Below are 130,350 nucleotides of genomic sequence, written 5' to 3'. Positions count from 1 at the left end.
TCACACTGTTATAATTAAAGGAGATTTGAATCATCCAACAATCAATTCGTATAATTACAGTTTAGTAAATAGTATGTGAAACAATACTATATGCTCTCTCTGAAAAATGCTTAGAACAGATATTTTGGAGACCAGTTCATGACATAAATTTTTTCTATCTAATGTCAACAAATAGACCTGACCTCTTTGAGGATGTCCACATTGAAAGTGGTACAAGTGGCCGTAGGACAGTAATGACAACAATCATTACTGAAGTACAAATGACAGCTGAAACAAATAGATTTATATGTTCAGTGAATGAGATTAAGAGGCAGTAGCATCTAGGTGGAACTTGAAAGAAATGAGCTCACTTGGCCATTTTGTTTGAGTTAGTATATAATGTATTTGAATCATTTGATGATGACTTGCTAAGAATTTAAAACCAGTAATGTGCGACCATACACTGTGAAATAGAATATAAGAAATTTCTTGACTGACGGTTACTGTTTTCTCCTCAGGCACTATTCATAGTCTGTGTAAATTCAGTTCTAATGGTAGGTCCCCAAGAGTGGCATTGACGTGATGTAGATTTGTGTCCCAGGTATCAAACCCTGCAAGACATTCATCAAATTGGGCCCTTGTTTCTGAGTAATTGATGAAAAAGAATTTCTTGTGATTCTGTAGAGCAGCAGTCATCAGACTTTTTTCCTCAAGAGTCTTTACTGACATTGTAGGGTGGGTCCTCAGGCCACATATGTATCGATCTTGTTATTAATTTGTGTTGTTGTTATTGTTGTGGTCATCAGTCCGATGCAGCTCTCCATGCTACTCTATCCTGTACAAGCCTCTTCATCTCCAAGTAACTTCTGCAGTCCACATCCTTCTGAATCTGCTTACTGTATTCATCTCTTGGTCTCCCTCTAAGATTTTTACCCTCCACACTTCCCTCCAGTACTAAATTGGTGATCTCTTGAAGTCCAGAATGTGTCCTACCAACCGGTCCCTTATTCTAGTCAGCTTGTGACACAAACCCATTTCTATTCAGTAGTTGCTCATATGTTACGTGACCTACCCACCTAATCTTCAGCATTCCTCTGTAGCACCACGTTTCAAAACCTTCTATTGTCTTCTTATCTAAATTGTTTATTGTCCATGTTTGAGAAGTCATAGGGTCAGTATTGCCTCACATGTTGCTGCATTTCTCTGGAATCCAAACTGATATTCCCCTAAGGTTGGCCTCTACCAGTTTTTCCATTCTTCTGTAAAGAATTTGTGTCAGTATTTTGTAACCATGACTTATTAAACTAATAGTTTAGTAATATTCACACCTGTTAGCACCTGTATTCTTTGGTATTTGAAGTATTATATTCCTTTTGAAATCTGCCGGTATTTCCCCTGTTTCATACATTTTGCTCATGGGGTGGAAGAGTTTTGTCATGGCTATCTCTCCCGAGGCTATCAGTACTTCTGACAGGACGTTGTCTATTCCCAGGGCTTGTTTCGGCTTAGGTCTTTCAGTGCTCTGTAAAATTCTTCTTGCAGCATCATATCTCCCATCTCATTTTCATCGACGCCCTCTTCCGTTTCATAATGCTTTTCCCATGAATAGACCCTGTATGTACTCCTCCAACCTCTCAGCTTCTTTGCTTAGGACTGGTTTTACATCTGAGCTATTGATATTCATACAGGTGGTTCTCTTTTCTCCAAAGGCCTCTTTTATTTTCCTGTTGGTTGTATCTATCTTACCCCTAATGATATGTTTCTAAATCCTTACATTTGACCTCTACCCATTTCTGCTTAGCCATTTTACTTTTCTTGGCTATCCCATTTTTTAGACATTTGTATTGCTTTTCACTGCTTCATTTACTGCATTATTATATTTTCTCCTTACATCAGCTGAATTCAGTATCTCTTCTGTTATCCAAGGATTTCTACTAGGCCCGATCTTTTTACCTATTTGATCATCTGATGCCTTCAGTATTTCATCTCTCAATGCTACCTGTTCTTCTTCTACTGTATTCCTTTTCCCTGTTCTTGTTGATCATTTCCTAATGCTCCCTCTGAAACCCTCAACAACCTCTGGTTTAGTCAGTTTATCCAGGTCCCATATCCTTAATTTCCTACCTTTTGCTATTTATTCAGTTTTAATCTACAGTTCATAACCAATAAATTGTGATTAGAGTCCAAATCTGCCCCTGGAAATGTCTTACAGTTTAAAAGCTGGTTCCGAAATCTAGGTTTTACCATTATGTAATCAGTCTGAAACCTTCTGGTGTCTCCAGGTCTCTTCCATGTATACAATCTTGTTTCATGATTCTTAGACCAAGTGTTCACGATGACTAAATTATGCTCTGTGCGGAACTCTACCAGGTGGCTTCTTCTTTCATTCCTTTCACCCTTTGCATATTCGCCTACTTTTCTTCACTTCCTTTCCTTAATGTCAAATTCCTGTTCCCCATCACTATTAAATTTTTGTCTCCCTTCACTGGGTGAATAATTTCTTTTATCTCATTGTATATTTCTTCATTCTCTTCATCATCAGTGGAACTAATTGGCATATAAACTTGTACTACTGTGGCGGATGAGGGCTTCATGTCTATTGTGGCTACAATAATGCATTCGCTATGCTGTTCATAGCAGCTTATTCCCATGCCTGTTTTCATATTCATTATTAAACCTATACCTGCATTATCCCTATTTGCTTTTGTAGTTATAACCCTGTATTCACCTGAACAGAAGTCTGGTTCCTCCTGCCTACAAACTACATGAGTTCCCACTATATCTGACTTGAACCAATTCATATCCCTTTGTAAATTTTCTAACCTACCTGCCCAGTTAAGGGATATAACATCTTGTTCTCCAGTCAGTGGAATGCCAGCTTTGCTTCTCCTGAAAACGTTATCCTCCTGAGTAGTCCCCACCCAGAGATCCAAATGGGGGACTGTTATATCTATGGACTATGTTACCCAAGAGGGTGCCATCATCATTTTATCATACAATAGAGTTGCATGCCCTCAGAAAAAATTATGGTTGTAGTTTCCCCTTGCTTTCAGCCATTTGCAATACTAGCCCAGCAAGGTCGTTTTGGTTTATGTTACAAGGCCAAATGTGTCAGTCATCCAGACTGTTGCCCCTGCAGCTGCTGAAAAGGCTCCTGACCCTCTTCAGGAACCACACGCTTGTCTGGCCTCTCAACAGATACCCCTCCGTTGTGGTTGCACTTATGGTACAGTTTTCTGTATTGCTGAGGCATGCAAGCCTCCCCACCACCGACAAGGTCAATGGCCCATAGAAGAAGGTATTAATAGGTAAACCTACATAAATTGTGCTGCGACTATAGTAAGGGTGCAAGTCAGCACCATTTGGAACACTTTGTCTCGACTGTTCGCTATTTCTGATTGCTGCCAGTTCACAGTGATCTAAGAGTTCTGACACCATAGTTGCATGGTGAAGTGTTGGTTTTTCTACACGTGCGAATGACTATTGAATATGAGAACTATCACAGAGGTTTGATAAATGATTTAAATGGTAGTTTTCTTCTGCTTGCTGCATTGTATTACAACATCCTTAATTAATTAACAAATAAGTGCTGCATTTCAAGGAGGAGTGGAAAGATTGGAGTGTCAACAACACTGTCAATAGAGAAGGAGCACAAGCTCGGATTGTTTCAAGGATGGGAGAGAAAATTGTCCGTGGGCTTTTCAAATGAACCATAACAGCATTTGCTTGGAGCAATTTAGGGAAATTACGGGAAACGTAAATCTTGATGGCTGGTCAGGAGGTTGAACCGTTGTTTTACTGAATTAGAGTCCAGTGTGCTAACCACTGTGTCACCTCAGTCGGTACTGCTTTTGAAGATGGCCGGGTGTGTAATGCCCTTTCACAAATGCATATTACTTCTTTGTCAAAACTTATACCATAGCTGCTGAGTGGTACAAGTTGTGCATGCCTGTGAGTTGTCAGTAGTGGAAGACAAACGATAAAAGCTTCCTCTTCTGACATCCTCCAGCCCCACTGTGATCATACTACTAATAACTCTGGTATCACCTTAGATAAATAGCTGACCTTACTTAGCTCACCGCTGAATTCACCAATGTCAGTTAAAATTAAACTCACTTTAAAACATTGCAGTCTCTATTAGTATTTTTGTTTGTTACTGAGCAGGAAAACTATCTTCTTAAGAAGGGCTCAATGTTAGTTGACATTTTTAGATTTGGCTGTTAACTGCTAGATGCAATATATTACAGTATACAACTGAAAACCACAGGCTGTATGAGTATTTGATTTGAACCGCATGCGGCCCCCGGGTAGTAGTCTGACGACAACTGCTCTACAGCCATAAAAATAAGGTGTTATTGGTTAAGATATTTTCTTGACGAGCAACATGGTTGTAGTTTTGAATCTTTTCTCAGGTGGTTTGAAATTTTTTATTTTTAAATTTTAGTGAAATGTTTATTATTATTTTTATTCAATTAATTGGTTCAAATGTAATTTGTTTATTTCTAATCCTTTGCCACATCATTTTAATCACTGTATTAACTTTGTGATATGCTCAAATTTTTTCTTCCTATCATTCTTTGTTCGTGTGATTTATAGTGAATCGGTCTGTGTCCATATACTTGACTGCACATTAAACTGCAGTCTTCCTTCTTGGCCTTTTTTCCCGATTTGAAACTCCGTTATAGCGTCAATCAACACTCCCAAATAGTAAAACTGTTTCATGTATATCACTTAACAGTTATATTTCCACATTCGTTGATTAAACTTTCATTAATAGTCAATTTCCTATCATCGTTCTTGAGTGTTAGCAATAAATACAGTTAGCAATAAATATTAATCTTGTTCATGAAATACACTTTATTCCTATTGAAGTACTAATTTTCTTGAAAGTCTCATCTGCTTGTCAGAAGCTTTTGACTTGTGAATTGTTTTATGCAGTTGGTCAATAAAACTTTATGCTAGCCAGTTTTGTAATTTGCCATCACCATCTCAGTTTCAGTGTGTATCTTTGTTTTTTTGTTATTATGAAGGAAAGACAGCAAGGGCTATAAGGGACATGTGCCTTGAGAAGGATACACTTGGTCAGTTTCTAAGAGAAGGATCTGCCTCCATGGAGGTTCTGAGAACAGAAGCAGAACAAGTTAAGGTAAGTGTAACATTAATTTTGCATTGAACAAAGAACACCAACTCAAGGCAGTGTGTTTCACATTTAATTTTTGTAACTTTTTAGTGTTATGATTTTATTCATAAGAGATTTTCAGCTTAAACTGAGATTCATATTGCCCATAGAAATCGGTATGTTGTTCTTAACGTGCAGCTGTGGTGCATCATACAAACTTTACTGTTTGAATTCTGAGACTCTCCATTCCGAGAAGAGTAGGGAGAAATGTTCATTCTTCTCTCATATGTCTTATGAGATGACTATGACAGTAAAAATCTGAGAAATTCAAGTTGATGCTTGAGCTCGTCAGTGGATCCAGTTTACCAGCAAGTAACTCAGAGTTTCCAAAAGTGTACTCTGCCCAGTTATCTCGAATACTATTGTAGTAGGTGACAAGCAACTTGTGGGCCTGGCTGGAACAGGAGGCAGCAGGCATTTGTCCAGAGTGTAGTCAGCTTGTGTGGTCCCTGCAGTTATCTACAGTGTACAGAGTGTAGTCAGCTTGTGTGGTCCCTGCGGTTATCTACAGTGTTATAACAGGAGGCCAAAGGGAGCTGATGGGGCAGTCATTTGATGAAAGGGAGCAGGCGGATATTGAAGCTGCATATACTTTATGTGCCATGCAGGGTCACATGCACTTTGAAGTTTTTGTAAATGCTCGAATGCATCCTGCAAACATGCTTTGTCTGAGAAAAGTATTGTATTCACAATCAGAAAATAATTCCCAGAATAAATTTTCACTCTGTTTGCTGATTTGAAACTTCCTGGCAGATTAAAACTGTGTGCCAGACCAATACTTGAACTCGTGACCTTTACCTTTTGCGGGCAAGTGCTCTACCAACTGAGGTACCCAAGCATGACTCATGATCCATCCTCACAATTTTACTCCGCCAGTACAGGGCTATTACAAATGATTGAAGCGATTTCATAAATTCACTGTAGCTCCATTCATTGACATATGGTCACGACACACTACAGATACGTAGAAAAACTCATAAAGTTTTGTTCGGCTGAAGCCGCACTTCAGGTTTCTGCCGCCAGAGCGCTCGAGAGCGCAGTGAGACAAAATGGCGACAGGAGCCAAGAAAGCGTATGTCGTGCTTGAAATGCACTCACATCAGTCAGTCATAACAGTGCAACGACACTTCAGGACGAAGTTCAACAAAGATCCTCCAACTGCTAACTCCATTCGGCGATGGTATGCGCAGTTTAAAGCTTCTGGATGCCTCTGTAAGGGGAAATCAACGGGTCGGCCTGCCGTGAGCGCAGAAACGGTTGAACGCGTGCGGGCAAGTTTCATGCATAGCCCGCGGAAGTCGACGAATAAAGCAAGCAGGGAGCTAAACGTACCACAGCCGACGGTTTGGAAAATCTTACGGAAAAGGCTAAAGCAGAAGCCTTTCCGTTTACAATTGCTACAAGCCCTGACACCCGATGACAAAGTCAAACGCTTTGAATTTTCGGCGCGGTTGCAACAGCTCATGGAAGAGGATGCGTTCAGTGCGAAACTTGTTTTCAGTGATGAAGCAACATTTTTTCTTAATGGTGAAGTGAACAGACACAATGTGCGAATCTGGGCGGTAGAGAATCCTCACGCATTCGTGCAGCAAATTCGCAATTCACCAAAAGTTAAGGTGTTTTGTGCAATCTCACGGTTTAAAGTTTACGGCCCCTTTTTCTTCTGCGAAAAAAACGTTACAGGACACGTGTATCTGGACATGATGGAAAATTGGCTCATGCCACAACTGGAGACCGACAGCGCCGACTTCATCTTTCAACAGGATGGTGCTCCACCGCACTTCCATCATGATGTTCGGCATTTCTTAAACAGGAGATTGGAAAACCAATGGATCGGTCGTGGTGGAGATCATGATCAGCAATTCATGTCATGGCCTCCAAGCTCTCCCGACTTAACCCCATGTGATTTCTTTCTGTGGGGTTATGTGAAAGATTCAGTGTTTAAACCTCCTCTACCAAGAAACGTGCCAGAACTGCGAGCTCGCATCAATGATGCTTTCGAACTCCTTGATGGGGACATGCTGCGCCGAGTGTGGGAGGAACTTGATTATCGGCTTGATGTCTGCCGAATCACTAAAGGGGCACATATCGAACATTTGTGAGTGCCTAAAAAAACTTTTTGAGTTTTTGTATGTGTGTGCAAAGCATTGTGAAAATATCTCAAATAATAAAGTTATTGTAGAGCTGTGAAATCGCTTCAGTCATTTGTAATAACCCTGTACTTTGTCTCCTACCCTCCAAACTTCACAGAAGTTTGCCTACAAAACTTGCAGGACTAGCACCTCTGGAAGAAAGGGTATTGCGTAGACATGGCTTAGCCACAGCCTGGGGGACATTTCCAGAATGAAATTTTTACTCTGCAGTGGAGTGTGTGCTAATTTGAAACTTCCTGGCAGATTAAAGAACATTTGCCTGTGAAAGGCGAGGGTCCTGAGTTTGAGTCTCTGTCTGGCACTCAGTTTTAATCTGCCAGGAAGTTTCAAATCAGCGCGCACTCCACTGCAGAGTGAAAATTTCATTCTGGAAATGTCCCCCAGGCTGTGGCTAAGCCATGTCTCTGCAATATCCTTTCTTCCAGCGGTGCTACGCCTGCAAGTTTTGCAGGAGAACTTCTGTGAAGGTTGGTCAGTAGGAGACGAGGTACTGGCGGAAGTAAAATTGTGAGGACGGGTCGTGAGTCATGAGTCGTGCTTTGGTAGTTCAATTGGTAGAGCACTTGTCTGCGAAAGGCAAGGGTCCTGAATTCCAGTCTTGGTCCGGCACACAGTTTTAATCTGACAGAAAGTTTCAGAAAATAATTATTTTTAAATGTTTCATAATGGAGTTTGGGTTTATAACAGTTTTCTTCAAAGAGTGGGGGATCAAAAAAGACTCACATATAGCTTGTGTGGGCAATCATATGCTACAAGTGGGATCATTTAATCTTCACAGTCATTTAAAACAAAGCCAAAAAGTTATTATAGTGATGAGGGCCAAAACATACGGAAATCTTGAAGTATGAAAAGGAAAGCATGTAATTAGAAATTTCTGGAAGAGAGAGAGAGTGAGTTTAAATGAGGTTTGTATGTATGAATGTACATATGCAAAATGCATTTGTAATTAGACTCTTCTGATGTTCTTGTGGTAAGTGAAATACACACCGCGTGGAATGTTTTGCTTCTCACAACAGTGATATGTTTTGCGGAGGTAGTAAATACTCCATTAATTGTAAATTGCCTTCTTGAAGATTTGAATGAGGTACAGTGGAATCAGAATCTGCATATGTCAGATGTATTGAGACATATGCCAAATTTAATTTGGTATATGTGGTTTGTTCAAATTTAGTGTATAAAATTTGTTTATATTTTTACTATTCAGGAGCAAAAAACTGCATAAGGCTAGCAACCATTTGTCAGAGTGAAAATAGATTATCAATATCTTTAGTGTATCAGATGGAATCCAAAGTGGAATAGATGCCTCTTACTGTACTATGTGTTTAAAGAATGTTAGAAGTAAAATATGTAAAAACATTGTCTAGTACAACAATGAGATGAACTTCATTCAAATGAAAACCAAACAATAACACTAAAGTAGTTCCAAATAAAATACCATACTGCAACACTGAACATAAAATACACTGCAAAATATATGATTATTTATGAATCTGTACGCTCATTTTTCCGCTGCCTAAAAGAAGTCAGTCAGCTGTCTGTGGTGGGTCATTTTAGGCATTTTCCTTCATGTGCATTGTTTTATGCTTATCAGTTTCAACTGACTATGATTTGGTTCACTTTGTCACTACATCTGTATATTAACTTTCATTATATTATCCAATACTTCACAGGTACTGGGAGCATCTTCTATTGTTTCTTCTTCTTCTTCATCCTCATCCTCATCTTCGGTCGATTTACTGCATTCATGTCATACAGCACCAATTATATTTTTGTTGTCTATGATTGCTGCAATCGGTCAGTCATTGTCGACAGCTGCCCAGCAGTTTCGTGCCTTCGAGTTCAGAATTGCCCTGCAGAACATCATGTGGAGACTGGATGCCACTGCTTCTGAACTCTATTTTACAACATTCTTCATCTGTTGCATTTTCTTTTACGGAACGTTTCCAGCAATTTGTAACAGTGGTCAGCTGAATATATGCCAGTTTTCAGATTTACAGATTTCAGGATATTTTCTTTAATCATCAGAATTTAGTATTGATGTGAGGAGTTCCCTGCAACAATGAGCCTTAAATGCTTGTTTGATACCCTGATCCATTGACTGAATTTATACCATTGTGCTTCTAGGCAAAAACAAAGTTTTTAGTTTTCCCTCTTTTGACTGCAAATCATCAAGAAGTGGATGAGCTAAACAATGATCAAGGATTAGCAGAGCTTCGTCTCTCTGCTTAAGTGATTGTAGGTGCTTTGTCACTGGTGGAAGAAACTCTTCTTGTGCCACTTGATGATGTCGCATGTCATGCAGGCATTCTTTGAATACATGTTAGTGAATGTAATGATGACATGGTTATGTGCTTGAAACATCTTAGGCTTGTAATTTTTCCTTTATAAAAAAGTTTCGTCTTATGGCTACCTGATGTTTGTGCCAGAGAGGCCAGGTAGAGGGGGAATTCTATCTTTCTTCATTTTGAAAGCAGTCTTATTTCCTGAATTTCTTACATCTAGAGTTCTGGTAGGAAGCAGTCCATAATAAAGTTCCGTTTCATCACACTTATGCATGTTATGTCCATTTAAGTTTTCACCTGCCATTATTTACCATAGAATATCAGGAAATTGTGAAGCAGATTCACCATGAAAAGACCTTGTTGCTCCTTCAGTGCTTATTTGGCAAATTCCTTGGCATTTCCACTTAGGATACCATTCATCAGAGTCAATGAAATGTTCGCTGCCATGTAGATCAGAGAGAAATTTTTCAGCATGAGCTTTAAGAATCGGTCCAGAAAGTAGCACATTTTGGCTTTACTGAAAACCAATTTTTTGTGTCATCCTCTTTCTGTCTGTTTAGACGTCTTTTTCAGTTGTGTTTACAAAACTTCTAAGTTTATTCTCTTGTTTCATCCACCTTTTGATTGTTTCTTCAGATGCGACTAAACTGGATTTTGTGTAGCCATTCTGTATGTAAATAATAATTTTCACTTTATCACTCAAAGAATATGCTTTTTGTTTCTGGGACACTATAACAACCACAAGAAAATCTAGACTCCAAATGAAGTGAATTATGGTTGTACTCATTTCGATTATTTTCAAACATTGTTATGTAGATACGTTGTTGATAGTGTCACAGTGTTAATCATGAAATGTGTGTTCAGGTTTCTGTCCAGTGACAGTTTTAAAAGCTGGCCAGAGACACGTTACAGAAACACTTAATGTAGATTGTAACAAGATTTTTACATTGTGTTATATCTGAATTTGCAATATATTGGACTTTTACTGTAGTTGTCCTTACCACTCATGATTCACAAATGGCCCAGGAAAGAGGAGAAATTAAAAGGGGACTCAACGTATCCTCTGTTATACATACTGTGATGTGCATTGTGGAACATTAGATGTAAGTGCAGATAAGGTGCAATATTATGATTAAATGTTAAACTGTTTTAATGTGAAAATATCCATACAGAGAACCTCTACACAAGTCTGTTTAGTGTGAAAACATCCATGTAGAGAACCAAAGCTGCAGCCTTCCTGATGGATGTTAGGTCTGGGTAAAAATTGTCATTAAAAATAAAACAGTTGAACAAGTTTTGGTGTTTTTGTTTAAGCTTACACATAACATGAAAAGTAAAGTAGGCACAGATTCCTTCAGCACGTGCAATAATGTGAGGTAGCCAAATCTGCATATCAGTATGACCCATTAGCAAGACTAGAATTTAAAATATTTCTGACCTGACAAAGCTGTTCTAGAAGAGAAGAGGAGAAGAGAAGTGGCAGTAACAGTATCAGGTTAAAAGACCTAAATTTATAGGATTGGAAGGGGGAAGTGATGATTGTGGTGGTGGTGGTGGTGGTGGTGAAGATGATGTTGATGACAAAGTGATTATACTATTAAGAGAGGGAAGAATGAAGTTAAAAAATTGTTGCCAGTGTAGAAAAGTGTCATGAGAGATTAATATTATAGCACGAGAAAAGAAAAAAAAAGTTTGCAATAGTTTTTGTTAGACAACACTATATATGTCATGTTTCACAGTTGCATAGCAATATTATAAACTGACAGTTCTGAAGCAGTGAAGGAATATGTGGAGTTTTTTGTCATTACATGGTACTTAAAACTGAAATCATTTTGTTTATTTATAATAAATTACATACTTCTGATGATTATCCTGCTCTGCATTTATTAGAACAATGAGCTGAAAGATCTACTGCCATACGGATTTGCCATCCATCATGCTGGGATGACTCGTGTTGACAGAACTCTTGTTGAAGATCTGTTTGCTGATCGACATATTCAGGTAAAATACTATGCTCAAATTAATAAACTTTTGTATTGTTAATAGCATGTACCATGCTGTTACTACTTCTTTCAGAAATCAGTAAACGTAGATGAAATGTTGTACACTGTGCAAAAACCCGAAAGTATGATAGACAGCAATTCTGAAGAGCAGTTTTTAAGCTATGTCATCCATGAGAAGGTAAGAAGTGACATGGGAGAAGAAGGAGTGAGTTTTAATAGAAGCTGTGAATTCATTCAGAATTTAGTATCCTTAAGTGTCAGCACTTCTTTTTGTTACACATCTTATTCCTGCCTGCACATTCCCAGTGAGGCGTATCTCTGAAAAGTTGATTTTTCAACAGCAATAAGTGTGCATGTGTGTGTGTGTGTGGGGGGGGGGGGGGGGGGGCACTTCTAACGTGCAGCTGAAATATACTGCCTTACAAAAAAAGTGAAGCACCCAGAACACATGGCCACATGTCAATATGTCTTTGTACATGACACAACATCGATGAATATGTATATGATTAGAGTTGCAATTTGCTGTGATAGGTAGAACGGTCACAAGAGTGCATTAGTATTGCTGGTGTGTAGTGTAGTTGCTAGGCCTCAACAGCATCAATATTGAGTGATCACTGTGAAGGTCATGAAGGTGCCACATACTCAAGTGAGACAGCGTTATCGGCATTTGAAAGGGACCTCATTTGGCCAGCTGATCAGATCATGCAATACCTAGATTTGTGGGGCATTCAGACACAACAGTGGCCCGATGTTGGACTGTATGGGAACATGTGAGCAGACATTCTGGTTGTCAAGGTTTCAGTCAAACACATCTAACCCTCACAAAGGAGGATCACTGTATTGTGCACCAAGTACATGGTAACCCCTTCACATCTGCACCTGCCATGCAAGAACAAGTAATGGACTCTCTGCAAAATTCTGTGTTATCCCACACCTTTGTTCAGAGGCTAGCAGCATTTGGGCTAGGCAATTACTGTCCCATGTGTAGGTTACAGTTAACACCACAACACAAACCATATTTCTTTCCGATGGAGCATGTGTGTGATCAGCTCGGTCATCAATTCTGTATCAGAGCCAGTATCTATGACATCCAGGACCAGTTACAACAGTTGTGGTAACATTGCCTCAGGAAAGGGTACAACGACTTTAGACACCCTGGTACAATGGCTTTAGACCCCTTTCCAACTGACTCAGTTCATGCATGGGGATGGGGGGGGGGGGGGGGGGGAGGCAACATCATACTGATAAGTGGGCTCATGCTGCCAAGTTCTTTGCAAAATTCACTCAACATTGTAATCATTGAAACAGTATCACATATCATCTCAGCTGTGGAGTTTCATTTTGTTTTCTGCTCCCCTTCCAGATGCTGCACTTGTTTTGTCAAGCAGTGTATATAACTTAAAAAATTGAAAGATTATCACTGTGTTTCCCTATGCCAAGAATGTCTTGTCTTTCTCTTAGAATTTTAGTTTCTTATTGCAACAATGCAAAATGCAGAATGGAACAGTAATATGCTTTCACACACACACACACACACACACACACACACACACACCCAGGGCCTGAAGACAACAGTTTCCATGTGTATGCGAGTTGTATGTGCGTGCGGACAAGCACACGCCTGTGTGTGTGTGTGTGTGTGTGTGTGTGTGTGTGTGTGTGTGTTTCTGTCATTCATGCAGGTTACTGTTCATGTTGTGCTAAAAGAAAACAGATATCATACACATTGTATGTTGCTTCCATTTCTTTTTCTTTCTTACCAGCTACACCTGTTCATATGTAGAGCTTTATTCTTTTTATATCAAAATTCCAGGTACTTGTTTCCACAGCAACACTGGCTTGGGGAGTTAATCTTCCTGCTCACACTGTCATCATTAAAGGCACACAGGTTTACAGCCCTGAGAAGGGGCGCTGGGTTGAACTTGGTGCTCTGGACGTGCTCCAGGTAAGAACATAGAACTTTGTCTTGTTCTTAGGGAGGTTAAATGTGTTTGCTATATTTATAATTGTGTTTAACTTTTTCCGCAGATGTTGGGACGTGCTGGGAGACCACAGTATGACACCAAGGGTGAGGGTGTTCTGATAACGAATCACAGTGAACTTCAGTACTATTTGTCACTTTTGAATCAACAGCTACCTATAGAGTCACAAATGATCAGCAAATTACCTGACATGTTGAATGCTGAGATTGTTCTTGGCACAATACAGAATGTCAAAGATGCTGTAACATGGCTGGGATACACGTATTTGTATATAAGGTCAGTAATCATCACCTCCTCCTCCTCCTCCTCCTCCTTCTCCTCCTGCTCTTCCTTTTCTTCTTCAGTTTCCAGCCCCTGGCTTGGTTAGCTTGGATCAGAAGTCCCTCCATCTTTTCCTGTCCTCCCACCATTCTTCCCTCTCCTCTCTGCCATAATCTTCACTTCTCTTCTTCACACATTACTTCTCTCCAACTCTGCCTCCACTTAATGGTCTTTCTCGTGGTCTTGTGTCTTGTGGTCATTTCATGAGGTTGTCACGGCTTCCTACCAACCTTCACTCTTGTAACACGTCCGTACTATTGTAACCCTGTCTCTCTTGCAATCTCTTATGTGGGCATCTCTTTTATTATTTTTCCCATCATCTTGTTCCTTACACTATCCCAGACTTAGGCAACATTTGGTGACCCCCCCCCCCCCCCCAGGCATGATTCACCTACTTACTTCAGTTCATGGGCAGTCTCATGACAATGTGATAGCAACACTCCTAGTGCATAAAGTCAAAACTATATCATCTGTGACACTAATGTTTGTGGGGCAGTTCATCAATATTAATGGCACTCCTTTGCCAACACACCATGTGTACAAACTATGTTTTAAAACATGTCATTGAGAGCACATTCATTTTATGTTCACCCAGAATTTCTAGTGTGGTCTGGATTGAAACCAATTGGGGGCTATCTGTCTTTAAAATGTCGTCTCTCAACCCTGTGTCCTGCTCGTGTGCTTTTCTTCAATATCCACATTTCCAGTGCAAAGACCATGCAGGGTAGCCACGTAATCTGAGGTGCCTTGCCACGATTCACTCAGCTCCCCCCATCGGTGGTTAAAGTCCTCCCTTGGACATGGGTGTGTGTGTTGTCCTTAGCATAAGTTAGTTCAAGTTAGATTAAGTAGTGTGCAAACCTTGGGACCAATGGCCTCAGTAGTTTGGTCCCACAGAAGGAGGGGACGGGGGGGAAGCAACATCATGGATGTGTGTTGTCTTGTATGAAGCCCCGTAAATGTTGATGCTGTGCAAGCTACAGTGGTAATGAATCATCATTGATTGGTGCGAAACTTTGCCCCATCATTGAGGATTGGTTGTCAGTGTGTGCAAATAATACTTGATAGTCTTGAGCTTCATTCTCATAAACTTCTGTCTGTTCCAGAACTGAACTGAAACTTAATAATTTTGTGTGCATATACCTGTTGGTTAAATCAGTGAGGACGCGAACTTATGTGAAAATTTTTGGATATCAGTTGAAGGCCATTTTAATCTAAGTGGTCATGTGCATAAGCAGAACAAATGTTACTGGGTACAAATAAATCCTGTCACATTTCACCAGCATCCATTACACAGTGGTACTGTGCCATGTGCACTGTCCTGTCTTCTGGTGACAGGCCCTTCTTTGAAAGTTAAGGAGGCTTTGCTGGCAGTGTGTTGACTGAACGTTATTTCAACAAAGAAACATTTTTGGCTACAAGGCTCCATGCTCTTCGAAATTTTGACATTCAGCAGATCTGGTTTCAACAAAATGAAGCCATGTCATACACTGCCTGACTATCTATGGTTGTAGTGAACCATTTGTTTGGGGATCACTTAATTTGGGGGAATGCTGACATTGCGTGGCTGTACAAGTCTCTAGACATGTCAGTCTGTGACAGCTTTTTATGGGAACAGCAGAAGAGAGTTGTGCAGCATGCTAGACCAACAAGCCTTGTCCAGCTCAAGAACAGATTGAAGAAAGCATTGCCAACATCCCATAGTACACACTGTACTGTTCTTTGCAAAATCTTTTTTCTCTGTGCCAACCTGTAAATAGTATTCTTTACCTATCAGTCATGGAGTTGAAATTGGAGTCTTTTAAAATTTTGAATGCAGTTTAATGGGAATCAGTCCCTTAACCAAATGCACTTTGCATTTCTTTTCTTTTTGTGGCTAAGGTTTTTTAGTAGTTCGACAAATGGAGATACAAAAAAAAAAAAATCACTTTAAAGAGGAATTTAATGTGTGTACAGAGCATTAGTTGTTACTGCCAACTGTTGGATTTTACTAACACTTTGAAGTTTTTTAGGGATTGGGTGTGAAACTGTGTGTAATACGTGGCACGAGAGTCTTCATACAGCGATCATCCAAGCCAGGAGTAAAATATGCAACATTTGGTATTCTGTTAGTGATGCTTGGCAGATTTAAATTTGATGTGTTTAAATAGATGTCCAATTTCCTGACTACTTTAAAAAAATTATTTTTTCCTGTTTTGGTCTGGATCTTTCCTAATGAAGTTATAATTTAGGATGGGGATGCAGAGTCGTAGATAGGCACAACGAAATGACTGTCAGAAAATGAGCTTTCAGCCAACAAGGCCTTTGTCAGAAATAGACAACCTACAGAGAAACGCAACTCACACACATGTGGCTACAGTCCTGTGGTCATGTGTGTGAGTTGTGTTTGCGTGACTGTGTGTGTGTATGTTGTCTATTTCTGACGAGGCGTTGTTGGTCGAAAGCTCATTTTCTGACAGTCATTTTGTTGTGCCTGTCTGCCAGTCAGCATCCTCGCTATATGGTGAGTAGCAACTATCCTTTTGATAATTCCAGTCACAAAATGTTACCCAACAAGTTTCCCAAGCCAGCCAAACATGGGTCTTTACATATTTATATCAATACATACAACTTAGAGGAAAGTATCTGAGTATATTTGACAACTCTTTTTTTTTTTTATAAATACTGGAATTTGCATTTCTCTCTCAAAATTATTAGGAATGAATCTTGTAACTACTTTGTTGTTATTTTAAATAGTTAAATTGTGAAAATTATAATTCAGTGGTTTGTTTTAGGCTTTTACGAGCTCCAACTCTGTATGGTATCTCCCATGATACAGTGAAGGAAGATCCACTACTTGTGCAACACAGGGCAAATCTCATCCACACGGCAGCTTTACATTTGGATCGTAGTGGTCTTATAAAATATGATAGGAAAACAGGTCACTTTCAGGTATATCCCTATAATTTTATTCACTAAAATAAGCTGTAAATATGACATATCAAAGGACCTCAATGTTTAAATGAGACAATGAATAGTAATTTTGTACTATGTTTTGCAGGTAACTGAACTTGGTCGAATTTCAAGTCATTACTATTGTACACATGAAACAATGTCAACATATAATCAGCTTCTAAAGCCAACCCTCAGTGAAATTGAACTTTTCAGGTAATTCTACCCGCAGATGTGAGGTTTATGATTATTGGCAATTTATAACCATTTTGAACTACTGTTGGGGGGAGTAGGGAAAAAAATATGTTTTATAGTGTTTACAGAATTACAGTGGCATGCTTCCTGATTCATAATTACTGTTACATAACTGTCCCACAGTTTTCGATTTTGACACATTTTAATGGAATAACCTTTCTTTTAGGGTGTTTTCTTTGTCTGGAGAGTTCAAGAATATCACAGTTCGTGAAGAAGAGAAACTGGAGTTACAGAAGCTCATGGAACGAGTACCCATCCCAATTAAGGTATGTTTTACATTATTTCAATGAAGAACTCGGCACATAAGAAGAATAATCATTTGAAAAGATAAATCACAGCATTTTCTATGTGTTACGTACTGTAGTACATGCTTTTCTTCCCAGAATATTTTGTGCAGTGTGATTTGAGTGAGTGAAACTCCATATTTAACACAAAGGTTTCAAATGTGTCTTTGAATTCTGGTATAATCACTGCATTGTATTTGATAGTATTATAAGCATTTTAATATGTCTGATTTTTTTTATGTACACAGGAGAGCATAGAAGAACCTAGTGCAAAAGTTAATGTGCTCCTGCAAGCATACATCTCTCAGCTGAAACTTGAAGGATTTGCTTTAATGTCAGATATGGTGTATGTTACACAGTCAGCTGCACGGCTGATGCGTGCTATTTTTGAAATAGGTAATTTTCTGTGATGTTTATTGGATTTTAGTGTCATATTTTCAGAATCTAGAAATATTTTCCATCAGTATTCATATCTCTTTCTGCAGCTTCCCCCACCGTGAATCTGAAACGTAATTATGGCACCTTTTTTAATTTCTGTTTAACTCTTTCTTGTAAAGTACATTTTTTCTACTTTTTACCCATTCCTGTCAGGATTTGCATTCTCTAAACTACTTCTATTTTTTCATTCATTAGTTATTTTCTTGAAGAACTGACGCCATTTGGTTTGTGTTTGTATTTTGTGTATCACCTTTGGCTACTATGAACTTATTCTTGTATCATTGTGTATTATTACCAGTGTAACTTGTAGAAACCGGGCATCTGCATTTCTTTGGGACTTGTCTGTAACATAATTGGATAATCATTCTTTTGTTGTGTCTCCTTTAGTCATACTATCTTTTAATGTATTTGAAACTGTTAATTAATGCATCTATACCCTCTCATCAATTCATTATTGCCAGATTTATCTCCAACTCATTCATTACTCATTCGTTTTATGTATTAAATACTCAGTTTCCTACTGCTGTATCAGTGTTGAGAACTGTGCATTATTTTCTCATGCTGCATTTAATTTACAGTTCCACCATGAATTTTCTGAATCTGCTTACATCTTTTCTTCCCCCCCCCCCCCCCCCTTTTTTCTAGAACTAGACTGTATTAGAAAATTGTGCCAAGAATTGACGTCTTCATAACAAAAAATACCTTTTTTTATGTGTGGAAACCTAATTACTTTTTTGATTTTTAGTGTTGTACCGTGGTTGGGCACAGTTGGCAGATAAAGCTTTGTCATTATGTAAGATGGTTGACAGGCGAATGTGGCAGTCTATGTCACCTCTTAGACAGTTCCGTAAAATGCCTGAAGAAATAGTGAAAAAAATTGAGAAGAAAAATTTCCCCTGGGAGAGGTAAGTTAATTTTGCTAAATCCACAATTTTTGTTGTCACTACCCCCCCCCCTTCCCCCCCCCCTCCCTCTCTCTCTCTCTCTCTCTCTCTCTCTCTCTCTCTCTCTCTCTCTCTCTCTCTCTGTGTGTGTGTGTGTGTGTGTGTGTGTGTGTGTGTGTGTGTGTGTGTGTGTGTGTGTGCGCGCACCTTGCCGGGTCAGTGTAATCAAAAAATGAAAGTATAAGCATTTGTACAAGTTCCTTTCTCAGGAGGGAAGAGCTTTTTATATTTTTCTAACGCGTGGAGAGATGTTGGTGCTATCTTGCATATTGTAGTTATGTGCTCATCCGATTTTAGATTTTTGTCTCTTATTACTCCTCGACTCTTTGCTGAAGGAGAGAAGTTGCTGTTTTTCCCATTTAGTGTTAAAGCTGGTAGGGATTCCCAATAATTCAGGCTAATAAGCCTAGAATGACCAACCAGTGGTGCTTGGGTTTTGGATGGGTTGAGCTTTAACCCTATATATATCTTGCACCCATTTTGATAGTGTACACAGGTTATTGAGACTCCCAATTGCTGTCTCTAGGTTTATTGGTTGCACTTAGATAAAACTGGAGGTCATCAGTGTACATTTGGTATTTGCAGTAGAACAAAACAGATGACGCATCATTTATGTACAACGAAAAGAGTGTAGGACCTTATACAGAACTCTGGAGGACACCTGATACTACCTGCCTCCATTTTGACTTTATGGAGTTGATTATGACGCATTGTTGGCGAGCCACCAGACCTGAGTGAAACCATTGCATTGTTCTTAGCGAGAAATTTAGGCTGCTAAGTTTGGCAAGTAAAATATCGAAGTTGACAGTGTCAAAGGCTTTGCTGACATCTAAGAAGCACATGAGAGGTTCCTCTTGTGCATTCATAGCAAGCATCTGGCATCTGTTACCTTTATTAAGGCAGATGTGCTGTGATGTTTATGCAAGTGTGATTGGTATTCATCTAGTAGGCTGGTTGAGGTAGCTTGTTTACTGGTTGTGCGCTATGTATTCCAAGGCTTGGACAAGGAAGAATGGAAATAGCTCAGTAATTGAAGGGTGCTGTGGCAATGTCCTTTTTAGGTAGGGGCATAATTAGTCCTTGTTTCCTGGCCTCAGGGAAAACACTTGTGGTTAAGGAGTGGTTGAAGATCCTTGTTATAGGGATCAGTAGTGGGTCAGTAATAAGCTTCATCATTTGGACTGTGATGCCTTTGTGTCCAGTAGATGCTGGTTTGATACACAAGATCTTTTTGATGGCATTGCAAGTCACATGCGTTAGAATTTTTTGTGGCTACAGTCCCTACTCCCATAAAAAGTAATCAGTGAGACTCCATTTCATTTGTGTTACAGTTGTGGTTACTGATAATGTGAAGTACCTGGGACAGTATGATAAGCTGCAGCTTTTACTATGCCTATACCAAGACCAGGCAGATTTTTCCATAGGCCAGTTGGTCTATTTCTGTTGTCAGTCAAGGTATTGCCCGAGTTTTGCACTTCTCACAGCTTGACTGGTTCTGTTCTGCTTGAAGATATGAAAATTTTGTGTGGCCAATGTGCAGCATCTCTGAGATTCATGAGCTGTTTCAGGTCTTCAGTTAGCCAAGCAATAGGTTTCCTTCTTACTTTTCTGGTCTTTAAAGGGCTATATTTATCATACAGTTGCGTACGTTTGTTAGCAAATACATGAAGCTTTTTGTTCATGTCCAAGAATGGAGTAGAAGACATCCTCCAAACTATTTCTTGTGCCTCAGTTGCAAGTTCAGATAAATTAGTGACTCTGACATCTCGGTGAGTAGCTTGTTGCAGTTCTTTCTGGGACATTCTACTGAGTATGTCATGAAAATTATGTCGGGGTGGGCATGCCAGTGGAGATATTTGAGAGGTAAAAATTACTCTGTTTGGGGTTTTTATTGAAAATGTATCTGTGAGAGTGGACTACTGTTTGTATGTTGGGTGGGAGCAAACTGAAATAGACATGTTTTCAAGAAGAAAGCATCCACTTAAATTTCATACTGGATGGCCTATTGTGCAGAAAATTTATGTTAATGTCACCAGCTATAATTATATGCTCGTCTCTTGATTTGAGACTTGAAGAAGCAGTATCGAAACATGCAAATTTGCCTACTTTAGGAGATTTGTAGAGGATATGTATCAGACAGTTTCTATTATGGGATCTGATCTCTGTGAACATATATTCCACTTGTTTATCTTCATTATTGTTGGATGTATGTAGCACAGTAGGTGATAACTTAAGAGTATATGTGTGTTCCTGCGCCAACCTCCCTTTGGTTACATTTGTCTTGTTTTAGAAAGATGTAGCTGTCTAGATGAACTGAAATAGTGAGAATACTTGGTTTGAATCAGCTCTATTACAGAAGTATTACATGAATGTCTATGTCTTGAAATACATGATAGAACTCATCAATATGAGCTGGCAGAGATTGGACATTTCCGTGTGCAATATGTAGCTTGTGTATGCGGGTGCAAAGCTTACAAGGATGCCACTACTAGACATTAGCGGCTCTGGACCAGTGAGAATTGGGGAACAGTGTATACCTGAGCACTCTGCGGTGGGGGAGGTTCTCGGAAGAGAAAAGCAGCAGATATCTTCAGGAAGAAGGGAGGTATTGGACCAGTCGTTGAACAGCCAGCTGGGAGAGAGGAGTATCGAATGCAAGATAAACAGAATAAAAATATGGGTTATTATTAATGGTTCTAATGATGGTTAACAACAGTAATATGATAAAATTGCTAAATAAAAATGGAAGAAAGATGGTAAATTAATCTCGTGAATCAGAGTCCTATGAGAGTAGTGAAATAATGACTTATATTGGTATTGTAAGTATGAGAATTCAACATAAAATTTATAATGAATACTAAAAGTAAATCTAAACAAACAAGTGATAATAGCAGGAAACTGTTTTAAGGTAAGCATTGCAGAAATAAATTGTTTCTCCTCAAAATAGACACAAAGATAAACGCACAAACTAGAGGCAGCAAGAATTGACATGTTTTAAGTTCCTAAAGCACAGGCATTCAAGTTCATCTCCATTGCATACTGATCTTTTCCCATTTTCGGTCTTAACCATTATTCTGATGTTGTTTCTCCACACCTTTTGTAGCCCAAATCTCGAGATTCCACTGTTCGAAACCTTTACCCTTTCAGAAGTGAGGTCCTCATGTATCGTTGAACCTGACTGTGAATTTCTTCTTCGCTCTGAAGATTTCAGATCTTCTTCTGTGCTATACCACAGCCTAATACATACAGTTATGACACCGTCTGTTACCATTTGACAGCTTGAGCGACACGAGTGTTCCAAGTGGGGAGGAAGCACACACACTAATTTGTTGTAAGGATACTATTTGTTCTTAGTTTTTTTTACTTAAAGAAGGACATTGTCATTATATTTTTGTGTTCCGTGCATTAGTAAATTATAGAGAGACATAAGTTATTGCAAAATAATGTAAAAACAACTGAATCACCCTAATTCAATGACATAAGCTACAGCTTATCAAGAAAAAATACTTCCCAGTATGTGTATATTTGCAGCATATTCTGCTGAAAGCAAGAGAATATAAACATGTATTTCTAAATAACGACAAACATGGTGTCATATTTTAGTTATTGTCGATTTTTATGTCACTACAAACACTCGCTATTGTAAAACTATGTTGCAACTCATTATAAGCATTTGTATTTACACTTATCCAATATCATACTCAGAGATGTTGCTTTCTGGCCATTTGGGGTGCTGCTATCGCTGCTGATAAGAAAAACAGGACAGAGTGTTGCAACTGTTATGATAGACTGTGACTGTGCAAACATCACTATTTTGGGTCTAGGTTTTGAAGATCCTGGTGTCTTACACCACACTGTGACTTCTGCCTGGTGGCATTTAGTGTCACCTGCAGGCAAAGATTCTGTTTGGCAAAATGGATCACTAATTTGTCGCTATTCCCTCTGCTGTTCTCAGGAATCCAGAGCAGTCTGAGATGATTGTGTTGCTGGTATTTGTTCAACTTCATGAGATTTCTTGATCAGCTTCTGTTCGAGCAGTCATCTCCTATCCTCAATTTATTTTAAAGATTTGTTGAGAGCACAGATCTCACTTGCATTTATCTTCAGAGTCTCCTGTAGTTTGGCCATCACTGTGGCTGTGGCAGCAGCAGTAATGATTTGTATGAGCCAAGTCATGTTTTCTGACTGCGGTGCGGCACACAACTCATCCTTCACATGTGCAGCAACTTCGGGGATGTCGGGTGGTGTGAACTTGGCTTCCTGTGTCAGCTCAACTCCAGAGTGGCCATTGGCAACACTGCACGGTGTTTGACAGTTATCATTTTAACCCTTTAACTGCTCTGGACGTGTTAACGTGTGTGCCTTTATACTTGTTCCTGTGTGCTCTGAATGTGCTTACGTGCGCCACCAGTCCTTCTACCTGGTACTCTGAACGTGTCTAGGCGTAGAAACGTTCAGAGTATGAGGTATTAGGACTGGTGGCGTGCGTAAAGATGTTCAGAGCACACAGGGACAGGTACAAGGTGTGCGTGTTAACATGTCCAGAGCACTTAAAGGGTTAAATGCAGTTCCAGGTTAACAGATTTTCAGCATCAAATGCAAATATGCCAATAGGCACTCACCACGATTCATACAATGCATAGAATAGCCTAACTGTTTAATAACGCCTCCAAAATTCATGTAAACGTGCGAGCCAAACTAATGCAAGTCACATATTTGCCAGTCTTGTTTTAGTCCTTTGTACCATGGAACTAACAAATTTGCTGTAGCATGGATAGGGTTGCAGATGGATTTTGTTGTGTTTGTAATTGCAGATGTAGTACATTGCTGGTTTTCTGGAGATAGCAGGAAGCAGTTGTTTTTAAGGCAGCATGAAGCAGTTGTTTTTAAGGCGGTCCACCTTACTGCAGTTTTAGGAAAGTGATGATGCACATCTGACACAACAGGTCATTGTTTGCTCCAAGTGGAATAATTGCAATAGACACTGGTCATAGTAAGGGACTTGCGTGTCCAAGTTTCTCCCATCTACCCTTCTTCAGAACAGAACTTCTTACTGTGTTATTGAAATAAACTGAAGGAGAAACAATGTATTCTAGTATAGACTCTTTGTTCTTTATCACACTATCAAAACTTCTTAGTGCTCTAGCCCAATGAGCTGGTGAGAGAAGTTTCAAAGCTTCAGCTGAATTCCATACTTTCCTTTGTGCATTGTTTCCAACAGAGCACGAGCAACATGCATCATGCATGTTTTGAATATTTTCTTACTGAATTGGAATAGCTCCTGGAGTACAGGTACAGCCATGATCTCTTTGATGAGGGGATTGATGTTATAAGACTGAAAATTAAGCCATCAGGAAACAACACCAAAGTGGGCAGAAGATAAACTGATTTTTTTCCTGTCCTTGTCTGTAGGTATTTATGATGTGCTTTTGGGTGTTCAGCTGAGATGTCGATTCCATTTTTCTGCATGGTGTTTTGATGAACAACCCAGTTATCATCTTCAGGTGTTGTTAGGCAGGTAGTGTCTACACATAGATGCTCACAATTGTCTTTTCTCATCTGCTTTGCGATTCATACAATGCCTTCTCATTGCTCCTTGTGATCAGAAAGCTGGATGTTAGAATGAAGCACTTTAATGTGACACACAGTTATAGGAATTCTGTTTCTCACTGTGGTAATTTTGATTTAGCCTTATGGTTTTCAAATCTTCAAAATCAAAATGATAAGTGCCTATCACGTGTCTGGTAGTTCTTTGAAAAGTGAATGTGCCATTTCATCTCTGCCAGAAAGCTATTGCCCCCAGGGGCTCAGCATTCATTTGCTGGGTACGGGCTTGGTGATCCCAGGGTTCCTGAGCTGGGGACTGGTAAGCGCCGCCAGTCCTCTGTCACCGTAAGCTCTGGGCATGCTTCAGTCACCAACGTGCGGTGCGGTGGTGGAAGGTTGTGTGTCACAGGGAATGGGGATCTTGGCTTGACCGCCTGGATTGCGAGGATGGAACAAACTTTTGTAAAAAAAAAAAAAACTCAGTCTCAAGGTGTGCTGCACACTGATGAGATGCATGGTTGTTGAGGTGGATCAGTTGTTAGCGGGCAACCTTTTGGGAACCTGCTGCACCTCAGTTGTATAAGGCTTACTTAGGCACACAGGGCTCTGTCTGAGTGGACCCTTATTTCCCTAGCTGCTCGTGGGACCGAGCTGGATCCCTCGAAATCTTCTTCTCCTCCCAGCGGGAAGGGTGTACTACCTGGGAGTCCTCACAATCATTCATCAAAAAGAATGAGGGAGGCTAGTCCTTCTGATAATCAACTTATTGTCAGTAACGGGGCTCAATGAGTCATGAATCATAATGTCTTTGTAGTGATTAAGAGGAAGGAGGGGACATTTGAAAAAGTGTCCCCCTTCTATATCCATAAAGGCTTAGAAGGGCTGGTTGGTACGCTAAAGTCTATTAAGTGGTTGCGCGATGGTTCCTCGCTTGTTGAGACACCGGGCAAAGCAGGTGGAACTCCTTAAGAAGTCACTGAAATTGAGTGAGTATGACATCATTGTTGAGTTTCATAACTCCCTTAACTCCAGCGAAGGTGTGGTAACCTGCAGTGATATTATGGATATAGACATTGCTGAACTGAGACAAGAATGGGGACCACAGGGGATCATAGATGTGGAACAAAGGACACACAAGAACAATGGAGAGACTGAGAAGACTGCCACTTTTATTGTGACCTTCAATTCTCCAACGCTATCTGAACACATCATGGCAGGTTTCCTCCGACTTAGGGTTCGGCCCTATGTACCTAACCCTATGCGATGCTTCAAATGCCAACATTTTGGCCATGCAACACTGAGTTGCAGAGGCGAAGCGACTTGTGGGAAGTATGGAAAGGCAGCCCATGAAGCTAGGGCGGACTGTCCATCTTCAGCAGTCTGTATTAACTGCTCTGGAAGCCACCCGGTCTGGAGCCGAGCCTGCCCTGTTTTTGCAGAGGACCGCAAAATTCAGGGAATCAAAGTGACCAAGTGGATCCCATACACAGAAGCCAAAAAGGACTATCAGGGGATGAAACCCCGTCTTTGCCACTTCCTATGCTTCGTCGGTGCAGACACCCGTTAGTAAGTTCAATGCTTCGACTGACACGACCTCCAATGTTCCCTATCCATCTCTAGCACCTGTACTTGTGCCTGTATGTGCCGAAGTAAACTGAAATACATAGCAATTCAAACAGCTACAATTGAAAAGACCAGTAATGCTTCCGCAGTGAACCCCAAAAGCAGTGTGTCCCTCAACACCCAGTTTCTTTGAAGAAAAGTGGCTCTCACCGCCGCCTTTCCCCCTCATCCTTGCTGGGAAAGGGTGCAGGGAAAGGATCCCAACATTCAGGTCGAAAGCTGATCCGGGCTCCATCAGATGTCATTCTGGCACGTCTGACTGATGATGAGGACTTCATGGATTTTGATGCCTCATCACCAGACCCAGTCAGCCCCAAAACCCCACCTCACTCTACAAGCGCCTCACCACCTTGGCACAAAGACAGGGGTAAATCAAGACCACATTGACGAAATGGCTCCCACACTTTAATGGAATATAAATGGATACAGGACTCATCTGGCAGAACTGAGACTCCTTGTACAGGACAGACCCTTTTGCCCCTGCCTTCAAGAGACTCATTTTAAAGAGAATGACACACCTGTACCTGGAGGTTATCACCTTTATAGAAACGACGACCTTACTGGTGACAGGGCAAAAGGTGAGTTTGCAGTGTTCGTAAAGGACTTTTCTCTCCTCACCTATTCCCTCAACAACAACACTACAAGTGGTTGCTGTTCGGATAGTGGTCCATGTTGACAGTGAGCTCTGTGTACTTACCACCCCATGAGCCTCTTGATAATGGGGACCTCACTCATCTTAATGAACTACCCCGACCCGTTCTCCTTTTGGGGGACTTCAATGCACACAGTGCACTATGGGGTTCTAACACCACATGCCCCAAGAGTCGGGTACTTGAGGATATGCTACACAAAACAGATCTTATACTGCTGAACATGGGTCAAGCCACACATTTTAGCACTGCTGCAGGTTCGTCTACAGCCATAGACCTCTCCTCCTGCTCACTTTCTCTTGGGGACACTGCTCAGTGGGCAGTGGATGATGACCATGGTAGTGACCATTTCCCAGTCTGGATCCATCTGCCTGATGTAACAGATCCTGAAAGAAAGCCACAGAGATGGTTATTCAAGAAGGCTAACTGGATGCTTTACAAGTAGTTTGCTGTTTTCAAGCAATGTGATGGTATCCAGGACTGGGTGGATCACATTACAGCTGTGATTCACAATGCTGCTGATGCATCCATCCCAAAGTCTGTGGAAGTGCCGAGGAGGCGACCTGTCCCTTGGTGGAATAATGAGTGTTGCTTTGCAATTAGGAACAGGAGGGCAGCAATGTGCAGATTCAATTGATGCCCTACAGGTGAGAATCTTGCAAACTTTCGAATAGCACGTGCAAAGGCGAGGAGAATAATTCAGGAGAGTAAGCAGAGGTCTTGGAAAGAGTTCCTGAACTCCATCAATAGGTCCACACCTGCATCTAAACTATGGGAAGCCATTAGGAGGATCTCAAGGTACAACTCTCGACTGCCAATAGCAGCTGTACGAATACAGGGGTCTCTCGTAACATCGACAACGGATATAGCTCAGATAATGACTGAATCGTATAAAACCATTCGGCCACTTCCAGCCAGGGTCCCACCTTCCGTCAATATCGGGAGGCACAGGAGAAGACTGATCTAGATTTCCATTCCACCAGCATGGAAGAGTACAATCAGCCTGTGGGAGCTGGATTCTGCATTGTCAGTTGCTTGTGATACGACCCCTGGAAACGACCTGATAACCTACAGCATGTTACAATAGTTGGACTGATGGTCGAATGAAGTCCTCCTTCAGCTCTTCAATAAAATTTGGATAACTGGTGACTTTCCCAACTCGTGGAAGGAATCTATTTTAATCTCAATTTTAAAACCAGGTAAGGATCGGAGAGACCCTGGTAGTTATTGTAGTATTAGCCTGACAAGCTGTGTAGGAAAGACACTGGAGTGTGTGGTCAATCGGTGTTTAGTGTGGGTTCTGGAAACCAGGTCCCTACTCAATCCCTCCCATGTGGGTTCAGGAGGTATCGCTCCACTCTTAATAACGTGACCCTGCTCGAAGCTGCTAGTCAACAAGCTTTCCTTCATAAGCAATACCTTATCAGTGTTTTCTTCGATTTGGAAAAGGTCTACGACTCTACCCGGAGGCATAATATTTTGTCGCAGCTCCATCAGTGAGGATTCCGTGGACGTCTACCGACCTTCATACAGTCCTTTCTCTCGGACAGATATTTTACATACAGGGTTGGGAATGTCTTGTCTGACGATTTTAAGCAGGAGAATGCTGTCCCTCAAGGGAGTGTCTTAAAGAGTCACGGCTTTCACTATCGCAATCAATAGCATTACAACCACAGTGTGACGTCCAGTACTATGTTCCTTATTTGTAGATGACTTCTCCATCTTTTGTGCATCCTCCAGCCTCACCACGGCTACCCAGCAATTGCAACTGATGATCAGGCGGTTGGAGGAATGGTCTCGCACCACAGGTTTTAAATTCTCATTAGATAAAACAGTTTGTGTTGCTTTTAATCGTTTCCGCTGTCTGTTTAATTTGCCCATTTTAAAACTAGGGGACACAGATCTCACTTTTAAGGAAAAGGTGATGTATCTGGGTCTTATCTTTGATGAGAAATTAACATGGTTGCCATACATTAAAGAACTGAAACTGAGATCTGAGATGTCTCAAGGCCTTAAACATCCTTAAATGTGTCAGTCATAGGTCTTGGGGAGCTGACAGAGTGCATCTGCTACAACTTTATAAGGCCTTCATGGGACCCCGGCTTGAATACGGATGGCAGATGTATGGGTCAGCAAGGCCTTCATACCTTAAAATGCTAGATGCAGTTCACCACGATGGTATTAGGCTGTCAACAGGGGCCTATCGCACGAGCCCTGTTCTTAGTTTGTGTGCAGATGATGGTGAGCCTCCGCTGTCTATTCAACATCTTCTTCTCGTGGTATGCCAAGAAAATAGGTCATTGTCTGCTCCTACATCGCCAGCATCCAGTTACATTGTTCAGCTGCCAGTGGAACGGCTGTTCGATCATCGACCACAAGCAAGACGGCCATTTGGGATCCGTGCAAGGGAGAGTCTTGAATTATTACAGGTGGGGGGCATTAAGGTCCAAAGCCAGGGGTGGAGTAGAGCATCCCCCTGGTTACTAGCAAGGCCTAGATTGCTTTTAGAACTGACTGCTTACAAGAAGCATTGTACCCCAGACCATGTTTTTAAAATTAAATTTAATAAAATTTTACTTAGCCACCCAGATTTTATTACCATCTACACAGATGGTTCTAAGCAGGGAGATGTTTCCTGTTGTTCTGTTGTGTTCCCCGACACTGTCCTCTGGATAGGGCTCCCAGAGCAGTTTTCAGTTTATTACGCGGAATTGTTTGCTGTCCTGAGGGCAGTGGAGCAGATGAGACGGCGCCGTGACAAAAAATTTATCATCTGCTCCAATTCTCAAAGTGCCGTTCTCGCTGTTGGACAGATGTACCCAGTAGATCGGATGGTTCAACAAGTGCAGGACGCTCTCCTCCTCTTGCACAGGCAAAACAAGGAAATCATTTTTTGCTGGGTTCCAGGGCACATGGGCATCCAGGGAAACGAACTCGCTGATGCTGCTGCTAAGGAGGCTTGCTCTCTTCCTCCTGCTGCCCGCTGTTCAGTCCCTCTGCAGGCTCACTTCATTTGTGACTAGGAAGACCATATGTTGGTGGGCTAGAAGTGAGAAACAATAAACTACCTTCCATCAAGACTTCAGTGCGACCATGGATCACCTCCTTCTGCTCGCGACGGTGTGAAGAAGTAGGACTTACTCATCTTAGAGTGGGACATTGTCCACTGACACCTGGCTTGTCCACTGACACCTGGCTTCCTCTTACGTCGGGAGGAGCCCCCAGTCTGTCAGAGATGCGGGACATAGCTGTCAGTACGACATCTGTTAACTGAGCGTGTTTTATATGATGATCTGAGGGTTGAACTGAGTCTTCCCTCTATTTTGACTGATAAGGAGGCGAGTGTCATTCGTGTCTTAAAATTTTGTGTGGTGTCCGGAATTCTTCCAAAAATACTTGGTGTGAGATCTTAATGCATCACAAAGTGACTGGATCATGTATTATTTCTGTCATCATCTAGCCATTGTTTTTTGTCCCTTTTTTAACAGCATCCTTACAAGTATTTTCTCCATGATTTTATTTAGTTATCCCACTGTGTCTCGCTGGGGTTTTATTATGGGCTTTTATGAACCTCATCTTTTTGGGGTTGTTTTACATTTTCTGTGGTGGAATCAAATGTAGTTTTCCAGTTAATTATCTCCTTCCATAGATCGTGAAAATCTTCGGTATGTGAGATCTTAATGCATCACAAAGTGACTGGATCACGTATTATTTCTGTCATCATCTAGCCATTGTTTTTGTCCCTTTTTTAACAGCATCCTTACAGGTATTTTCTCCATGATTTTATTTAGTTATCCCACTGTGTCTCGCTGGGGTTTTATTACGGGCTTTTATGAACCTCATCTTTTTGGGGTTGTTTTACATTTTCTGTGGTGGAATCAAATGTAGTTTTCCAGTTAATTATCTCCTTCCATAGATCGTGAAAATCTTCGGTATAACATTAATGCAAAGGCGCTATTGACCTAGCTGTTTAGCGCCCTCTGCCATAAATAATCATCATCATCACCAGAAAGGTATTGAACCGTAAACCTATTGCTTTCGAAGAAATTTAAGTTTGCTTCACTATTAAAATGCATTGTATAGCGTGAAAATCAGTCTTACTTTAAAGCCCTAATAATGTCTTCTCAGCAGTGTTTTAAATAGTTTACTTTTGTGTTAAGTGTGTGTAGATTTGTAATTGACTTCTCAGTCTGTTCAAGAATTCCTGTACTGTGTAAAACGGCTTGGTTAATGAATATTTTCTACATCTGAAAACACTCCAGCTGTCTATCAGACTTCTATTTCTGTAGCCAGATAGTGAAAGACTGTATTTGCTTGCTTTGTGTCAAAGTTAGATTCAGAAGAAGGAAATACAGACCGTTTTGTTTTCCATATTGTAACCGTGAATATCTATATTACCCTCAAACTGCTCTGGATTATTGGCGACAAATCTCATCTCTGAGTAAGTGTACTGTGAGACTGTGGTTAATGTACTCAGTTGTTCAAACAGGTGCCTGCACGATGTGTGTATGTGGACCCGTACACAATTCCGATTACTTTCCCTTGTGCAGTGAATACCTTTTGCCTAAGTGAGGAGTTAAAATAATATTTTCATCCTATAGGACATCAGTGAATCAAAATGTGCAAAATTTGTTAACTTGCTGATTTTTGCATCTCCAGTGTTGGCTATTATCCTTGGGATAGTGTCGGCTGAACATAAATGTTACAGCAGGTCTGCTAATGGTTTTTCCTGCGCATCCGAAGCTTAGAAGTTTTTACTGTATTTATTATTATTTGTTTGTACACTGCATCCATAAAAGGTGTGATGTTATTTACAGTACAGAACAGGACAAGCTATTTTTTCCAGAATTCAAAGTGACGCCATTTGTGCAAAACGAAATAATAAATTGAACGACAAAATTGTTTCCTCTTTTCTCTGTTGACACCAATGTTCACATCTTCCGCAAAAAGAACTAATTCTACCTTCTGAGCCAAATAAAACAGTAGATAATCAAAATGAGCAAGAACGCAAATGAGCCCTTGATTGAAACGTGCAGAACTCTCATTGTGATTTCTCCCAGTAATGTGTTGTCCCCATCAGTATAACTCAGACATCCTAATTACCTAGTTTTTTTAAGCTTTCAAACAAACTTGGATAACCTAAATATCTGGTGATTTATATTCTGTAGTGGTTATGTATTTTATGTGAATGATATATAGTATAAATCAGTGGAAAAGCCAGGATAGAATAAAATAGTATTAGGAAATAATAGATTGCTACTCACCATATAGAGGAGACATTGGGCCACAGACAGAACAACAAAAAGACTGTTATACACATGAGCTTTTGGTCAAAAGGGTCAAAACACCTTCTTCTAATGCAGAAAACACACACACATTCAAGCAAGCACAACTCACACATATGGCCACTGTTTCTGGCCATTGAGGCCTACCGGCCTCAGTGACAATATACAGTGGTCATGCGTGTGTGATTTGGACCTGCATGAATATGTGTGTGTTTTCTACATTGAAGTAGTCCTTTTGGCTGAAAGCACACATGTATAGCTGTCTTTTCGTTGTGCCTGTATGTGATTGAACATCTCCTGCATGTGGTGACTAGCAATGGTATCTTTTTCATAATATTGTCAAGTATATAGTTCATGTTTCATAATCACGTTACATAGAAGCTTTATTTTTTATTTTCAGATTGTATGACCTGGGACCAAATGAAATAGGAGAACTCATCCGAGTTCCAAAGCTGGGAAAAACCATTCACAAATATGTACACCAATTCCCAAAACTTGAGCTATCCACTCACATTCAACCTATTACCCGATCTACTCTTCGAGTTGAATTGACAATTACTCCAGATTTCCAGTGGGACGAGAAGCTGCATGGTGCATCAGAAGCATTTTGGATTCTTGTTGAAGATGTTGATTCTGAAGTCATTCTTCATCACGAATATTTTCTTTTGAAATCAAAATATTCAACTGATGAGCATCTCGTAAAATTTTTTGTACCAGTATTTGAACCTCTGCCGCCACAGTATTTCTTACGAATTGTCTCAGATAGGTGGATTGGAGCTGAAACACAACTTCCCGTCTCTTTCAGACATTTGATTTTGCCAGAAAAGAACTTGCCACCTACAGAGCTTCTTGACCTGCAGCCATTGCCTGTATCTGCTCTCAGGAACAATGTGTTTGAATCATTATATTCTGACAGATTTCCACAATTTAATCCAATTCAGACCCAAGTCTTCAATGCTGTTTATAATAGTGATGATAATATCTTCATTGGAGCTCCTACAGGTTCTGGAAAAACAACAATCGCAGAATTTGCAGTTCTGAGACTATTATCACAGAATTCAGATGGTCGATGTGTGTATCTGGTACCAAAAGAAGCTTTAGCAGAACTAGTGTTTCAGGAGTGGCAACAAAAATTTGGTATGTCACTTGGTAAAAAGGTTGTATTACTTACAGGAGAAACTGGGACTGACTTAAAACTCCTGGCAAAAGGACAGATAATTGTGTGTACAGCAGAAAAATGGGACGTTCTGTCAAGGCGATGGAAGCAGCGAAAAAATGTGCAGAATATACAATTATTTATTGTCGATGAGCTTCAGTTGATTGGTGGTGAAGATGGACCAACTTTGGAAGTAGTATGTTCTCGTATGCGGTACATATCATCTCAGATAGAAAAACAAATCAGGATTGTGGCATTGTCAGCTTCCTTGGCAGATGCAAGAGATGTTGCTCAGTGGCTTGGATGTAATGCAAATGCAACATTCAATTTCCATCCATCCGTTAGACCAGTACCTCTGGAACTTCATGTGCAGGGTTTCAATATTACACACAATGCCTCGAGACTTATCGCGATGGCAAAACCAGTGTACAATGCTATTTTAAAACACAGTCCTCACAAACCTGTTATTGTGTTTGTACCAACCAGGAAACAAGCTCGCTTGACAGCTATTGACCTCCTAACTTTCACAGCTGCCGAAGGACAACCAAATAGATTTTTCCATGCAGAGGAAGAAGATATCAAACCATTTTTAGATCGCATGCAGGATAAAACACTTCGTGAAACATTATCACAAGGTGTAGCATACATACATGAAGGCCTTACTCCTGGAGACCATAGGCTTGTTGAACAATTGTTTGACTCAGGTGCAATACAGGTGGCAGTAGTCACAAAAAATCTATGCTGGGGTGTGAATATTGCTGCACATTTAGTGGTCATTATGGACACTCAGTTTTACAATGGAAAGATACATGCATATGAAGATTATCCCATTACAGATGTATTGCAAATGGTTGGACGGGCAAATAGACCATTGGAAGATGATGACGCAAAGTGCATTCTCATGTGTCAGAGTTCCAAGAAAGATTTCTTTAAGAAATTTTTGAATGAATCACTACCAGTTGAGAGTCATCTTGATCATCGTCTCCATGACCATTTCAATGCTGAGATTGTTACAAAAACAATTGAAAACAAACAAGATGCAGTTGACTACTTAACATGGACTTTCTTATACCGTAGGCTAACACAGAACCCAAACTACTATAACTTGCAAGGTGTAACTCACAGGCATCTGTCTGACCATTTATCAGAGCTTGTAGAGAATACACTGAATGATTTGGAACAGTCAAAATGCATTAGCATTGAAGATGAAATGGATTGTTTACCTCTGAATCTGGGTATGATTGCTGCATATTATTACATTAATTACACAACTATTGAATTATTCAGTTTGTCCTTGAATAATAAGACCAAAATCCGTGGTCTGCTGGAGATTATCTCCTCTGCAGCAGAATATGAAGATGTCCCCGTACGCCACAAAGAGGATGCACTACTGAAGAATCTTGCCCAGCGCCTTCCAAATAAACTGCCTCAAGGTGAGATCATACTATTTTTATGTATTAATCTACCTTAATGAAGAAGGTGACAGAACAGACATGATTGAAAGTCACTGCTTAAAGAGTGGAGTGTTTACAGATACTTCAGAAGGATATAAGTAATGATTGTAACAGTAGTAGGCGTATTAATAATAATAATCCTTGATATAATAATTGACTGTACAGTATCAGTTCTACTTAGAAATATATATTGGCTTGTACCATATGGTCTAGTTGTGTATTGTAATATCATAGAAATTATTTTTTCTTTGTGTTGTTTTTATTTAGTAACATAATTGTCAAAAATAAGTCTCTCATAGTGATATATTCAGTTTCCCTCTCTTCCTCGTCACCATCATCGTTATTATTTATTGCATCAATGGGCCTTTTAATGCCTACAGCAGAAAAGAAATAACCACACTACAAAATGAAAGAAGCACATTATAAAAAATTATAAAAGAACATACTGCAAAAAGCACAATAAAAAAGGATCAGTAAGTCACACCAGAGGAGATTTCTACTGTAAATGGTAGTCCATCATTGTGAGAGTTTAGCTTCCTATTCCACCGTTGTTGGTTCCACTTGTTTAAGGATTGTTAATACTCGATCAGGTCAAAATGTCCTGCTTGCCTGGTTCAGATCTCGCCGATGCTTAAGTTTTAAATAAAAATCATCAACATGTCTGACATAAGAAGCCATGCTTGTCAAAGAGGGCGAAGGGAGTGTTCGAAAATTCGGGGCACTCTTTTGCCCTTAGGTTGGGAAACTACCCCTAAAAGATGGAAGAATCAGCAATGCACAATGGCACGAGGACACGGAAGGCAGTGGAAACCTCTGCATTAAAGACACGCAATGTAATTCACAAGATACGTGACCTGTAACTGAAAAAGTGTTGTGATGCTCTCTCCATTGGCAGAAAATTCCGGACTAGTTCCCATTTGGATGTCAGGGAGTGGCCTGCCAAGGGGGAGGTGACCATGAGGAAAAGATTGAATAAACAACGAAAGGGTAATGTCATGTTATACAGTTCGAGCATGGATTGTCACAAGTTTGAATGTGGTAGGGAAGCTAGAAAATATGAAAAGGGAAATGGTAAGGCTCGGTATAGATACAGTGAGAGTCAGTGAAGTGAAATGGATGGCACACAAAGCAGAAAATGGTATAATGGGAATAGGATTAATTATTAATAGGAAGGTAGGGCAGGGAGAGAGGTGCTACGAACAGTACAGTGATAGGATCACTCTCATCTGAATCAACAGCAAACCAACACCCTCAACAATAGTTCAGATATACATGCCAACATCACAAGTAGAAGATGAATCTATAGAGAAAGTATATGGTGGTACTGAATAGATAATTTAGCACATACAGGGAGATGAAAATCTAACAGTCAAGTGAAATTAGAATGCAATTGCAGGGGAAGGAGTAGAAGAGAGAGCCTAATTGAGTTCTAAATAAACTTCAGCTAGTGAGAGTGAATACTATTTTCAAGAATCACAGCAGGAGGAGGAGGAGGTGTACTTGGAATAGGCAGGGAGATACAGAAAGACTCCAATTAGATTATGTCACATGCAGGAACAGATGTAGACACAATTTAGTAATGATGTAGAGTAGATTGAAATTTAAGAGACTGTTAGGAAGAATCAGTGTGCCCAGAAATGGGATACGGAGGTATTAAAGAATGAGGAGACAGGCATGAATTTCTCTAGGCTATAGATATTTCAAAAATAAATAACTCAGTAGGTAGTTCAGATGAAGAGAAGTGGACATCTCTAAAAAGGAAACAAAAACATAGGAACACATGGAAGCTAACTACAAGTTACTTAGGAATGAAATAAATAGTAATTGCAGGGAAGGTAAGGGGAAATGGCTACATGACAATTGTGGAGAAATCAAAAAAGAAATGATTGTAGGAAAGACTGACTCAGCATATAGAAAACTCAAAACAATCTTCAGTGAAAGTAACCCTTGAGCTGGTGCACCTTTTTCATAACGAGCAGGTGCGCAACATGCTCTATACACATTTTAAGAAATGCTTTCTTTATGGGCTTCGTCAAAAATAGACCCCCCCCCCCCCCCACACACACACACACACACTCTCAAGCAAATGCGATTCAGCGTCTCCGCTACATACTGAGTGGCAACTTCCTTTTCATAATATTGTTACATTCCATCCTGGATTTCCCATTGTTTAAAATAAACTTTCATTATATTACTCTGTTACCATATACATTACCCCACAGTAATGGGATCACTTGAAGCATTAAACACTGCATGAGACCCCAGCCAACTGCTTATTCGATTACTAATTATCTTATAGTCAGCTGCCTCATTGTGGGTCATTTCTTGCACAGATCGCAAATTTTTCCTTACCTAGCTAACTATTTATTCTATATTGCTGATGCTCACTTGGATGTATGACAACACACCAAATCACTATGTTAGCTGAAACCAGTAATGATGGAATAGGTATGAGCTTGCAATTGTAAAGCAACAATGGAATGGTGAAAAATATATACATAGGCAAACTTGCTCAGGGGTTAAAAACAAGGGCAGCAACATTAAGAGTGCAATGGAAATTTCACTATTAAATGCAGAGGAGTGAGCAGATAGGTTTAAAGAGTACATTGGAGGCCTTTATAAGTGGGAAGACTTGTCCGATTATGTGTTAGACGAAGAAACAGGAGTCAACAGGGAAGAAACAGGAGATCCAGTATTAGAGTGATAATTCAAAAGAATTTTGGATGACTTAAAATCAAATAAGGCAGAAGGGATAGATAACATTCCATCAGAATTTCTAAAATCTATGGCAGAAGTGACAATAAAATGATTAGTCATGTTAATATGTAGAATGTATGAGATGTGATATACCATCAGACTTTTGGAGACATATCACCCACACAATGCTGAAGGCAGCAAGATCCAACAAGTGTGAGAATTACCACACAATCAGCTAAACAGCTTGTGCATCTTCTAAGTTGCTGACAATAATAATAAACAGAAGAATGGAAAAGAAAATTGAAGTTCTGTTACATGATGATCAGTTTGGCTTTAGAAAGTTCTGACGTTGTGATTGATAATGGAAACATGACTGAAGAAAAATCAAGAGACTTTGATAGGATTTGTCAACACGAAAAAATGTTGAACAATGTAAAATAGTGCAAGATGTTTGTAGAAGAAAATAGTGCTAAGCCATAGGGAAAGACGGTAATACGCAATATGTACAAGAAGCAACAGAGCAATAAGATTGGAAGACCAAGAACGAAGCACTCTCATTACAAAGGGTGTAAGACAGGGATGATATCTTTCTCCTCTAGCGTTCAATCTGTACAGCGAAGAAACAATGATGGAAATAAAAGAAAGGATCAGGAACAGGATCAAAATTCAAGGTGGAACGATATCAGTGATAAGATTCACCGATGAAATTGCTATCCTTAGTGAAAATGAAGAAGAATTGTGGGATGTGTTGAATGTAATGTAAAAGTCTAATGAGTGCAGAATGTGGATTGAGAGTAAATTGAAGAAACATAAAAGTTATGAGAAGTAGTGGAAGTGAGAACAGTGAGAAACTTAACATCAGAATTGGGGATTAAAAAGTAGGTGAAGTTAAGATATAGGCTACCTAGGCAACAAAATAACTCGTGTTGGAAGGAGCAAGGAGGACATAGAAATCACACTAGCACTGCAAATAATATATTCATGGCCAAAAGAAGTCTACTAGTAGCAATGGTAGGTCTTAATGTGAGGAAGAAATTTCTGAGAATTTACATTTGGGGCACAGCATTGTATGTTAGTGAAACAAAGACTGTTGAAAAACCAGAATGAAATATAATTGAGGCATTAGATGTGGTACTACTTCTCAGGAAAATTGAGGTGGGCTGCCAAGGTAAGAAGTGAGGAGCTCCTCCACAGTATAGACGAAGAAAGGAATATATGGAAAGCACTGACAAGAAGGAGGAACAGGATGATAGTACCCTGTTAAGTCATCAGGAAACAACTTCCATGGTAGTAGAGGGAGATGTAGAGGGTAAAAAGTATAGAGGACATCAGAGATCGGAATACATCCAGTAAATAATAATGGACGTAGGTTGAAATAGCTACTTAGATATGGAAAAGGTTGGCACACGAGAGGAATTCGTGGCAGTCTACATCAAATCAGTCAGGAACTGATGATTTGGGGGGGGGGGGGGGGGACACTCAACTCTTCCCTCGCATTCTTGGATTCCCCTTGGGCATTTTCCAACAGGTTGAGAATCTATAATTCAATATGGGATGTGTGAATAAGCTTGAAGGATGCAGCCAAACCACTGTAGCCTCTAGTGCCCTAATTTTCGGCCAATTTGTGTATTTCCAAATTTCTGGTGCAGGTCATCTCTCATCCTTCATTCCCACTCATCTTCCATGGTATTGTAGATGCTGTGGTGTCACCGCCAGACACCACACTTGCTAGGTGGTAGCTTTAAATCGGCCGCGGTCCATTAGTATATGTCGGACCCGTGTGTCGCCACTGTCAGTGATCGCAGACCGAGCGCCACCACACGGCAGGTCTCGAGAGACTGACTACCACTCGCCCCAGTTGTACGGACGACTTAGCTAGCGATGGAACACTGACGAAGCCTCGTTTATTTGCAGAGAAGATAGTTAGAATAGCCTTCAGCTAAGTCAATGGCTACGACCTAGCAAGGCGCCATAGCAATTGATAGTTATCGTATGAAGCATGTCTCATCAAGAACGATGCATACAAATGATGGATTAAAGTTAAGTATTCCAGAAGCTACGTACTTTTCTTTATAGCATTCATTACGTATCCTGTTTCAGACCTCACGCCATCCTGCGTGAGCTTATAGCGTGCATTTCGGCCTTCTCTAGCAATATAACAGATGCCTCTATAGATCTTTTGAAATACCCTCCTGCTTTCTGCTAATTTTTTGTGTAGCCCAAGATATCATCATGTTCATCTCTTAAAAGAGTTGTTACTTCTCTGGCACCTATCTTGCACCTTGTCCATCCTTATCCAGAGATTTTTGCTGACTTGGCTTTCCCTCCAGCACCAGCACATTTTCCCCTTCTATATTTTCTGTTTCAGCTTTTCCTGATTACGCATCTGCCTAAAATTTTGATAACTACAAATTCAGTGTGATTTTAACTCTGTGTCAGTCAGCCTTTCTCTGCTGCTTCTTGTTTAAAAAGGGGAAGGGTCTGATGTAAGATAGAAAAACATTACCCAGTCAAGGGATATTCTCCATGGAAGTGATAAAATGGAATTCCACATTTATAAATTGGAAACAATGAAATATGTAGATCGTATATGGTGTCCATCACAGTGAAAGAAATTTTTTACATGTGTGATGTTAATTGACCTAGACACAATTTGTTGACTGCATTAGTTGACTTAACACCTTCAATGTGCCATTGTGAATTATCTGTGTGGGGGCTTCTCAGCTGTACAAGTGAGTGAAAAGTTTTAAACAATGGGAAGTCCAGTATGGAATGATGACAATATTATGAAAAGAATAGATAACTACTCACCCTATAGCGGAGATGCTGTGGATGGACACAACAAAAAGAGTGTCAAACAAGTAAACTTTTGGCCAGAAAGGCCTTTATCTCTGTGTGTGTGTGTGTGTGTGTGTGTGTGTGTGTGTGTGTGTGTTTTCTGTGTTAGACTTGTTCTGCACATCTGAGCCATACATTCTCTGACAGCCAATGATATTTCAGTCCAAGTGCTCTGCTGTGAATGCTGTCACCAGTATGAACATTAAATGTGATCATAGAGAGTTATTTAGTGAATCTTTGTTACATTATTGTGAGTTGTCACTGCTGTTGGTGGTGCTATGTGACAAATTCTACATAAGCAAGCAAGAGACAAATTGCAGGATAAGTACTTTCTTCATAAGTACAAAACACGTGTATGCATGCTACCACAACTGCCGCTTGGAACCGGCAACACTGCAGTTCCTGTTCATGTCTCGACCTGCATGAACCGCAGTCATTCATGAATTAAACTGTAGTAGCACTCAAGAAAGAGTTTGTCTGAAATCTTACCAATTTGTCCAGTTTTATTTACTACATGTCAACAGTGAGTTTGTTACCTTTACTCCTTCCATTATTTCAATTGTTTGGAGAATAATTATGTCTTACTATTAATATGGACAATTTGCTCCATTTAACGTCACATTTTATTACTGACCTTGTGAAATATGCCATGATTTTGTAAAATGTGGCTTACACACTTAATTTGCTTTCAGGAGCTCGGTTCAATGATCCACACGTGAAGACAAACCTGATGCTGCAGGCACACCTTTCCCGATTGCAGCTTGGAGCTGAACTGCAAGGAGACACTGAGGTGATTTTGGGGAAGGCGATCCGACTCATTCAGGCCTGTGTTGATGTACTGAGCTCAAATGGTTGGCTGTCTCCTGCTGTTGCTGCTATGGAGCTGGCACAGATGGTGACACAAGCCATGTGGAGCAAAGACTCATATCTAAAGCAGTTGCCACACTTTACTCCTGAAATCATCAAGCGATGTACTGAGAAGGTAGTTTCATTTGTTCTTCACTTATTTTAGAACAGCTTACCTAAAAGCGTCAGAAATCTGTGCAAGCTATTTCCCTGCACCTCCTATAGTTCTGACACTATATTATGTATTTTTACATTTGGATTTCTTTCAGTTCTAAAAATATTTCTGATGGAAATTATGCTGCATGTATTCCTTGCAGTATTGTAGCTATTCTCTTTCAAAATATCTCTCTGTTGATAAATACATACCCATCATGTGGAAAAGAAATAATTAGCTGCAGTTATGTGATAATTGTGTGTCAATTATATTTCAGGGTGTGGAAACAGTGTTTGATATTATGGAACTTGAAGATGAAGACCGCACTAAGCTGCTGCAACTTACAGATCAACAAATGGCAGATGTTGCACGCTTCTGTAATCGTTATCCCAATATTGAACTGGGATATGAGGTACAAGACAAGGACAGGATACATACAGGTTCATCTGTGAATGTTCTTGTGCAGCTTGAGAGAGAAGATGAAGTTACAGGTCCTGTAATTGCACCATTCTACCCACAGGTAATATTTTTTGTAGCAGTTTTTGTTAGAAACGTCATGAGCTTTCTGAAAAGAGGTTTGGATTGTCTGTCTTCGCTCCTTGCACACATGCACATGCATAACCTAAGCCTTTTTATAGCAATATGCTCTGAGGTGGGTTTTTCCCAACCACTAACAGATATTCGTTGATGGTAGTGCAACAAAGCACCACATTTCATTGTTCGAAACAATTCCTTTAAAGAAAGGCCCACTGTCAACCACTACAGTCAATACATCAAGTCCCATTACCAAAGATACCATGTATAATTGCCCTTGTAAATTGCATAGTGATTGAAATTACAGCAAACAAAAACAAGAGCGTATTTTGAAGGTACAGCAGTAAGAGCATCGTTCTCTTTCATGTACAATCTCTTTATAGTCCCATCTTTAAAATTTTAATACTTCTGCTGTTCATCTGGAAATTTGGCACCACAGTAATATCATGGACTTAAGGCGGTAGGTGGAACTGAGCAATATCCGTGGAAGTCGAATTTGCATAAGTCAAGGTCCACTTTTACATATAAAAACATACAAATTATGTTCAACTGGGACAAGAGACTAAAGAAAACAATGTAATTTAGAAGAAAATGTACAACAATATAGTAAAATTATATTACAATACAGTATTATGCATTGCAACAATGTGAGACATTAAGTGACATAGAAGGCTTCATAAAATTTAAAAATGTCATCTACCGAGGACCCACAACTCCCCCCACCCCCCACACACATAATTTCATCAAAGCTTTGCTAATAAATTTTTTATTCCCTGTTATGTAGCAGAAATGCACATTTTATTGAATCTGTTTTTTTTTTTATATATATATAACCCTTTTACAATTGAACTGAGGCCTTATGTCAAGTTTGTAACTGTCAGTTGATCTTCTGATTGAACTGGGTGTAAAAAGTCAAGTTATTCAATGTTTTACGCTTGCTATAAGCTCATCTGTTGTCACCCCCTGATTGTGTGAATTCAACAGTTCATGAACACCTTTACCCTAAATTAAATTGTGTGGCAACAGTGTCCACCTCAGCAACCACATTATCAATTTGATCAGGATCTGGTACTGATTCCCCCCCTCCCAGTTTTGGCAGTGAAAAAACTGGACACAGTTTTTCCAAATGCCATTTAAAGTTTTTTGGGAAATTTCGTTCAGAGATTGTCCAATAATTCCCGCTGCACTTGCTTCCAGAAGTCATCATTTTGTCTCGTAGCTTCTTTTAATGTCTCTGGTTGTATTCAGTGGCAAAAATACAAATTTCACATGTGGGTGGAAATTAATTAGAGTAACAGGAAGGTGACCTGGTGTGATGTCGATTAATAGTATCACTTTAAAATTTGCATTGTTTTTATTGGCAATAATGTTCAACTTCAGATATGAAGTGATGACCAAACCAGTCCTCAAAAAATAAGCTGTCACTCAAGTTTTAGCATTCGACTTCCAACTCACAGCCAACCCAGATGTATATGTATATTTTAAAACTCTCTGATTTCCTGGGCAATAAACTAAAAGAGGTTTTAATTTACAATCACCGGCTGCAGTGTCAGTCAGTCTTTGGTGAATTTAAGACTTAAAAATGTTTTCTCTTCATGTGTAAGAGTAGTTCTGTTGGGTATCATCTTCCAGAAAAGACCAGTTTCATCTACATTGAACGTGGTTTGGTTGGTATGGCCACCTTCTTCTATCACTGCCATTAATTTTCCTTCATAGAGTGACACAGTCTCTCTATCAGTACTTGCCTCCTCTCCACTTTCTGTGATGCTATACTAATTATGACTACTTTTGAATTGGCTAAACTAACCATTATTAGCTTTAAATGTTTCATCTTTGGCCAACTTCCCAGTTGCTTCTTCCAGTCTCTAAAAAATCAGCTCAGCTTGAGAGCACACCATAATTTTAATATTGTTTCCTTCTGAGGGATAATACCATGATGTTCACAAATGATACTTTAATTCAGTGGTTGAGCGGTTTTCGTAGCTTAGAGAATTTTTCTTTACCTTTGTAGATGTTCTGACTGTTGATTCCACTAGTTAAAACTTTTTTGGCAGTTCAAAAAATTTTAGTTTTTGCATCAAAGTCTGTGATAATACAGGGTGTACATAAAATCCAAGAACACCTTCAATTATTTATTGCACAAGAACTAAACAGTGTACAGATGTCATGCGTATTGCATTTTGAAGAGAAACACTGAAAGTTTGTTTTACAAACATTCCATATGCGAACCATGAGTGACCCGGCAGACGTCAATACGGTAATCGAATTCTTGCCATACCCGTCCCAGCATAGCATCATCGACTGTGACAGTCGCTTCCCATATTATCTCCCAGAGCTCTGCTACATCACGTGGTAGAGGCAGTACATACACCAGATCTTTAATGTGACCCCACAGAAAAAAGTCTCACTGAGTGAGATCTGATGATAAGGGAGGCCATTTCATGAAACAGCCGATCCGTCGATGCAGCTGCTCTGTGTTCAGGTACCCGTGAACTTCACAATGAAAATGGGGTAGAGCCCCATCTTGCTGAAAGATGGATGGAGAGTCTCCAATTGCATTTGAGGCATCAGCCATTGCTGCAACATGTCCAAGTAGGAATATCCAATGACAGTGCTCTCGGCGAAGAAGAATGGCCCCCACAGTTTTCGACGTGACAAGGCACAAGAAACATTTACCTTTGGAGAATCACATTCAAAATCAGTGCATTCGTGTGGATGCTTTGTCCCCCAGATTAGACAATTATGCCTGTTCACTTTCCTATTAGTGTGAAAAGTGGCTTCATCATTAAAAATTAAGTGATCAACAATGCCATCCCCATCGTCATTCAATTGCTGCAACTGCAAACAAAACTCAAAATGCTTGTCTTTGTCGTTGTCATTGAGCTTCTGCACTAGCTCCAATTTGAATGGTTTCATAGACAGCTTCTGTCACAGGACTTTCCACACTGTCATTGGAGCCATTTCAGGTTCACGGGATGCAAGATGCGCCAATTTCTTTGGACTCCTTATGAATGTCTCTCATAGACTTCACTCACATTAGGACGTCAGCTTGTCTTTGCCAGGCACAAGCAACCTGTTGTATACGAATTTGTTTTGGCAGTGGTAAATGGCCTTCCTTGTTGGTGGCTTCTTACCGTACTTATTTCTAAATATTCATTGAACAGTGGTAGCACACTTGTTTTTGTTGAATACCAACACCCAGAAAGCTCGCTCCATACCTGAACTCACCATGTTTGTGACCAGCGCTGACTATCGGAAAATTACCAAACTATGCTGTGGAGGTACACATGGGGCAAAAAAAAAAAAATAAATAAATAAATAAATAATAATAATAATAATAATAATAATAATAATTTCAGGGTTTCTCTACAAAATGACATATGTATGATATCTGTACAGTGTTTGGTTCTTTTGCAATAAATAATTGTAAGTGTTTCTGGACTTTATGTTCTCTCTGTATTAATTTTACATTCCAAATACAATGATTTTGTTTCCTTGGGTTATGCAAATACATCAGCTCTTCTTCATTTGGATGACAGAATCTATCAATCAAGCCAGCTCTGTGTATAAAATGGTTCTGTAGGAAACACTTCTGAACCTATTGTAAGCCAAGCACTGTGTGAGTGGAGTGGGTCAGTAGAAGTGTGCAGCACTCAAACAGGTGATTTGTGTAACTCAATATTTGCGTAAAACAGGGTAACATAAGTTGGAGTATTACTGTGTTGTGGATTAGATATTTCATGTGTAAATACCGTAATAATAATAATAATAATAATAATTTGTGACAAGATTTTTTAATTCCATTTCTTCCTGTGCCTGTGCAGAAACGTGAAGAAGGATGGTGGGTTGTGATAGGTGACCCAAAAACAAATTCCTTACTGTCAATTAAAAGGCTTACACTTCAGCAGAAAGCAAAAGTCAAGTTGGACTTTGTTGCACCAAGTCCAGGTGAGTGCTTTATTCTCGTGACGTTTGCTTGGAACTATTGTGCCTTCAGAGAGGAAGGAATTTTGTAAGTTTTGGTTAGAGATTTATTTTGTATTCAGAAATAAATATTAAAACTGTCAGCCATTGAACAATAAGGACCTGGTTCTTGAAGAAGAGAACTGTAACATAAATTGTGGCCAGTCTCTGATTTAAGTGTCAGTTAGTGTGTATTGGATATGTCTTCTTCTATACAATATTGCAATGCCTATGGATATGTATTTCATGTATGTTTTGTTCTGTCGTTTTTGTGTTTGACATTTCTGTTATAGCAATGACATTAATATAACTTGCAAAATCCTGGTAGAATACAAACTGTGGTAGGAGAGTAGGTAATCAGCGTGCACACAAAAACACACACACACACACACACACACACACACACGGGTGTGTGTAACATTCCACGTGGGAAAAATATATATAAAAAACAAAGATGCTGTAACTTACCAAATGAGAAAGCGATGGTATATTGATAGACACAATGAAAAACACACAAACACACACACACAAATTTCAAGCTTTCACAACCCATGGTTGCTTCATCAGGAAAGAGGGAAAGACGATAGGATGTGGGTTTTAAGGGAGAGGGTAAGGAGTCTTTCCAATCCCGGGAGCGGAAACACTTACCTTAGGGGAAAAAAAGGACAGGTACACACTTTCTCGCGCGCGCGCGTGCGCGGACACACACACACACACACACACACACACACACACACACACACACACACACACATCCATCCGCACATATACAGACACAGGCAGACATGTGTAAATGCAAAGAGGTTGGGCAGAGATGTCAATCGAGGCGGAAGTACAGAGGCAAAGATGTTCTTGAATGACAGGTGCGATATGAGGGGCGGCAACTTAAAATTAGTGGAGGCTGAGGTCTGGTGGGTAACGGGAAGAGAGAATATATTGAAGGGCAAGTTCCCATCTCTGGAGTTCTGATAGGTTGGTGTCAGTGAGAAGTATCCAGATAACCCGGACGGCGTAACACTGTGCCAAGATGTGCTGTCCGTGCACCAAGACATATTTAGCCACAGGGTGATCCTCATTACCAACAGACACTGTCTGCTTGTGTCGGTTCATGCGAATGGACAGTTTGTTGCTGGTCATTCCCACATAGGAGGCTTCACAGTGCAGGCATGTCAATTGGTAAATCACGTGGGTGCTTTCACACGTGGCTCTGTCTTTTATCGTGTACACCTTCCGGGTTACAGTACTGGAGTAGGTGGTAGTGGGAGGGTGCATGGCACAGGTTTTACACTGCAGGTGGTTACAAGGGTAGGAGCCAGAGGGTAGGGAAGGTGGTTTGGGCATTTCATAGTGATGAACCAAGAGGTTACCTAGGTTAGCTGGACGGCGGAAAGACACTCTTGGTGGAGTGGGGAGGATGTCATGAACGATGGATCTCGTTTCAGGGCAGTATTTGAGGAAGTCGTATCCCAACTGGAGAGCCACATTCGGAGTCTGATCCAGTCCCGGAAAGTATCCTGTCACAAGTGGGGCACTTTTGGGGTTATTCTGTGGGAGGTTCTGGGTTTGAGGAGATGAGGAAGTGGCTCTAGCTATTTGCTTCTGTACCAGGTTGGGAGGGTAGTTGACGGATGCGAAAGCTGTTTTCAGGTTATTGGTGTAATGGTTCAGGGATTCAGGACTGGAGCAGATTCGTTTCCCACAAGACCTAAGCTGTAGGGAAGGGACCGTTTGATATGGAATGGGTGGCAGCTGTCATAATGGAGGTACTGTTGCTTGTTAGTGGGTTTGATGTGGACGGATGTGTGAAGCTGACCATTGGACAGATGGAGGTCAACGTCGAGGAAAGTGGCATGGGATTTGGAGTAGGACCAAGTGAATCTGATGGAGCCAAAGGAGTTGAGGTTGGAGAGGAAATTCTGGAGTTCTTCTTCACTGTGAGTCCAGATCATGAAGATGTCATCACTAAATTTGTACCAAACTTTGGGTTGGCAGGCTTGTGTAACCAAGAAGGCTTCCTCTAAGCGACCCATAAATAGGTTGGTGTACGAGGGGGCCATCCTGGTACCCATGGTTGTTCCCTTTAATTGTTGGTATGTCTGGCCTTCAAAAGTGAAGAAGTTGTGGGTTAGGATGAAGCTGGCTAAGGTAATGAGGAAAGAGGTTTTGCATAGAGTAGCAGGTGATCAGCGTGAAAGGAAGTGCTCCATCGCAGTGAGGCCCTGGACGTGCAGGATCTTTGTGTATAAGGAAGTGGCATCAATGGTTACAAGGATGGTTTCCGTGGGTAACAGATTGGGTAAGGATTCCAGGCGTTCGAGAAAGTGGTTGGTGTCTTTGATGAAGAATGGGAGACTGCATGTAGTGGGTTAAAGTGTTGATCTACATAGGCAGAGATACGTTCTGTGAGGGCTTGGTAACCAGCTGCAGTGGGGTGGCCAGGATGTTTGGGTTTGTGAATTTTAGGAAGTAGGTAGAAGGTAGGGGCACAGGGTGTTGGTGGGATCAGGAGGTTGATGGAGTCAGGTGAAAGGTTTTGTAGGGGGCCTAAGGTTCTGAGGATTCATTGAAGGCCCACCTGGACATCAGGAATGGGATTACCTTGGCAAACTTTGTATGTAGTGTTGCCTGAAAGCTAACGCAGTCCCTCAGCCACATACTCCCAACGATCAAGTACCACTGTCGTGGAACTCTTGTCAGCCGGAAGAATGATGATGGATCGGTCAGCCTTCAGATCACGAATAGCCTGGGCTTCAGCTGTGGTGATGTTGAGAGTAGGATTAAGGTTTTTCAAGAAAGATCGAGAGACAAGGCTTGAAGTGAGTAATTCCTGGAAGGTTTGGAGAGGGTGATTTTGAGGAAGAGGAGGAGGGTCCTACTGTGACAGAGGACGGAACTGGAAATATCGCTTTGCCACGAAGAAAAATAATCTTAATCCTAATCCCACTCCTAAAGATCCAGCTCCCCAAGACACTATCCAAATTAAACCCTGCCTGGAACAGTTCCGTCCTCCGTCACAGCGTGACCCATCTCCTCCAGCCTTGCCAGCTTCATCCTAACCCACAACTTCTTCACTTTTGAAGGCCAGACATACCAACAATTAAAGGGAACAACCATGGGTACCAGGATGGCCCCCTCGTACACCAACCTATTTATGGGTCGCTTAGAGGAAGCCTTCTTGGTTACACAAGCCTGCCAACCCAAGGTTTGGTAAAGATTTATAGATGACATCTTCATGATATGGACTCACAGTGAAGAACAACTCCAGACTTTCCTCTCCAACCTCAACTCCTTTGGCTCCATCAGATTCACCTGGTCCTACTCCAGATCCCATGCCACTTTCCTCGACGTTGACCTCCATCTGTCCGATGGTCAGCTTCACACATCCGTCCACATCAAATCCATTAACAAGAAACAGTACCTCCATTATGACAGCTGCCACCTATTCCATATCAAACGGTCCCTTCCCTACAGCTTAGGTCTTTGTGGGAAACGAATCTGCTCCAGTCCTGAATCCCTGAACCATTACATCAATAACTTGAAAACAGCTTTCGCATCCCGCAACTACCCTCCCGACCTGGTACAGAAGCAAATAGCTAGAACCACTTCCTCATCTCCTCAAACCCAGAACCTCCCACAGAATAACCCCAAAAGTGCCCCACTTGTGACAGGATACTTTCCGGGACTGGATCAGACTCCGAATGTGGCTCTCCAGTTGGGATACGACTTCCTCAAATCCTGTCCTGAAATGAGATCCATCCTTCATGAAATCCTCCCCACTCCACCAAGAGTGTCTTTTCGCCGTCCAGCTATCCTTCATAACCTCTTGGTTCATCCCTATGAAATGCCCAAACCACCTTCCCTACCCTCTGGCTCCTACCCTTGTAACCGCCTGCGGTGTAAAACCTGTCCCATGCACCCTCCCACCACCACCTACTCCAGTACTGTAACCCGGAAGGTGTGCACAATCAAAGGCAGAGCCACGTGTGAAAGCACCCACGTGATTTACCAATTGACATGCCTACACTGTGAAGCCTTCTATGTGGGAATGACCAGCAACGTACTGGCCATTCCCATGAACGGACGCAGACAGACGGTGTTTGTTGGTAATGAGGATCACCCTGTGGCTCGACATGCCTTGGTGCACGGCCAGCACATCTTGGCACAGTGTTACGCTGTCCAGGTTTTCTGGATACTTCTCACTGACACCAACCTATCAGAACTTCGGAGATGGGAACTTGCCCTTCAATATATTGTCTCTTTCCCATTACCCACCAGGCCTCAGCCTCCGCTAATTTCAAGTTGCCGCCCCTCGTACCGCACCTGTCCTTCAACAACATCTTTGCCTCTGTACTTCCGCCTCGACGGACATCTTTGCCCAACCTCTTTGCATTTGCATATGTCTGTCTGTGTCTGTATATGTGCAGGTGGGTGTGTCTTTTCACTCCCGGGATTGGAATGACTCCTTACCCTCTCGCTTAAAACCCACATCCTTTCGTCTTTCCCTCTCCTCCCCTCTTTCCTGATGAAGCAACCTTGGGTTGCGAAAGCTTGAAATTTGTGTTTGTGTGTTTTTCATTGTGTGTATCAACATACCATCGCTTAACTGCAGGTACAATGCATAACCAGTTTTTGTTGAGTGTGAGTAATAATAATATTTGCTTGACTTTTTAGATTTATTTATGTTACTGATCAGAATATTTCATTTGCAGGTCACCATACATATACTTTGTATTTCATGAGTGATGCATACCTTGGCTGTGATCAAGAATACAAGTTCTCAATTAATGTAGGAGATTTCGAAAGCGGAGACAGTGAGAGCGATAGTGGAAGTGACTAGGCCTAACAGGCTTGTAAATTTTCAAGTGACTGATTTTTGTAAATAATGGCATTTCATCATCCTTTTATTGTATATATATCATTCCATCTTTTTAATTTTATATGTTTTATCCATCTAAAATAGTTGTGGATAAATTATCAGAGAGCTGTGTAAATGATGAGTGAAACTTTACTGTGGATGTGTTTATTAAAAAGTTTGATTAATAAATGATTCCTTTTTATTGGAACACTAGCCTTTTCCCTGCAACGTAGCCCGCGTACTTGTTCGACACATACCATTATTGCTCACATCTCGTCCTCCCCTAATCTTGTTTTATTTCCTCCCCCTCCCTCTTTTTCCATCTCCTCCTATCCCAGTCTCCTTCATCTTCTCTCTCACACCATCTCTTTCTTTCTTCCCCATTTCTCTGCAGTACCCTTCTCCTTCCTCTTTCCATCTCCTCGCCTCCCCTCTCTGTTCCATCTCCACCTTGGCCTCCTCTGGCTTATACCTTCCTTACTCCCTCTTTGCCTGCGTCCTCCTCCCTCCATCTCCTCCTGCCCCCCCTCTCTGTGCCCATCTCCTCCTGCCCCCTTCTCTGTCTATCTCCTCTCTCCATCTACTGCTTCTTCCTCACCGTTCTCGATCTATCTATCTCCTCCTCCCCTCGTCCCCTTTTTCCCAGTTCCTTCCCTTCTTTCTGCTCAGCTTTTATAGAAGGGGCTGCAAAACCATTGTGTGCCCCTAACATGTAGGCTGCTGTCGAGAGCTTGGTGGAAAGGCAGTCTGATACTATTCCCACACAATCCACCTGTCATGCATGACAGCCTATATGCCACGGTCTGGAAAAAATCACTTTTTACCCATATCCCCACTTCTATTGCAACTAGGAGATTATAAACCCCACAGTGCTGATACTCATGAGGTCTGCAGTTTTTGCACCAGGTTTGGTTGAAATCGATCCAGGGGTTTAGGAAGAGATACAAACATATACTCTGCTTTGTGTATACGGGATGAACATTAATAGAACCGACAAACTGCTGGGATGGATTCCTGACTGAAAATGGAGGAAAAAAGGTCTTATGAACATGTATCCAAAAATGGACGGTGTGCATTGTGTGATAACAAATCGTCCTGGAACATGTTCCAGAGCTGCATTGCATCCAAGTGTCAGCATATTTTCAAAATGGCTTCCATGGGATAGTAGTGGTTGTCATACAGGATACACATAATCGTATTTTGGTTTACACCCTGTTGGCAGGCCACGTGCTTGGAGCGTGTACTAGGGATCGTCTCAATATCCTGCAGAACTCGGTCCTCCAAATCTGGTGTACACACAGTCTGCCACCTCCCTGCATGTTCATCTCTCTGAAAGGACCCATGATCATTTAAACACCCATAAAGGGCTTGAAATATTGTGTGATATTGTTTTGGTATAGCCATGCTGCGTCTCGACCATTTCCATCTGCTTCGCTGTACACAAACACCAACTCAGCTTGTTCCTGACATGAACACCGAACCATTCTGCTGCTCACAGTATGCTGCGTCAATGACACAGCCTGCAACACACAAGGAACATGTGGCATGTGGTCAGCGGCATCTACCATGGCATTAACGCATTTCCAGACACACGTTCAGACGACCGTAAACCATTTCCAGTCAGTAATCTGTCCTTCAGTTTTATTAATGTTGACCCTTTATAGAGATTGCATACGCAGTTTTACAGAAGAAATTAGAGTGTATGAATCATTTTCTGTCAGAACTTTTAAATAATACATATGTGGATGGCAGTAAAACTTTGGATGAAAATGTGAAATATGCTTGTGGTAAAGCAGTGATTCTCAGTTTTTATGAGGACATCACCCTTGAAAGAGATCAGATAGAATCAGTGTCCCATACAAAGTTTAGCAACTACGTAAACTTTAGCAAGTACCTAAACTTTACAGGGGAGGAGATCTTAACCCTTCTGTTTTTACAGTGATGAGGTATAAATAATACTTAATATGCAAACAAATAACGCTGTTTTGATTTCATTCCTACAATACATGTACTTTAACACTACAATACATCTACTTTAATACCAGCAAGTTGTGGTGAGTGAAATTCATTTTTTCACCCCAAACAGCCCTCATTCATGTTGGAATTTATGGAACATGACATGTAAATGAATGAACTGATAATCTTAAGGTTTTATCAAATGAGATGGTGCAGTCAACAAAACACCGGACTTGCGTTCGGCAGTAGTTAAATCCTCATCTGAATTCCAATTTCGGTTTTCCATGCTTTTTCCTAAATCAGTGCTGAAATTCTACATCTACATCTACATGGATACTCTGCAAACCACATTTAAGTGCCCAGCAGAGGGTTCATCGGACAATCTTCACAGTTCTCTCTTATTCCAATCTCGTATAGTGCACGGAAAGATCGAACACTTATATCTTTCCGCACAAGCTCTGATTTCCCTTATGTTATCGTGGTGATTGTTTCTCCCTGTATAGGTCAGTGTCAACTGAATATTTTCACATTTGGAGGAGAAAGTTGGTGATTGGAATGTCGTGAGATTCCATCGCAACGAAAAACGCCTTTCTTTTAATGATGTCCAGCCCAAATCCTGTATCATTTCCGTGACACTCTCTCCCATATTTCACAATAGTACAAAGCATGCTGCCCTTCTTTGAACTTTTTGGATGTACGCCGTCAGTCCTATCTGGTAAGGATCCCACACCGCACAGCAGTACTCTAAAAGAGGATGGACAAGCGTAATGTAGGCAGTCTCCTTAGTAGATCTGTTACATTTTCTAAGTGCCAATAAAACTCAGTCTTTGGTTAGCCTTTCCCACAACATTTTCTATGTGTTCCTTTCAGTTTAAGTTGTTCGTAATTGTAATACCTAGGTATTTAATTGAATTTACAGCTTTTGGATTAGACTGATTTATTGTGTAACGGAAGTTTAATTCCTTTTAGCACTCATGTGGATGACCTCACACTTTTCATTATTTAGGGTCAACTGCCAATTTTCACACCATTTAGGTATCTTTTTCTAAATTGTTTTGCAATTTATTTTTGATCTTCTGATGACTTTATTAGTCGATAAACAACAGCGTCACCTGCAAACAACCTAAGACGGTTGCTCAGATTGTCTCCCAAATTGTTTATATAGATAAGGAACAGCAAAGGACCTATAACACTACCTTGGGGAACGCCAGAAATCACTTATGTTTTACTCGATGACTTTCCATCAGTTACTACAAACTGTGACCTCTCTGACAGAAAATCACAAATCCTGTCACATAACTGAAACAATATCCCATAAGTACGCAATTTCACTTCGAGCCATTTGTGTGGTACAGTATCCAATGCTTTCTGGAAATCCATAAATTTGGAATCCATCTGAAATCCCTTGTCAATAGCACTCAACACTTCATGTGAATAAAGAGCTAGTTGTGTTTCACTGGAACGATGTGTTCTAAACCCATGTTGACTGTGTGTCAATAGAAGTTTTCTTCGAGGTAATTCATAATGTTTGAACACAATATATGTTCCAAAATCCTGCTGCGTATCGACGTTAATGATATGGGCCTGTAATTTAATGGATTACTCCTACTACCTTTCCTGAATATTGGTGTGACCTGTGCAACTTTCCAGTCTTTGGGTACAGATCTTTCCTTGAGCGAACGGTTGTATATGATTGTTAAGTATGGAGCTAATGCATCAGCATACTCCGAAAGGAACGTAATTGGTATACAGTCTGGATCAGAAGAATTGCTTTTATTAAGTGATTTAAGTTGCTTCGCTACTCCGAGGATATTTACTTCTAAGTTACTCGTGTTGGCAGCTGTTCTCGATTCTAATTCTGGAATATTTACTTCGTCTTCTGTTGTGGGGGCATTTTGGAAGACTGTGTTTAGTAACTCTGCTTTGGCAGCACTGTCTTCGATAGTAATCTCCCTTGCTATCACGCAGAGAAGGCATTGACCGTTTCTTGCCGCTAACATACTTCACATACGACCAGAATCTCTTTGGATTTTCTGCCATGTTTCGAGACAAAGTTTAACTGTGGAAACTGTTATAAGAATCTTGCATTGAAGTCCACGTTAAATGTCGAACTTCTGGTAAAGACCACCAATCTTGGGAATTTTGCTTCTGTTTAAATTTGGCATGTTTGTTTCGTTGTTTCTGCAACAGTGTTCTAACCTGTTTTGTGTACCACGGAGGATCAGCTCCGTCGTTTGTTAATTTATTTAGTATAAATCTCTCAATTGCTGCTGGTACTACTACTTTGAAGTCAAGCCACATATGGTCTACACTTACGTTATTAATTTGGAATGAGTGGAGATTGTCTCTCAGGAAGGCGTCAAGTGAATTTTTATCTGCTTTTTTGAAAAGGTATATTTTTCACATATTTTTGGAGGATTTGAGGATTACCATATTCAATCTCGTTACAACAATCCTGTGTTCACTAATCTCTGTATCGGTTTGGATGCTCGTTATTAACTCAGGATTATTTGTTTCTAAGAGGTCAAGCGTGTTTTCACAACCGTTTACTACTTACGTGGACTCATGAACTAACTGCTAAAAATAATTTTCAGAGAATGCGTTTAGCACAATTTCGGATGATATTTTATGCGTACCTCTGGAATTAAACATGTATTTTTGCCAACATATCGAGGGCAAATTAAAATCACCAGCAACTATTATCGTATGAGTCGGGTATGTGTTTGAAATCAAACCCAAGTTTTCTTTGAACCTTTCAGCAACTGTGTCTCCTGAATTGGGAGATCGGTAAAAGGATCGTATTATTATTTTATTCCAGTTGCCAACAATGACCTCTGCCCATACTAAATCACAGGAAGTATCCACTTCAATTTCTCGACAAGTTAAACTACTTCTAACAGCAACAAACATGCCATTGCCAACCCTGTTTAGCCTATCCATTATGAACACCATTAGGTTCTTTGCAAAAATTTCGGCTGAGCTTATATCCGGCTTTAGCCAGCTTTCAGTGCCTATAACAATTTGAGCATCCGTGCTTTCTATTAGTGCTTGGAGCTATGGCACTATCCCAACACAGCTACGACAGTTTACAACTGTTATACCAATGGTTCCTGTATCTACTTTCTTCCTGTGTTCTGCCTGCACCCTTTGTGACTGAACCCATTGTGTTTTCCTGAGACCCTCTAACCTAAAAATCTACCCAGTCCACGCCACACAGCCCCTGCTGCCCGTGTAGCCCCCTCTTGTGTATAGTGGACGCCTGACCTATTCAGCGGAACCCGAAACCCAACCACCTTTTGGCATAAGTCGAGGAATCGGCAGCCTACACAGTCGCAGAACCTTCTGAGTCTCTGGTTCAGACCCTCCACTTGGCTCTGTACCAGAGGTCTGCAATTGGTCCTGTCGACTATGCTTTCATCTTGCAAGCAAGACTGGCAGCCTTTACCACTTGTGCTAGCCGCTCGAAACCAGGGAGAATCTCTTCTGACCAAAGTGACACACATCATTGGTACTGACGTGAGCAACCATCTGCAGTTGGCACTGTGCTCTTCATGGCATCCAGAAGGACCCTTTCCACATCTGGAATGACTCCACCCGGTATGCACACGGTGTGCACATTGGATTTCTTACACTTCTTGTCAGCCAAGTCCCTAAGAGGACCCATAATGCGCCTAGCATTGGAGCTCCCATCTACCAATAATCCCACCCTCTGTGATTGCCCGGATCTTGCAGGCTGAGTGGTTTCCTCTGAAACAGGACAGGCAACAGCATCAGGCTCAGCGACAGTGTCAGCCTCAGACAGCACCTGGAACCTGTTTTTCAGACAAAAAATCGATCCTTCACAGTACTTCCTCAGTCTGGAAATGCTCCCTGTCCCTAACGATTTTTTGTTTTGTTTTGTGAAGTGCACAATATTGTATTTCTGAACATTTAAACCAAGTTCCAATCATTTCCTCACTCAAATCTTTTTAAGATCTGACTGAATATTTGTGCAGCTTCTTTCAGACTGTACTTCATTGTAGATACCTGCGAATGGCAAAGATCCCAGGTTCGAGTTCCAGTCCAACACACAGTTTTAATTTGCCAGGAAGTATCAAAATATGTGTATGTATAATTTATGGAAAGGTCTACATAAGATGTGTACTGCAGCACTGTATGTTCGATGGCTGTCGATTACAAAGATGATGGGGATGATCCATAGGAAGTTTTGAAATGGTGAGAAAGTGATTTTTTTTAATCAGTCTAAACCACACCAAACACCTTATTTTTACCACTGAGCAAAAATAATTATTCCTCCAGGTTGTGAACCACTGTTGTAGATGGTATACAAAATAGCTGAAAACCCTAGGTCTTAAGTCAGGAGTTGAAGGAAAACAGTCATGAATAAATACCATTTACGGTAAATGTTTATGTCCTTTTTAACTAAAGATCAAATTTATGATGAGTACACATTAGTTTGAGTAAAAGAGAAAAATGTGATTGCTTGCAGACTTTGACTGTATGCGCTGTACTGTCAGTCCTCAGTTTTCTTAAAATATCTGACTTGCTAGGCTTTTACAGCCTAACAGAACTTTTTTTTTTCAGAGAGAACAGTTAGTATAAAACTGCTAGAGTTCTGTGACCACTGAATATTTAATCCAACACATATGTACACAAATGTGAAATGGATATGAAAAAACTCAGCTGTATTTAATACAATAATTAATTCTGTAGAAGAAAAGATATGCAGATGAATTTCAGAGTCAGAAAATCAAACTATTTTAATAACAAGTAATTAGAAATGCAATATTTCTTATTTTTCATCCATCCTGGCTTTTCATATATAATTTGCCCTCCTACTTTTGTATATAACTGATGAAATGTGGATAGGATGGCTGGAAATACATTAGTTCCACAATACCTGATTGTGTTTCATAACTGAAATGTCAGCAGATGGATGACAGGGCAAAGGACATTTTACAAGATCAAACCACACAACATTATGCTCCAACTGTGATTGCCACAGATGTAATGTGTGTATTTGCAAACACTTGAAGCTAGCAAAACTAATGTGGAAGTCTGTGGAAACATGGAGTTGTAAAATAAGCAACTGTGACACAGAGGAAATAAAGTATGGAAAATCTCTTTGACAGTTGTAAGTTAGAATATTGTACAGGTGCAGTAAGATTATTTACTTTTTTATTAGTATATTATTGTATTGGATTAACACTGTTTTACATTGTTACTGAAGTTGGAAGAGAATTGTAGAACATGTATTGAGTTTCTGTGGTGATCTTGCTGTTTCAGTGGATGGTCGTGTACTGTTGCTTGGTGGAATTATTTAATTCTAGTCAAATTAAAATGCTGAAATTTGAAATATTGTGCTGTTATTCTGTAATTTGATAATATTGTTAGAAATTATGTAAAGAAAGCCATATAGGTCATGTATTGCACACATTTTTGACAGCTGCAGGGAATATTACACTCTAATTTTCAACAGCAGACTGATGTGCTAACAATATCAGTAAGCAACATGACAGCCTGTTGTCTTATACTGCAGTCATCAATGACCTTTGTGATGAACAGTTTACTCTCTCACTATCCTCACCAGCCAAAGATTTCTGTACCTTACTTATATTAATGAAAATAATCAATTTGTGAAAATATAATTGGATAGACCAAAAAATCTACTCACCAAGCAGTGGCAGGAAAAAACACGTATAAAGATTGAACAAATCACAAGCTTCTTCTGGCAGAAGGGTTGAAGGGAAAGGAAGGGGGGTGAAGGAGAAGGACTGACGAGGTTTAAGAAATAGGGAGAGTTCAGAAAAGGGGCCCAGAACCCCGGGTCAGGTGAAAGCTACCAGACAGGATGAGAAGCAGACTGTGGCAGTTGAGATTTGAAAACTTGAGATCTTAAAGGTGGAAGATAGGTTAATAAGCAAGACAGAAGTTATTGACAAAACATAAGCATAAGTTAATGAGATCAGTAAGTGCAATATATGTGGAAGGGGGGGGGGGGGGGGGTGAGAATTAGATAGGAAGAAAATAAGATATATAGAAAACTAAAAGAGAATGAAGAAATGAATAGTTATTGAGAAGAAATGCTAAGACCAAGGAATTAAGAGGTAGATGGTGATAACCAAGGACATGGTGCAACACCATTTCCCACCTGTGTATATCTGAGAAAGTTGTATCTGGGAGAAGAATCCAGATGGCATGTTTGGTGAAACAACCACTGAAGAGCAGGCTCTATGTTGCCAGTATACAACCTTTGTCTTTGCTCTTTCCTCCTAACCAATACTTGGTGGTAGCCTTACCAATGCAGAAGGCCGAACAGTGTTTACATAACAACTAATGCAAAACATGTCATTTCACAGGTATCTGTGTTTGATAGTATGTGTTTTGCAGTTACATGGCGGATACAGGTGGAGGTAGGGTAAGTCATACAGTGGAGACAGTAACAGTGGTAGGAGCCATAGGATAAGGAAATAAGTGCAGAAGAAGCATAGGGTCTAGGGTCTGACCAGGATATTGCAGTAATTTGAGGAGGGAGGGGGCGGGGGGGGGGGGGGGGGGGGCAACACAAAGCTACTCTAGGTGTGGTGGGTAAAATGTCAGGCAGTCCTAGTCGTATTCTGAATCCCATGCCACTTTCCTTGAATTTGACCTCATCCTCACCAAGGGTCAGCTACATACTTCTGTTCATATTAAAGCTATTAAGAAACATCATCTCCTGTACGACCTTGGCATTCAAGGCAAACAAATTTGTTCAGATGGAGACTCTTTACAGCAGTATACCACCACTCTAACCTCAGCCTTCACTGGCTGTAATTACCCCACAAGCCTAGTTCAAAAGCAGATTTCCTTGGCTGTCACATCCAATCCTGGTATTGCTGATCCCTCCAAAAAACAACTCAGTAGTACACCTCTCATTACTTAGTTTTACCCTGCATGAATGTATTAATCAGCTAGTTTGACAAGGCTGTGACTTCCTAAAATCATGCCCTGAAATGAGGCCCATTCTGTACAACATTTTATCCACCATACCTAGAATAGCTCCTCCCCCTCCCCCCTCCCCCTAAAAATAAAAAAATCTCTGTAATATCCTGGTCAGATCTGCAGTCCTTCTGCACCCTGCCCTACAGCTTCTACCCCAGTGACAATCCCTGCTATAAGATAGACCCTAGGCACTCTCGTACCACCACCTATACCAGCCCTGTAACTGGCAAAACATATACTGTCAAAGGGCGAGCCACCTGTGAAGCAACACATGTCATGTACCAGGTCCAGTATGAATTAACACTATTCAGCTTTCTACATTCTACGAAGTTATCATTTAGGATGACTGGGCATAGACAAAAGCTGTATACGGCAACACAATATCCTGTCGCAGAGCATGCTCTACAACTTGCGAATAATGACCTGGACAAGGGTACATCTCGAACCGGGGGCTCAAGGATGCAACAGATTGAAAAAATTCACAAAGCATAGTGCCGCACTGCCCGCTTGGCACCTAGCCGGTTGGTTACGCAACCCGCTTGGCTCGGTGCCAGGCCAGCGCACCAGCAGACGCGCACACCTTGAGCTCCCAGTGTGCGCGTCCGGGATAACACCTGCTTGCTGGTGCCTGCAGAGTCTAAGTCCCTTATCATCTCCATTACGTAACCAAGGTCGTTCGCTCCCTATGTAAGCAGGCAGTGCTCGCCAGCAGAATCATTCCGCTGTGAGCTCTATCTGCAACAGCATTGAAGCACTATGCCTCATCGACGTGTGTATCGTCAATGCCGCCACCGCATACCTGTCTAAAAACACATATTAGGCCTCGAAAATAAACTTGGCACAAATGGAACCGCACAAATTTTTATATTGAATGGACCCATATTTTTCCGTGGATGTTGAGTTAATTTTAGTCCCAACGCTGGCAAAGGGAATACTGGAAGTGGATGGTTCACCCTTGCTATTGTTTGGTGTGAGAATGCCTCTCTTCCTGGACTCGAATCTTTCATCACATTTGCTGTCTGGACTTTCCCCCCAGACACCACTTTCTTAGAACTCCGTAGGTGGGAACTGTTTCTAATTAACAGATCCAATGTGATGATGTGGCTTCTAGGCTATGAAACTGGTCATTAAATAAAATTTACAAGAGCAGCCATTCACCAATAGATCATTTCAACGATTTTTTAATCTATGTGATGTATATAAATGATTACTTTTGATTGATGGCTACATGCTAACAATTTACAACTTCATAAATGGCACACTGGCCTAAATTGAACATTAATAAATGTACAGTTTTTCGGCTCTACTCCCTCAACCATTCTTAAAAAGAAGAGTTCCTTTTGTACTGTTAACTACCAGTTTTAATTTAAAAATTTTTCTCTGGAATAGAAAGAATTGTCCAAAAGGAATTATTTTAGGTTGGATTTAAATCTTCCTTTACTGCCTGTCAGACTTTTATGTTATTGAGCAAATGATCAAAATTTTTTTTATTCACTTAAACTCATTTCTGAGCCACTGACAGCTTTAGTAATAAGTAATGCTATAACCTGGTATGTAGTACTTGGATACGCACCGCGACACTTTGAATAGGCTGTCATTGGCATCTGCATGGGCCAACCTCTGGTGCTGCCTGCAGTGGGCCATATGATTCCTGTACACGGCACATCATCCACCCCACTGTCTACCAGAGCCCTCCTCTGTGTAAGTGCTGTGCAGCAGCCACTCATTCTCATATTGTGTTCTTACTGAAAGTCAGCAAATGCTTGAGTCAGTACCTGGACTGTTTCTATGTCTGTGTCTATGTCCTCAACTGTTATTTTCCTGTATGTGGAGGAAGAATAAACTTTGGTTTATTGTGGTCATATTGTTGCTCAAGTCTTACATTATGATACAGTTGGCAATGAGTATTATGTTCACTTCTGTGTGCTTACTCTATTGCTTATTCCTTTGGTTCTTCTGGCCGACGAGACAGTGCTCAAATCTCTCCTTGAGCAACAGTTGGCTCTTAAGACTGCTATCACAAACTTGTTGGCCGCTTTGACTATGCAGGATCCTACACCACAAGTATACCCTTTGCCCTTTCCCCCTTACAACAATGTGTCCAAAGTCTAGGAGGCTTATGAGAAGTGGCTTTTGCAACACTTTCTTCCCTTTGGTATCACTGATGTAAATATATGTAAGGCTTTGTCCCTTTCTAGGATTTCTGTTTGGATCTACAAGTTGTAGTGCCAGTTAGCCCCACTTCCAGAACCTGTGTTCTTTCAATTGATGAAATGCATCTGTTGTTGTCAAATGATCATGGTAAACACAAGCATGTCGCTGCAGCATGTGCAGAGTTGTACCACTGTCGTAAACAACCCCACTAGTCCTACCGGGCATGGGTGGCAAACACAATGGCCTCAGTTGCAAATGTCAGTTTGTTACCTGTGGTCATAATGATTCCTATGCTGACTCAATGGTCCACGACGCCATCATTTGATTAGCTCCTGACATGGAGATGCATCAATAGACACTGCAGTGCGAGAATCCATCTTTGGCTGAAGCTTTACATATTGCTCAATCTTTTGAGGTATCTCATGCTACAGGTGATCAAATTGAAGCTTGGTGTGACACTGTTGTGGTTGCTTGTGTTCGTGCTCATCAGTCAGTTCTCAGGTGGGAGGACAAAGTGGCAGCTGTACAACTGCAGCCTCCATGCCACAGTGGACAGAGACATGCAAAACAACCACAGCAATGGCAGCATTCTGTGCTTCTATCTTGCCCATACTGTCTCGTGGAACATGACAGGGCTGCATGCCCTAAGCATTGGGCAACTTGCAAGAACTGTAGGAAAAAAAGGACTCATAGCATCTGTGTGTCGTTCCCAGCTCCCTCCTATGGATGTGGAGATGGATATTAATTGTGTGTCTCCATCGTTTCCAAATCATGACAAACTGCTTATCAAAGTGTGAGTAATAGGCAAGTGCTTAGACTACAAGTGGATATGAGTGCAGCCATGACTTACTGAACTCAAAAACTTATGTGGATTGGGATCTCTTGCATTGTCTCCAGTTACTCGATGCTTGGTGCGTTACTACAAGCAGCATATTCCAATTTATGGGTACTACTATGTATGAAGCTGTGGTTTGTTCCTTGATTTCTTTGGTAGTTGATGATGCCGAAACCGCAAATTTGTTTGGTCTGGGTGCTTTCAGTGCTTTTGATTTTTCTGATTGGGATGCGGTGCACCTTGTTTCCAACCAGGTCACTTACCAACAGTTAGATTTTCTGTCTTCTGAATTATCGTCTCTTTTTCCCAGATGGGTTAGGTTCTGCCACTCATTTTGCAGGCCACATTGCCCTGAACCCTGAGAATTGCCACATTTTTTCTGCACGCACTCTATTCCAGTGGCTTTGTGTGATCGATCAAGTTAAAGCAGAACTAGACAGGCTGTCATTGTCAGGTCTCATACAGCCTGTTACATCGAGTGAGTGGTTAGTGGTCTACCCCTTCATGTGACCTGTGTGTCAACTTTAGACTTTCAGTTAATGGTCAGTCTGTCGTTGACACCTACCCTTTGCGCTATCCGGTTGGGTTATTGGCTAAACTCACTGGAGGGCCAGTTTTTCTCTGAAATTAATTAATCTGAAGCCTATTTACAGGTTCCATTGGATGAAGAATTTAAATGGCTCCTTGTCGTTAACAACCCCTTGGGGTTACACCATTCTCATGCCTCCCGTTTGGTGTGGCTAGGACCCCAATAATTTGTGGAGCAACTGACGATGTCCATTCTGGGTTGCATCAACTATCTTGACGACATCATCGTGATGGGTGCATCCACGGAAAAGTACTTAGGTATCCTATGCACCTTGTCATGGTCCTAAATGCAGCTTGTCCCACTGTTTTCACCCACACATTGTGTTTGTGATTTGAGGTTTCTAGGGATGGTGTTAAGCATATATGTCATCATGTAGTCAGGGCTCTGCCTTGCCCTGCAAATGTCAAACAATTCCAAGCATTTCTAGGTAAAATTGCTTACTATCACAAATTTATTACAGGTGCACCTATGTAGGCCCATCCGCTCCATGAGTTGCTCCACAAGAAAGTTGTCATTTCAGTGAATGTTGGCCTGTGAGCATGCATTTACAATTTTGTAATCTAAATTATTATGTTGGTGCATAAGTTTGTAGTGTTTTTCCATAAGTTTAATAAGCACAATGGATACATGTAACAGACTTTAATCATCAAAAATACGAGGGCTGCCAGAAACTAATGAACCACATATGTTTTCTTCAACAATTCTTTATTGATCATAATGAGAATTACACAAATGAAAGAATGGTGTTTTATCTACGCACCCTATTTTTCCACGTAATCCCCATCCCATTCTTCGGCCTTCCTCCAGTGCGAGACAAGGGTGTGTATGCCCTGTCAGTACCAATATCCTAGAGTATGGGTAATTGCATTCACACTTCCTGTGCTGATTGACAGATGCAGTGCCAACCTCGAAGTCATACTGTGTCTGTCCTCACGAATGACAACATCAGCACGCTGCAACATGTCATGTGTGACAGCTGTGGATGGTCTCCCCGACAATTGCAAATCATGGAGCTCCTCTGAACCACCTTCTGATGACCCCACCCTCCATGCCCAGTGACTATCTGTATTTCTGTCTACAGCAGATGCTCTATAGACTTTGCACAAGTGTTTGTGCTTATTCCCCACGCGTTTTTTTTTTTTTTTTTCTCTGCAGTGATAAATTCAATGACGGCACTTTGCTTGTAACGTACATCACCTACAGAAGCCATTTTGAACCTGTCCTGCAGCTACGCTATCTGTCAGAAGGGATGGAAGCTTGGCACACTCACTCAGGAGACTTCAAATAATACATACGTAATGTTTCACATTCATAGCATTGTTTTTGGCTGAGAAAAAAATGTAGTGCATCACTTTCTGGGCAACCCTTGTATTTATGCAATCAACAAGTTTAATCCTTTTACATCATTTCCCAATGAAGCATCACATTGCCTCCAGCACTGGGCCTTGTTTCTCTGTGTGTACAACTATGAAATACATTTTTTGTGTACCATGCAGCGTGCCATTGCCAATGTGCTGTCCTAACTTCTGAAGGGGCCAGATTCTAATTTTCATCAGGATGAACTCCTTTGTTTTCACTTAGATGTTATGGCACAATGTACGGCAAAAGGATTTCCTATAACGGGTTTCCAGATTGCAACTACTGTCGCTGGCAATCTGGTTTTGCTTCAAGGTGTTCACATTGTTCAGCATGATCAGCTGGACAGCCCTCCGGCAGGGCTTCTGATCCTTTGCATAACTATTTTGACCTCTGTTGCTGCCTTTCAGGATTTGATGGTGGTGTTCTCTTAGCTATGAATGGGTCGTCGCCTAGATTTGTGATACCAGTCACCCTATGATGAGATGTGCTTCAGCTCCTATATCACGGACACTGTACAGTCTAGCGTACCAAGTTATTGACCCTTTGGCACGTGTTTTGACCTGGCATCGATGATGACTTTGTACATCTTATCATGGCCTGCTCTCAGTGTGCTACCCTACAGGTGGCATCACAGGCGACGCTCTTTCCCTGGCCCATACCACAGTGTCCGTGGGAATACGTCCATGTTGATTACACGGAATTCTTCTTATGTCCTTACTGGTTGTTTGTTGTCAATGCTTTTTCTAAATTTCCATATGGTGTCCCCTGTCCTTTGACATCAGCTGTGGCTAAGATTCATCCCCTCTCCAAATTTTTTTCTATTGAAGGATTGTCTTATACACTTGTGATGAACAATGGTCCACAGTTTTGTCTGAGACCTTCCACGAATTCTGTGCCCAACAAGGCATTTGCCATGTGATTGCTCTTCCTTTTCAGCCCAAATCAATCGGCAAGGCAGAACGTCTAATCTGCATGTTCTAGGTTCAAATGAAAAAATACAGCATGGACTCCACCATGGACAACCCCTTGACATGCTTCTTGAGTTCCTACAGGTTTATGCCAGTGGAAGATCAGAGTTTGGCCAAAGGCTCTATGGTCGCCAGCCATGCACCCTCCCCGCATCTGCTTATGCTGCCCCATCGACACCCATTGGCGCATCCCTTTTCACACTTTCTTCCTGGCTCTGTGGTTCGAGCTTGGGGTTTAGCCGCCAATCAGAGTGGGTTCTCGGAACAGTATAGAAAAAAAGTACTTACATCACTGAAACTTTTTTTATTTTTCAGTGTAGTCTCCTTGTAGATTAATGCACTTGGTCCAATGATGTTCCAGTGCCTTGATCCCATCTCGAAAATGAGTTTCCTCCAGGCCTGCAAAATAGTTGTCAACTCCGGCTATCAATTCTTCGTTTGAAATGAATCTTCGTCCACCAAGAAAAATTTTCAGTTTTGGGAAGAGATGGAAGTCTGACGGAGCCATATCAGGTGAATAAGACAGGTGTGACAATAATTCAACCCCTAGTTTGTGTAATTTTTCCATGGCGAAGGCACATGTGTGCGGGCACACATTGTCTTGTTGGAAGCTGACTTTCTTCCTTGCTAAACCTGGCTTTTTTTCACGTATCTTTTGTTGCAGTTTGTGCAGGAGGTTACCATAGTATTCTCCAGTAATTGTTTGCCCAAGGGAAGATACTCTACAACCAGAATCCCCTTCGCATCCCAGAACACTGACGCCATGACCTTTCCCACCGAAGGAAATGTCTTTGGTGTCTTTGGTGGCAGAGAATCAGCATGTTTCCACTGCTTTGTCTGTTGTTTTGTCTCTGGGATATAGTAGTGCACCCAAGTTTCATCTGTGGTCACAAACCGGCACAAAAAATCTTGTTCATTTGTCCTAAAATGGGCCAAACATTGTTCCGAATTGTCCATTCTCATGCATTTTTGATCCAGTGTCAAGAGTCACAGCACCCATCTTGCAGATATATTTTTCATTTCTAATTCTTCAGTTAAAATGTGATATATCCTTTCAGATGACTTCTGGCAAGCATGAGCAATTTCATGCACTTTTAATCGGTGATCCTCCATGACCATCCTGTGCTCTTTTGCAATGATTTCTGGCATAGTGACACATCTTGGCTGACCACTGCGCGGATCATCATCTAAACTCTCCCAACCAAATTTAAATTTATTTGTCCACTTGGCAACAGTTGAATATGAAGGAGCAGAGCCCGCCAGTGTATTCTGGAAATCAGCATGAATGTCTTTTGCTTTCATATCTTTCTATATGAAGCGCTTAAATCTCGATTTTTTCCCATCTTCGCAAATCACTATGTGGGAACAACAGCAGAGCCACGTCACTGCCACAGCTCTCTTCCAAGAGCACGGACATGGCACGTGTTTAAAGGCAACAGTACAATGAATATCATGTGAACAACGTGCTGCGTTAGCACTGACCTCTCGTGATGTTTCTGAGAACTTTTCAAACCATCCTCGTAGATGGAGAGTATTTGACAGGTGCAGAAGCAAATTCAAGTGTTCCCAGGGAAATCTGTTGGGACCGTTGATGGTCATGCTGTATATTAATGACCTGGCAGACAATATTAATAATAGCCTCATACTTTCTGCAGATAATACAGTTATATAAATGAAGCACTATCTGAAAAAAGCTGCACCAATATCTGGTCAGATCTTTACAAAATTTCAAAGAGGTGCAAAGATTGGCAACTCATTGCAGATGTTCAGAAATTTAAAATTACCACTTCATAATTGGAAAAATTGTAGCAACCTATGACTACAGTATCAGTGACTCAAAATTCAAATCAGTTAACTTGTACCAAATAAAGCAGGTGTCATACTTTGTTTCATGGTAGGATACTGTGAAAATGCAATCAGTTGACAAAGGAGATGCTTAAAACACACCCATGCGTTCCACCTTAGAATATTACTGAAATGCTTGGAACTCATACCAAATGGGACTAATAGTGGATTTTGATCGTACACAAAGCCGGCCGGAGTGGCCGAGCGGTTCTAGATGCTACAGTCTGGAACCGAGCGACTGTTACGGTCGCAGGTTCGAATCCTGCCTCGGGTATGGATGTGTGTGTTGTCCTTAGGTTAGTTAGGTTTAAGTAGTTCTAAGTTCTAGGGGACTGATGACCTCAGAAGTTAAGTCCCATAGTGTTCAGAGCCATTTGAATCATTTGACTGTACACAAACAAGGACTGCAAGAATGTCACACATTTGTTTGACCTATGTGAGAGTGTTACAGAAATGCTGAAAAATCAAAACTAGCCAACATTTGAAGATAGGGGTTAACTATTCTGTGAAATTCCCTTAGATTCAAGAACCAGTATCTATGAGGAATCTCAGAATGTTCTACAGCTACCTATGTATCACTTCCTTAGGGGTCATGAAGACAAGATCTGATTAATTACAGAGGGTGTAGAGGCAATTAATACTTTGTTTAATGAGAAGTACCCTCTGCTTGTCCCTCCACAGTGGTTTACAGAGTATGGATGCAGATCTATTAGATGCAGCAGGCTGTCAATGGTCTGTCATCAGTTTTCATGGTGAGAAGGAATATCATAGGTGAGCAGGATGTATTTTGTGACAACCAGAAGATGGTACCACAGTTATTAAAATTGGTACTTGGAATTATTAAAACTTGTTAACTTTGTATTTATTCTCTGAGGATGGTTAATATAAAAAAGAAATCCGTATGCATTTTTGATACAAATTACGTCATACAGATACAGGGTGTTAAAAAAAAAAGGGTCATGTATTCCTACAGAAAGTAGTATTGGTCAAAACTAGAAGGAAAGTTCCTATAATGATAGGTCTGGAAACCAATACCTGTTGAGATATGGACCAATCTGTCCCTTCATTCTAATCTCTTTGTACATAAAAGCACACACCGTAACTCATGCTACATGTGGTTAACATGTGTCCTGACGCATCCTTCAGGCCTTTTTCACAATGAGTCTCACATACTTTCAAATAAACCTGGCTCCATTCAGATTACATCACATGCTCCTGTAATGTCTGCACATTTTTGATGGGTTTATCATACACCAACGCCTTTAAATATTTCCATCACCAGCATTACAATAGCTGCAGTGAATGAACCTGCCACACTTCCAGACCACCACAGTGAATCCATTGTTCATGAAACTGTAGTGCCATGACCCAGTCTTAGGTCAGAAAATTATTAGTCTTTAACAAAAGTAGCATGGAAACACCATAGAGTGTTGTGTTAACAACCACGCGTTGGTAGTCACAAGTGTGGTGACGTGGGTTACAATAACAGACACACCAGTGGATTGTGCAGTGAGGATAGCTGAGCTCAGTGGTAAACATGGTAAGTGTCTTGTTTTGGCAATGTGACAAGGTACTGAATTTTACTGAAATAAATGGGTGCTAGAAGCATATAAATAAGTCTGTATTTCAAGGCAGGGATCACTTGTCATCACCAGAAGCCACCAGTGCCACCATAATGCCAGAGTGATGTTGGACAGAAGACAACTGGACTCCACAAGATGTAGCCGTGGGTGCGAGGCCAGGCTACACCTGCCATCTGCACTAAGTCCTTCATGGGACTTGGTACCACAACACCAGCTGCCAGCCAACTACCGTCCAAGGGCAGTGCCATCTTTGCTTTTTGTCACAGTGACATAAGTGTGGCGAGAGGATGCCAGGCCTACATGACACTGAGGGAAGTAGTACACAACAATCTCCTCACGCCACCACAATGGCCCTATGTGGAGCTGAGGAGCTGCCTTCCAAGTGGGATGCCATCGCAGCACCTCATGACGCACCCCTAATGTCAGTGCCCGTGGCCTATGGAGATTGTTGGCCTCAGCAGAATGAGGTGCTGGCTCAGCAGCAGAACCAAGTGGAAGCTGCTGCCCATACAACAGGCCCAACCATGGTCCGCGAGGAGAGGTGTGCCTTCCTCACTACGCCATGTATCAAGATCAATAAAGTTCCTTGTAATTATTAACAATGTTTGCCCTGGGCCCCACAGCATGTCACCACTACTCACTCATCCCCCAGCACACTAAAAAACATTGCTTTGAGGTCATTTCACACAATCTGTAAGAACTGGGGTAGTGCCCCATCATGCATAAACCACAGTCATTGTCTTTCTGCAAGAGTAACATTCTTTAGTATCACTGGTAATTCATCACACAGAAAACAATAGTATGCAGCACCTGTTAGTCTGTTTGGTAAAGTGTATGGCCCTATGGCCCTTTTCACCAACAATTCCCACACGTACATTGATAGTGAAGTGATTCTGATGCCTCATCTCTGTGACTGATTGAGGATTTGCATCTCCCCACATGTGTGTATTGTGGTAATTTAGTATGCCATCTTTTGTGGATCCTGGCCCATCTGTAAATTAAATGCTGTCTGTGAACTGTGAATCTTCAGTAGTCTGTTGTAGAAGCTAGTGGTAGAACTGTAATTGAATTAGGCATGGCAGTCTGCTGGCCAGCAAGTTGGCAGATGTTGCACACAATAGATAGGGATAAAGCAACCGTTCATGCAGAACTGATCACACAAGAGTATGGGTGATACCTACAGCAACTACAATACTTTGCAAGCTTGTTTCAGGATCATCTTGTACATTTCACGATACCTACCCCTCCATCTCCAGCATGCAAACTGTGCAAGGCTTAATGCAGTCTGTTGTGTTCGCTGTGATGATTCAGTATCTGCAAGTCACTGTAATAGCCTGCTGAACATACTTGCAGATGGAATGAAAGGTTTTGGGTGTCATTTGGCATACAGTCCACATATTTGATGATTACTGCCATCGACTAACTCATAACAAAATACCATGTCTGCCATTTCCCTCGTGGCAATGGATGCCTCCATTGCAATTTTTATAGTACAGTTTGTTGACACTTCGTGAAATCATGAATCCTGCTCTGCTAATGTAAATAGCTCAACCTCAACTAACTGGCCGTAGCATATTGTTGCACCGCTATGATTGGCATCGGTGCCACCACCTATGTCCTGTAAATTACAAACATTCAGACATGTACAATGAACTGCAACAATAAGACACCACCAAATACTATGTGTTACTCTTCACAAGTTAAATGCCCCATATCTCAAAAAGGTATTGGATTCCAAAAATGTAATTATGGGAAATTTTCTTCTGGTTTGACCAATACTTCCTCCTGTTGGGACACTTGACACTTTTCTTGTCACACTGTGTATCTGATGTATATAGTTTGGTCATGTTTGCCACTAAAGTACAAAATTTCACCATGGGGATAGGTTACCTGTAGTCAAATAAATAAAATTGGTCAATTTTATTGCAAAATTGATTTTCATGTAGATGAAGCTCCAACTAATTTTTGGAAGAATCTGTGCACAAATGAATTTACGAGCACATAAAACTGAAATGATATCATCACATATTTTATACACATGAAAATTCAGATGGAGCTTAACTGCCTGCCTCAACAGAGCGGGCTAATACATACGCATTAGATACATAGAATGTTATAACAAATTCCAGTATTCTTTAAATAAGTAAGTCCCTGAACTGTCCAGACATCACAAATGCTGTAAATAATTGTAGACAGTGGCAATCAAATGTGACTTGTGTGCAGCTGATGACTACAGCCGTAGCACCATGGACTATTCACAACATGCTGCACTGCTTCCCCTCCTCGCCAAACGGCGATCTGCTGTTTCCTCCTCTTCTTTTCTCTCATACACTGTCACACATGTCAGTTTTCGCTGCTAATTGTGGTACACATTGAATACAAATCTTGCAGTTGAGTGCCCCTGGTGCCCCTCTCAGCTTGGCACCCCACGCCACTCATTGAGTTGCCTGGGCCGAGAACTGGCTCTTCTCCATGATGTGGGATCGCTACCATCTAATTCTTAGGCTAGATCTGTCAAATGATGTAGGAATCAGTATGAGCGCAAGTAGCGCTGTAATACACACATCAAAAAATGTTTTGCTTCACCTCGGTTCTGAGAGTTCCAGAACCTGTACAGAAAATTGGAATGGAGATCAATATAAACATCATTTCCACTCTTTTTATTGCTCATGAAAACCACACAATGCGTGTTGTACCACCATACAGTGAGACCTTCAGAGGTGGTGGTTCAGATTGCTGTACACACTGGTACCTCTATTATTTATTGATTTATTTAACCTGGCAAGATTAGGGCCATCAGGCCCTTTCTTACATCTAACCAGGCATTCTACTTATTTTAGTAGGCATGTTAAACTACATCTAGTACAAAAAGTGAAGTAAACAATTAGAAAGGTACACCTGGAAAAATACATACATATAGAGTTTATATTCGTAGATCATAAGTACTGTTATAATTAGACATTATTGAAGAGACAAATTTTAGATAGGAGTGCTGGCAGCAGGGAGTATGAGGGAGACTCATGGTGAAGGGAGGAGAAGAATAGACATGATGAAACATAATTAAGGAAATATAAAGGAAAAGAAGATTCCCTGGCTAATAGAGATAGATGAAGGGGAAGGCATCTCAGGAGCAAGAGAGGAGACGCTAGCTTTGCTATTTGACAGATGAGAGGATTGGCCTGGTACATTAATTTTGTGGAGAACTTTATGAGGATGATAGTAGGAAATGCTTCAACTTCTTCTTAAAAGCAGCAGGAGATTGAATTTTGCGCAAGGTAAGGGGCAGTTTGTTCTAGAGGCGGACAGCGGCAACTGAGAAGGAGTTTGCAAAAGTTTTTGTTTTGTGAGTGGGCACAGTTAGGATACCAAATAAGAGTGACCTCGTGTTTCTATTATGATGGCATGACAGGTTTTTAATCTCTGAAGCAAGGTACTGGGGTGCTTGCGCGACGAGGAGTCTGTGAAGTAGACATAGAGTGTGGTAGTCACACAATTTGTTCGGCCGCAGCCACTTTAGCTCGGAATATGAAGCACTAACATGATCATATCGGCGAATGTTGCAGGTGTAACGCACGCAGGCATTCATGGTTAGCTCTGGGCGTCTTTTGTTTTCACTACTCGTGCCTTGTTGAATCACATCACAATAGTGGAGGTTCGGTAGAACGAGTGCTTGCACGAGCTGGCGTTTCAAGTCCTGTGGAAATATGTTCCGAAACTTTTTGAGAGCATAGAGACAAGCAGACGTCTTTCGGCACACTGCGACTGTATTCTCCGCCCAGTTGAGATGCTCATCCAAAGTTACACCCAAGTTCTTCACTGTTTTCTGATATGGTATTGGAGTACCGTCGAGCAGAATCGTAGGTAGCCGTTCGCGGAAATCTGAACTTATTAATTTCTGATGGGCTATTAAGATTACTTGCGTCTTTTTTGCATTTAGTTTAAGCCCCAGGCTTTTCGCATATGTCACTACCGAAGACAGATCATCATTCATCTGAGCGATTGCAGTGTTTACGTCTTCAGGTCTGACGCTTAGGTAGAGCTGGAGGTCGTCGGCATAGAAATGATACTTACAGGAAGACAGAACCGACGAAATATCGTTGACATATAAAGAAAACAAAAGTGGTCCTAAGACTGATCCTTGTGGCACTCCCGAGGAAACATGTTTCCAGGAAGACTTTTCATTTACGCAGACAACACATTGCTGTCTGTCTTTTAAGTAGCTTTCAAACCATCTCATTGCACTATCAGAGAAATTAAGCTGTTGCATTTTTCTGAGCAATATGTCAAAGTTAACAGTGTCAAAAGCTTTGTCAATATTGTTGCCTTTTGATTGTCGATGGCACATTTCAGGTCATCTGTTACTTTAATTAGATCAGTGTTTGTGCTGTGATGATTACGGAAACCGGATTGAAATTTGTCATATAGGCTGAATTCATGCAAGTGTTCAGTGATTTGGTCATGAACAATATATTCGAGTGCTTTGGAAACAGCAGGCAGTATGCTAATTGGTCGGTAATCACTAGGCAGTTGCGGGTTTTCGATCTTAGGGATTACCCAGTAGCACATCCTCTTGCATCGATGCATGCCTGTATTCATCATGGCATATTATCCATAAGTTCATCAAGGCACTGCTGGTCCAGATTATCCCACTCCTCAACAGTGATGCAACATAGATCCTTCAGAGTGGTTGGTGGGTCACGTTGTCCATAAACAACCATTTTCAATCTAAGCCAGGCATGTTCAATAGGGTTCATGTCTAGAGAACATGCTGGCCACTCTAGTCGAGCAATGTTGTTATTCTGAAGGAAGTCATTCACAAGATGTGCATGATGGGGGTGTGAATTGTCATCCATGGAGACGAATGCCTCGTCAATATGCTGCTGATATGGTTGCACTATCGATTGGAGGATGGCGTTCACATATCGCACAGCTGCTACGGCACCTTCCATGACCCCAGCAGCGTATGTTGGCCCCCCATAATGCCACCCCAAAACAGCAGGGAACCTCCTCCTTGCTACACTCTCTGGGCAGTGTGTCTAAGGCGTTCAGCCTGAGCAGGTTGCCTCCAAACATGTCTCCCACAATTGTTTGGTTGAAGGCATATGCGACACTCATTGGTGAAGAGAGCCTGATGCCAATCCTGAGCAGTCCATTTGGCATATTGTTGGACCCATCTGTAGTGCGCTGCATGGAGTCGTGGTTGTAAAGATGGACCTCGCCATGGACGTTGGCTTTGAAGTTGCGCATGATACAGCCTATTGTGCACAGTTTGAGCCGTAAAACTGCGCCCTGTGGCTGCACGAAAATCATTATTCAACATGGTGGCGTTGCTGTCAGGGTTCTTCCAAGCCATAATTCGTAGGTAGTGGTCATCTACTGCAGTAGTAGGCCTTGGGTGGCTTGAGCGAGGCATGTCATCATAGTTCCTGTCTCTCTGTATTCCCTCCATGTCCGAATAACATCGCTTTGGTTCACTCCGAGACGCCTGGACATTTCCCTTGTTGAGAGCCCTTCCTGGCACAAAGTAACAATGCGGACGCGATCGTACCGCGCCATTGACCGTCTAGGCATGATTGAACTACAGACAACACGAAACATGTACCTCCTTCCTGGTGGAATTCCTGGAACTGATCGGCTCTCGGGCCCCTCTATCTAATAGGCGCTGCTCATGCATGGTTGTTAACAACTTTGGGCGGGTTTAATGATATCTCTGAACACTCGAATGGACTGTGTCTGTGATACAATATCCACAGTCAACGTCTATCTTCAGGAGTTCTAGGAACTGGGGTGATGCAATACTTTGTGTGTGTGTGTGTGTGTGTGTGTGTGTGTGTGTGTGTAATTTCTCTGATAGATCGACCATCCACGCATATAAAAATCCATACCGGTACTACGTTACCGCTGTAATGTTCATTGCACTGATCTTGGACACCAAAGATCTACCTGTGTGCTCGCTACTCACTTCTTTTGTCCTGATAATGAGATGTTTGATGTAATCATTCTGAGCATTGTGAAGTTAACGGGAGCAAAGTATCCATTACTGTTTGAGTCTCTCAACCGTTTATAAGGAAAAATGACGTGAAACCCGGTCTTGCTTTGCACGAATGTTACAACAGACAAAGTATCATATCTTAACTCTCTTTTCATCAACGAATGTCTTACGTTAAAACGTTTTGTGTGGCCATTCGTCTATAGAAGATAGGCGGTTATTACCGTATGAAGGATGTTGCATCAGGAAATTAGTTCTGACACCAGACTTGACTGTAACAATGGGATAAGTACGTGTGGTGCTCTGTGGTTTTAAAATTAGTTCTCAAAGAAGCCTGAAGAATTTAACCGCTTTGGCTGTCAGTACAGTTTTGGCGACAGAGTAATTATGAGGTAGTTAATGCACACCATTACCACTTTATTCCCCGTTATCAACTTGGGAAATCCTTCAAGAGGGCAATTGCAATCTGGTGAAATGAAGCAAGTATATGAGAAATTGGTACCGGATTCGGAATTTTCGTTTGTGTGAGACCTGGTGTACAAGATCGCGTGTCGATTTATAGTTCTAAATTCGCATACTTTACTGTTGGCTTCGCTTCTGCGTAATCTTTCATTGATTGTATTAATACCCGTTTGTATTGTGATATATCCTGAAATTTTGAACATTCGCGAATGCCGTGATAAACTCTTAGTGTTATCGTCAATTATAGGCGTAAACTTACATGTGCTCTTTTAAAATTTTTGAGGACAGTAGGCCTATCCTCGTTCAAAACAATCGTTCTCTAATTTCGTTGCACAATTACGTGAGAAATAGGTCATTTTGAAAATTTTCGGCCGCTTACAAAACTATATTTTCGAAAGTTACCGGTACGAGTGTTTGGATCTGTAATTTATTTCGTAGCAAATCAACGTTTGTGATTCACAGTTCAGCCAAAGAATACATTATTCCTGAATCTCATTGTATACCAACACAAATAAACGTGCGTTTTTGAGAACTTTGGGAAGCTGCCATCGTCCTTTGTATACCGGTACTCTATGAGCAATTTGTAGTAAATCGGCGTTTGTGATTTGTTTACCGTAGCAGTTTTTCTAACTAACATATTGTGTACATCTAGTTTTCCCTTTAAGAAGTATAGCCTTGTATTTTATCTGCATAAATTGACACTGTTTTCGAGTTGGCTAGCAACTATAATTAACATCAAAACCTTTTAGGAAACTGGTAATTTTTACTACTGGTTAACAGAAATCTCGTTTTGCGTATTTGCTTCAGTTCTTACAAGGAATCAGCAACTTTCTAGTTCAAAAGCTTAAAAGATATTCAACAGGCTTCACTACTTTATAATACATTGCACCAGCCAAAATGTAGCCCCATTGTGAATGCTGTTCTCGAATATGGGATAAGTTTGTTGATGTTTGTAAGCAGTTAGAAATCGTCCTACTACTGTCAAACAGTTGGCAGCTGCTGTGAATCAGTGTGACACAAAAGCTTCTGAGAGTTGTGTACCTATGATACCTGTGACAGAGGTACCTCAAGTATTATCCCCTACTGTAGATCCTGTCTCCTCTGCAGGAAGTACAGGATCTGTCATTACACGCCCACTTAACTGTGAGTGGTGTGTCAATGGCAGATCTAGGCATCCTGTACAGGGTGGACTGGGATTAGGGATGACTCAGGGTGTTGTACCAATCCCCCTAACAAACAAGTCTGAGGTTCTGTCTTTCACTGAAACTGAAACTGAGCCAGTGGGACTCATTTTACCTGTTCTGTTTTGTCCTGTGTCATTATGAAACAGATCCAAAAGAGGAGGGGTCTATTAATTGGCGGAAGTTCAAACGTACAGCAAATAATGGTACCCCTAGGGGAAATGAGAGCAAGGGACATGAAATGACACCAGATGCACTCAGTGATTATGCCTGGGCCGTCATTCAAGGTACTGAACAGGGTTCAAGCAACTGCAGAGTGTGGCACATGTTTGAACAAATGATGCCTGTGATCAGGGCTCTGAGGTAATTTTTGGGTCATGCCAGTGACTGGCAGAGAAGGTTGAGAAGACCAGACTTGGGCATGGAGTTTCAACGAAGCTCACAATTTGCAGCATTGTCGCCAGAATTGACTGTGGGACTATGGTTCTGAGTCAAGTGGAAGGACTGAACCAGATACTTTGAAGGCTCTGTGACAAACTAGGCTGCGACTTCCTAGACTTGCAGAGTAGGACTGAGAACTGTAGGGTCCCCCTAAATGGGTCAGATGTGCACTACATATACAACGCAGCTGACTCAGGTACCTGACTGTGTATGGGTCGTGCACACGAGGGCTTTTTAGATTAGGTGACACGTTATCTAACCCAGATAACAATAACGGTTTTAAACCCAGAAATATCCACATAAGATCGAAAGAAATGCCTCCCACAAGTGAGAATATTGAAATAACTAATAGTAAACTGACAAAGCAATCGCAACAAAGTTCCAGAATTTGAAGCATTCGTGAAAAGCAGTAAAGCTGACGTAATACTAGATGCAGAAAGCTAGTTCATACCTGAAATTGATAGCAGTGTGACTTTTGGGGAAAATTTAAGTGTATACCGAGAGGTTAGGCAAATGAGAAATGGAGGTGGTGTATTTGTCACAGTAGACAAGAAACTCAAATCCACCAAGATCGGAACTGAAGCTGCATGTGAGATTGTTTGCACAAGACTGTACAGGAGTGGGCATAAAATCATAACTGGATCCTTCTATCACCCACCAGGCTTATCTCCAGACATAACCGAAAGCTTTAGAGATAACATCAGTTCACTTATACATAAGTTCTCCAATAATACTGTAATCATTGGTGGAGACTTAATCATCTGACATTTAATTGGGAAAAATTACAGTTTTTTTGGTGGTGGATGTGATAAGACATCCTCTAAAACAGTACTAAATGCCATCTCTGAAAACTATCTAGAACTAATAGTTAAGAATCCCACTCATGATGGAAATACATCTAATCTAATGACGACAAGCAGACCTGACTTCTTTGAGGCCGTCCGCATCAAAACCGGTTTTAGTGACTCTGACATGGTTGTGGCAACAATGAGTAACAAAGGACAAAGGACAACTAAAACAAGCAGTAAGATATATATCTTCAGTAAATTAGATAAAAAAGTCAGTAGTGTTATCTCTCAATGAGGAACTTGAAACTTCCAGCACTGGGCAGTATCATGTAGAGAAATTCTGTCTCAAGTTTAAAAGAATAGTTGATCATGCACTGGATAAATACATACCCTGTAGAACAGTTCATAGTGGAAGGGAACCTCCATGGTATACAGCCACTGTAAGGAAACTTCTGAAGAAACTGAGATTACTGCATAATAGTTGTAAAACGAAGCGTACGGCTATAGATAGAGAGATGCCGAATGAAAGCCGTTTGACTGTCAAAAGAGCAATACGTGATGCCTTCAATGATTACCATAGGAGAATACTGTCATGTGATCTTTCACAGAATACAAAGAAAATCTGGTCATATATAAAGGCTATTAGTGACACCAAAGTTAGTGTCCAGTCCCTAGCGAATGAGACACTAAATGAAATTGAGTGCAGCAAAGCAAAAGCTGAAATGAAATGCTTAACACCGTTTTCAAATGTTCCATTGCAAAGGAAAACAGCCCCAATTTGATCTCTGTACCACTGGAAAGATGTATGAAATAAGTAATAGTGGCAGTGGTGCTGAGAAATCGTTAAAACTGAACAAAGTTCCAGAGCCTAATGGAATCCCTGTCAGAGTCAATACTGAATTTGTGGCTGAGTTAGCCACTCTTCTAACTATAATCTATTGCAGATCCTTCAAACAAAAAACTGTGCCCAGTTTTTCGAAAAAGGTACAGGTCACATCTGCCTACAAGAAGAGTGGTAGAAGTGATTCACGAAACTACCGACCAATATCCTTGGCAACGATTTGTTGTAAGATCTTAGAACATATTCTGAGCCCAAACATAATGAGGTATCTTCAACAGAATGGCTTCCTCAGTGCAAACCAGCATCGACTTCGAAAACACCGATCCTGTGAAACTCAACTCCTACTTTTCTCACATTTCTTACTGAAGTCTTTGGATCAAGGCAATCAGGTAGATGCAGTATTTCTTGATTTTAGAAAAGCATGACATGGTGAATCAAGTGATGTATGTGACTGGAGTGAGAACTTTTTGGTAGGGAGAACGCAGCATGTTATCTTGGATCGAGAATCATCATCAGATGTAGAAGTGATTTCAGGTATACCCCAGGTAAGTTTCATGGCACCTATGCTGTGATCCTGCAGACAATATTACTAGTAAAATCAAGCTTTTTGCAGGTGATGCAGTTATCTATAATGAAGAACTATCTGAAAGAAGCTGCAAAAATTTTCAGTCAGATCTTGATAAGATTTGAAAGTGGTGCTAAGATTGGCTACGATTATAATATCAAATAATAATAATAATAATAATAATAATAATAATAATAATAATAAAGATTTTATTGTCTTTAGGCCATTACAGCAATTGACAACGTCAAATGAAGTTACAAATTATAATATCAAAAACTCACTACTGGAGTCGGCCAACTCATACAAATACCTCGCTGAAACACTTTGTAGAGATAGGAAATGGAATGATCACATAGATTCAGTTGTCGATAAAGCAGGGGGTAAACTCTGATTTATTGCTAGAATACTGGGGAAGTGCAATCAATCTACAAAGCAGATTGCTTACAAATCACTCTTGTGACTGGTTCGAGTATACTGCTCAAGTACATGGGACCCATACCAGATAGGACTAACATGGGATATTGAATACATACGGAAAAGGGCAGCACAAATGGTCTCAGGTTGTTTAAGATGTGGGAGAGTGTCACAGAGATTCTGAAGGAACTGACTGGCAGACTCTTGAAAATAGACTTAAAATACCTTGAGAAAGTCTATTAACAAAGTTTGAAGAACCAGTTTTAAATGATGCTGCTAGGAATATACTAGAATCCCCTACATATCGCTCACTTAGGGATTGTGAGAATAAAATTAGAATAGTTACTGCATCCACAGAGGCATTCAAACAATTATTCTTCCCACACTCCATACGCTAATGGGACAGGAAGAAAACCTAATAACTGCTACAGGGGGACATAACCTCTACCATGCACCTCATGGTGGTTTGCAGAGTACAGGTGTATATGTCCTCAGGTGTAACGGAGACACATGCTTGCAATGCTGGCATTCATTACAGTGATTTAGGCATTGGCGTTCTTTACAGTGGCTTATGTAAAGTCTGACAGATCGGCAGAGGGCCGATCAGTGATACCTCAATGTGATTCTGTCAAGATTTTTCACAAATCCGAGATGACCTGATGTCAGTTCTTCATGAAAATACTTTACTATAGCTGGCTGTAAATAAGTTAGGAATACGACTAATCTTATCTGTCCCACTGGATCATAATTGCTTTTACACAGTTTTCCATCTATCAATCAGAGTTATGGTTTGACAGCTTCTTCCTTCTGTGAGGCACATATGATGTTCAGTAGTCCTTTATCTTCTATTTATTCATTTGCTGTTTCGTTAGTACAACGTTCACTGGGATATTACCAACGCTGTAATGTTCCTGCAGTTAATTCCGCGATCGGGTGGCATTTTTATGTTTGCCTTAATTTTTTCTATGACAATGATATCACATTTCTAAAGCTTCAGTGCTTCCTCATGGTAGTATTATAGCCCCCTTTGCTGTTCCTTATCTACATAAACGATTTGGGAGACAATCTAAGCAGCTGTCTTAGTTTTTTGCAGTTGATGCTGTCGTTTATCGACTAGTAAAGTCATCAGAAGATCAAAACAAATTGCAAAACGATTTAGAAAAGATATCTGTATGATGCGAAAATTGGCAATTGACCCCAGATAATGAAAAGCGTGAAGTCATCCACATGAATGCTAAAAGGAATCCGTTAAACTTCGGTTACACGATAAATGACTCAAATCTAAAGGCCATAAATTCAACTAAATACCTACCTAAATACTTAAATTGAAAGGAACACTTAGAAAATGTTGCGGGGAAGGCTACCCAAAGACTGCGTTTTATTGGCAGGACATTTATAAAATGTAACTGATCTACTAAGGAGACTGCCTACACTGCGCTTGTGCGTCCTCTTTTAGAGTACTGCTGTGCAGTGTGGGTTTTTTACCATATAGGATTGACAGAGTACATAAAATAAGTTCAAAGAAGGGCAGGACGTTTCGTATTATCGCAAAATAGGGGAGAGAGTGTCGCAGAAATGATACAGTATTTGGGATGGACATAATTTTAACAAAGGCGTTTTTCGTTGCGGAAGAATCTTCTCACGAAAAATTCCAGTCATCAACTTTCTCCTCCGAATGTGAAAATATTTTGTTGACGCCGACTTACATAGGGAAAAACGATCACCATGATAAAATAAGGCAAATCAGAGCTTATACGAGATTGGAATAATAGAGAATTGCCAGGCACATAAATGTGATTTGCAGAACACCTATATAGATGTAGTTGTAAATTTTGATCGATTCTTCAATATTTTTCACCTTGGATCAAGGGTAGTAGTTCTCACAACAGTGAATTGTGAGACAAAAAAATAGGGTCGGATCTTACTGGTTGCTCAAATAATAGCGCGGCTTTCTTTTTTTTTCCTCAGCCACACGCTGAGTAATATTCTCAGAGTTGGAGAGTAGTCTTTCCTACACGAAAACAGAAGCATTGTCGTAGTCACTGGCATCAGTGACTCATGTCAGTAAGAATCAGGACTGGGCGTGTAGAAATATTACTGGCTCCGGCGGTGGTGGCGTGGGATGTAGGTGCAAGTTTTCGTTGCCAATGGAAGCCTGGAGATAAACGGCGGGAAATTATAACATCTCTGTATTTATGCGGGAGCCATGTTAAAGCGCGAAGTTCTGTGTTGTTCATGGTGAAGTGACGTTGTTAGCTAAGGTTGCGTTGTTTATGTTGTTATTTGAACATCAAAGGAGAAAATGTTTGACCCACACGGTTAGTGTGTTTGTTTTTGCTATTGTTATTGTTGTGATCTTCTTGTTGGTTCGTCCGTATTATAATTGAATACGTCGCTTTTGACGTATAAATTATCTGGAGTTATTGGTGCGTAAATGGAAGAACTTTGTGCTGTACGGGGCAACCGAAGTTGGTGAAGTTATGGAGATACCGCCTTTATATTCGAGAGACTGGAATGTGGGTAGCACAGTTGTCAATACTTTGCTTGAGGGGTTGAACTGGAAAAAACACACTGAGGACCTGCTGAAACATTTGAGTTCAGCTCAGTAAATTAGCTTACCACGACGCGTATTTTCATTCTCTGCTTTCGTATGGCATCATATTCTGGGTTAACTCATCATTGAGTAAAAGAGTGTTCATTGCACAAAAGCGTGTAATCATAATAATTGCTGGAGCTCATCCAAGATCATCCTGCAGACACTTTATTTAAAGAGCTAGAGATCTTCACTGTAGCCTAACAATATATATGTATATATTCACTTATGAAGTTTGTTATTAACAATCCGAACGAATTCAAAGTAATAGCAGTGTACACGGCTACAGCACTAGGAGAAAGGGTGATCTTCACTGCTCAAGGTTAAATCTAACTTTGGCTCAGAAGGGGTAAATTATGCTGCCACAAAAGTCTTTGGTCACTTACCTAATAGCATCAAAAGTCTGACAGATAGCCATATAGCATTTGAAAGGAAATTAAAAGAATTTCTTAATGGCAATTCCTATACTCATTAGATGAATTTTTGGATATAGTAAGTGGGTAATTTCCCCAACCCCCACACACACATTATATATATATTAAGTGTCATGTAATATTTTGTGTAATGTAATATCTTGTATATGCACCTTTTATTAACCTGACACGTTCCACATCATTACGAAGTGTCGTACTCATGATCTGTGGAACAAGTACTAATCAAATCTAATCTGAGTACTGCAAACCTTTCTAATTCTTTTTGACTAGTTTCAAAATATTGACGTACTACAAAGATGCTGTTTTTAAGTGTTATCTTAGTTTTGTTTTCGAAGCTGGTAGGGCTTTTATTCTTTTTTAACTGGAAATCTTTTGTATAATAAGCAACCTGCAGTAGGTTTTTGCCACCCAGTTGTAGTCGGGTACTGTTGATATAATAGTGATCTACTCTTATGCTGCAATTGTGTAGTACACTCTTTAGCATTAGTTTAGTTTGAGATGCAAAATAGTTTCAAATAGCCTACATACGTAGAGGAAATGGGCATTATTTTATATTCTTTGATTATGGTTTTACGGAACTCTCTTCCGATAAATCTGATTGCTCGTAAAAGCATACTTAAATATTCAGTGTGTGTGTGTGTGTGTGTGTGTGTGTGTGTGTGTGTGTGTGTGTGTGTGTGTGTGTGTGTTTTGAGCTGTTTATTGTAATTTATTATAGTGTGTTGATCCGTGGCCTAATTCATAAATAAATAGACATTGATTTTGAAACTTCAGCCAGAATATAAAAAGAGATTGAAAATAGTTTGTTTATGTACTCGAAGTTGGGGTATTGTAGTTGAAACAACGGTGATAGTTCGTTCATTAGTTTTACAAACCCTTTTTGAAACATCATAATGACACATACATGACTGGAATGTCATCGCTGTTATCCACACTTTAAAAAAATGTTTTCTCGAAATCAGTAGTTCAGTACAATAGAGATATGATTAAAAATAAAGAATAACAATTTTTTTCCAAACATTTTCAGATTCTATGCAAGGTGGTTATTACAACAACTCAACAAACTTTGATAGCCCATCAACCCAACAGCCATCTAAAGCTCCCGTAAGTATGACTTGCACTGACTGTCTTTGTGTGGAAATAAGTAATGACATAGGAGACTCTTATGTGCACTTACGTACTATTATTCTGCCTTATCTGCTAGTTATGTGATAGCCTACTGCTGGTAAAGGAAATAGAGGAATTCATGCAGGAGACCCACAGAGGTACAATGGAAAGGGTGAAATAATGATTAACCTACTGAAGTAGGGCCTATTTAACATAAGGAAAACAACTGGAATTTGCTTTGGAATTGACAGATGGTCACCAACAGTTTTTATTAGTGCAACTAATACACCAGGCACTGTAGAACGTAGTTGTAACCAGAGGTCTTCAAATTCAATACCTATTGGACAATGCTGAAGTCATCGTGTGTGTGCAATTTTTTTTGAAGGTGGTGTTATAGTTCCACTGTCGTGTGTTAACCCATCAGTGATATCTACTACTTCAGTCTTAAAGTTATTTTGTACAGTCTTCTTATTACTCCTTTTATTTAAACTTAATGCATATAAACATGCATCCACCCACAGAAAGTTTTGAGAGTCGTTTGGCTTGCTAATCCTCAAGTTACTTTGTAAATCTTTCTCTCTTTTTTTCACCACTCTCTCATTCACCTACACTGTTTCTTTTCCTTTGGAGTCATCAGTCCTCTGTCTGGTTTGATGGGGCTCACTACAAATTCCTCTCCTGTGTCAACCATTTCATCTTAGAGTAGCAATTGCAACCTAGGGCCTTAATTACCATATTTAGGCCATTCCATGTCAAATCAACAAGTGCTACAACCTGACCCTCTCAGATTTTTTGAAATTAACTATGCATATATTACTCATAAATCATGACCCAAATTAATTTTTTCACATTTTTCTGTTGAAAAGTTACCGAGTAATAGACCTTCAAAAATTGAAAAGATGACAAATTTTTGACTTGCGGAGCAAGGCCGTAGGAAAAATAAAAAGCTTTAGAAAACTTAAAATATGAGCAGAAGAATTATAGAAAGCATCATTTGAAATGAAAAAGGTCTAACTAAATTACTTGGAAAAGGTGGCAGAGAACATGAAGGAAGTATACAAGTAAAAAATTGAAGTGCCAGAACAGTGTTAAGGAAAAATTATTATGAACCCTCTGAAAGATTCTGATAACATATATGGTACAGAGCAGTCTGTTTGGTAGACAAAGTATTCTGTAAAATGTTATGAAAATAATATCCCAAGAGAGCACACCAGTCAATATATAATGAAAGAAAAATATGTGTGAAATATTAAAGCATTGTAGTAACAATCAAAGACAAATCAAAACGTTGGGTATAAATCCATGAATGAATGAAAGATAACTCTTTAAGAATCAGGTTTGTCGCAACCTCTTTTGTATACATACACTGACTGAATTATCAGAATTGGTCAACTGAAGCCCTAGCAATAGGAGATGTTGGCTTTTTCCCATAGTATGATGATGGTGCACATGAAGAAACAGAAAGAGAACAGAATACTGACTATTTATTTTGTGTCTGCATTAATTATTGGAATGTGGGTTGTGATGGGCTAATCTGAATCTTAGTACAAGATCTAGGTTGGGTTGGAAGGTGACAGGTTGCGAGTTGGCAGAGGGGTTGAATGCTTCAGTTAACCCACCAAAAACTGGAAAAATTTTTTGCCATAGTAAATACTTGTGGGAAATGTAAGGTACTTGGACATACAGCTATTGGCTGGTGATCAAGTTGCAGTGTAAAGCAGCCAGAAACCATTAATAATAATATGCAATATTTCATATTGCACAATATTATTGACTGTAGAGAAACCCGAAAGCAGATAGGTAAAGAAATTAAATTCATTGTGGACAAATGATAGAAAAGAATTAAGAGTGCATTGAAAAGGAGAGCTGGTGCTGACTAGCTACTAGAGCTACGCAGTTTTAAGAGAAGGTATTTAGTACTGTTTTGTAGGATGTCATGCCACACCAGCCACTTACACAATTGTAAATACACCAGTTGATTGGTGGATAAGTAGTCTTCTCAGAAATTTCAGTATGATTGGTGAACACAGGTACTTGCAAACTGAGGTGTCTTCTCAAAAGTTTTGCTTATATCTGGATTGTGAGTCCAGTGGTCAGTAGAATGACCCGATTAGAAGTCCACGCCAAAATCTGACACTCAGTCGTGCCCAAGCAATCTTGTGGTGCAGTCCCCCCCCCCTCTCTCTCTCTCTCTCTCTCTCTCTCTCTCTCTCTCTCTCTCTCTCTCTCTCTGGGGATTGAGGTTTTCGTCTCTTGTGACAAATAGAGGACCTTCTTTCTCATTATTTCTCATTTACCCAGATAATCTCACTGTTATCAGTTTCATGTTTTAACCAGCAAAACCTAGTATCTTATGAGCTTTGCTGGTTTCTAGGAGCACTTCAAATTCTGGCATTTTGTTGAGAAGGCTTTCTCAGTTTACTTGTAGATTTTTTAATATTCTCTTTGGAGTGTATTTCTTTTAATCTTCCACATAATACGATGGGGTTTCCTGCAGGTGTCACTGTCTGGACGGAATGGAGAATTGCCTAACTAATAAAATCTTGTCTGCACCCCACGCACTCAGCTTCTTGGATAGCAGCCTCTGATGTGTAGTACACATGTGGCCCCTTTTTGGAGGACTTTACAGTTCTCAACCCGATAGCACAAGTCTAGGAAGCTCCAGCCTACCTTGTCACAGAACCTTCAAAGTCTTTGGTCCACTGGAGTCAGAAACAAGGGAGCCATGACTAAGTTCTGGGGGCAGTGCTGTAGATTGTGAACTGACCTTCTCAGCTAGTTGTCAGTTACTGGAAGGATCCAAATATGACCTAAGAACCCAGATGACAGGCATTATTTGCTCCAAAATGGGCCATAATTTGTATTCGGTTCCGTCCTGTTGCCTTTGTGGTTGTAGGAACAAATTCTTTGACATTTTGAATGAGGTAGCCTAACATACACGCTGAATGCACTCAGTAATCCTTCTCATTCCTTGCTGTCATTTCCATAAGGGGAACAATTATTTACCATATGTTTGAACTGCTGATGATAAATAGACCCACACACTTTTGAGTTGGCCTCCAATGAGGCACCCTCCCACCACCACCTACTCCAGTCCTGTAACCGGGAAGCTGTACACGAGCAAAGGCAGAGCCACTTGTGAAAGCACCCACGTGATTTACCAACTGACATGCCTACACTGTGAAGCCTTCTATGTGGGAATGACCAGCAACAAACTGTCCATGCCCATGAACGGACACAGGCAGACAGTGTTTGTTGGTAATGAGGATCACCCTGTGGCTAAACATGCCTTGGTGCACGGCCAACACATCTTGGCACAGTGTTACACCGTCTGGGTTATCTGGATACTTCCCACTGACACCAATCTATCAGAACTCCGGAGATGGGAACTTGCCCTTCAATATATTCTCTCTTCCCGTTACCCACCAGGCCTCAACCTCCGCTAATTTCAAGTTGCAGCCCCTCGTACATCACTTGTCATCCAATATCTTTGCCTCTGTACTTCCGCCTCGACTGACATCTCTGCCCAACCTCTTTGCCTTTACGTATGTCTGCCTGTGTCTGTATATGTGTGGATGGATATGTGTGTGTGTGCAAGTGTATACCTGTCCTTTTTTCCCCCTAAGGTAAGTCTTTCCGCTCCCGGGATTGGAATAACTCCTTACCCTCTCCCTTAAAACCCACATCCTTTCGTCTTTCCCTCTCCTTCCCTCTTTCCTGATGAAGCAACCTTGGGTTGCGAAAGCTTGAAATTCGTGTGTGTGTTTGTGTGTTTTTTATTGTGTCTATCTACCAGCGCTTTCTCGTTTGGTAAGTCACAGCATCTTTGTTTTTTATATATATTTTAATTGTAAGATTTATTTTTCTCTACTCCACTGTCTTCAGTAATTCGGGTTCTCATGTTTGTCAATCTATGGCCATTCTAAATAATCCAATACCCGTTTTTGCGCTGCTCCAGACACCAGTTTTATCATCCTTATCTTTTTGTATCTTGAAGCTTGTATGTTTGAACCTAGTTGCGTTATGGTTACTGCACAAGGTGAAGATTGTAATGGGTTGTCCGTTTAATTGCTTCAGTCCCTCCTATTTTGTATACCCCAAAAAAATAAATAAATGTTCAAATGGCTCTGAGCACTATGGGACTCAACTTCTGAGGTCATTAGTCCCCTAGAACTTAGAACTAGTTACATCTAACTAACCTAAGGACATCACACACATCCATGCCCGAGGCAGGATTCGAACCTGCGACCGTAGCGGTCTCGCGGTTCCAGACTGCAGCGCCTAGAACAGCACGGCCACTTCAGCCGGCCCCCAATAACGACACCAATGCATTTTGGTGTACCACTGCTCCATTAGTCCTCATTCCCAGGAAAATTTAAGAGGTCAGGATTTATGTGTGATCTTAAGGTTGAAAGTACCAGGTGGACCAAGTCAGATGGATTTTGCGTCAGATAGTTCTTTCTGTAATTAACAACATAATACAGGGTTTCCGTAGTTTCAGAGATTTTTACTTGAGTGATAGTGGTGTGATTGTCAGTATGTATGCTCTCTATTCTTTCAGGGAAAATTGGAACATTTGTCTAACTGCTCAACGTTGATTTGATTTTACACACACACACACACATTGGTCCCCCCCAGGGGATCCACAACTCTTTTGTGGATACGTGCGTAGCGAGCACGGGGCCCCGAGCTAATGTGGCCTTCCTTCCTTTCCGGGCTGCATACCTTCCCTTTCCGCATCCTTCCCCATCCCCTGTCTTCACCCCCCCCCCCCCCCCCTCACCTCTGGCTGTTTCCTTCACTTTCTCCCCCTCTGGGAGTATGGTTTGCGCCTACGTCCGGAGACGGACGCTTGTAAATGTACCGCATTCTTCTTCTTCCTTGCTTGTATGTCCTCTTCCTTCCCTTGTCCTTCTCCTTTCCTTACCTCTTCTCTTTACCCTTTTCTCCGCTGCGGCGTTTGAGACCCCTCTTCTTTCCTTTCCCTTTCTCTTTCTTCCTCCCTGTGCGTGTCTGAAGGCCGACCCACGCACTTCCATGCGTAGCCGGTGACGGGGTAACGCGTAATTCCCCGCCCCGGGTAGACAGGTAGGACACGTACGTACCCCCTGGTAAAGGCCAGGCCCAGGGAGGGGTGATTACCCGAGCTGATACCTTCCGAAAGTGCCGATTGGTCCCTCCGTCCGTTTGTCGGGAGGTGTGACCTGAGGTGTGAACAATCACCTAAGGCGGGTGTGCCCTCGGTGAGGGCCCCCACAAGGGAGGAGCGCGCCATCGGAGACGCCGGTAATCATGGGGGATTCTTCCGCAATGGTTTCCTCACCTTCCACTATGTCTGCTCACAAACGTAAGTTCACTGAGTCTCAGCCACAGACGGTTCTTCCATCATTGCCACAGTTCCTTGTTGTTTCTCGGTCTGACGAAGGTCACGACTTTTCCACGGTCAACCCTTTCATTATTCAGAAAGGTGTCGACGCAATTGCGGGTCCTGTAAAGTCTTGTTCCAGACTACGGAATGGCACCCTGTTGTTGGAAACACACAGTGCCCTCCAGGCTCAAAAATTGCTGCGTACTTCTCTGCTCCACACCTTCCCTGTCCGGGTGGAACCGCACCGTACCTTAAATTCCTCGCGTGGAGTCGTTTATACACGCTCCCTCGATGGATTGTCTGACGAAGAAATTCAGCACTACCTGTCTGACCAGGGCGTCACCGCTGTTCATCGGGTTATGAAAAGGGTTGACTCGAACATCATTCCAACCCGCACTGTCTTCTTGACATTTGACAAAGTTCAACTCCCATCAAAAATCAAAGCAGGCTATGAGATAATTTCCGTTCGCCCTTATGTCCCGAACCCTACGCGTTGCTATCGATGTCAGCGGTTCAATCACACCAGCCAGTCCTGTTCCAATCCGGCCAAATGTGTTACGTGTGGCCGGGATGCCCATGAGGGTGCTTGTCCACCTCCATCCCCTCGCTGCATCAACTGTATGGGTGACCACGCTGCTTCCTCTCGAGATTGCCCTGTTTTTAAGGACGAAAAGCTGATCCAGGAAATAAGAGTGAAGGAAAAGGTGTCGACCTTTGCTGCTCGAAAGTTACTCGCCAGTCGACAGCCCACCGTGCCTCAGAAAGGAAAATACAGCGCTGTCCTTGCTTCTCCTCGGCCAACAAAGGAGGCGGCCACGCAGACTTGCGATCTCACATTTAGTACCACGGTCGTCAGATCGGCCAGCGCAAAGATCGCCCGTTCAACCTCACCTCTTTCGCCTGCCCACTCTATGGCTCACCCTTCGTCGGGTTCTGCTAAATCTCGAGCCCAACAGTCAGACGCCAAGTCTTCCAAAAAAGAGCATTCTCGTGAAGAGTTTTTACGTACTGCAACTTCACAACCATCGGTTCCTCCTTCATCTAAACATACCTCCAAGAAGGCTACGAAGAAACACAGTTCCTCTCCTTCTCTGCCAAGGCGTGTCCCATCTACAGCACCACCTGGCGGAAATCGCCCTCGGCCATCTTCTGTGTCGCCGAGGCGCACTGTTGGTGGCCGGTCAACTGGCCGATCGTTGGTGGCAGGAGCTGCTCCTGACCAACCTATGGATCAGGATCTTCTGCCTTCGACTGAATGCCATTCCATCCTGTCGGTCGCAAGCTCTGAGCAGTCGATGAGTTGACAGCACCCTTGGTGACGTTCCTCCATTTTCTGTTCACCCTATGTCCATTATCCACTGGAATATCCGGGGCATTCGCGCCAATCGGGAGGAATTGTCGATCCTCTTACGATCCTACTCGCCGGTCATCTTCTGTCTTCAGGAAACAAAGCTGCGTCCCCATGACCGCTTTGTTCTCCCTCATTTTCAGTCCGTCCGATATGACCTCCCCTCTGTTGAAGGCACTCCAGCCCATGGAGGACTCATGATTCTGCTCCATGATACTCTCCATTATCACCCAATCCCCTTAAACACTTCGTTCCAAGCTGTCGCCGTCCGTCTTTCCCTTTCTGGATACACGTTCTCTCTTTGTACAGTATACATTCCATCGTCTACACCAATGGCAGGAGCTGATCTCCTTCATCTTCTTGATCAGCTTCCACCCCCCTATTTGCTGGTTGGGGACTTCAATGCCCACCACCCGCTTTGGGGATCTCCACATCCTTGTCCACGTGGCTCACTATTGCTAGACGTCTTCCACCAAGCGGATCTAGTCTGCCTCAACACTGGGGTCCCTACATTTTTGTCGGCCTCCACGGCAAATTTATCCCATTTGGACCTTGCGGTCGGTACTGTTCCGCTAGCTCGGCGCTTCGAATGGTTCGCCCTTGATGATACACACTCGAGTGACCACTTTCCATGTGTTCTTCGACTGCAGCCTCAACTGCCATATATGCGCTCGCGACGCTGGAAGTTTGCCCAAGCCGATTGGACACTTTTTTCGTGTCTAGCGACATTCGATGACCGTCGCTTTCCCAGCGTCGACGATGAGGTCACACATTTTACCGACGTTATTCTCACAGCTGCGGAACGTTCAATACCACGCACCTCCGAATTGCCCCGGCGCCCCCCAGTTCCTTGGTGGAACGAGGCATGCCGCGACGCAATACGTGAGCGGCGACGTGCTCTTCGCATTTTCCGTCACCATCCAACTTTGTCCAACTGTATTCGATATAAGCAGCTCCGTGCGCGATGCCGTCGCGTCATCCGCGATAGCAAGAAGGCAAGCTGGAAATTCTTTACTAGCTCATTTAACAACTTCACTCCCTCCTCGGAAGTTTGGAGTCGGCTTCGACGGTTCTCAGGCGCGCCTAGTTTCTCCCCGGTCTCTGGGCTCACTGTCGCGCATGCTACCTTAGTGGACCCCGTCGCAATTTCTAACTCATTGGGTCAGCACTTTGCTGAGATTTCGAGCTCTTCAAATTACCCGCCAGCGTTTCTCCCGAAGAAACGTGCAGCGGAAGTGCGACATCTTGCTTTCTCCTCTCAAAATCGCGAAAGCTACAATACTGTTTTCTCCATGCGCGAACTCCAACATGCACTCTCTTCTTCTCGCTCCCCCGCCCCAGGACCGGATGGTATCCATGTCCAAATGTTGCTGCATTTATCAACCCATAGCCTGCGTTACCTCCTTCGCCTTTATAATCGAATTTGGACCGACAGTACCTTTCCCAGGCGATGGCGGGAAGCTATTGTCGTTCCCGTTCCGAAACCTGGAAAGGACAAACATCTCCCCTCTAGCTATCGCCCCATTTCTCTCACGAGTAGTGTCTGTAAGGTTTTGGAGCGTATGGTGAATTACCGTTTAGCTTGGTGGCTGGAGTCCCGCAGTCTTTTAACACCAGCCCAATGCGGATTCCGAAAGCATCGTTCTGCTGTTGACCATCTTGTTGCTCTCTCCACTTATATCATGAACAATTTTCTCCGGAAACGCCAAACGGTAGCAATATTTTTTGATCTGGAGAGAGCGTACGATACCTGTTGGAGGACAGGCATCCTCCGCACACTGTTCTCTTGGGGCTTTCGAGGCCGGCTGCCCCTTTTTCTTCGCGAATTTATGGCAGAGCGCACATTTAGGGTGCGGGTGAACACTACTCTCTCCCGTACTTTCTCCCAAGAAAACGGGGTACCCCAGGGCTCCGTGCTGAGTGTTGTACTGTTTGCCATCGCCATTAATCCAATTATGGATTGTCTCCTTCCTGATGTCTCGGGCTCCCTCTTTGTGGACGATTTTGCGATCTACTACAGCTCTCAACGGACCAGCCTTCTTGAAAGACGTCTTCAAGGATGTCTCGATCGCCTCTACTCGTGGAGCATCGAAACCGGCTTCCGTTTCTCACCCAGTAAGACCGTTTGTGTTAATTTTTGGCGACGTAAGGAGTTTCTTCCGCCCTCCTTACATCTAGGTCCTGTCAACCTTCCGTTTTCCGACGTCGCAAAATTCTTGGGTCTTATGTTTGACAGAAAACTGTGCTGGTCCTCCCACGTTTCCTATCTTTCGGCTCGCTGTCTGCGTTCCCTTAACACCCTTCGTGTCCTGAATGGTACCTCTTGGGGAGCGGACCGGGTGGTCCTTCTCCGCCTCTATCGCGCCTTAGTGCGCTCGAAATTGGATTATGGAAGCATAGTCTACTCCTCTGCTCGGCCGTCTATTCTTCGGCGTCTCGACTCTATCCACCACCGTGGATTACGTTTAGTGTCTGGAGCTTTTTACACCAGCCCTGTGGAAAGCCTTTATGCTGAGACTGCTGAACCTCCGCTGTCCAATCGGCGGGCAGTCCTTCTGAGTCGTTATGCTAGCCATCTGTCTTCCATGCCTGCTAATCCAGCCTATAACCTTTTTTTCGACGAGTCCTTTGATGTCGGGTATGCAGGCCGCTCCTCCTCCCTACTACCCCCGGGAGTCCGCTTCCGTCAACTGCTCCATTCTCTTTCCTTCCGCTTTCCTAAAACCTTCTTGACAACTTGGGGTACAGCACCGCCTTGGCACCGTCCCCGGATCGACTTGCTCAGAGACCTATGTGAATTTCCCAAGGATGGTACCCCTACACTTGTTTACCGTCGGGCATTTGCTGCTCTATGTGCACAAATGACGGAAGCCACATTTATTTACACCGATGGCTCGAAAACATCGTTAGGTGTAGGGAGTGCCTATATTGTTGGCGACACCCCAAATCACTTTCGGCTTCCCGACCAGTGTTCGGTTTATACTGCGGAGCTTTACGCTGTTCTCCAGGCTGTCCACTACATCCGCCGCCATCAGCGGATACAGTACGTAATCTGCTCAGATTCTCTCAGCTCTCTCCTCAGTCTCCAAGCTCTTTACCCTGTGCACCCTCTGGTCCACCGGATTCAGGACTGTCTGCGCTTGCTCCACCTGGGGGGCGTCTCAGTGGCGTTCCTCTGGCTCCCGGGACACGCTGGTATCTGTGGAAATGAGGCGGCCGATGTAGCAGCCAAGGCTGCAGTCTCTCTTCCTCGGCCAGCTCTTCAGTCTCTTCCGTTTACCGATCTACGGAGCGGTTTATGTCGCCAAGTTACTCATTTATGGCATGCGCATTGGTCAACACTTCCCCACAATAAATTGCGGGAAGTGAAAGCCGTTCCTTGCGCTTGGACCTCTTCCTCCCGAACGCGTCGTCGGGAGGAGGTAATTTTAGCCCGACTCCGGATAGGGCACTGTCTTTTTAGTCATCGACATCTTTTAAGCGGTGATCCTCCCCCACTCTGTCCCCACTGCTCTCAGCTGTGGACGGTCAGACACCTTTTAATTGAATGCCCCTATTTTAATCCGTTACGCTCCCGTCTACAGCTATCGCCTGATCTATCGTCGATTTTAGCAGATGACACGCGCTCAGCTGACCGCGTTCTACAGTTTATTAGAGACAGTGAAATGACGTCAGTCATTTGAAGCCTTTTTTTTGGGGGACAACCAACCCCTTTCTATAGTGGACTTTTAAGCATTCCTTCTGCCTTTAGTTTCTCAAATTTTCTGACTTTGTTTCCATTGCTGCTGATTTTAAATTTGGTTTTTTTCCTGTTTTCTACGTCACGGGCTGGGCGCTAATGACCATAGAAGTTTTGCGCCCTAAAACCACAAACAAAAAAAAAAAAAAAAAAAAAAAAAACACACATTGGTCAAGCCCGTTGCTGCCCACACCAAAACAGTGTTTATTGTGCAGTATTGTTCCCTGTGTCTAGTAAAGTCAACCAATGCCCTTGAACAGTGCAAGGAGATCCTTTACCAGTGCTTTGCTAGACACAATTTCTTCAGGTCTGGTTGATCAGAATATTCTTTGTCTTTTAATCTCAAATGCCTCACATTCGATTCAAAGATCAGAGGTGATGCTGTTCCCTCGCCCACACCGCACATCCTACATCTGGGGTCTTCTTCTATTATCCCCATTGTATGTAGGTGTTTTTTGAAATTCCCATGGCCTGTCAATAGTCCAACCATGAGTTTCATTTCTCTTCTGTTCAAGCTCAGGATTGAGAGACTTCTCTTAGAACATGACTTCGGCATCAATACCTTGCTATGTTTTTGCTTTTGGACCTTAGCCCAATATTCTACATGCTGTTTCCTTGTCCATTCTCGTAATTTTATCTTGATCATCTCCTTGGTGATTGTCAGAACAGGTTATGGTCTGATAAATGGTATCATTGCCCCTATCTTGGCCAACCTATCGGCTTGCTCATTACCACTACTCCCTGAGTGACAAGATACCCACAATAGGTTTACCCTATTGCTTTCCCCTATCTCCACAAGGACTTTGTGGCGATCTGCCATGATCTTTGATCTTGTTGCAGAGGCTGTCTGTGCTTTCACGGCTGCTTGGCTGTCTGAATAAATGAAAATGCTACGACCTCTGTAGCACCTCTGCAAATTCTCCTCCACGCACACCCTCATAGCAGATATTTCTGCTTGAAACACAGTTGCCATCTTCTCTAGAGAGACTGCACTCTCCAGCCTTGGCTGCATTCCGTACACCCCGGCCCCAACACCTTGGTCTGTTTTCGAACCGTCGGTGAAGTGAAGCAGACTATGTCCCCAGTAAGGTGTCAAAATTTGTTCTCCCAGAGTTCTCTATTTCCAATTACTACATTGAAAGGCTTGTCGAAGAAGCTGGGACTTACTATATAGTCGGCCGGCGTTTCCCCAACCATACTTATGTCTACCTCACTCACTATTTTAGTGTGAGGTTCTGGATAGCTCAGTAAGTTCCAGTTTTTGCCAGTCCTTAACATGTGTGCTCCAGCTGCTGCCTCCATCTTTACTCACAGGTGTAATGGGGGCATGTCCAGCATGGTTCCCATCCCAGCAGTGGGTGTGCTGCTAATTTTGCCTATAATGGCCAAGCAGGCCAATCTCTGCACCTTAGCAAGCTCCTTAGCAGCTACCCGCTGTTATACCTTTTTCCACCACACTGTAGCCACATAAGTGTCATAGGTCTTACTACCGTGGTATATATCCAGTTCATACTCTTGGGGCTTAAGGGTCAGTTTTTACCACAAGCTCTCCTGGCACTCATTAGAGTACCTTTTGCATTGGAACAGGTGCTCTTACTTGAGGGGTCCATGATCCATGCTTACTCCGAGATATTTCACTAGCCCCTTCACTAGCAGAGTTTCATCGAGAAGCTTGAGATTCCAATATGTGTATTGGATCTGCTTCTTTGTAAATGGTACTACTACTTCTTAGGACTGACCCTTAGAGCCTGTTTCCTGCACCAATTCTGCACAGTGTTCAATGCTCCTAGTGCCTTAGCTCTGACTGTACTTGAAAATTTGCCAAGTATTACTATGACAAGATCGTCTTCATATCCCTGGCAAAAGTACTGTCTAGAGTTTAATTCTACAATGAGTTCATTCACCACAAGTGAACTGTGGATTTATTTTCAAAGAATTTTCTTAAAAATTTATTTACTAGCGATTCATCAAGAACATTAACACATTTAATACACTATGTGAGTGCGGAAATAGTTGCCAGGGAGTAACTGATGAAATCATAATGAAATTGCTTTTAACAAATGGGAATTTTATTCCTAAAAGCATTTTATTTTTAAAAAGAAACAGATTTAAAATTATAATCAGAAAGCACCCTCTAAATATCAAGTTACAGTTTATTCAGAGGCAGAAAGAAACAAATTTTTAACTGTGTGAGCTTTCGGGCTGAGAACCTTGCCGCTCCCTTTTGACACAGCCGTAGCCACGTCCGCTCACAACGACCTCTGAAAGACTACACAGGTGCAAATCTGCGACACACCAGATTACTTTAAACTAAAAGTTTTAACAATTCACACAAGCACATAAACTATGCACCCTGTAGGAGTGATGGAAATGTTACAAAACACTAAAATTAAAATATTAACTTGCCACCGAAGGTGCAACTTAATTTTAACTTCCAAGAAAAGTCTTATGGTGGTAGGGTGGCAACTTTATATACTAAAATGACCATTTAAATAAAATCCCATGAAATGCAATCCTATATAAAATTATACAAGGTTGGCCAAACGAGTTAACACGCTCGACAGTACACATATACCGCCTCTCAAGATGATAGGCCAGATAAAAACATACTTCAGGAATTAGGCCGTAACACTCCAAGCAATAAATTCGTTAACACACCGAATCCAACAAACATGACAGAGGCAGCTACTAACGTAGGGCAGATTGATAGGGAGATTACCGAACAACCCGAACCGCAGGTTGCTGTAACCCGCCCCTACTCCACAAGGAAAAAACGGACCACCCAATTCATAAATAACCACCTTCCCGCAGGTGGGCACACGGAGAAGAATGGTGGGACGACCCCAAAACAAAGTGCCTGGTGACCTCACCAAGAAAATAAGTAGAATTTAACAAGTAAATGAAACAACATATCGCCAATCATTTAACTTCTATTAACTGCGATTTCCAGAGCAGACCTGGTGTAGCACCCCCGAAACGCTCTCCCGAACTGTCCGCTGCCAGCCGCTTCAACGGACGCAGGAAGGACGGCCACGAAGCCACTACCCCTTGCTATACTGTGCGGTCCACTGGACTCACGTGGCACCTCACATGCGCTGACGCTCAAGGCGGACAAGTCATCTTGTGTCTCAGTGCTCGACCGACCAACCGATTGATCCAACCGCCAATGACCATTGCCTGAGCAACTCGAGCAGACCGGCGGCCTCACCCGCAGACTCAGATGCAGGAACTGAGCCCCGACCGGGCGACCACTCGCTGAGTTCTCTTACTGGTGGAGTGGAAAGACTCTCATTTATTCGGCTTTATAGATTGATCCGAACAAAACACATACTAACACTCCGGTTGACAGACAGACACTAACTGCCTCACAGATTCGGAGGAGAGTCAGACTAGCAAGCTGGGGATGAGAGACTGACCCCAGACTAATTGCGACTGACTGCTGGCGAGCTCACAGCACCCCTTAAATGCACGTGAACAGGCAACCTTTCCCCTTTCCCACCAGAGGGAGACACCAAAGCTGTGATTGCTACGGCGGCGCCACCCCCAGAAACGGAGGGCAACTACTTCACACTATGCGCTGCGGCCCGCTCTTCAAAACAGCAATTTTTACCACAGCTCAACAAGGTTCCACAGTAGAGGGTACGGGACCCCTCCTTGTGGACAGCCTCTGGTGCTGTTTACCATTTTTTCTTGCATCATTGTGGTTTCTACCTTTCTATCACTGAGCATGACTCTAATCCACCTGCAGATGGTGGTCTCTAAGCCATGCACTTCTACTGCATTAACCATGGATTTGAAGGTCATGTTGCTAAAAGCCCCTTCGATATCCAAGAAGATGCAGAGGGCTATTTCCTGAAAGTGTAGTGATTTCTCCACCTTCCCAAAAATCTGGTGGAGTGCAGTTTCACATGATTTTCTTGGTTGGTATGCATGCTGGTTTATGTGTAGAGGGACCCTAGTTAACCTCATCTCCCTAACATGCACATTGGCCAATTTTTGTAATGTTTTAAGAGGAAAGGAGGACAGACTGATTGGTCTCATATCCTTGGCCTCGGTATGATCAGTTCTCCCTGGCTTTGGAATGAAGACAATCTTCACTGCCCCTCCAGATGTTAGGAATGATTCCTGCTGCTAGGCTAACCCCAAATAACCTGCATAGGAATCTTATTAAGTTCACCTTTATTTGTTGCAGGAGCATGGGAAAAATTCTATCTGGGCCAGGTGACTTGAATGGTTGGAATGTTCCCACCGCTTATTGGATTTTACTATGGACAACATATTCTCTGACTGATTCCCAGTTCTCTGTTCAAACACCTGAAAACCGATATCTTACAGGGATCTCGTTCTGGTCTATGTTGTCTGTCAGAGTGCATTGAAGAAAATGAGTCTTGAGTAGTAGTTCCAGCATTTCATGTGCTGTCATTGTATACTCCCCATCCTCTTTCTTTTAAGTTCCTCCTGGATTATGCTGAAATTTTGGTTGGACATTCTGATCATATGTCTTTGGTATCTAATACATCAAATTTGAGATTCAACAAAGAAACTACTGTTTTGGAGCACAAGTAGATAAGGTGGTAGTGTGTTGTTCTGCTGTAGTTATTTCCCAGGAAACTGCAGTAACACAACGTCAGAAGCAGCTGAGAGATCCATAAATACAAGGTGAGGCACAGAAGACAGGCCATACCAAATACCTCCAGAATGAGTAACTACATTGACCTTTATGTTTACTTCTTTATGATAGACAGCGTGTAAAATTTTTTTTGATGTAGGCAATTATTTTTAATGTTATAGCTGCCAAATCATGGTACTGACTCCTTTTGAAAGTGGTTGTGTATGGCTATCTGCAGCATTGGAAATAGCATTTAAAGACGTCTTCAGTGACATAACATGTTTAGAACTTTATCAAATAGTAATAAGATAACAGCATTGTGCATTGCTGTCTTCTCATTAGAAGAAGACGTCCCACAGACATTTGCCTTACTGTACCAAATGTAAGCAGACATGGAACTTTGCTGGCTTATGCTGTTATAAGTCTTGTGATCTGCTATCTTTCAAAGCTGTCCACTACGTACTGCACTGAATTAAATACCTATAACATACAGCTTCTTGCTGTTTTGAGTCTGACCTGACACTGAGGTGACAAAAGTCCACAGTAGTATCATATGCACAAGATATAAAAGGGCACTGCATCAGTGGAGCTGTCGTTTGTAATCGGATGATCCATGTGAAAACGTGTGTGAGGTAATTATGGCTGCACGACTGGAATTAACAGTCTTTGAATGCACAGTGCTAGTTGGAGCTAGATGCATGGGACATTCCATTTTGGAAATCGTTAAGGAGTTCAATATCCCAATATCCACAGTGTTAAGAGTGTGCCAAGAACATCAAATTTCTGGCATTTCCTCTCACCATGGACAACACAGTGACCAACAGCCTCACTTAATGACTGAGAGCAATGGTGATTATATAGAGTTGTCAGTGCTAACAAACTAACAATGCTTATTATAATAAACACAGAAATCAATTGGGATGTACAATGAACATATCCATCAAGGCAGTGTGGCGAAATTAGGCATTAATGGGCTATGGTAGCAGATGACTGATGCGAGTGCCTTTGCTAATAGCATGATATTGCCTTCTGTGCCTTTTGTGGACTCGTGACCATCGGTTTGACGAGAGATGACTGGAAGACAGAGGGCTGGTCAGGTGAACTTCAGCTGATGATAGGGTCTGAGTGTAGTGCAGACCACGTGAGGCCACGGACCTGAGTTGTCAACAAGGCACTATGCGATCTAGTGTTAACTCGATAATGGCCTGGGCTGTGTCTACACTGAATGTAGCGGGTCCTCTGGTCCAACTGAACTGATCATTAATGAGAAATGTTTATGTTCAACTACTTGGAAACCATTTGCAGCCATTCATGCCCCAAACAGTGATGGAATTTTTATGGATGACAGTGCTCCACACCATCGGGTCGCAGTTGTTCACAATTGGTTTGAAGAACATGTAACATTTAAGATCATTACAGTGATGTGCTTTCCTTTGTACTTTGAGTAACTGAAAGATATAACACAGTCGTTCATGAGCTGTTTAACCAGTACCTATTTTCAAAGACTTGCATTCTAGACATGCAGACTAGTTCCAGTTCACATGGGTCAAATATCTGTAGTCATTCTTGTCGTCTAATTATTGGTTAATTTCTTATCTGGTGCTGTAATTTAGGTTTCCCATCCCTGAGAGGTGATGTTCAGTTCAGTCTAACTTTATGTTGAAACTTGTACTTACTTGGAAAGGATCATTGCTCAAGGTTTAAATCTAGCATTCTTTTTATCTTCTTTATCCACTGTCCTTTTCTGTGCTTAGAAGTGAACAGAATACCATCTGTTGCTTGTTTTTGCTTCCTAAATGAGCCAGTTTCATGGAGCCTTTACATTTTCCAAAAGGGCAGCAGTTTCCAGCATCATACACTTAAAATAATATGTTCTGAAATCTCAGCCCATCAACAGGTTTCTCTGATGTAATAAAATACCAATAACTTCCCAGAATGGGAGTAATGTAGTGTTGTTCATATCTGTGATGCAAGAGAATTTATACCTGAAGCTGAACCTTCCTTTTTGTTGTCCAGTACATTCACATGTAAGGAACATTACTGTCTTGTACTGCTGTTGGTGAATATAGGCTTTTGACTGGATGTTAGTCGCCAATTACTATTACATTTTTGGTCCAACACAAGGTGGTCATAATTAAACCGATGGTGTTCTGAGTGCTGTAGTGAGGCCCAAATTCATCGCAGGACACTGAAGCGTCATTGGTGTGTTCATTAATCAGTGTGCTGAAAAAAATTATAGTTCCACTGCCTGCCACCAGGTGAAAATATGGTGCTGTAAGCAGTCAGAATGTGAAATGTTTCCTGTTCTGCTGTCAGTATGCCATTTGTTGCTTGCTGGCATATGTTGATTTCTTTCGTGAAGTGACTGTTGGTGTAATGGATTAAGAAGGCTGAATTTTTACGTATAAAACATAATGACTGTTGAAGAGAAAGATTGTGTGCAGCTGGTAAAGCTGTTTTATCAGAACAGCAGCAAGAGCAGAGCTGCAGTGCAGGAATATCACCAATGGTGACAGCTGTGAAGAGGCCTCATATCAATAAATGGGCTAATGAAGATGATAAAAAAAATTTGAAGAAAGCAAACCAAAGACTGTGATTTATGGGCAAACCGATAGAAAATGTAGCAGATGTACTGAATAGACTGCTTCCACTACGCTTGTCCACGCTCTTCTGGAATATTGCTGTGCAGTGTGGGGTTGCGTCAGACAGGATTGATGGAGAGTACTGAAAAAATTTTAAGAAGAACAGCTCATTTCGTATTATCGCAAAATATGGGAAAGAGTGCCACAGATATGATACATGAATTGGGGTGGCAATCATTAAAAGAAACACATTTTTGCTGTGACAGGATCTTCTCATGAAATTTCGATCACCAACTTTCTCCTCAGAGTGATTGTGCAACACACACCTTAAATCTCGCAGCTTGTGCTCAAGCTATGTCGTGGGAATTCTCTCTCTCTGGTCAACAGTTCAAAGTTTTTGAGGTGCATTTAACTCTGGTATTGCTACAGGATTTGGAATTTGTACGTAATGAAGCTCCAAGATAGGCTACAACTCCGTACCATAGCCCTTCACTTCTTTGCGTGACATGTGGCTGGGAAATATTGTTTGGATGGATGAGGCACATTTTACTCTTCATGGTGCCGTGAATGCACAGAACTGTTGCATATCGGATTCTATTCTGCCAAATGTTGTGCGAGAATATCCACTGCACTTAGCTTATGTGACTCTGTGCTGTGGTTTGACAAGCTCCTTCTTTCTTGACCTGTTTTTCTTTGAGAATATGACACCTCGTGGGCCTGTTAGTTGTACAATGACATATGCACGTTATAAGGGCCTCCTTGTGTAATACGTGGCTCCAACTTTGCAATAATACAAGTGTGTCCATACTGCTATTTTCGTGCAAGATGGGGCGACACGACATGTTGCTTGCGAGGTGAAAGATTTGCTTCGAGAAACCTTCGGTAATGACCACATCATCTCTAGGCGATTTCAAGATGTGTGGCCATCCCAGAAAGATCTATTCTATAAGGGGTGTATCCAGACTCTTCCTAATCTGAAGGATAGCATACTACAACACATTGTTCTGATAACACTGGATAGCTGTAAGCAACTGTCGACAATGCCATATTAAGGATTCAGCATGTTGCTGAGTTGGGAGACCCTATTGAACATGTCATAACTTGTGACGATATCCTAATAAACTGCCAGAACCATTGTTATCATGTATTTGATCATTCCTCCCATTTTCCTGCACCTGCACCACATTCTGACTGCTTACAGTGTGCCATATTTGAACATAGTCAATTACTTTATAACCACCCAGTACAAAGAGGTTATAGTAGTATTACACTGAAGAGCCAAAGAAACTGGTACACCTACCTAATATTGTGTAGGCCCCCCGTAGTACACAGAAGTGCTGCTACACAGCGCGACATGGACTCGATTAATGTCTGAAGTAGCGCTGGAGGGAATTGACACCATGAATCGCCCAGGGCTGTCCATAAATCCGTAAGAGTACGAGGAGGTGGAGGTCTCTTCTGAACAGTATGTTGCAGGGCATCCCAGACAGTCTCAATAATGTTCATGTCTGGGGAGTGGTCAGTGGAAGTATTTAAACTCAGAAGAGTGTTCCTGGAGCCACTTTGTAGCAATTCTGGGTATGTGAGGTGTTGCATTGCCCTGCTGGAATTACCCAAGTCCATCGGAATGCATAATGGGTGCGAATGGGTGCAGGTGATCATGTACGTTGCTTACGTATGTGTCACCTGTCAGAGTTGTGTCTAGATATATCCGGGGTCCCATATCACTCCGACTGCTCAAACACTATTACAGGGCCTCCACCAGCTTGAACAGTCCCTTGCTGACATCCAGGGTGCATGGATTCATGAGGTTATTCCCATACCTGCACACGTCCATCTGCTCGATACAATTTTAAATTTTTTCAGTCACCAACAGTCCAATGTTGGTGTTGACAGGCCAATGTGAGGCGTAAAGCTTTGTGTCGTCCAATCATCAAGGGTACACAGGTGGGCCTTCAGCTCTGTAAGCCCTTATGGATGATGTTTTGTTGAATGGTTCGCACGCTGACACTTGTTGATGGCCCAGCACTGAAATCTGCAGAAGGGTTGTACTTCTGTCACTTTGAACGATTCTCTTCAGTTGTCGTTGGTTCCGTTCTTGCAGGATCTTTTTCAGGCCGCAGTGATGTCGGAGATTTGATCTTGTACTAGGTTCCTGATATTCACGGCACACTTGATAAATGGTTGTATGGGAAAATCCCCACTTCATCACTACTTCGGAGATGCTGTGTCCCATCATTTGTGTGTTGACTATTATACCACTTGAATGTTAACCTGCCACTGTAGCAGCAGTAACTGATCTAACAACTGCGGCAGACACTTGTTGTCGTATATAGGCGTTGCCGACTGTAGTGACGTATTCTGGCTGTTTACATATATCTGTATTTGATTACACATGCCTATACCAGTTTCTATGGTGCTTCAGTGTATATAGAGCTTCTGAGATCTGACATGTAAGTTATTTTCTTCATTGTCATGAATTATGCTGACATGGAGACCAGGACTACTAAAACAGCCCACTGTACTGTAAATTTAGTTCAGCTGCATGTAAAAGCATTCCTATAACTTCGGAGAAAAACTTTTATAGATCCCTATGTGTCTCTTGAACTCATAGCTTGTCACATATCTTATTTTATCGTATTTCGTAAATCAGTTGTTCTTTGGCTGCTGACATGCCTTCCAAAATTTCTTGAAGTTGTTGTTAGGAATTTTACATGAATTCCATAAGAATAATATATGGAGATGGAATTAAGAATAATTCACATTTTATCAGCAATGGTACTTATCTATTAACAGGAGAAAAGTTGCAATCCTAATTGACTATTTCTATTGCTACTTGCTACTAGTACTACTACTACTACTACTACTACTACTACCACTACCACCACCACCACCACCACCACCACCACCATGGCTACTGATTAGTAGTAGTAGTAGTAGTAGTAGTAGTAGTAGTAGTAATAATACTCTCAGTACAAGCCTTTTTGTTTTCTTTTCAGGCAAATAAGCGAGACCAAAATGTTGTTCCTGTAACAATAAATCAGATATTGACAAGTGCAGATTCGGGGCTAAAGATTGGGACCCAGGATATCACACTGGTGAGAATTTGTGCTACTACTGTTATTGTATTACATATTCTTGAGGTACTGTCTTATTATATATACAGCAAAACCCCATTTGCGTGTTCCCGTTTTTGGAATTTATTTTTGTCAGTACCAACATAGTTCCTGTTCCCTGATTACAATGCTTTCCTGTCATTAACAATTCCTCATTACAACATTTCCTTTTGTTTAAAATTATCACGACCTTTAATATTGACTTTCATACAGATTCCTCTAAAAAGTGCCTCGTATTCCTGCACAAAGTCAGCCTTGAACAAAGTGAAAATTGCAGTGTATATGCAAAGTTAATGATCATGTAACGTAATGTTAGCATGCTAAGCATGATTTTCATTGTCGGCATGTTGCATCAGATTCGCCTATATTATAGGTCCGCAGTGTTTGGAAGGATGGGGAAGTATGCTGAGCCATTGCCTTAATGACAATCACAATCTGACGAGAGTGACTGTAGCAGCAAACTTCCTTCTGCTTCTTGTGTTGTATTACAACAGCTTTAATTTAATTTCACAGTCATTTATACCAATAAACACCTTTTTCGAAGATGGCCATCTGTATAATGCACTTTCATGAAACATTGTTCCTCAAGATGCTCTGTAACATGCCAATTTCTCACCAAGGACATCCTTGAATCAAGTAACCTCCTGGTGAGCAACAAGCTGAAGATTTTGTGCCTGTTGTTCTTTGTTTGTATAGATTGCCAACTTTAGTGTTTTAACCAGTATTATGTTACAAGTTTTATTTACCATAATTTTTCAGTAATTATCAATAAGGAGTCTCACATTAGAACACTAATATCTTTTTAATGTGGTTCCTTGAAAGACTTTTGCTTCTATGTTTTATTTACACCATTGGACATGATCTGCATGAGGAGGGAAACCTGTGTGCATGTTTGTGTGTGTCAGCACTTGGGCCACTGCCTTTGTGGTGGATGCTTTGTATACTGTGGAATGACAAGTAGAGTTAATTGCTGTTAGAAAGAAACAAAAACAGTTATGTCGGACTTTTTTTTTAATATGCAAATTTTAAGTTGTTTTAATTTCTTTTTTTTTTAATAATATAAAGAGAATTGCAGTAAGAGTAATTTATTCATTTTTGTTTGTTGTTTTCATGCTTTTCTGTATTTTACAATTTCTGGCAGTTTACAGTTTCTTTGGATCAGTCCACTGAAAAGTGTAACAAGGTTTTTTTTACTGTAGCTGTTTGCGTGTTGTGGCGCAATAAGAGCACACACAGTACTGTGAAAATCAGAAATGTGACATGTAATTTTGTAAGTTTTTGGAAAATTCTTTCTGTTAATATACAGTGAAAAAATTCTCTGAAGGAATTTAAGTGGCACAATGATGATAAGCATATTTGGTTTGATTGCAATTGATTCACAGTGTCGTAGTTAATATCTATTCACTCTTACTCAGTTTCATTTTAATGATTTTCTCTCTGTGTCTGCTTTCATGTTCTGTCCGTTACTTCTGTGTGAGTAGCTTATTGCATACAGACAAAACTTTCTCTTTTATAGCTTAATGTGTACTTGATTGTTTTTGAAATTGAGGATGTGAGTGAAATTTAGTGTTCCTTGATAAAAGGGCAAAAGGGCTGCTGTTGAGCTTGGTGCTTATATTACAGTGCGTGATTTGAAAAACGTGTATCATTACCAATTTACCAGTGCCAAAGAACTGGATAGTTATTCAATTAGTTACTTTCTCGTACATTTGAAATATGAGCTTCGTAAAAGGTGAAATTTTCCTAGAGGTGTGATTGATCAAAATTATTTAGTCCTCAAAATAATGATATTCTTCCACTCCTATAAAATAAATGCCCTCAAAGTAACTTGGATGAATTTTGTTTAAAATTTTGCAAGTTTTGTGACGCAGGTTTTGTTAGCTTGTAATAAAATAGTTCTCTTAAAGACTGTAAGTAATATGCACCACCAACCTGCTCATCAAGATGAGAAGTACCACAGAAGTGCTGTTGGCATCTACCACAATGGGAACATAGAAAATATTGGTCAGATGGTGGAACTAAAATCTGTACCAACAAGTGATGGCAAAGCATTTTCATCATGAGCTATTTTCACAGCAATGCTACCACCTCCTTTGGACCACATCTGGTGTTGCCAGTCAAATTACTATATATTTGGTGTTTGCTATGAATGTCATATGCTTCAGTGTATAATGTTTAATTGGTATTAATTTCCAATGTTTTGTATGGCAAGTCTTTTTAGTAGGGTAATACGGTCCCCCCTATAACCCAACATGGGCATTAATGGGGCGATAGTGTTGCCACAACGTGTGTTGTGGCTGAACATGATGAAAATGCCCAAAGTGGGACTTAGTCATTTTTTTGTGTGAACAATTTTGTTTTGTTGTCTGTGTATGTAATAACAGGTATCTCATATGTCAACAGATGTAACTTAAATGTATGAGAAGTGTAACGTTTTTAGTGCAAAAGTGTAAACGTGAACAGATGTGTGGACAGTTTGAAATGTCAGACAGCTTGCAGGGGTTGCTGTCATACATTTTACTGCTTTTTTGTATTATTCTTATACCTTCTTTTACTAACATAATATTAGTAATAATAATAATAATAGGTTTCTGTTTTGATTTCCATTCAATTTATGTAAAAGAATGCTTCTTTAATAAAGTTTTATTTGATTTTCTTCAAAATGTAATGTTTGCAACTTTTATTGCTCTCTCTGGTTCTTTTTTTTGTGTAATTATGGACTCATTTACTTTACATCCCAAGTAAAATAGCTTTATCTCAGTGAAAACAGTTCTATCAATAGATGGTCAGTGAGGTTTATGTTGTATAACAACTGTTCTTGATTATTGTGCCGTAAGTCTTACTGTGCTTCAGATATTTTTCCTGTTGTGTGCAGGTTACAATTTGTGGTATCATAACAAGAATGCAGGTGGCATCAATGAAAGTGACTTACGTGATATCTGATGACACAGGATCAATTGAAGCACACTTATGGGTTGAAGCTGATGTAAGTATATTTATATTTATGTTGCCGATTAACACCTTACATAATACTTATTTTCTGAATGAACCATGGACGGTGCCAGTGCCATATTTAGAGGGTCTGCTTGTGTCTGTATATGTGTGGATGGATATGTGTGTATGTGCAAGTGTATACCCGTCCTTTCTTCCCCCCTAAGGTAAGTCTTTCCGCTTCCAGGATTGGAATGACTCCTTACCGTATATATATACAGGGTGTTTCAAAAATGACTGGTATATTTGAAACGGCAATAAAAACTAAACGAGCAGCGATAGAAATACACCGTTTGTTGCAATATGCTTGGGACAACAGTACATTTTCAGGCAGACAAACTTTCGAAATTACAGTAGTTACAATTGTCAACAACAGATGGCGCTGCGATCTGGGAAACTCTATAGTACAATATTTTCCACATATCCACCATGCGTAGCAATAATATGGCGTAGTCTCTGAATGAAATTACCCGAAACCTTTGACAACGTGTCTGGCGGAATGGCTTCACATGCAGATGAGATGTACTGCTTCGGCTGTTCAATTGTTTCTGGATTCTGGCGGTACACCTGGTCTTTCAAGTGTCCCCACAGAAAGAAGTCACAGGGGTTCATGTCTGGCGAATAGGGAGGCCAATCCACGCCGCCTCCTGTATGTTTCGGATAGCCCAAAGCAATCACACGATCATAGAAATATTCATTCAGGAAATTAAAGAAGTCGGCCGTGCGATGTGGCCGGGCACCATCTTGCATAAACCACGAGGTGTTCGCAGTGTCGTCTAAGGCAGTTTGTACCGCCACAAATTCACGAAGAATGTCCAGATAGCGTGATGCAGTAATCGTTTCGGATCTGAAAAATGGGCCAATGATTCCTTTGGAAGAAATGGCACCCCAGACCAGTACTTTTTGAGGATGCAGGGGCGATGGGACTGCAACATGGGGCTTTTCGGTTCCCCATATGCGCCAGTTCTGTTTATTGACGAAGCCGTCCAGGTAAAAATAAGCTTCGTCAGTAAACCAAATGCTGCCCACATGCATATCGCCGTCATCAATCCTGTGCACTATATCGTTAGCGAATGTCTCTCGTGCAGCAATGGTAGCGGCGCTGAGGGGTTGCCGCGTTTGAATTTTGTATGGATAGAGGTGTAAACTCTGGCGCATGAGACGATACGTGGACGTTGGCGTCATTTGGACCGTAGCTGCAACACGGCGAACGGAAACCCGAGGCCGCTGTTGGATCACCTGCTGCACTAGCTGCGCGTTGCCCTCTGCGGTTGCCGTACGCGGTCGCCCTACCTTTCCCGCACGTTCATCCGTCACGTTCCCAGTCCGTTGAAATTTTTCAAACAGATCCTTTATTGTATCGCTTTTCAGTCCTTTGGTTACATTAAACCTCCGTTGAAAACTTCGTCTTGTTTTGAAACAGCACTGTGTTCTAGGCGGTGGAATTCCAACACCAGAAAAATCCTCTGTTCTAAGGAATAAACCATGTTGTCTACAGCACACTTGCACGTTGTGAACAGCACACGCTTACAGCAGAAAGACGACGTGTAGAATGGCGCACCCACAGACTGCGTTGTCTTCTATATCTTTCACATCACTTGCAGCGCCATCTGTTGTTGAAAATTGTAACTACTGTAATTTCGAAAGTTTGTCCGCCTGAAAGTGTACTGTTGTCCCAAGCATATTGCAACAAACGGTGTATTTCTATCGCTGCTCGTTTAGTTTTTATTGCCGTTTCAAATATACCGGTCATTTTTGAAACACCCTGTATATATATACTGAGGGGGGTGCACGCAGGTGCTTATTTGGATGCGCACACTATTAAAGCAGTCACAGCTTCGAGCTGACTGCTGAGCATAAATATGAAAGCCTTCCCCCTCCCCCCCCCCCCCCCCTCTCTCTCTCTCTCTCTCTCTCTCTCTCTCTCTCTCTCTCTCACACACACACACACACACACACACACACACACACACACACACACACACACACACCTGTGCGGCACACGTGTGCGTGCAGGTTGTATGTATATTTGCTGACAGTATGATGTGATCCATTTTGAACTCATTTCTATAACAAATCAGAAGTCCACTGAATACAGAGACTCCTTCTATCATTGAAAACAGTCGTGTGCAATTTGCAGGATAATGCTATGGTGTATAAATCAAAATAATTATAATTTTTTTTTTTTAAATGTTTCAGGATGACCAGAATGCTGTGCCTGTCATAGTTGAGAATACGTACTGTCGAATATATGGATCTGTTCGAACTCAGCAAGGGAAGAAACACATAATGATTTTTAAGATCATGCCTCTTGAAAGTCTAAATGACCTCACAGTTCACATGCTGGAAATTGTTCACGCAAATACAATGGCAGCAGCTGTCAAGAAAGTGGATACGGTATATATTGTTTGATTGTCTTTGACATTCTGTGTATTTTGTGCAGTAAAATCGGTATATTTTCTCTCTCTCTAGCAGTTGGTGGCTAACTAATAATGTAGCAACATTTTTTATTGGAGTGTCAAGTGTGCCATAATTTTATTTGGGTTCTTATTTTGACTGACGTCAGATTGATGAATTTGTGTTGTCTGCCAAGAAGATGGGTGCATTATCCCTTCTTACTTAGACATACTAATTACCTTTATAAATGCTACAGATAATCAGGGTTGGGCAAATAAAAGTGGATTGGAGAACAGCGTTCCAGGGTACAAAGAAACACAGGAGAGGAAAGGAAATACAGTACTAATCTGACTGTAGCAGATGTTGAAAGTGACCACCATTCATCTCTTGGCACTTTTGGGCCGCGGTCAACAAATTGCAGAAGGCCGAATCAAAGCTGGACTGCTCGAATTCCTGCAGTCTCATATGAAATGTTGTACTGCAGTTCTTGAAGACTATGAGGGTTGTAGTGATACACCTTAGACTCGAGCACTCCCCACACAAAGTAATTGCGCATGAAAGATCAGGTGACCTGGGTGGCCAGCTAGCCATCTCCTGTGGGTTCATCTTCAGAGCCTACTTGCACATAGTTTCTTGAATTGTTCTGCAGTGTAATGTCACTATGGACACAGCAGTAAGTCACATATTAGATACAGCGAAAGCAGTTTGTTTATTACGCTCTGATTAAAAGTACATTGTGATTGTCATTTCAGTGAGTGAGTGGCAGGAGGCCAGTCGCCAACCAAGTAGTTGTTTCTCAGGTGCCACATGCTCTCTGTATTGCCTGTATGTTTGTGCAGTGCCTTATGAAGCATGACTAGCTCCGTGCCTGGTAGCATTCTCCCTTCCCAACTTCAATCTGTCAATCACAAGAGAAGGTTAATCAAGTGTAACAACATAGCTTTTTACATTACCTACATTAAGTACAGTTATTTGTAAAACCTCATCTTGTACTTTACCAGTTTGCATTTCAACAATACACAGAGTGGTTTTAATTCTGTAGTTACACGTATTAGTTGCAACTAAAAAGTTTAATTTAAGCTTTAAATATTCAGCAGTACTTTTGTACTACATAAGGATAATCTTCTTGTAGCTTCAGTTCTGACATTTGTTTGAAAATTGTGCTGTACAATATATGTAAATAGTTACAATGATTGTACTTTGTCAAACTTTTTATTTTCAACAGACCAATGGAATGAATACCGGAGACAGTCATCTTAGCAATTCCTTAATGTCTACGTCATACAGTGCCAGCATTTCCAGTGGTTTTAATCCTGCTCAGCAAATGGTTTTTGATGTTGTTAAGGTGAGATTAAAGCTATTGTGACAGTAGGAGACTTCTTGAGTTTACCTGAGGTTTTATGTTAATGGAACATATTAGTTATAGAACTACCAGCTACAAAGTTCATCAACACTTAAAACATTATATCATTTACTGGTGCAGCAATGAACATTAAAATATTTGTTGAGTGGTTGGTAACTATTTTCAAAATATCTTACCTAATATTGAATTTAGTGTCAATCATGTTTGCTATTATGTAATTGTCCTCGATGTTGTTCTTGAAAATAATTTTGTAAATATTGCAAGTTGACTTAGAAGTTGAATTAGTGACTGAAAAAAAAAAAAAAATATCCTTGCTGGAATTTTTCATAACACTTATGAAATAAATGGACTTGTTTAGGTTGTTTAGTTTTCAACTCGTAATGTGTGTTGAAGTGATACAAGGCTTGTGACTTGTCTCAAAGATATAGGCCCAAGAATATTGCAATGTCTGCAGAAACAACTGTAGTTATTTCTGCTCCTGTTTCTAAGGCATCACACTGGTGTGTTTGATACTACGCAGCTGTGTTGAATATTATTGAAGTATTTGCTTATAACAATGTTTTACTGTATTGTTAGGTTTCAAAGACGGTGCTATTCAGCCCACTCGTCTAATATAAGGTGCCTAGGAATCTGTTTTCTCTAATAGCTAGACAACAATTCAAGCAACTATTATGAATGGAGTTTACTACAGTAAGTTCAATAGTCAATAATTAACTTCATATATTTGCAAAAGTGGGCCACTACAAATGGCGACATGTAAATAATCAATGTCCTTCGATAATACAATTTCCATGCAAGCAAATAATACAGTTCACGTCACAGCTAAAGCATTTATATCACGGCTTGTCTTCTAGTGCGGCTGCGGCTAAGCGGAGCGGCACTTATATTCTCTTCGTATACGGGTCACTTCTGTCCTGGTGTCGTCCTAGTCAGCATACTACTTGCTGACATTGTCCCTCTGCTGTGACATTCCAGGCCGATGTGCTAGCATTTGATGTTACGCTAGAACAGCTTCGAAGAGATTATGCATTATTTTCTCATTAGAGGCCACTCCTTTATTGTGAGTGAGTGTTACTTTGGTGCAATAAAGGGAAAAAAATTCAAGAAATGTGGCTGTTGTCATGTTCCAGAAGAGTATGAGGCTGTAATCAAATGATAATGTGATAAGTTTCATGAGGCAAAAGTCGGATGCCTACACATCTTGGATTAAGGTAATTGGTGGGAAGACTATCGCAGAAAATCCTGTAACTCTGAAATCATCAGGAAAGACTTGCCGCATAATAGAATAATAAACAAAAGAAATTTCAGGATGATTCACAGCCCAAGGGGCTTTTAACTGTCAGTAGTTCATTCATGGATTGTGTATCACACCAGTTTGCTTTTATCTGTAAAATGTGCAGAGAGACAAAAAGATAGAATTTAATGTCAATCTGAAAAGATATACAATTTTTCTCTCTCATGCAAAATTAAGTCAAACTGATCTGTATTGCTTCTGCAATCCTGAAGTTTATCAGCATTGTGATTATGATACTTTCTTATTAGTAAAAGATGTCATTACCACTTAACGACTTTCTGTATTTTATGACGTTGAAATTTTGGTGTTATGCCATTTTCAAGCAGCAAAAAACTTAGAAATTTGTCAGGAAGGTACAAGAATGTACAGACAACAACAGAAGTCTTAATTGTAAGCTCTCAAATGGGCTAAAATGCACTTGCTTACAATCACTTTGTGCCACTGCACAGTGTATATCAAATGATTAATGATAGACACTATAGTATATAATGTTCCAGTTTACCAAATTCCTTTGTCGACAGGATGTTAAACTCAATCTTCCTTCCTGTCTACCAAATTTCTTTAAACAAGTCACATAAATACCGTATTTACTCGAATCTAAGCCGCACCTGAAAAATGAGACTCGAAATCAAGGAAAAAAAAATTTCCCGAATCTAAGCCGCACCTGAAATTTGAGACTCGAAATTCAAGGGGGAGAGAAAAGTTTTAGGCCGCACCTCCAAATCGAAACCAAGTTGGTCTATTGTAATATGAGACACAATTTAGGGAGAATAAATGACGATACAGCTACAGTAGTTTGGTTCGAGTCGTAAGCTTAGCAGTTAAGCTTTACCTGGTAGCCATTGCTATGCGTCAAGCGTGCTTCATCTGGTTTGAATGGGTTGCTTATTTTTCTTTGATCTGATAAGTGCAGTTCTCTTTGTTATAGGTGTTTACGTCACTCTAGGCTGAAAATGCATTATTGTACTGTGTCATGTATTGCTTGTCGCATTCTGATAGTAAATGTTTACGACCTGTCGCCGCTCGCGGCATGGCTTGCTTACGTGCGCGCTACCGCCGCTTACAATAAAAAAAAAGAAAGGAATTGTCTCATTAGTGAAACAATGGCAAGAGACTGCTATTTGTTGTTAATTATACTGCTGCTTTCTTTGATAATGATCAACAAGAACCAAATAATAGACTGCATATGATAGATGTTCGGAACGGCAGTTTAGCTAAAATTTTTCTCCGTTTGAAAATCTTTGCAGACGCCTCTTTTGTACATTACATTCTGCACAGAAATGAGTCATCTTAGATTTAAAAATCTAGTCAATTGCCGTGCTTCATTTCTGATTGTATCACTATTAGGCATCAGAATAATACGAATATAAACATTACATGGTATGTATATTCTTCCGCACTTGCTGCTGTCTCACACTAGTTTCGTAGGTTATTAGGTAGACAGGATTTAAATGAGATAGCAGCAAACATGAAAGAATACATGGCAAAATGTTTATATTTGTATTATTCTTATGGTGAAGAGAATACTGCAGGTGATTCACAATTCATAAAAGTTCCTATTAGCAACCATCTCTTGTCACAGGTAGGAAAAAATTCAGAACGTAGAGTTGGCCATATTAACAAACATCCCAAATAGTCTTTCCAGTCGGATTTTCGTAGTACATTGAAATGCTGCTACATTTGAAGATGAACAACACGGAATTTGTATTTACTTCGTTGGATAATGTATGAAAATGCAGTGGTCGAAACTCGGGGCGGAGAAAAAAGCTCGTCTTACACCTTTTTTTAAAAAAAAATTTATTTACTGACGCAGAAGTTTTGGCGCCAGTATTTATCTTTGTGCCTGCAAGGCATGCCTGTGTAGCGCTACGTATATTCGACGGCAGAAGTTAGTTCTGGTGGCACCTACCAACATTTTTCAGAACTTCTGTTTACTTTGCACTCGATTCTAAGCCGCAGGCGGTTTTTTGGATTACAAAAACCGGAAAAAAAGTGCGGCTTAGATTCGAGTAAATATGGTATATAAAGCTATCAATTGAAACAGAATGTGAGCATGAAAATGGAATAAGGAATACCTAAAAAAAGGAACAAAGTATGTCTTGGTAGCAAAGATAACAAAATGGAGTACTGCTTCCTAAAGATCAGTCAACAGCATGGTATTAGTGCTGAAACTTGCAGCAGAGCAAGTAATTCATGACATAGTGTAATACCAAATTGGGAAAGTATGGTTGCTGAAAAGTTACTTGTTCTATTACTATTACATAACATGAGGTAAAAAACTTCATTCCTGTTAAACAACTAGTCAGGCCACCATTATAGGTATAAAATGTAATTTCTGAGAAAAAAAAAACAACAACACAGTAAAAGAAGTGTAACAACCCAAAGTAATGGTGTCCAAAGGAAAGAGGACAACCACTATATTTATATCCCTTCACAGTACAAATGTAAGATAATACAAATTAATGCCAAACGTCAGAAAGACTGATGACATATGTACATTAACCAGAACATGTACAATAATCACACTCCAAGATTCAGGAGTTGATAAAAAATAAAACATGCGTTTAAGTAACAGCAATCAATAATTAATTTTTAACAAATTTTACAGCAAAACAACAAAATCCTCTTTTTTTTTTTCCTCCCGGAGGGGGAGAGTGGGCTGCTTGAGGACATACTGGCTATCTTTTTCAGCCATAGGATTTTTACATTTTATTATTTATTTCAGTTTATCACATTTTTATTGCCAAGATGCAAATTTCATGTAGTGCAGATTTGAGAAATTTCTGTTTTATGTATATAAACATTTGTGAAATCCATGCCATATGAAATTTGCACCTTTTGCAACAACCCACAAAAAACTTCTTCCACATTAAATCCTTTCTAACTTAAACTTATGTAGTTGCATGTAAGTGAGGGATTAAATTTCAGTTCATTATATTTTGCCAGAGTAATACAACAAGCTTGACATTAAATTCATGCCAAGTAATTGATTGCATTTGTTGTGTGGGAAGTGAGATGATGAACTTACAACACTTGAAAAATAGTTGCAAGTTCCAGAAAACGAATAAGGGATATGCAGGGTATGTTGTGAGATTTTTACAAGATTTTAGAAGGTATTTTCAAAAGGAAAGAGATTGATTTAAAAGAGTTAGAAAAAAAAAAAATCCAGGTTCAAACATACTCTGCCAAATGGTGGTACAATAGATTTTATTTTCAAGGGTCTCGCAATTTGGAACCTGCAGAAGAAGTTGGTAGGCTGTGAAGAATTGGATAAAAGTTAACTAGCTTAAGGTTTCTTTGATTAATAAAGTATGAGACAAAATTGATATCCAATTCTTACCATCTGGGGAAGGTACTGGTAATACCACCAGTAGGTACTTACAAAAGTAGAAAGAGCTTTCGGAAGTAATAGTTCCTTGCTCAGGGAGAGGCAGGGGTAAGCTTGGGAAGGTTAAAAAGAAAGGGCAAGTCACTCCAATTTTACTATTCTCCAGCCTATCCCTTTGCTCTTTCCAAAGAAGAAACTATTACTTCTGAAAGCAAGGTAACATGTCACTTTTGCTTAGATGAACTATAATACTCATTTCAGCTCCTAAAAGTCAGCAACTTTTAATTTTCTCCATCAGATTTTCCTTTGATACCATTTTATTTTATTTTTCATTTTTTGCCAATAGAACGGGAGAAGTGCATGTTGGGAAGCTAGTTAGAGTTTGAGATGAAAATTTAATTTAAAGGCTTTATGCATGACATGATACTGCTTTCGTAACGCTTTGTGTAAAATAATTATTCTTCTGTTGGGTTACATATTTGTGAGATGTTGTTAACCTGTTACTTTGTTTCTTTGCAGAAGTCATCTGATCCAACAGGAATTCCAAGGACTGAAGTTATCAATGCTCTGAAAGGAAAACTATTGCCAAAGAATATTAAGTAAGTGAAACCAAGTGTGTTGGATTAATTTTTGAGTTGCAAAATTGTGAAGAGTCATAAGTGGTAATTTTTAACTGTTGTTAAAACCAATCTTTCTTTTTTTTTCTTGCAGTGACATTCTCGCTTTTATGTGTGGTGAAGGCCACATATATACAACTATTGATGAAGATCATTTCCAATGCACAGACTGAATTGCTTAAAATATATTTGCTGACCACTTGTAAATATTGTTTTTGGAGATATATGTGGTAATATATTTGGTAATAAAACATTGTATCAATAATACTTTGGAAATGTGTGTAATATTTTCTAAGTTTTTCAGATGAACTATTTTCCTGAATGCTTTTCTTAAACCACATCTATTCTCTCATGACTGGAGTAAGTTAAATTATTATCAGCACTTGTGCCTCCTTCCCGAACTCACAGTCAGATGGTGTTATCAGCCCTTGCCTCGTGCAGTTTTACTGTGTGTCAGTTTCTCTCAGCAAATAACTTGGAGAAAGGGCTACGGCATATTTTCATGCTTAAAACTTGTGGAACTGCCTTCCAGGACAGTACAAGTAAAGAAAGGAAGAGCATTAGTGTACAAAAGCAAGTAATAATGGAGTTGTACGAAGCAGATATTTGCACGTATTTCAGGTCTCCTTCAGACATCTTGGAATTCTTGCTCTAAATTTCCAGTACAATTATTCCTTAATAGTCGTAACTACAAATAAAATACTGTTTAAAAGGAACTATTAATTACACAACTACAATTAAAGACATCTAAATAATTCAGATGTAGACATAGCCCCTTTGCCTAGGGTTGAGATTGAGGTTCTGCATTATGGCACAAAGAGTTTTAACCCTTTGACTGCTACAAACATGCTCATTGCATTCTGTTATGAGCACAGCTTTGTTGTCAGCATAAACTGCTGCTGTGTTGTGGTTTCCATCTGTGTGCTAGTTTAGCCGCATAGTCCGGCACGCCTGTGCTGAATATTCCTGGAGTGCTGGATGTTGACTTCATCAGCTGCTCTGGGTTTCTTCCTCCCTCACCAGTAAAGAGAGAGAGAGAGAGAGAGACCGACGAAGAAGAATCGTTATGCTGACAACTTAAGTTTTTCACTTGAAAGCTCTTATAGAAATGAGTTACTGCATAGACAAACACAAGTGTGTGAATATTATATCCCAACTAAGAACTGCATCTCTTCTAGCGTTTTTAGTAGGATATTAGAAACCTATTATGAAAGTGACGTGTCGCTTTATATTCATCGCAGTAACTTAATGTGCTTTCATAGTTACTCTTTTACAATGCTTGCTGTTCTCGATATATTTATAACTGTAATAACTCAAGGGAAAGATGAATCTCTCATGGTATTGCTGCGATACATTGGCATTCATTGGGAACGACCACAGTAATAACTTCGTTGCTTCATGTTTGTCGATTATGTTTCATGAGATGTCTTCAGTAATTTCACGTACACCAAGTTTTGTGGAAAATAACAAACGGAATGTTTTATCACAGGACAGAGTGATCCAATGAGAAGTGGTCCAATGCGAGTACCCTGTCCTATGTGCACAGAATGGCCACATTACACAACTGTTAGCGACGTGCTTGAGCAGATATGTGAGCAATTATGAAATGCATTTCACTGATTTTAAGAAAACTGTTTAGTGGAAAAAAAATTGATTTTTTTACATTTTACACCCCGATGTCTTTGCTTGATAGGGGATTGAATTGCCGTTACTGTGGTGCACAAAATTAAGTGAAGCATTGAACGAAATTCTAAGAAGGTAAAAACACATTGTGTAGAGTATGTGTACGGTTCATTTTAGGTCATTCATAGTTATGTATGAGATGTAGCTTATTTGGAGCTGAGAACAGACTGATTTTATCACCGTTCTGAAGATTTTTGGCTTTGATATGTATGGGAGGCTTGCGTGCAGTGTTTCCAGGGTACTGTCCATGCGCAGTGTGAATCATGTAATTCTAACACCTGTCTATTTCATAAACTGTTCAAGATATCGAAAAGAGGTTCATTGATAGCACGCAATGATTGTAACTATAGGTTTTTTTTTCTGCTGAAATAATGTACTTCTTTAACAGCATTTAATATCTTATCAAAAAAGAATGCTGTGGCCTTGCACACTTTTATATTTATGATATTTGATGTAGGATACTCAGCTGTAATCAAAATCTGTTTCTTGTTATGTCTTAAGATGCAGTAGCTAAGTAACTACATTTTTTTAATTATTTCAATTTCCATTGAGACGTCTGTTTATTTACAAACTTCAGAATGATTTATAGCTACATGTAATGATATCAGCTTGTCAGCTAGTGTCTCCAGCTACAGTATTGAAATGGCATTTATATGGAGGTGTCTGGTACTGTAAAACGTTTATCCTCTGACACCAAGTACAGGGCATAACTGCCTGTCACCATCTTCACAATTTCTTGCTGTGTTTAAAACCACAATAGTGTGCCATTTCCACAGGCAAAAACGAAGATGAAAACAGCAGCACAAATAAGACCACATCAGCAAAGGCATATAGGCCGAATGTTGGAAAGTTGCTGAGCACTCAGGGTGGGAGAGCAGCCACTTGGCCACTTTTACCTGGCCACTAGGTGCCTTGTGCATTAACGCATAGGGAGCACACAAAAGACCAAGCGGTTGCCCATCTTAACACTTTGGGGGCGCACAGGAGGCAGCAAATGGCTGTGCACAAACATGCCTAGAGCACCTGACAGAAGTATCAGTGGTGTGTGTAAATGCATCCAGAGGACTCAGGAACAGTAGTGAGCGGTGCTTGTTAACATGTGAGCAGTCAAAGGGTTAGCAAGGTGCCTGCAAATGTAAGGTACTTCATAGTGCACAATCTGTTGAGCCTTACTGTGAATCATTATGCATCACTGAAATGATAGATAAAGTAATAAAATAATGTTTGTGACCTAAAATGTTAGTTTTTAGATTAGAATCTTCAGTGTAGAATTCAATATGGAAGATTCATCGATTTGATGTGGAGCAGTAGGAGGTGGTTTAGTATTAAATCAAGGCATTTTATATCTTCAAAGCCCTCTGTATACTTCATGCAGAGGCAGTGAGTATAAAATTGAAATAATAACTACATACATGGATGCAGCAAATCAGTCAGTTCGTTCCATGCGTCACCTCTGAATCGAAAGGGAAGAAACCAGTAGGATTCACACATTGTAGATGATATTACCTACAAACTTACTAAAAATTTACTGATGTGTTGGTAGGGTCCAGAACCTGAAAATATAGATAATGAAATTTGTTGTTAAAGATCACATTTGCTGTTATGGGGAAAGGGGGGGGTAGACTTAATAACCATCTTAATTAGACTAAAAATTTTGGATTAAGTTTTAACTGAAAAAAATTTAAAATAATTGTAGAATCTGGTAGAGGTGCGCCCCCTGCCCCCATCCCCACTACTCCTGCGTTTTGACAGCCACCAAGTATGCTGACGCCAGAACGGAAGCCATGTGGACGTCCTGGTTCTTGACGTTGGTTGGAGATGGACTGGAACAGCTCCTGCGATCCACCTAAAGGATCTCATCTGCCACCAGCCCCGGATGATCCTTCATGGGGATGGGGTCACTATAGGGTATCAGTGTAGTGCAGGAGGCTGGACCAAAGAAAGAAGTGCTGCTACGATAGCGGTGGAGGGTATGGAAATCTAGTTTTGACAGATTGGTTGGCTTGGACAGTGCATACAGGGGTGGCAGAGGCCAGTCCCTCATTCAAGCGCGTAATTTGTTGTGATGGTGGGCGACCGGCCTGTTACGGTTCTGCAGTGTGAATCCCTCGCTGACTGGATGACCATGAGTATCCAATGTTCACTGTGCCAAAGGCACTTCAGTAGATGGAGCCTCTGGTGATTAGCCTGGCAGCTGAGGCGCTTGAGATGGGTGAGGGGTGGGCAGCAGGAGATGTACCACTGTGCGTGACTGGTACCTGTTCAGCAGCTATGTTGGGCCCCTCACACCAGTAGTAGTGGATTTGTAGGACCTTAGATAACTTGTAAGCACCTCCATGGCATCCTTGATGTTTCACTTCCTCTGCATCTTTAAAGTGCATACTAGACATTGTGCTTCCCTGTTAAGACTGTGGATGAAATGGACACCCGCTGATGTGATGGATGTGATGCTGCAAACAAAAGTCGTGATGAAAGATCTGAGAGGTGAACTCCAGTCAATTACCTGTCAGCAGTGTGCGGGAAAGGACTTCAGTGTAGAAACTCTGCTGTTATAGAGTGGTAGTTGATAATGTATGCAAAATGGGTTAGAGCCACTGGATGTTTTGCCACACCTAGCAGAGAACCAGATGTATAATGATAGCATGAGTGATGTGGGGCTCATGATAGGAAAACATTCCACTGCTTTCTGAGCTACTTCTTTGAGATAAAAGTGAAGGGTTTCCACCTGGTTTAATAATAATAATAATAATAATTTCATGTGGCTCCATGGCCTGGTGCAAGTCTTCCAATTGGAAGCTACTTCGGTGACTGGTGTGTCCCTAACTTACCCATGTTATCCAACCAGGGGAAATAGGACCTTCAGTTTAATGTGGATTCCAAACTCCTGTCATTTCTGATGACTCCTCACATTGTTGAGAGGTGGGGGCTGGGTTAAAACAAAGACTGAAAAATCCAAGGTCCAACTGGAATTCGATCCTGTGATCTCTATTTTTCCAATCAAGCATTTTACGTTACACCATCAGATCTGACTGCTTGGTCGAAATCAGGGTCAGGACCTATAGGGTTACATGAAAGAACATCTGTATTGGGAGTGCTGAGTCATCGGTCAGCACAGAATCTCATAATGGCAATGGCTGAGGAACAGGGCCCACTGTTGCAGTTTGTGCATGGCAGGGCTGAAGAGGTAGGCTAAAGGCTTGTGATGTGTTACACAATGAAACTTTACCCCATATAAAACAATTAAACTTTTGATTGCGTAAATAATAGTGAGGGCATATTCGATTTGAGAATAAATTCTGTTGCACTGTCTTGAACATCTTTGAGGTTAACTCTATTGGCTGCTCCAACACTCAGGGTTGTGATGGGTCAGGACAGCCCTTAGCTCAAAATAAGATGTGTCAGTAGCCAAGACAAACTGCTTACCCAATTGTAACATAGTGTTGCAAGGGGCTGAACGAAGACTGCCCTTCATAGCTGTAATCCTTGGTTACGTGCAATCGTCCAAACAGTGCAATCTTTTATTAGTAACTCGTTAAGAGGATGTGCTGTGGTAGCTGTTTGTCGCATAAATTTATGATAATTGGCAACTTTTTTGAGAAATCGCTGGAACTCCTTCAGGCTACTGGCCCTAGAAAGAGCATCAGTGGGAGAGATGTGACTATTCGTCATCTGGATCTTCTGCTGAGAAATGACATGTCCATGGTATTCAATAGAGGGTTGGAGAAAGATTTATCCAGATTGTACTTGAGACCTGCTTTCCACAGCGTTTGAAATAAGCCCAAGGTTTCGCAGATTCTCCTTAATGAAGGGATGTGTGACCACAATATCTTCCAGAGAACTGAACCACAATATCATCCAGATAACTGATACAAAAGTGAACACATTGTATGAGTTGTTCCAAGATACACCGTGAAAGAGTTGGAGTACTTGCTACACCAAAAATCAAGCATTAATAATTGTAGAGACTATAGGGAGTATTGATGACATTTAAATGCTCCGATTCCTCTTGGGCAGAAGCTGTAAATGTGCCTCCAATAAATCCACCTGGGAAAAGTATTATCCTCCCACTGGTTTCATCACCAGTTCCTCCGGACATGGAATGGGATACACGTTGATCTCAGCCTGAGCATTAATTATCACCTTTAAATTTCTGCTAAGGAGGAGCTTGGCGGACGGTTTCTTGATAATTACATGTGGTGTAGCCCAGTGGCTACAAGAAATAGATTCAGTTGTATCCAAAGCTGTCAGCCTGTCAAGTTTCTCCGTAATTTGATTGTGAAGCGACAATGACACCGGCCTGGCTTGGGCAAGGGACCGAGGATATCTCTTTGGTTTAAGGGTAATGTGGGTGAAAAAATGTCCAAAAAACTCTTGCAAAGTTCATCAAGTTCCTGGCACAGCACTTGGTTGGGAACCAAGGCAACTCAATCAGCCACTATGAACACAAATGCTGTGGAAACATTAAAGACAAACAAATTTTCCGTGAAAGCACTGTCTGCCACAAGGAAAATTAACAGGCAGACAATGGCTTGTACACCATATCCACTATAAATTGTCTGAGAATGGAGACGTGTTGTCTTTTGTAATTTACAAGATGACATGTAGCTGGAGACAGCAGCAAGGTGTTGAAGAATAGATAGATATGATACGCTGCAGCTGCTGTATTGATATGCACAATGCACTTTGATTAACAACTTTATGTGAACCATTGTAAGATTTCAACATTCAGGGATGATAACATTGGTGACCACTGGTCAAGGGGCAGAGGTTGCTACACGAGCAGACATACTATTGCAGTGTATCTTTTGTTCTGACAGTGATAACAGGAAGACCGATGCTTTGGGGCAATGTGGACAGCCATTGAACAAAGCCAGTGGGGCACGAAGGAAGGGGTTTGTGGGGAAACGGCCCAGTGTGGAAATGTTTGTATGGCATGTGGTTTACTGGTGTGTTACATGGCCATGATTTCTGCCACCGAGGATGTGCCTGGACCCGAGTGCCTACCATCTTCCAAGTCAATAGCGGCTGCATCTGTCCAAGAATCTGACACGAGAAACTTCCAAATAATTAACCAATAGAAAAGACCTCTTCCAAGGAGAGAACTTCAAACTGTAACGCCCGATGGTGGGGTTTTTAGTTTGCAGTTGACCTAATGACAAAATCTCTTACCATAGTATCAGCATAAGGCTTCTGATGTTGAGAGGTAAAAAAGTAGCACTTCCAACTGCAACCTAGCGATTATGCACCCAAGCACAATATAGTTGATTAGGTTGTTTCCTGCAGTTATAAAACTTCACCCTTGAGGAAATAACATGAGCATACCAGGAATAATAAGATGACAGCAAGCGACACATTTCACCAAACGAGAAAGGTGAAGGTTACTAAAGCAAGGCCAAGTTTCCTAACAGGTGACACATGGAGCTTGAAGTCCATGAGAGAAAAAGAGTCTTCATGCTATTGCTATCCATTACCTTGAAGGTGGCAAAATTGTGGCGTAAGCACTTCTTTTGTGTTTCCCAGTCCTCATCACATATGGGGAATGGAGTTGGATGGGCCAGCAGTTGCTGTGGCTCTGCCAGTAGTTCAGTCAGCAGTCTGTCCAAATGGCCACGTGTTCCTGCTGTTACAATTCCAAACACCCTGGGCTTTTCATCTGCTGCTACAGCAAACTTTGAAGCATCACCTCCAAGGTCATGCTGGTTACCGTCATCAGATCAGCTCAAAATACATGTGGAAGGTCCATTTGGCCTCCTTACCTCTCGTGTTGTAAGTAGTTGTCAGTGTTTTAAAGTGAACACAATTCTAATATCCCATGTAAGTCCAGAGTACAAAGCAAGGCCAAGCCCATGGTACAAAACACAATATGACCTGAGAGTGGAATCAAGTTACAAAGAAAACACAGTAGCAAAGCCAGAAAGACACTGCTCTGCTCCGGTGTTACATGAAGTTAGTTTGTTTATTGGTGTGTCGAGGTGCTGGCCGTAAGCAGTGCACGCAGGCCCTGAGGCGGTGGTGTCTTCTGATATTTGATCATGCTGCAAGCTGGTGGCTGCTCCTATGCTGCTTAATGATGGTGTGAAGGTAATCAAAAATAGTGATGGGTCACTTTGGTCATCTCGCAAATGTAGCCATGGTCGATCACTGGTGCAAAGCGAGTTGTACTTGACTGATTACCACCATAGGGGTTTTTCAAGCAACACTCTTCATTTGTTCTTCGTATGAAGCAGTAACCACACATTAATGGATGGACAGATACGGAAAATATCAATTATGTACCTATATTTGAGAGTTTCATTAGGAGAAAATAAAAGATTAAATTGCTAGTTTATTACACCTTTAATTAGTGCATGTTAAAACAAATTGACATCAGTCACAAATGGTTTTATTGAGAAATTAGGACACATTTTGAGAATCTAACCTTCGTTACGAGGTGTTACCTGCTCATACCTGATCTATAGCAGTTGTAATTATGGAATACTTTATTTAACAAGGTTTACACTTACATTAGTATGATGAAAGGAAAAAAACAAAGAACTATAGTTCCTGATTTTTTGTTTTTGAAGCTTCCGTGAATCATTACTGTGGAACAATATAGCGGAGATGCTGAGTCGAGATAGGCACAACAAAAAGATTTTCACACTTAAAGCTTTTGGCCAATGGCCTTTGTCAACAATAGATACACACACACACACACACACACAACACACACACACACACACACACACACACACACAAATGCAACTCACACACATGACTGCAGTCTCAGGCAACTGAAACCACACCTTCCATCCTGGATTTACCATTGTTTCATTCCTATAGAACATAGATGATGATTTGAAACATTATGCTTATAAAGAGTGTAAGATTTCCGTCACTAACACAGAGCCTACAGGCGTTAGGTAAATCCATTGCAATATTTTTTTTCTTGTTTTGCAGCCAAAGGGAAAAAATAAAATCGGGCTACTGTTACTTTATTGTGGGTGGTCCCGGAATCTAGATCAAACTGTGTTTTAAAATTTATAGCTGTTGTAGTAACTACACACAAAAAACAAATAAGGACACACCTAGACTGTAAATTATTGTAATGAGAAAACAGTTCAGAAGTTCCATAAACAACCCAAGTACAATGCCAGGCCGAGACCAATACAGTGCAGTGTGTCCTAAGAGCTGAGTCAAGTTAACACAAGAACACACAATAACAGAATGAGACCGACATCCACTCCAGGATTATATCAGGCAGATGGCTTGTCAGTCTCTCAAGGTGATGCTGCCTGTTAGCTGCGAGAACTGACTCAAATGCAGTGCTGCCTCTAATGTTTGATCATGCTGCTGCTGAGGTGATTTGGGACAGTGGTGGCTGCTAAGGTGCTGGTACCAGACGAGTGGTAATATAGGGTTACCACAGTCTCTCCCGCCCCCCCCCCCCTTTTCCCTCTTGGAGGAGCAACTGAGATGGTGCAGCCTTGGCGTTCCTCTTCTGCAGCATGGAATGATGTGTGGTACACGAGATATCGACGTCCGTGCCCTACTGAGCATAGTTGAAAGGAGTCCTTGGCAAGGACAGAAGCTCACTGTTGGCTGCAATCGAAGAGTAGGGCCAGAAGTGGTCCTGGCAGTGATGACCTCATCCTGGGCAAGTGCCCAATGGTGCAACACCAGCTGCTGGTTGTGCCAACAGTGGAATGCAATCTGTGGGAACATCCCGCTTTTTGGGGTGGGAGCAGGAACTGGCTGGGACGACAACTGTGAACCATCCAGCACTCGTGCCTGCCATAAAAACTTGTGCTGAGGACTGTACAAAACATTGGATGGGAGTGTGGTAGGTAAGGCTAAGATCTGAGCAGGAGGTGGTGCTAAAAGCAGAGAAACTGCTCCCAGGGACAAAGAAAAAGACAAAAATCTGGAGTTGGGGAGGAGGAAGGCTCGGGAGGTGAGTACAGGGCGGCGGATGCCTGTCCTCCATCAGGAGCATGCACTCTCACCAACCGCGCTGGCCATGGGTGTCCTTGGGAATCCAATGCCCATGCCGACCATAGGAGCGAGCCCAAACTTTTGAATGTCAGTCGATTCTTGGCCAATAAGTGTGGTGGTGATGAGCCAACATTTTGTTCCCCCACCACCACCCAATGACAAGGTGCAAGAGTCTTAAGGATGCCCTTTTGGAGGAACACCGGAATTACCACCTGGAGAACTTTGTGTTCTGTAGTCAACAATATTACACCATCAACGAGAATCAGTCTGTGGTACACCACACAATAATTATGGATGTGATCTGACACTTGGGTTTGAAGCCTATCTGGCCAACCCCTTTAGATATACTGATGCACCTGACAGAGAACCACAACTGAACTGACCAAATTACTGATGTAGTAGCTCGTAATAGGAAACCTGTCCATGGTCTCCTGAGTCAATTTGTTCAGGTAAAAACGGAGCATTTCTTCCCAGTTGAAGATGAGGTTGAGACCCATAGGAAGACGTGAGAGTGCATTTGTAATTTTAGTACTGAGTCATCAGGCAGAAGTGAATGTCGTAGTGATAACAACTGAGGAACAGGACACGTCATTGAGGCTAAAGAGGGAGAGAACGGTCTTGTGATATATGACCAGGTGAAGTGTGACACCACATGGAAATACATGAAACTTGTTGACTGCAGACATTATAGCAAGCGCCTCCTCCTTAGTCCAAGAATATTTCTCTTGCACCATGTTGATCGTCTCAGAGGCAATGCTATCGACTATTGTGAAATGTTGACCCGCCTGCACACCATACTGAGGTGCATCGGTAGCCACAACAAGCTGTCAGCCTGGCTGAAATTTTGTCAGGCATGGGATCGAACGAAGAATATCCTTCAAACTCTTGAATGCTTGTTCACATACTGACATCCAAACAAACAACACACCTTTTTGAGTAACTGATTTAGGTCATGTACCATGGTCGCCGCTCATGAAATGAATTTGTGATAATAAGGAAACTTGTCTAAAAATGTCCAGGAACTCCTTGACGTTAGCGGGTCAGGAGAGAACCTCATTAGCCGCAACATGTCTTTGTTGGTTGAATCTCTCAAATGGGAAATGACATGTCCCAGGTGTTAAGTAGAGGGTTGTAAGAAATGTGATTTATCCAGATTGCACTTGAGACCCCTGTCATGCAGGGTCGGAAACAGAAGTCTTGAGGTTCCTCGAATGAGGGACCCATAACTAGGTGGTTTATACAACAACAAACATGTGTGAGTTACTTAAAAAGCTATGAAAAGCGACCAGAGTGCTTGCGACCCCAAAAACTGATCAGTTGTACCTGTGGAGACAGAGGGCGTTTTGACCAAAAGCAACTGCTGCAATTCCTCAAGTGATAGTTGTAAATATGTTTCCAATAGATCTGATTTGAAAAAATACTGCACCCCCCCCCCTCCCCCCCCATCCTCTCTCCCAGTTGTGCCACTAGTTCTTCCTGACGCAGGATGGGGTATGTGTCACCCACAGGCTGTGCGTCAAGTGTCTCCTAGAAATCATCGCAAAGATGAAGCTTGTTGGTTGGTTTCTTAACAACTGCCAATGGTGTTACCTATTGGTCAGATGATACGAGGATATAGGTTCAGTTACATCCAGATTAGTCAACCTGTTGAATTCTTCTTGCACATGTTGACAAAGTCCAACTGGCTCAGAAGAAACAAGATTGTGCTTCTGCTTTAAGAGTAATGTGTGCTATAAAATTTTTAGACTTGCCTGACCCAGTCACAAAATTTTCAAGAATTCCATAAAAAGTTCATCCAGTATCTGATATGGCACAAGGTTGGAAACTAGGTTACCTGAATCTGCGACCCTAAACCCAAATGCTGTAAAATCATCCAGGTCAGACAGAGGTTCTGTTAAAGGAGTGTCCACTACAAAGAAAGTCAGTGGGTGGATAACTGCCTTGTGTGCCCTGTCTACTGTAAACTGTCCAAGAATAGGGATTTACTGTCTATTATAAATAACAGTTGTGATGTGAGCTGGGAGGCAATGGCAGGGACGTAAGGTGCAGATACAGGCTAGAATTAATGAGCAATATCATGGTGCCTGTGTGTGTAACTGCATGGGTGTCCCATTATACACACATTTATGAAGAATTCATCAGGAACAGTTGGAAGATAGTTACAAGCAGGGCAGATGATGATAATGTCCACAGATTGAGAGGTTCAAGCTGTAACGTGGACTGACCAGGCATTTCATGATACCATAATGTGTCCTTTCTTCCTACAGTACTGGCAAGACCAATACTTAGGGGAGGCCGGCCAGTCATTTTGAACAAACCAAGTGGGGCAGAAAGGCAAGGACTTTTGGGAACTCATCAGCTGCAGATGTGTTTTTGCGGAGTGTGGTGGCTGGGTGTGCTCCACTGCTCCAATGTCTGCTTACAAAGCTGAGCTGGAACATGAGTGCCTACCACTGTTTAAGTTGGTAGTGGCCATGTGTGCCCAGAAATTCAACTGATTACCTGCTGCACAAAAAACTTTAAATGATTGTACAGTTGAGAGGACTTCTTCCAAGGAGAGGTGTTCAGATTGCAGTGCCCCTTGACAGACTTCTTTATCAGGAACTGATCTAATGGTAGCATCCCTAATCATTGTATCAGCCTAAGACTCCTTAGAAATAATAAAACAGGACTTTTGACCAAGACCTTGCAACTTCTCAACTCAAGCCAATACTACTGATGAGGCTGCTTCCTGCACTGATAAAACTCCACTGTCATGGAAACTGTATGAGTATGTAGACGATAATACAATGCCAACAAGTGGCGCATTTCATCAAATGAAAGGGCGCAGGATCCAGGAAAAGAGACCATCTATCCTAGCAAGTGGTACATCTGAAGTGAGATCCATGACAGAAATCGGTCTTTAATGGAACTGGCATCCGATGCCTTGACGGCAGTGATATGTCTTAGACATTTCTCATACACATCCCAGCCTTTGTCAGTCTTATTGTAGGTGGAGAAAGGAGGCAGGCGAGATGGTAATTGTTGTGGACTTGGTAACAGGCCAGTCAACTACCTGCCCAACATGGCTGTAAGCTCCTGCTATTGCAATTCTGGAAATCTCTGTTTTTCCGGCTAGTGCTGCAGTAAGGTTTGAAGTACTACCTCTAAGGACGCACCTGTCAACATTGTCAATTCGGTGAAAAATAGATGTGAATGTTGATCTTCACTCCTTGCCAGTTGTGGAGTAACTACACAGATAAATAACTACCTGCTTAGGGTGTACAGCAGTCTAATGAGAAAACAGTTCAGAAGTTCTGTACAAAATCCAGGTATAATGCCAGGCCAAATCCAGTACAATAGTGTCCTGAGAGCTCAGTCAGGCTAACAAAATGGTTCAAATGGCTCTGAGCACTATGGGACTTAACATCTGTGGTCATCAGTCCCCTAGAACTTAGAACTACTTAAACCTAACCAACCTAAGGACATCACACACATCCATGCCCAAGGCAGGATTCGAACCTGCAACCGTAGCGGTCATGCGGTTCCAGACGGAAGCGCCTAGAACCGCACGGCCACACCGGCCGGCTCAGACTAACAAAAAACGCACACAAACATGCATTCTGTTATGGGATTAGACGAGGTAGACAGCTTTTCAGTGTCTCAAGACGGCACTGTCCTCAGCTGCAAGCACCGATCTTGATGCAGTGCTTCCTTCAATGTTTGATTGTGCTGCCGCCTGGCAGTCGGACCTTCACCACAATGTGCTGTTGCTGGTGATTTGCATTGTGATGGTAGCGGCTGTCGACGGTATGACAAGAGTGGTAACATAGGGTTATGTCAGTTGTCACTGTGCTTCGTGTCGTCTGATGTGAACTGTGAGTATATCCAAGACAATAGGATGGGGTATGCTTTACATTGTTACCTAGTTCTTGGAATCTGTGCTGTCCGAAGTTTCTCATGGTCCTTTTGATGGCTACTTGTGTGTTTGATAGCCCTGTTACATGCACTGCAGCAGCTTCGAGATGACAAAATTCAACGGTAGTCATGTTTTCAATACCTTGGAAGAGAGACTTGATTATGGTTCAAAAGGAAAAACTGATGATGCTGTTGCTGATCAAGATGTCTATTTCTGAATGCTCAGGCAAGTGATGAAAGGAATAGCGCACTGTAGCATTTGCAGTAATGTATCTTCTGAAAGAGAATTTGTAAAAAAGTTTCTGAAATATGTGCTGTCTGTTAAGAAGCATCTGGACACACCTATGTAATGTAGAAATGATTGTTAGATGTCACAAGAGGTGGACCCAACAGTTTAAAAGGAGGCAGGCATTATGTCAGCAGGCAAGCAGTAATAGCAGAATAGGTCGGTCAGCACAGCTCAGGGACTTTGAATCCGGACTAGTCATTGGATATCATATGAGTTTCAAATCCATCAGGGACATTTCGATCCTTCTAAACCTGCCCAAGTTGACTGTTGGTGATGTGATTGTGAAGAGTAAACGTGAAAAAACAACCATAGCTAAACCA

General features: G+C 41.3%; 2 protein-coding genes across 2 annotated transcripts in view; both read left to right on the top strand.

Moving 5' to 3' along the window:
• The window catches only part of LOC126457167 (putative U5 small nuclear ribonucleoprotein 200 kDa helicase), a 108,664-nt gene extending 58,122 nt beyond the window's left edge, over positions 1-50,542 (top strand). The window contains exons 13-26 of the mRNA XM_050093249.1: positions 5,010-5,125; positions 11,484-11,594; positions 13,410-13,541; positions 13,625-13,854; positions 16,674-16,830; positions 16,940-17,046; positions 17,252-17,351; positions 17,618-17,765; positions 18,553-18,712; positions 32,257-34,445; positions 40,694-40,983; positions 41,279-41,521; positions 45,360-45,483; positions 50,208-50,542. Coding sequence (XP_049949206.1) covers positions 5,010-5,125; positions 11,484-11,594; positions 13,410-13,541; positions 13,625-13,854; positions 16,674-16,830; positions 16,940-17,046; positions 17,252-17,351; positions 17,618-17,765; positions 18,553-18,712; positions 32,257-34,445; positions 40,694-40,983; positions 41,279-41,521; positions 45,360-45,483; positions 50,208-50,335 — 4,235 coding nt within the window. The 3' untranslated portion in view covers positions 50,336-50,542. The remainder of the gene's footprint in view (positions 1-5,009; positions 5,126-11,483; positions 11,595-13,409; positions 13,542-13,624; positions 13,855-16,673; positions 16,831-16,939; positions 17,047-17,251; positions 17,352-17,617; positions 17,766-18,552; positions 18,713-32,256; positions 34,446-40,693; positions 40,984-41,278; positions 41,522-45,359; positions 45,484-50,207) is intronic.
• A 30,923-nt stretch (positions 50,543-81,465) lies between these two features.
• LOC126457165 (replication protein A 32 kDa subunit) lies at positions 81,466-116,457 on the top strand. Its single transcript, XM_050093248.1, has 8 exons — positions 81,466-81,622; positions 83,359-83,435; positions 104,084-104,182; positions 107,076-107,186; positions 109,391-109,588; positions 110,814-110,933; positions 116,093-116,172; positions 116,285-116,457. Exons 1-8 carry the CDS (start codon positions 81,607-81,609, stop codon positions 116,361-116,363), a joined length of 780 nt encoding a protein of 259 aa, XP_049949205.1. The 5' UTR covers positions 81,466-81,606; the 3' UTR covers positions 116,364-116,457.
• Positions 116,458-130,350: the final 13,893 nt, after the last annotated feature.

This window comes from Schistocerca serialis, chromosome 2 (assembly GCF_023864345.2).
Source record: "Schistocerca serialis cubense isolate TAMUIC-IGC-003099 chromosome 2, iqSchSeri2.2, whole genome shotgun sequence".
Classification (NCBI taxonomy): domain Eukaryota; kingdom Metazoa; phylum Arthropoda; class Insecta; order Orthoptera; family Acrididae; genus Schistocerca; species Schistocerca serialis.
This window is presented reverse-complemented; position numbering and strand designations above follow the sequence as displayed.

What these genes read in the sequence shown, in the direction of transcription:
- LOC126457165 (XM_050093248.1), top strand. An exon ending in ACTTATGGGTTGAAGCTGAT is followed by an intron (nt 107,187 to 109,390) that starts GTAAGTATATTT and finishes TAAATGTTTCAG; the next exon opens with GATGACCAGAATGCTGTGCC. An exon ending in TGGTTTTTGATGTTGTTAAG is followed by an intron (nt 110,934 to 116,092) that starts GTGAGATTAAAG and finishes GTTTCTTTGCAG; the next exon opens with AAGTCATCTGATCCAACAGG.